The 143,649-nt window shown below is 41.0% G+C and overlaps 6 protein-coding genes across 8 annotated transcripts in view; 5 read left to right on the top strand and 1 right to left on the bottom strand.

Annotated features, from left to right (window-relative positions):
- ttc28 (tetratricopeptide repeat domain 28) overlaps positions 1-59,512 on the top strand; it is a 135,011-nt gene extending 75,499 nt beyond the window's left edge. The window contains exons 3-35 of the mRNA XM_053411568.1: positions 3,449-3,596; positions 7,869-8,141; positions 8,228-8,358; positions 17,876-18,097; positions 20,083-20,271; positions 20,410-20,506; positions 32,767-32,963; positions 33,041-33,194; positions 33,296-33,467; positions 33,929-34,097; positions 34,198-34,358; positions 34,446-34,934; positions 35,493-35,685; positions 35,810-35,890; positions 36,354-36,606; positions 38,979-39,088; positions 40,679-40,808; positions 41,048-41,275; positions 43,204-43,384; positions 46,670-46,801; positions 47,742-47,886; positions 48,001-48,180; positions 48,394-48,968; positions 49,052-49,299; positions 52,268-52,392; positions 53,183-53,260; positions 53,353-53,512; positions 53,830-53,906; positions 54,740-54,763; positions 55,020-55,149; positions 55,744-55,851; positions 55,934-56,570; positions 57,654-59,512. Coding sequence (XP_053267543.1) covers positions 3,449-3,596; positions 7,869-8,141; positions 8,228-8,358; positions 17,876-18,097; positions 20,083-20,271; positions 20,410-20,506; positions 32,767-32,963; positions 33,041-33,194; positions 33,296-33,467; positions 33,929-34,097; positions 34,198-34,358; positions 34,446-34,934; positions 35,493-35,685; positions 35,810-35,890; positions 36,354-36,606; positions 38,979-39,088; positions 40,679-40,808; positions 41,048-41,275; positions 43,204-43,384; positions 46,670-46,801; positions 47,742-47,886; positions 48,001-48,180; positions 48,394-48,968; positions 49,052-49,299; positions 52,268-52,392; positions 53,183-53,260; positions 53,353-53,512; positions 53,830-53,906; positions 54,740-54,763; positions 55,020-55,149; positions 55,744-55,851; positions 55,934-56,570; positions 57,654-58,782 — 7,326 coding nt within the window. The 3' untranslated portion in view covers positions 58,783-59,512. The remainder of the gene's footprint in view (positions 1-3,448; positions 3,597-7,868; positions 8,142-8,227; positions 8,359-17,875; positions 18,098-20,082; positions 20,272-20,409; positions 20,507-32,766; positions 32,964-33,040; positions 33,195-33,295; positions 33,468-33,928; positions 34,098-34,197; positions 34,359-34,445; positions 34,935-35,492; positions 35,686-35,809; positions 35,891-36,353; positions 36,607-38,978; positions 39,089-40,678; positions 40,809-41,047; positions 41,276-43,203; positions 43,385-46,669; positions 46,802-47,741; positions 47,887-48,000; positions 48,181-48,393; positions 48,969-49,051; positions 49,300-52,267; positions 52,393-53,182; positions 53,261-53,352; positions 53,513-53,829; positions 53,907-54,739; positions 54,764-55,019; positions 55,150-55,743; positions 55,852-55,933; positions 56,571-57,653) is intronic.
- Positions 59,513-60,793: 1,281 nt separating this feature from the next.
- On the top strand, positions 60,794-77,615 carry pitpnb (phosphatidylinositol transfer protein, beta). Its single transcript, XM_053411569.1, has 12 exons — positions 60,794-60,858; positions 65,709-65,739; positions 66,774-66,919; positions 68,200-68,291; positions 68,548-68,555; positions 69,096-69,170; positions 69,801-69,884; positions 72,388-72,465; positions 72,577-72,681; positions 73,221-73,343; positions 73,626-73,712; positions 74,694-77,615. The coding sequence occupies exons 1-11, from the start codon at positions 60,839-60,841 to the stop codon at positions 73,671-73,673; spliced, it is 810 nt and encodes a 269-aa protein (XP_053267544.1). The 5' UTR covers positions 60,794-60,838; the 3' UTR covers positions 73,674-73,712; positions 74,694-77,615.
- A 1,884-nt stretch (positions 77,616-79,499) lies between these two features.
- On the top strand, positions 79,500-95,121 carry naa25 (N-alpha-acetyltransferase 25, NatB auxiliary subunit). Of its 2 annotated transcripts, XM_053411545.1 has the most exons (24): positions 79,500-79,655; positions 82,397-82,482; positions 83,424-83,562; positions 83,650-83,768; positions 83,921-83,995; positions 84,083-84,190; positions 84,379-84,457; positions 85,388-85,499; positions 86,504-86,593; positions 87,300-87,472; positions 87,569-87,681; positions 87,773-87,980; positions 89,067-89,156; positions 89,239-89,419; positions 89,788-89,887; positions 90,059-90,210; positions 90,303-90,428; positions 90,530-90,773; positions 91,383-91,506; positions 91,592-91,657; positions 91,749-91,846; positions 91,934-92,044; positions 92,178-92,318; positions 93,022-95,121. In XM_053411545.1, exons 1-24 carry the CDS (start codon positions 79,598-79,600, stop codon positions 93,142-93,144), a joined length of 2,916 nt encoding a protein of 971 aa, XP_053267520.1. In that variant the 5' UTR covers positions 79,500-79,597; the 3' UTR covers positions 93,145-95,121. The 2 variants fall into 2 exon arrangements, with proteins under 2 accessions (XP_053267520.1, XP_053267521.1); XM_053411546.1 differs by lacking the exons at positions 79,500-79,655; positions 82,397-82,482; positions 83,424-83,562 and having other exon boundaries at positions 83,861-83,995.
- A 1,050-nt stretch (positions 95,122-96,171) lies between these two features.
- brap (BRCA1 associated protein) lies at positions 96,172-107,781 on the top strand. Its single transcript, XM_053411553.1, has 13 exons — positions 96,172-96,530; positions 96,740-96,901; positions 97,593-97,809; positions 97,891-98,080; positions 99,078-99,191; positions 100,684-100,832; positions 101,296-101,371; positions 101,497-101,635; positions 102,304-102,413; positions 102,487-102,576; positions 102,717-102,820; positions 103,128-103,267; positions 107,065-107,781. Exons 1-13 carry the CDS (start codon positions 96,452-96,454, stop codon positions 107,289-107,291), a joined length of 1,797 nt encoding a protein of 598 aa, XP_053267528.1. The 5' UTR covers positions 96,172-96,451; the 3' UTR covers positions 107,292-107,781.
- Positions 107,782-110,890: 3,109 nt separating this feature from the next.
- tor4aa (torsin family 4, member Aa) lies at positions 110,891-119,912 on the top strand. Of its 2 annotated transcripts, XM_053411560.1 has the most exons (4): positions 110,891-111,237; positions 111,321-111,444; positions 114,632-115,051; positions 117,035-119,912. In XM_053411560.1, the coding sequence occupies exons 3-4, from the start codon at positions 114,632-114,634 to the stop codon at positions 117,890-117,892; spliced, it is 1,278 nt and encodes a 425-aa protein (XP_053267535.1). In that variant the 5' UTR covers positions 110,891-111,237; positions 111,321-111,444; the 3' UTR covers positions 117,893-119,912. The 2 variants fall into 2 exon arrangements, with proteins under 2 accessions (XP_053267535.1, XP_053267533.1); XM_053411558.1 differs by lacking the exon at positions 111,321-111,444 and having other exon boundaries at positions 110,907-111,237.
- A 768-nt stretch (positions 119,913-120,680) lies between these two features.
- On the bottom strand, positions 120,681-130,730 carry zgc:56235 (Voltage-dependent anion-selective channel protein 2-like). The gene is made up of 9 exons (XM_053411563.1): positions 130,589-130,730; positions 128,797-128,867; positions 127,758-127,807; positions 125,423-125,575; positions 125,249-125,301; positions 124,435-124,656; positions 123,333-123,483; positions 123,179-123,236; positions 120,681-121,913 (listed from the first exon to the last, which is right to left on the bottom strand). Exons 2-9 carry the CDS (start codon positions 128,861-128,863, stop codon positions 121,822-121,824), a joined length of 846 nt encoding a protein of 281 aa, XP_053267538.1. The 5' UTR covers positions 128,864-128,867; positions 130,589-130,730; the 3' UTR covers positions 120,681-121,821.
- Positions 130,731-143,649: the final 12,919 nt, after the last annotated feature.

The raw sequence follows: 143,649 nt of genomic DNA, 5'->3' as shown, positions 1-143,649 counted from the left end.
AGTATTTGATGTGTACTCTGAAGATTTAGTTTGGCCGATGTCCCATCCACTAACACAGAGGAAAAGGTATGACTTATACTGCAGCTAGCCACCAGGGTTTTATTACAGGTGCTTTGGTTTCATTTTTGAGGAGCAGTCATGGTGTCCATCTTCATATACTGTCTATGGTTGGTGCATTATTGGGCCATATGGCAGTGGACACCTGGCCTGAGGTCTGTATAGCCTGCAAAACATACCTATGTTTAAGGACAACCCTTCCTTTCTGTTGTTAAACCAGTAAAAATGTTTGATACACTATGAAATGCATTTGCACCATGCATTTACACAATGAGCATAGATTGTTAAAATAGAGTGCTCAGTTTCTATACTTTCCCTGAAGGCCCATCCCCAAGAGCTCTCAGGGTTCTTATAAATGAACACACTTCAGGTACAAACACACTCACATACAAGCAGGATTAGCCCTGTCCCGTCTATTGATCACGTCAGTGTTCCTGACAACGAACTGTCAGATGATGTTGAGGAGTGCACAGTCGGGACTCAGTGTGAAACATCTGACAAGGACCACAGCAGTCAGTGAAGAGTCTTATCTGACAAGGTTTGTTCTGAGACGCTCCTGAGCACTGCTGAGCGACCGACAGACAGAGAGGGGGGGGGGTGTATGTACAGTATGTTTTAGTCTCTCTGTCTGGACGGACCCCCCCCCCTTCGTATGAGCTTAGCATGCAGCGTAGCCAGACTGACCTAATAGGCAGGATGTGTGTGAGCAGGAGGCAGGAGGAGGCAGACTCTTCCTGCTGTCACATTCTGTTTGGATATGGCATGTTTACACCCTTGGTGGGGGTGAAAAGCTCTGACATACATACACCTGCACACAACAAGCACACACAAACACACACACGACTCAGCCGTACCGAGTTGTGATGTATCTTAACACACAGTCTTGCAGAGATAATGGCCACTATGCTTTGATTATAATGTTTCCTCCTCTGACTTAATGATCATTCTCATCTGAGTGAAATGATCCACCCTGAAGCTTCTCTAATCAAGGTAAAAGTTAATTGTAGGCAAGAATGGGACATGAATGCTTAAATGACAAACACCGCATCCTCCGTACAGCAGCAGGATCAGGGTGACAGTGACCGATTTGAGGGGCTGTGCTAAACAGAGGTAGACAGACAGGTGGGGTGTCCATATGTCACCCCAGCTACCAGCCCAGCTCTTCTTCCCTGCCATGTCCTGCTGCCGTCCTCTCCAGCCAGGATGAGGGTCAGAGGGCAGCCTGCTTTCCCTCTCTCCTCTGCTTGGACACTTGGCGTCAGTGTGAAGAGTTAAAACAGAATTGCTGTCCCACATTTCAGCCTGTAAAGTGTCAGAAAATTTAAATAGATACAATCCCCACCCAACCATTCCAAAGCCCCAAATTACGTGTTGTAGCAGTTTTTTCTCTGACACAAGAATCAAAAAACCCAAATGTATTCATTTGACTTTTCGCAATGCATTGTGGGAAACAATGAGACTACTATATAGGGTATAAAATGTCCACTAAACATTCAATCACTGCATTCAGGCAGCACTACAAAAACACAAGAAAAAAACTGAAATGATGTTGTATGCAACCATCTCCTCACTACTCCTCACATCTTTTGCTGTTTTATCTTACATTTGAACTTTAAGTTGAACTAGCACCCTTCATATTTAAGAATTAATTCCATGATGTAATTGATTTCATATATTACTTTGATTCCTTTTTGCATTTTCCTTACCTTAAAACTACTTAAAACGACCCCACACGTGATGTGAACTCTGTTATTAGAGCGCTAATCCTGATTTAACTTCTTTTTTTCTGCTTTTATCTTACATCTTATCTCATGGAAATTGTTTCAGTATTTGATCATATGACACACCTCATTTGATTTGATTTTATAACATCTGGATTTTAATCTGTAGCCTTGCCTTAAGCACTTTCGAAAACCCTCTTAGATTATTACATTATCATTGAAGCTTTGACTGATTCTGAGTCTTTCTTGTGTGATATGACTCCAGCTGTAATTACCAACCATTTATCTCACTTTGTGTTAATCAACAATGAAATGACACTGTTCACATCATGCACTGACACCAGCACACTGGGGACTCAAGGCCTAATGCATTAGATTAGACATGACCCCCGGCCCCATTCGGTTCAATGAAGCTGTCTGAGGACGAGGGCGACACAAAGACAGAAAAGTGGCAGAAGCGGCCATGTAATCTAATTCCTCTCGTCTTTGTCTTCATCTATTCACTGTCATGACAGGTTATGTTTAAACAGGGGGAGGGAGGGCAGGATTATAAATGGGAGAGGAAAAGGAGAGGAATGGATGGGAAGTGAGAGGTAGACGAGACAATTAGGTTACAGTCTGGTCGGCAGTAAGAGAGGAAGAGAGTGGTGTGTTTGTGTGTGTGTATTTGTGTGTATTTGTGTGTTTTTATCTTTTGCTGGATCCTCCTTGAATTTGATGTCATCACACATTGTCTCCAAGTTCAGTGAAATGCACAACGTGTCCGAATGAAGTGCGTGTGTCTGTGTGTGTCTGTGCGTGTGCGTGCCTCACAGTATGTTTGTGTGTGTGTGTGTGTGTGTGTGTGTGTGTGTGTGCCACTGACCAATACTACCTAAACAAATTGAACATTTATGGAAATTCTACAGAAAGTTTCTCTATGTTCCTTCTCCCAGCACCTGATGTTTTCCAATCCTGTGCGAGCAGGTTGAGGTGCCCAGTCAGTCAGTTCACTACTTTGATCCACTGTGAAATACCTCGACGACTATTGCATTTGTTAAATGTGTTGCCTGACTTTGCTCTTCCTCAGACCATTCACACCAAAACATTGGTGTAAGAATAGCTAAAAAATTCATGACATTCGCCTCAGCTGTATTTTTTGTGGTATTATTAAATATTAAATATATTCAGAACTGATCAATGGTGGAAGAATCATTGAGAGAATATACTGCACTGTTAGCCATTCCTGCATCCTCCTTTAAATCATGCATTCAAAGCTTTACTGAGAAGCTGTTTTATTTGAATTGTATTAATTGATAATTAACTAGCAGTTTGTCAAGGTGAAGCTAATTTTAGTCATTTACATTTAATCTGTCAAAATAAATCCATGTTTTTTCATCAAATGGGATTTTTTTTACTTAACTATATTATTCTATTCAAGATTTCTTAGCTACTTTGCAGAACTGTACCAGATTGAATTTAGCATTCCCGCCTCCCTGGACATATCCACTTATCCAGTAGTTTTATTATTGCACTGTTTTAAAAGCCACAATTCCATGATGATAAATAATTTGAGCTGTCCTTGTACAAACCACAAAACAATATAGAAACGGATAGAAATATCAATCTTCCTAATGTGAAAGCTTAAACCAAACCCTTCAGCCGTTAAAGTCCTGTTTTTCTACCTGCAGGCCTACTTTCGTCAGGGGGTTGCCCTGCAGTACCTGGGTCGTCATGCCGACGCCCTGGCAGCATTCGCCTCCGGCCTCGCCCAAGACCCCAAGAGTCTCCAGCTGCTGGTCGGCATGGTGGAGGCTGCCATGAAATCTCCCCTCAGAGGTAGGCCTGTCGGACGATGACAACAAGTTCATGTGCACGTCTACCTTCATTCTCTGTGTCTCCCTGTCTCCCTGTCTCCCTGTCTCCCTGTCTCCCTGTCCACAACATGAGGCAGATTAATACAGGTGAAAACAGTCAAACCAATTCAAAACAACACAAGCACCAAACCCGAACTTTGTTTCCAAGTTGAAGGAGAGGAGAGTGAGATGTAGGCTCCGCGGCAACTGTCAAGTTACCACTTGTCTTTTGTTGTTTTATTCAGTAAGCTTCCTCTGGGACTGGGGTGTGAAAAAGTAAAAAGTTCCCTCTGATGGTGCAGACCTCACAAAGAAGTGAATGCACATTAGATGTGAGGAAGATGGAGATATGAGAAAATAGTAACATTAAGGGAAGTGAGAAGTGTATAAAATAAATATACCAGATGAAATAGAAAGAGAAGCATATAGAAGACAGTGAGCTGATAATGGCGCTTAATGATGTAAAAGCAGAACTCCCATCGACTTCTCCCTGAAGCCTGAGACCACCTGTGTCCGCCGCCAGGTGAAGCTTATGTGGTGGCAGAACTCACATCTTCTGCCAGGAGGAACAGCAGGTGTTTGGTGTCTGAGACTGATTCGCCGAGACAGACTCTGAAGATGCTTCATCCATGAGACAGCACTTCACTGGGTTCCTGCTGTGACATTATATAAGTGCTTCATGAGTTAGAGGAGGAAAAGGGTCAGGGTCTCTCCCTGAGCAAAGTGGGGATCGAGGTCTTCATTTTAGACCTGATCTGAAACAGACCCATGGAAAATCTACTTTTAGGTGGATTGCTTAAATAATAATAATCCATCAATAATTCTAGAAATATCTTTCTGTCTGTCTGCTGCTGCCTCACCACGTGTGATTATCTATTTAAACGTTTTATAGATGTGTAAATACACATACCTTGGATAGATTTTAAAGGTTCAGTGTGTAGAATTTAGTGATGAAGTTGGATGTTGCAGCTGAATACCCATCACCTCACCCTCCCCATCCTAACATGATAGAGAACCTGTGGCAGCCTTCAGTTGTCAGTTTGTCAAGTTTGGAACCTGGCAGCCTTTGGAGAGAGGACCTGCTCCTGATGTAAATATACAGTATTTCAATATAAAGTGCCCATTGTAGGGTAAAGAAAACAACAATGATTTAGACGAAATACACGCGTGAAAACATCTCTAGTATTATTTTATATTCAGTTTATGCCAATACATCCCTTTCACCTAAATCTTACACACTGGAGCTTTAAGTCAGGACCACTCAAATACAGACATGGGCACTGACATTTAATAGCAACTAGCAAATGTTTATGGACTTTATGTGCAGTGTCAGTTGTGCACAAATATAAAAAATTTTAACGGGTAAATGGAATATTCCAGAGAACAGAGAAAGTTAGTTTGTAATTATTATGTTTATAGGCATGACTGGTTTTCTTTTGGAAATTATATATTTACAAAGTAGATTCTTGTGTGTTGTTGGTCTGCACATCCCATAGTTCCCGGTGCGCTGTTATGTGCAGGTCTCCACAGCACAAGAAGATGGAGAAATGATCAGGATGGTTTACAGGCGAGAACTGGCACAGTATTGTGTTTTTGCCCTTCAGCAGTATCAGAATGAGAGCAGCGTGCCTGGAGAATAGCCTTCTACTTGGCAAGCTACAGCAAAAAATCTGGGTAATCGTGATATGTCCCATATATTTGAGGTAGAGCGTGTAGATCCAGAAGGGATCAGTAGCAACTGACCAAATGAACACATCTTCTAATCTTTTGTGCAAGCTAAGATTTTACAAGCAGCAAAGAAAAGGAGCCAATGTCAGATTTAAGCAGCAGCAGTGCAAGAAGAATGCAGCAACCACTCCTGTCAAGCAGCTATGACATACAGTATGTACAGAGGCCTGCCTGAATCAAAATGAAGCCCTCATGCAGATCTGATGCTCCACCACAGCAGGTTGTTCTGCTGTCCAGGGGCTGAAACCCTTCAAACTCTGTCTCCCTTGAGTTTCAAAGCATGAAAGAGTTAGCAGGAGTTGCAATGCTTGAGTAAGCAGTAGGCAGGGCAACAAGTTGGACCATGGAGGAGGAAAAAATACAGTAAGCACAGGAGGGAGCTCAGAAACACTGAGTTGTCTGTCTTTCTCTGATGTCTTTCCTAGAGGACGATGTGTTTTGGGGTACTGAAGTATTCCGTATCATATGGAGCCTAGAAAAAAGGTTTCAGCTGTGTCCCTTTTCCTATAAGTCCAAGCCTTGGTGTATTCCTGTAGTAAATAAGGACAAATGCAATTAGCTTAATTGAGACGTTAAAGAAGTTCATGAGTGTTTCCAGGAACTGTGGGGACCCAAGGCAAAAGAGACCTTATCCATTGTCTACAGTATACTGCCTATCGCCTGAGAGCTGGTGCCAATACCAGCTGACATTGAGTGACAGGTCACCAGTCCACCGCAGAGACAACATACAGAGACAAACAACAGTTACATTCACAGCTATGATCAATTTAGAGTGTTTAAATAACCTAACCTCAATCTGCATGTCTTTGGACTGTGGGAGGAAGAACCAGGGGAAAGCCCGAGCTAACACGATAAGAACGTACAACTCGGAAGACACAGACCAGGGTCGTTCTTGTCGTGTGACAACACTGCTGCCCTCTTTTTTATTACTCAGATTATAAATAAAGCATACTGCGCCTACACATACAGTAAATAATAGTTTTCAATCTTCAGCCAAACCTCCAAAATTACAAAGCCACAAAAATAAGCTACTGGTATTGGTTGGTTCTCTTGCCACAAAGCATACAACAGAGTTGTCAGTTTCAGTTCTTTTATTTATTGCTAGTAAGGACTAGCAAACCTAGCACACGACTGCAGCCCACAGTCTCAGTGAAATGTCTCGAGGCGCCTTTCTCTTGCTTTTCACACTCTTGTTTAGCTGCTGTCTTCTGAGAGATAAGAATCTCAGTACATATCGTTTCTCTGCCCTGATTCAGAGCTGATGAGGTTCCACAGCCACACAGTTCTACTCCTCACGACCAGCTGATTAATTATTAACTATGGAGATGCTCAGTCATCAACATTATCCATCACTAGTCAAAATACTACGTCATGATGAAATCACTCCCGCTAAAAAAATTCTTCAGTAAAGTTTTCTGGCAAATAATATGATAAAAATATTACATCCTTGATGCATCATGACATGATCACACTCTTTGAGCGAGGGAAACACATTACTCCTGTACACATATTTAAGTGACTCAGAAATTATCATACACAGTCCATTTTCAATAAATAAATCAGTCAATCAATCACTCAACCATATTTTATATGTAAAAATATGATTGGCACAAATCACATTTTCCTCATGTGGCATTTTGACACTTTTAGCTTCAGACAAATGCTAGATGTGAATTTCTGCATCTTCCAGAGGAACAATGAAATCAGAAATTGGTAAATGTAGCAGATATCATCTACATTGTTCCACTAGTGCTGCTCAAAGACTTGGTTGGTTCTGTGTGTGCTTTTCACCACAGCTGTATTGTTAACTACATTCATATAATTTTAGTCTGTCATCTCAGTTCAGTAGATCACCATAAATGTCAGGTAGACAAAACAACATAACAAGTTTATGATGACCATGAATCTAAAACTTTTCAAAAATGATAACTTTAAAATATTGTAATAACACCATTATATAATGACATCATGTCATTATGACATAATTTATACCTTATGTTGTCATTTGATTTGATAATCTATATAAGCTGTAGATTGTGTCTCTGAAGTTACTGGTTGCTGCAAAAATAGCGCAAGAATGCATTACATGATGTCTGTTCTGACTTCATAATGACATCATGTTGACATCATACCTACCATATGATCATAGAATATCTATACAATCTATATAAGATCATGGTCATGTCTATATCATTCTATAGGATGCAGTGATGTCTTGAAAAATTCATTCTTGAACTATGCATTACATAATTTTCTGACATCCGCATGACTGTTTGTCTTGAAAATGTGTATTTTAGACAATATGTGTATTTTAGACAATATTTGTTTTAAATTGACCTTTGACTGATCAGCTCTAAAAGTTATTCATCTGAAGATAGACCCTCCCAAGGAATATTCCCACCAAGCTTGGTATGAATCTGTACTCATCTCCCTAAATCTGAAAAATCTCTCGTAGAAATGATAATCCCCCCCCCCCCCCCCCCCCCCCCCCGTCTAAGCGTGTCTCTGTGTGTCTTCACATCTTTAGACTCCCTTGAGCCCACCTACCAGCAGCTGCAGAAAATGAAGCTGGACAAGAGCCCTTTCGTGGTCGTGTCCGTCATTGGTCAGGAGCTGCTGACCCACGGTTTCCACGGGGCCTCTGTCGTGGTGCTGGAGGCGGGGCTGAAGATCGGCACGTGCTCCCTGAAGCTGCGTGGATCCGTCTTCTCGGCCCTGAGCTCTGCCTACTGGGCTTTAGGCAACGCAGAGAAGAGTGTGGCCTACATGCAGCAGGACCTGGAGGTGACCAAGACTTTAGGTATGGAAGAGGAATAGAGTGAAGAAACAGTGAAGAAATGAAACAGGGGTATTACGTGTGTCTAATGTAATTTCTCCGGCCCACAGGTGACCAGTCAGGTGAATGCCGCGCCCATGGGAACCTTGGCTCTGCTCTCTTCTCCAGAGGCAGTTACCGAGAAGCACTGGCCAACCACAGAAACCAGCTGATTCTGGCCATGAAGCTCAAGGACAGAGAAGTAAGTCTGCATGCAAATGCTTCTGTGAGGGAGGAGAAAAGTAGACTGTGTGCTCATGCATATTTATACGATAATTCACGCTGTGTAGATGTGCACTCAGTCAAGAACGGTGCCCTCAAACTTATTTTCTTTTCTTCTGAAGTTACCAAGTTAGAAATAACAGCCTTTATTTAAGTGCATCATACACATCCACAAGTTATTTGATGAAATTACCAGAATGAATAAGTATACTATAATTTAAATTTATTTAGTTTTATTTGTGAATAGATGGTCACTGTGGACCTTGGGGACATATCAGTGATTAAATAATAGGAAACAGTGTAGCTCATTTAAACCTTTTGGAAATAAATCCTTTAAATGTTTTAGTTAAGCAATTATCTAATTTACTTAAATGTCACAATATGAGCATGTTCAATTTATGAATTAAATTTTAAGATAGTATTATCAAGATGATTTTGGTGAACTTAATTGTACGATGACATTGTCTACCTTTTCTACTTTTCCTGATGCGTTCCATGTCCATGGAACATGGACATGGCAAGTGAGACTTGCATAAATGTCTGATCACATGTGCATGCCCACGGTTCCATTCATACTAAGATGAGGGTCTGGGATGGTCTGGCATCTCATGCATGCGTATCCCACATTGCATCGCACTAGGTGGATATATTGTTACTGGAGCATGTGCAGTCGACGCATACAGTCAGCGTGGTCAAAGGTTTTGGGCTGCACACGTGTTGTGGCTGGGCTGGAAGGGGTAACTGTTTATTTGGATGATGTGGGTACAACTGTAAGTAATACCTGGTCACACCCATATGTCACACCCAGAGTATGAATGACATGACAGAGCGGACGGTAGTTTTACCATGTTCCAGGATGGGTTTATTGTAGAACTTCAGAGGTGCAGATATTCAGACAAAGTAACGCACAAAACAAAACGAATGCTCAGCACGACACCCGGTGCTGGCCAAGCCCAGCCGCTCAGCCTGTGTCTGCTGCAGGTCGGGAGGTCCTGCAGGTCGGGGGTCCGTGTCTACCCTAACAGACATGCATCGATGAAGACATTTTCTTCACATGGACCATAGCGGACCACAGCCGACTGGCAGACATGAAAACTATAAATCAGTCTTTGGTTTTGGAACCTTGTTCTAACATCAGGCTGCAGGAACACCCAGTTCTTTTCCAGAAACAGCAATAAAAGAAAATGAGATTGTACTGAGTTACAGGAGGTTGAGACGTCAGGACTTCAGCCCGCTGTACAGAAACTAGCAAGGAGCTGCCTGAGCTGCTGTGACTGATTATTGCCAACCAGCTGTAGCCCTGTCAGCCAGGTCAACACTTCACCAAGTGTTATCAAATGCACCAAATGTTTCGCAGACAAGCCCAAGAGACTCTGTTCTTTTCTGGTCCTCGTGGAAGCGATGGTGACGCCCGTTTGTGATGATCTGTTTATGTCCTTTAGTGAACAAGGCACAGAGTGAAGAATCTCTATGTAAATTCACCTTGCGCACTGTTGGTGTAGCCTTCTTTGTTTTGCTTGAGAACTTATATACAGTGCATGATATGACACTGTCAGTAGTTCATGTGAAATTGTTGATTTCTCGCCAACACGATGTAAACAACACTAACATCTGATTTGCTCCGGACACTTTGCTTGTTTGGTTTGTCTCCCTCTTCTTCTCTGCCTGCTCTCTCGCCCCCTCACATGCTTCCTTGAAAGCAGGTTTTCTTCGCCTCGAGCCACAGCCAGAACTCACCGGCTTTCTTCAGAAACTCTTTGGACAGTCGTGAAAACCAAAGTTAAATTGGATCTGCAGTTACACATTCGACTATGGCATCTTTAAGTGTCAATGCACAAAGTAAACCTGTCAGGTTGTTTGTGTTTGTTAAATTCTTACCTACTGCTTTAAGTGTCATGGCAGATTCATTTATGCCTGACTGGATTTAATATTTTATTAAATCTCTTGATTCTGTGGGTGTGGCGTGTGAGTGGAATATTTTATTGTGTCTTCAATATTTTACAATAACTACGTGCGTGTGTGTGTGTTTGTGTGTCTGTACGTTAATCAATATTGTCTCATGTTGATCCTCTCTTCTTTCTCCCCTGTTTTTTATCTGCTGTGTGTGTGAATGTGGAGATAGTTTAATGTGTGCCAGAATTTTACTTTGTATATACTGTATCCGTGGGTGAGGGCGGAGCTGAGGAGTGTGTCTCCTGTTGTCTGTACCACTGATCGATGTTTGTGTTGACTGTTGACTGATCCTCCGTCTGGACCATGACAGTGTTCTGTTTGACTTCTGTCAGTTGTTATCCCAGCGCTGCTGCTTATGCTTCCCTCCATGTTCCTGTCTAGTTCTAATATGAATTATCTGGTTTGAGACACACTTGTGTAAAATAATGGTACAACTAGCATTTATTAGCAGTCTCATCAATAACACATTATAATGTAGTTGTACATTGTTTTAAAGTGCAACATAACATATTTATAATCATACATATGCCGATGGAGGAGTGGGTGAGGTGTTTGAGTCCACAAAACACTTTTTGAGTGAACAGTGTTGCAGCCAAATCCAATAGTATTGAAGTAACTGGTTACTCCTTCTTCAAACGTAAAAAAAAAAAAAACAGGAAAAATAACAAAAATGCCTCCATACTGCGCCTGTGGTGTCATCCAAGTGTCTGCAAGCACCGACATTTACACCATTTTTTTGCCTAAAAATCCTCTGATGTCCTCCTCTGCAGCTGCATTCACATTCACATGCACCCACCGGAAAACACCAAACACACGGCACACAAGCTCTCGCCCGAGGGCGCGCGTGGTATGCGCGGTAGCATTGCTACTTCAGAGAGTGGAGCTTTAGGCTGAGAACAGGGTGTAAATGATGCTTGGAAACGTGGATGACACCACAATAGCAGTATTAAGGCATTTTATGGTTTTTTTCCGTTTTTTTACATTTGAAGAAGAAGTCACCATTTACTTCAGTTGTATTGGATTTGGCTGAAATGCTGTTTACCCCTGAAACTCCAAAAGTGTTTTTTGGACTCGAACACTTCATCCGCCCCTCCATCGGCATAGTGGTGAGAAGATTATAAGTGAATTTCCTTTTTTGGGTGAACTATCCCTTTAAAGCCCCACAGGACACACACACACACACATACACACACACACACACACACACACACACACTCGAACACATGCAGTCATTTGATGGCGTGTGATTACATCCTGAATCTACAGAGGCCGATTGAAAATGTGTCAGTAAGACAGATGTGTGTTTGAGCAAGTTCATTTTAATGAAAGCAGTGGAATAGGAGTACACTGTGTCTGCAGGCATCATTCTGTTTGTCTGTTTTGACACATGGTTAAATCTCTAACCAGCTCCCATTCGTAGAACGTTAATTTAGTACACACAGCCACATACACACACAATTCTAGTTTTCTCAGGATTGAAACCAGACATGGGGGTTTCTCCATCCGAGCAGGGGTTGTCTGTTTCTTGTGCGGTGGGAGCAGTAAAGACAGAGGAACGTGTGCCTGCTGCTGACAGACAATTATTGAACCTCTCCTCCACAGGTGCACAGCCGAAGGCGACTAAAACATGGTCATCAACAGAAATCCATATCTCCCACTGTGTGCTCGCCTTGCTGCGGTACCTGCGTTTGTTTGTGCCACGTGCAAGTGTTTCCAGACAGCATGCTTCCAGACAAAGACACCGCCTGCAGAGAGCTGATATTTAATCTACAACGGTGGACACAAAAGAAAACAGTGGCGGTGCTAAAACTGTCTAATAGAAATACAGGTCTGATAATCAATCAGTCAAACATTTTACGACAAAGACTACATCTAAAGACGCCACCTTAGGCTGTTGGAACTAAGTGGACATTTTTCACTATTTTATCACATTTGATTTATTAAAGTTCATTGAGTTAACATTGAGATTGCTTGTTTCATTCAGTAATATTCATCTTGCTGCTGATCAGCTTAGCATAGCATAAAGACTGGGTCCAGTGGAAACCAGTAGCCTAAACAAAATCCATCCATCAGCCAAGAAATAACCCATTACATGTTGGCGTGGATCACCTTCTTTACAATTGTGAGCAGTTTGACATTTTCCCTGATTTCACTGACTTAGAGAATAATTCATGGATCTGCCTGATACTAATCAGCCATATATAGAGGACTTATATCTATGACGATGTGCTATTTGGTGCAGCTTGATTGAATTTGAAGGGACGGTTGGGCCTTGTCTGAGGTATGTGCTCAACTGAGTAGCTTTTGAATTCCATTCCCATTTGCCTTCTCTCCTCAGTCTCATCTTTCTCTCTCAGGCTACGTCCACACTAATATGTTTTACGTTTAACCCTCTGAAAGTGGATCTCACAGGCAGCCCCCTAATTTGCCGCAGGAGATTGTTGTTTGCATGATCCTGTTTAAATCCATCTAAAATTAAATCTAGTTAAACACTTTTTGCACTTGCAGTTTTACTTGTACTGTAACTAAGCAACTGCTAAGTGGACAATCTATTTCCTGTTTACACAACGACTAGTGTACATTAATGGTCACAGAGATGATTTGAGTGTTTTTAATTTCAAAGATTGAAAAACGTATTAGTGTGGAGCCTCTGTCCTTGTCCGTTCTCACCTCTACATCATATCTGTAGGTACTGACACAGACATGTGCTCGCTCAGAGTCAGACCAACATGAACCAACTCCACTTAGCTCTTTTCTGATATAGCAGGAGAACCTGTTTCTTTCTTTTTCCAAATACTGAGGGTGAAAGATCTGTTTTGGGGGGTTTTGATTGAACATCGCTTTTCCAAACCTCGTGCATCTCTGCTGTTTGGTTTATCAACCACAACACTAATCTTTATCGGTCTCTTTTCACCGCTTTTTTCTATTCTAATTTTTCTCCTTTTTTTCACCACACAGATTCTTCCAAAGGTGATTTGATGCTTTCGAGTAACATTATATTCAAAGTCTGGTCATGGCAGGCTGCATAATAGGATTATTTTATTTTCCTTTTGGTACAAATGACAAGGGATGTCAATCATTCCCTCGTTTCATATATGTAAAGCATGCAGACATCAACAACACACGCACATATTGTGTCCACCTGCTCCGAGTCCCAGACACAACATGATTGAATTTTTGTGTGTGTTATGCCGTGCAGGAGAAACATTGTGTCCTTGAGGGAAATCAAACAGTTGTCTGGCCGGTTGACTGTACACACAGAGGCCTCCTCGTCATTTATTAAATCTCCCTCTCCTGTCTGGAATCCTGCCTCGGAGATGTGTCAACTGGATTTTATGTGTTTACACTCTTCACTTTGCTGAGAATTGGGATTTCAGTAGACGTGTGCTCTGTTCGCTTGTGCTCAATTGCACGTACAGACAAAGCACACATGAACAGGTATGGAAAGACCAGAGTGTCTGGATGTTAATCAAGGAGTGGTAAATTCCAGTAAAGGTCACTTTGGCTGTTTTCAGTGACAGTTTTGAACCCTAATTAAGAATCTTCAAGGGATGTGCTATTGGTATTATCTATCATTCCTAGGCTACATTTGAACTGGAGGATTAGTTTTTCCTTGCAAGCTCCACTATGGCTGCACCTAACGATTATTTTCATTTTTAATTAATCTGCAGAGGAGTTTCTTCATTGTTTTGCCTATAAAATGTCAGAAAGTAGAGTTTATATGCCTGTTTTTAATTTCCTGCTGTCCAAAGATACAGAAAATACCTTGAATAGTTTAACTGACAATCCAACACCAAAGAAATTTCAGTTTACTGTCGTTCATGAGAAGGAAAAGCAGCAAATCCTCTCATTTGAGAAACTTATTCTCACATAGAATTGCAACATATTGTGGCAGCATGTGACGAAGTGCAGTGGAAACAAATTTTGTGAATAAATCATGTCGTATACAAAGTGAGTGATGTCATGTATCTCATATGGGGGGTGGGGGGGAGAGAGGGATGCTGTCCCCTGTTATTTTGGATGCCATTCTGGCCAATAGATAGTTAGTGTGTTGCACTAACCACGTTTCTTCTCTGACATCCTGTTTTGCAGGGAGTTTCAACTTTGAGACATAAACTGCCGATTCTACGATTTACTAAGCTGCATTCACTATAGGATGCTCACCTGCACACACAGATTCTGTATATGCACACACAGCACTCTCTGGGATAGACTTGGCTGAGAGGGGATGGCAGAACTGGCGGGTCATTTTTGGGGTCATTTTGGTTTTAAGACGATGGGAACCCCTCTTGTCCCCCTGCACATCTCCTGCCTGCTATCATTATCTTCTTTGTTTGTTTGTCTTCTCTCTGAGGTCTGTTTAGCAGCACATACTGACTCCCAGTGAGAACGACACAGAGAGCGAGTGCATGTGGGACACACTGTAAATTAGAAAAGAACATGCTAATCACTCCTCTTTAATAATTCATAGCCCCTTGTCCTCCTCACTCTCACAGTCTTAAAGCCTGCAAACATTTCATTATGGTCTCTGGCTTTTTCTTTTTCTCGGTCTGTCCCTCATTGTTTGCTTTGAAAGGTCAAATTCAAATTATTAATTCGAGTGTGCGTGTATGTGCGTGCACACTGGTATGAGTCACCGTTCGAGTACTCTTTGAGTTTAAGAAGCCCTCTAACTTAATTATTGTCACTGTGACTGCCTCAAGGAGATCATTCTTACAGTCATATTGTTTAGATTTCAGGGTTTATTGATAATCATATCGGACTATGTGTTCACAGATATACAGTAAGCTGTGTTAAAGATCAGATTCTGTATCACCTGGGCCATGTTTCCTGTGATGGAAACAACCCTGTTTATGCACAGGCTGTGGAACGTGTTTTTTTTTTCTGACCTGAAAAATAATTTCCAGATACTTCGCAATAAGGTTGTAGAGTGTTTAGCACTTTCACCTCGCAGGAAGAAGTTTCCCGGTTTGAATCCTGTCTCGGCTGTGTGGAGTTTGCATGTTCTCCCCATGTCTGTGTGAGTTTTCTCCAGGTACTCCAGCTTCCTCCCACAGTTTTAAGACATGCAGATTTATTGTTTGGTTAATTGGAAAGTGTTTGTAGGTGTAAATGTGATCCTTTGGGGTTATTGTCTTTGTATGTGGTCCCTGGAATACATTGGCAGCCTATCCATGATGTATATCTTGCCCAATAACCCTCAAAACAATAAGCAGTAACAAATGGATGAGATAGTTTTTTATTAAAGTCAGAGGATCAACAGTAATTCAATTCATCCTGTGGAGAGCATAAATGTAAAAAAATTTGGGGCAAACCATCAGTATTGTTTAAAACCAAACATGTCAAAGTATCTTTATCATTAGTTGCTAAATGGAGTTTATTTATGTGGCACTTTTCCTGTCATATCACACAAACCACTCAATAGTACAATTTGCATGCAGCTATCTGGGGCAATTTGCTATTCACTGTCCTGCAGATTCTGAATACAGAATGGAGGTGCCAGAGATCAAACCATTGACCCTCTGGTTAGTGCTCAACCCTCTCTGACTCTTGAGCCACAGCCGCCCAAGTTTGATACATTTTCTGGGTATCATGAATATCAGTGTCATTTTTTTATTTTACCAATATCTAATAGGTGCTGAGATATCTCATAGCTGAATACCCCTCCCCTCACCCTCCCCTTCCAAACATGAATGAGAAACTGTGGCAGCCTTCAGTTGTCATAAAAACGTTATCGTTTGTCCAGTTTGGGCTACTGTTAAAAACATGGGAGCCTCCTTAGAGAGGACCCACTCCAGATGTAAAGTATTGAAATATAAATGGCCTATTCTAGGGTAAAGAAAACCACACTACATATAATTTAGGTGGAACATACTTGTGAAAACATCACTAGGATTATTTTATAATCAGTTTCTGCCAATAGATCCCTTTCACCTAAATCTTACACACTGGACCTTTCAATTCATTTATTCGATCCCAAGGTGTTGGTTGCATCTCAAGACTGAAGGATATTTTGTTGCACAATTACAAAAAAAATGTGGTCTAAATACAACCTGTTGTATTTTAAAGGGCCAGTGATGAGGGAAATGTAGTAGTGTTTATCCAAGCAGTGTGTATTTGTATGTGTATAAAGTGATAAATGAGAGATACAGACTGTGGTGGTCTCGCCGTAGTTGTTCTGGTTAATTTGAAACAAACCATTTCTTCAGACATCAAAAATATTTCCCATGACTCCTTCGATCGATACCAGTAACCTTAAGATTAGTTAGAAAATGAGTAGGCAGCTTGCCAATGACTGCAGCCGCTTTTTCTCATTTCACTCACCGTCTACTCAGAGCAGCAGACAAGAGTGTGTACAAGCAGGACCTGGACGATCTGTATGTTTTGGTGTGTGGGTGTTTAAAAACTGAGTGAATATTACCTTAGACGCTCATCGTGATCCACACGGTATTATGGCAGAAGGAGGCCTGTGATTAGCAGGAGACGTGTTGCTGGAGATCCGTAGGCAGCTCAAAGTGCAACAAAAGTGTTGTCTGTGCTAACTGAAACAGAGTAATAATAGAACTGAGGGCCCGATGCAGAGCAGCTGTGGTGGAGGCAGAGGGTGACACTCACAGCAGGGTCTAAATAGGATGTGAAAGATTAGCTTTCACCCCTGTAGCCTCCAATATGTGTGTGTGTGTGTGTTTCTTCCAAGGCTGCAATTTCAATCAGGAATAAAGCAATGTCCCCCTCCCTTTTCAAATGTTTGACCCCTCCTCTTTTTATTTTACTGTCTGAACATCTCTGTCCTATTACTGTCCAGCTGCCATAACAAAAATAAGAGAAGCTCTAAATAAAGATATGCTCATCAAGGTCACAGTCGATTGTTAAAGCGGATATAAGCGATATTTCTAAGATAATAATGTATGAGATGGTGATGATGGGAAACAATGTGAAAGTCTCATAGTGATGAACCTACAGAGAAATGTCGGCTGAATCAGCAGCTCTCCTCTATGGAGCCTCATAATGAGTTTCAGCTCATTGTCTATCTGCCCGGACTTATTTTCTTTCTTTTTTTCTCCTCATTCTAGCTCTTATAGTGTTATAGTGAAAAATCTCTGAAGCTCCACTGTAAACTCTCAACAAACAGCAAACAGCAGAGACACACAGTTATAGACCAGTTGCTGAACATAATGGAGCATTCAGCATTTGGCGGAGACCAAAATCTGAGCGTATATTCCATTTTGATGCGTCAGGTGGAAACAAACATGGCTCCAGAGAAATGATTGTTTTCCCAGTATCTGCTGGATTTCTAAAGTAACACTTTTCTCTTATAAGGAGATGATGTGTCAATGTTGTGTGGCCAAAAAACAAAAATGATTACGTTTGTCAGTTGAAGGAGACAGGACATGTCAAATATTTAACCTTAAACCCTCAGGTGTCAGGAGCTGGACCTTCCTTTAACTTGGATGTAAACTCAATATCTCTGAGCTTTGAGTTGTGTGCCTTTCTATTTTAGAAACTAACCAGAGTGTGTGTGTGTGTGTGTGTCTGTGTTTCAGGCTGCGTCTGATGCGCTCAGCAGTCTGGGCCATGTGTACACAGCTATCGGCGACTACCCCAACGCACTGGCGAGCCATAAACAGTGTGTGCTGTTGGCGCGACAGACCCAGTGTCAGCTCTCTGAGGCTCGCCAGCTCGGCAACATGGGCGCCGTGTATACAGCACTGGGAGACTTCACCAACGCCGTTCAGTGTCACGAACAACACCTGGATATCGCAAAGGTAAAGAACAGTATGCAGGAAACATTATACTTCTCCTATGTTCGACTACAATTATGCCAATGAGATCAAGCTTAAACAACAAGTGCTGTGATTTTGTATGTTTTTTCATTGTCAAAGAATCCCCAAAAAAAGACCAAATCAACAATGAATTGGTTCAGTCTGATGTATGTTGTTCCTCTGAGCTTTAGAGCTCCATTGTTTTTCCAAAGACACATCAGTGAGACATTCTGTTGCGCTGTTCATCTCCATAAACACATACACACACACACACACACACACACACACACACACACACACACACACACACACACACACACACACACACACACACACACACACACACACACACACACACACATACATGCACACAGTTTGTAGTTTATTTGACTCAATCCACATACACCCTTCTGCTGCAGGAAAGACTCACTGCAAGCCCTGGACCAATTCGCTACATTAAATCGTCCGCAACAAATGTCACATCCCCATTGTTTGACTGAGGTTTACAATAAATCTTCAGTAGTCAAGTGTTTTTTAGAATTATTTATGCTTTTGTAAGAATCAACTTTTAAAGGCTGGTCTCCTCAGCAGGAGCTAATTGTCTTTCTTTTGTACATGCAGTGAGATTACATATATACATGCAAGTCCATCTGTTCATCGATATTAGCATTTTACATATGTCTTGAAATTTTTTCATGAAGATCTCTGCATTTATTTTGAGAATTAACAACAAAAATATTATTTCAAAATGTTAAAATGAATAAAAATCCTCAATCCACTCTAAAACTTAATGGGTTCCTTCTTGGCCCCACCCTTCCCTAATAATTTCTGCGTTTTCTTGCTGACAAACAGCACTGAAAACATCACCTCCATTGGTGGAGCTAATTATACCTTCCTCACCTGAGGGGAACACAATAATAGGAAGTAAGACAGATTCCACAATACCTTTGTATTCATAAAAACAGGCCTGATTTCATGACTTTTTTGGGTGTCATTTAAAATGAATGCTGTTTCACAAAAAGGCAAATAAATGGCAGACATTACCAGGTTGAATGAATATAAAGCCATTAGCTACATTACATGCAGTAATTGAATTTGGTATTATTATGGAGAGAAGCACAATTTGTATTTCAAGACAGTGATGAATTCAAAACAGGAGAGCTGGGTCTTTTACAGCAGCAGTTATATATCTGAATGGTTCGGCCTGGAGTTTTTCAAATTCTGTTGTGTGTATTTTAGCACATCTGTCACTTGATGAATGGAGTCTTTTATAACAAAGTTATTGCATATTTCCCAAAGCATATAATGTGCATTCAGGATACTGGATGTTAAGCCTGTAAACATCTGAGGTGTCATAATGGAGCTTATCATGCAAATGTTACATCTGCAAACATAACAAGAGACAATAATCTGTGCACACGTTGTTAAATTGTATTTGTTTTTTGGATGATGTGTAATATTGCAGGCTCGCCAGCATCACTGCAGCCAACCTCATCTCACTCTGTAGCTTTTCTCGCCGAACATATAAATTGACCATCTGTTGACAGTTAGGTTTGTACCAGAATAAAGTTCCCTCAAGTGAAATCTAATGACGATACAGTGGAACATAGTTTTTTATTTGACACTTATAAATCTTGGCATCGGTTTGATGTGTGGGCTCAATCTCTATTTTTCTGAAAAGTAAACCTGTTCCTTTTTCTGTGATTAGTCATTTGAGGAATTATATATATTTTTCAAACTTAGTTTTGTCATCTTTTATTAATTTCAAACTCAATTTCTTCATGAAGTCTGTAGTTCCTCATTGATTTTAAACTGAGTCCTGATTGGTTTATTGGAAGTCATGTATCATCATGTAGGTATACAGGAGCTACTTTTAAAGGCATACGTCTTGGACCTGTGACACACAGTTAGGAACGGAAATTGTAAAATATCTACTGTCAATGGAAATGCAATGCAGGCCATTTATAAGCAACAAATGTCTTTGGCAGACTTTGGAGAACCGTCGGGAGGAAGCACGGGCGTACAGCAACCTGGGCAGTGCCTACCACTCTCAACGAGACTTCGACAAGGCCATATCATACCACACAAGAGTGCTGGAGCTGGCCCAGGAGCAGGCCGACAGAGCCATCGAGATGAGGGCATATGCTGGCCTGGGGCACGCTGCTCGGTGCATGCAGGTTGGTAAAAACTCATTTCAAGACCTGATTTAGTGTATAACTAAATTACATGGGGGTTACTCAGGCCCTCAGTCTGTTTGGTGGATGATACTGTGATAAATACACATGATAAATTGGGATCCTTCCTGTGATCGTCAGGACCTGGAGCGGGCGCTTCAGCACCACCAACACCAGCTAGAGATTGCTCAGGAGCTGCAGGACAGAGCTGCACAGGGCCGAGCATCTTCCAACCTGGGTACGTTAAACTCAGGTGTCTCTGTTTGTGTGTGTGTGTGTGTGTGTGATGTTTTTGTCCTTAAAGTGTACCTTGGTCTCTCCCTGAAAATAAGCTAATACAAATAAAACCTAGAACACAGTGCTGGCAGGTGTGGCTAACACACATGCCTACCTACAATGGCTGTCTCAACCAGCGGTTCAAACGTTTTGTGTGCAAGCAAGACCGCCGGGTCGCAGTAGAGGATGGGGGACTTCTCTGAATGGTGGACGATGTGGTGGTTTGGGGATTTAGTTTCAGCATAGATTTTAAAATATGCACAGCTTTCTATATTCCCACTCTTGAGTAGTTGCTGGTGGCCCTAGCAGAAGGGTGTTAACCTTTTCAGATATATGTAAATGTCGTGATGTAGAGACATTCCGAATGGTTGAATCTACATAAGCATTGGTCGTGAAAGGTTTGAAACACTGAGTGGACGTGGGCCATGTTCAACTGATACATTTAGATTTGTGATAAATCTGCTTTTAAAAACAGCATTTATGTATTTCATCAAACAACAGTGATACAATTTAGCTGACAGCTCAAAAAATACATTTAAGTGTGAAGTATCTCTTTAATCAAGCAATTGACTACATATGTTGAGAGGGTGTGTCTTCTTTAAATGTGGTACAATAGGCGTTTTGATGTATTGGCATCTAATATGGCGAGGGTCAGATGGGACATACAGATGAATCTACATGACATTGAAAAAGGTTGCTGAGACAGACTAACGGCCTTTAAATACCTGAGGTGTGACGAATAAATGACACAAAAATGTGGGCAACACAAACCTGAAAATATTCCCCATCAAAACTCATCCTGGCAGCAATTCAAATTTGTGACAGGTGGGAATAGCTTTCTGTCAGATCATTCGTCAGAAGAGATGATGGATCCAACGTCGTCCTGTTCTTGTTCGGCTCACTCAACAAAGGAGGGGATTTAGGTTACATACCATTTTACAAGTTAGAGAAAGAGAGTTTCACATCCTCATCATGGAGCTGAGGCTCTTTCACGGCTCTGGTAATAGAGAACCTAATATTTCAGGCTGTCGGTGGGATAGCTGAAGTCCTACTGTGGATGCTACTGCCTCATCTGAGATCAATTTTGTTCCGAGTCTGCAGCTGTGAGTTGAAGTTGGTTTGAAGCTCATATTTACGTTCTGGACTCCACGGGGAACATAAGTTATGTTTCTCCATTTTGGCTCTTTCCTGAATAGGTGGACAGCTGTTATGGTGTGACAAGCCTGCAGTCCTAAAGAGCCCAGTCACTAATATTCCTCTCATCTGCTGGTTTGAAGCCTGAATCTCTCAAAGCCCCCTCGTGTGTCATTTCAACTATAGATTGTGCGGCAATTCTTGAAGTGGAGGAAAAAAGCTGTCTGTCACAGAGCGAGAGGGATGGTATTATAAACAGGACCTAGCTACAAGTAATGAGGAATTTGGGACCAAGTTCTGCATCTTTTAGTTGTTTGCCAACCACCCAGATTTGAAAGGAGAGAAGGAAATAATGATAAGGAGAAGACGAAAGGCAGAAGAGCATGGCAGCATAACAATAATCAAGATGCACTGTCACCCTCGAGGATATACTGTGTAGATGATAACAAAACGGGAGAGTGTGTTAGATTGCTTCTTCTGTGCCTTGTGTAGGAGAAGAGCACCACAAACAAAAAAACAGAAGAAGAAGGTCTGTGCATCTTCCTAATAAAAGAAGAAAGGATTTGAGTGTCTGCAGCACACAGGCTTTTAAGTGCTGCTTCACAGTCAGTTCAATCCATGATCTGAGCCAACAGTATACTGTATTGTTTGAAAGGTTCAATAAAAAATGCAATTAATGATGAGTGAAATAACAACAAATACAATCCCTTTGATTAAAAAACACCACATGAGACACCAAAAAACTACCCGTGAGTGCTCCTCAAGTTTCTTATTGATAACATGTCAACTTTTTTTTCGTTAAAGAAAAAGTTGCAGCTTAAACAAGTCATTCCGCAGCACAAAGTTCGCCACTATTTAAAAAAAAGGTTGATGTATCCATTTTGAGCATCAGTTATAACTGTGTTTTCACAGCAACATATTGTAATTGTCGGGGCCTGGTCACTTTCTTTGCCCTGGGTATCGGCTCATTCCAATTCAAAACAACTTTATTTGTCCCCAAAGGGCATTCAAAGGCACATATAGCATGTCAAAACACAGGTAAATACTAGAAAGACAACAACAATTAAATCAGTGCAATGTCCAGTGCAATGTGTTTATTGACATATATTCAGTCCTGTGCAATGAAATTCTATCTTTTCCTTGCACTATGAATAATGTGTTTTCTAAGAGTTAAAGTAAATAAAATATAAAAAATATACATTAGTACAATAAAGCATTGTATGTTACTGTAAAAGGATGGTGAAGAGTATAATGATAAATATAAATATATATATACAGTAAATCTGTAATAGATGAGTAAATATAGCAGCGGATAAATTGGCCTTAATCTTATGATTTGAGGATTGTGCAGCCACATGCAGCTGGAGAGGGAAACTGAAGAGATTACTAAGAAAAAAAAGCTAACACATCTTCATAATAAGGGCTGCACAATATTAGACAGAAAACTCCTCTCTGAAGCATAAGAGTTTCCGCACAAATACAAGTGTGACACTCAGTTTCCGGTTATGGTCGTTGACTAGTAGAGGGGCGGGGCCTGCTGTGGTTGTTTTGATAAAATGATCAAGAAAGATTGCTATTGGTGGATTACTGTGCAAACGTCTCTAGTAAATTAGACAAAGAAAATTGTAAACAAATAACATGTTTTTAGATCATTTGTAGGTAAGACACTTTCTTGACATAGTACATCCTGTGTGGTAACGACTGTGCATGCTAACATCATGATGACAAAACGATAAATCGTGGAGCCATATTCCACAAATTTTTTCAGCAAAAATCATCCCTGATTTAAAAAATGAACAGACAGCCAGTCTGCATGTGGTCTGTGGAATTGGAGAAGGCATATGACCATGTCCCCAAGGGACCTGGTTGGTTGCTACGGGTCATCTGGATCATGTATTACCAAAGTGAGAGCTGCGTAAAATGTGTCTCTGGTGGGTGTTTGCCAAGGTTGCCCCCTGTCATGATCCTGTTTGTGATATTTATGGACAGGATTTGAAGGCTCAGCCGTGGTAAGGAGGGTGTTTGGTCTGGGGAAATTAGGATTGCTTCCCTGCTTGCTGCAGATGATGTGGTTCTTTTGGCTTGTTCAGATCGTGGCCCATGTGTGCACTGGGGTGGTTTGCAGCCAAGTGTAAAACAACCAGGTTCAGAATTGGTACCTTCAAGTCTGAGGTCATGGCTCTGGTGGATTGATCTCTCTAGGCTGGAGCTGAGTTGCTGCCCCAAGTGAACAAGTTAAGTTTGTAGGGGGCTTGTTTATGAGTGAGGGGAAGATGGAATGGGAGATGGTCAAGTGGATCAGTGTGGAGTCAGCCAGACTGTTGTGGTGAAAAAGTCGCTGAGCTGAGAGGAAAAGCTTTTGATTTTCCAGTCGATCTAGGTTCCAGCCCTCACCTATGGTCAGGAACTGTGGGAAGTGACCGAATAAAGAAAACTGCAGATACAAGTTTTCTCCATAGGGTGGCTGGGCCGAGACCTAGAGATAGGGTAAGGACATCTAGAGAGCAGCTTATCCTTTGCATTAAAAGGAGCCAGTTGATGCAGTTTGGCATTTAATCAGAATACCAACTGGAAGCCCTCCATTGGAGGGCATGCCCAACTGGGAGGAGACCTCGGGGTAGACCAAGAACTGGCTGGAGGGATTATATTTATATTCCATCTGGCCTTGGAACGTCTAGGGATCCCCCAGGAAGAACTGGAAAGTGTTGCTGGGGAGGGGGATGGAACGCCCTGTTTAGCCTGCTGCCACATCAAGATGACTTGGTTAAGTGGAAGAAAATGGATGAGTGGGTGGATGGAACAGCCTATTCTGTTGTAATCTCCTCGATTCTATTGACAGGAACTGATCATCATTCAAAGATACACGCGAGATACCCAGGATGATCATTGTCTTGTAATATTAAAGATTCCAGTTTTTCCAAAAACCTAAAAGATAAAGCATTTATATTTGTTCAGGACACGATTCTGTTAATTTAACAAATCTTGTCATTGGGAAATAGTTGTAAAATATAGTGTATAATAGATGATTCCAGGCATAAATCATACATTCATATTTTGGACATGATAATTACCTCTGCAAAGAAGGTTATGTTTACATCCAAATTGTGAAATCAAGATTTTGCCACATTTTTGTTGATTTCCCAGAGAATAATTAATAGATTTTGAAAAAAGATCAGGTATGAGTGTGTTCAATTGTTGCAAATCCAAATAAAAATCCATGCAGATCTAGCAAATTGTGCTTTCATAAGGAGATGGTCGGGCCTTGGCGGATGTAAGCAGGAGTGCCATTGTAGTTCCATGTGCTATTTAAAAAAATTTGGCACAATAACTAAAGTCATGATACTGGTGATTTGTAATAGATTCTAATACCAAAAGTTTAGAAATGCTGGATTTGGAATTTATAGATGTTTTATATATATTTGCCTTTTGAAAGCCTCTGAATTCATTGTGCCCCCTCTCCACTAACACACTTGCTAAACTAAAAGTTAGCCCTGATCTGTCTTTTATTGTGAATTTCTGTAGCATGTGAGGGATCACACTCTCAGTCTGTAATCCAACCATATTGGAAACCAGCCTTTAGCATCACAAGAGTTGACATTGACTCTCTCTGTCACTGCTGTCGCCATTGGCAGTTCAATACACTGACTGTGTTGTTGTCCTGGGCCTGACCAACTCAGTCTGCATTGATCGGCACCGAGTGCACAGACAAACTTTAACTTACAGGTGAGATAAGTTTGAGCTCAAACTTTAAGTAGCTTCCTTAGAAAACATGTCGATTTGACGACTTCTCATTAACCAAAACTTAGGAGCAGGAGCATATAGCTAGTGTGATGGTCTCCCATCACCTCATCTGCTGTTTGAGGCTCTGTATCACATGACTCACACAGTGCTTCACTGCCCAATCGACGCTCATGTTTTATTAAGGCTGTTGTTGGTTTTGGTTTCTGCGGCCACAGTGATATGTGAGAGCCAGTGAACCCGACTCCGCCGCTGAGCAGGCACCTCGCTGCTCTCTGTGTGTGTGTGGGTACTGCATTACACCTGTAACTTGTGCCCCGCCTCTTTCTGTGGCATCAAGAGACGAGCACGCCGGTGGAGGATGTACAGCAGCCCGAGCTCCTGCTGTTTCTCCGTCCCTCGTCATGTATGTCTCTGCAGAGCCTGTTTGAAATACACTTGTCCTGTGTTCACTCACCAAAAGGTTGTATTACTTTCCGTCGGAAATGAGAAAAGTCCAAACTCACACTGGGGCTCACTGTACACTTGATGTGTGACTAATAGGCTGCTGCTGAAGTCGCTGACTCTCCTGACAGACGAGCTACACCCTGCGGCTCAGATCAATGATTCACATCATCATTAATGGATGATTACGTTTCTCTGAATGCTGACTTCACAACTCTTCATTCTCCTCTCCTCTCTTTTTTCCTTCTCTCCTTTCTTCTCATCTCCTTTTATCTGCACACTCCTCTCCTCTCTACTTGTCACCTTCTCTCCTTCTTTATCTCTCCCACCCTCACTCCTTCCTCACCTAATGAATCCCCTCTACCCTACTCTCGTGTATCCTCGGCTCTTCCTTTCCTTTCCCTCTCTCTTCTTCTCATCCTGTCCACTTATCATCTCCTCTTTGCTCTCCAAACAAGTCCCCTCCTCTCTCTTTTCTGGTTTCCTTCAATTCTCTCGTCATCTTCTCTTGTTCATTCCTCCCCTCTTCTCATATCCTTTCCTCTCCTGTCATCTTCTACTTTCTTGTTTCTTTATCTTTTTTCTCCTCCTCGTTTCATTAACACATTTCTCCCCCTCCTCTTTTCTTACCCATTTTTCTCTCTCTCCTCTCATAAACTTCTCTCCTTTCTTTACATCTTATTTATTTTCCTTTCCTCTCTCCTTACATGTTTAATCCCCTACACCCTCCCTCCAACCCACTTCCCTTCTATTTTTTCACCTTCTTCTCTCCACCTCCTTCCTTCTCCTTTATGTTTTCTCCTGTGTCCTCTTCGCCTCTCTTCCCTTGTTTCCTTGTCCCCTCTGCTCCTCTCAAATGCTCTATTTTTTCCTCCTCTCAGACTGTAGCAAACTTCAGATATAATCAGCTGTGCAGGTCCAGATAGATTTCATGGAGGACTTTAATTATCTTTCTTATTACACCAGATTCCAGTATGATATAATGATATAATGATAGCATGCCAGCTTCATAAGTATTTTCTTACCTTGCATTTAGCTACTAATGTCTCAGTGGGACTTCTTGTTTTTCACAGTCCTTTTTTTATTACAAGCTAACGTTCATTAAAAGGCAGATCCAGGATTTGATTTCATGTCTGTGGGCATTTCAGGCATTGATCCTCACAGAGCTCAGTCATCTGTTTTCTGTATCTTGCTAATATGTAACTAGAATGGCACTCAGACAGCACCAACAGTCTTCTTCACAGTATCTGAATTTGTATTTTGATCATGGATATCAAACCCCCTTTGTTTTCATCTAGATCCATGAATTATTCTTTTAAGAAATCAATTAAAATGTTGAAAAAATGCCCCATCTAACAATGTTAGAGAAAGTGAAAAGAAATTCCCACGTCCGCCCCTGATTAGGATCAGCAGCAACGTTTAATGGGTTCTTCCCTGACCCATACCACATCCTTCCAGCAAGTTTTGTGGTATTCCATCCAGAAGTTTTTTGTAATTCTGCTAACGACAGTAAAACACAGACAAAAACATAACCTCCTTGGTTATGATGGTAATAACACCAAGTTCGCTTGTTTTATTTATCAATATTTATTATTTTTATTATTTTAGCATTTGCCTTTATTGGAAATCGGATAGAATAGAAGCAGACAGGAAACGAGAAATTGAACCGTGGACTTTACAAGTTATTTGGTATGCATCTTAACCACTTTTCCACTGTGCCACCCATGTTCTTTTGCAACTGAAGCCCACTGTGGAGCAAGGAGAGTGGAGATCACCACTCTCCTCCACTAATCTCTCTTTGCTGTTTCAGCCGAATACCCTGTCATCAGATCTCAGCTAATTTCCCACACCTCTAATCCTCACAGCACTGCCCTGGTCACACGGTGTCCCCTCCATGTTGGGGATTCCCACTGTCTTGCACAACATCCAGGAGGAGTGTGGGAATTGCCTTAAGGGAGATTGTGTGTGTGTGTGTGTGTGTGTGTGTGTGTGCGTGTGTGTGTGTGTGTGTGTGTGTGTGTGTGTGTGTGTGTGTGTGTGTGTGTGTGTGTGTGTGTGTGTGTGTGTGTTTGTGTGCGTACACATGCTCATGCTCACACCTGTGTTAACAGAGTTTAGGAGGAGGGGTGTACCCATTCCAGCCAACTCTGCAGGCTTCTCTGTAATCCTCTTAGCGCAAGACCCCGATGAACAAGGTCTACATTTTCTTATCAACCACCTCCTCTCCCACCTCCTCTACCCCTGACTCTTAAATATTGTTGTGACTCCGGCAACAGCTCATTTAAAAAATAATTTTTCATATGGTTCAGTATTTTCTGCCACTACACTCTTGCTGTTAACCTAATAATTGTCTGACGAAAATGTATAACAGTGTATGAACAAAAGCCTGTAGCACACATCAAATCATATTCATAAAATATACAGTATGGTGCAGTGAGGAGGTTCACTGCACTCTATTTGGGAGATTCTGGAGTGGAAACAAAAAAATTAAGGCAAGCAGAATAAAATATGCATCATTATTGTTTGAGGTTTTTGACAGTTACACCAAGTGTGAATGAATTGAAATTAATTATTTTGCAGTTCATGTACATCTATGATAGGTTAATTATAGATTCAGTTCTGAACCTAATTTTAATTAATTTTGCTTCAGATTAACTATTCTTTTGTTCAGTCTGTGTTTCTTGTTTTACATTATACAAATAAATGTGCTCAGGCTTAAATTTAAAACTTTACTGTGAAGAACTCAGATTCAGGGCAATATCATCATGCAAGTAGAGGTGTTCACGTGCATATGTCAATATATTTATTTAAAAAAAATTATTAGAGGATAAAGCTATTGAGATTTACCATTTCCTCTACATCTAACAAAAATAAATAACAGTTGTGATAATTAATGAGTGAATCCACCTAAAACGTATTTCTATGAAGAAGACTTCCAAAGACAAAAAACAGGAATGTGTTCATCAGTTTCTTCCTGACTAATCTATCGTGTGTGGAGTTCAGCTGAGCAACCAATGCAAATACAGTTATACAGTATACAGTTATATTGACGCAAATTAAAAATAAGAGAATTCAAGTATTGTCAATTTAACAATCTCTAAATATTAAGGCCTCATTTGATAATAATGTACTGTATGTCAAACTAATGAACCCAAATTAGAAAATCAAATGTGTTGCTGCTCAATTATAAATTGTAAACTATAGTTGCTTGTGGAAAAAAAGGCAGAATCCGGGTCAAAGTGAGCATGAAACACTCTGTTACAAAGATGAGAAGTTCATTGAGTCAGTTCAGTGTTGGTGAATAACAAGTGTTGAATGTCACCAGTCTTAATGTGAATTGTCTCCCCCAACCGAGCTGGACATGTGCCATGGACTCGCAGTTTACTCTCAGTGAATCTCTCTCTCCACACGCAGTTTGACATGAGAGCGACATGTAACCTCGTCCATCTGGTGTCTCGACGTACCCCCACCTCATCTCCCCCCTCTTGAAAACCCTCTCTCATCTGTCCCCTGTATCTTTACCACAAAGATAAAGACACAGAGTCAGACACAGTATTTTTACCACGAGACAAGACACAGAGACATTATTTGATGGATGGTCTCCAAAAAAGAGGACATAATAAAGTGCAGCATTTGTTTTTTTTGCTGGACCACTGTACACCCCTGCCCAAAGGACCTTCCTTATTCAAAACTCACTGAGAAGAAATCCGAATGAAAAGAGTGTATGCAGCGGTAGTAAAGGTAGACGTGTAATCCAATCATGTTAATCTCGTTATGTTTGCTCTGATTTGATCGTGAATTAGGCCGTGATAACACAGTTAAGGTTTTTACATGAGAGCTGCGATAATCACAGTTCTGCCTCAATCCGGGCATAATGAGGCTGTTAACGTGAGTGTAAACACAGTAACTGTACGAGGGAAGATGAAGGTCACAGACAAACTGGCCTTCAAACCATAGCTCCAAGCACACACACACATACACACGTTTAATATTTGTGTATTTGTGTTTTTTTTTGCTGGGTTGTGAGTGTTTAATTCCTTTACTTAACGGGATAGTTCACTGAAAAATGAAGATTCGCCTATTATCTACTCACCACTATGCCGATGGAGGGGTGGGTGAAGTGTTTGAGTCCACAAAATACTTCTGAAGTCTAAACAGCGTTGCAGCGAAATCCAATTTAATTTAAATAAATGGTGACTCTATTTTCAAATGCCTCCATACTGCTCTTGTGGTGTCATCCAAGTGTCTGTAAGCCCCCATATTCAAATTAGTCTCGAAACGTTGTCATTTACACCAAGTTTTTAACCTAAATGTCTTCTATATCCTCCTCTGGAGCAACGTTCACATTCGCACGCACACAAGATCTCGCCAAAGGCTGAACTATCCCTTTAATTTAAAGTAACCATACCACAGTGTACAAATTCTTGACCTAAGAACAGTTTCTACAACCAGGCCATCAGGTTCCTAACTTTTAGTCAACTCCTGACTAACAACCCTCTGCACGTCTGTTTTCCTGCCAGTTTGCACTGTAGTTTTTTATCTCACTCAAATATGCAATTACTTATACATACGGTGCAATAACCTATACACAAACATGTGCAATAACTTATTCACACACACCATACAGTTAATGTTGTTACCACGAATGTCACACTGCACCTTGGAATGTATAAAGTTTTAGTTTGGTATTTTACTTTTCTTTTTATCGTAAGCTCTTTATTTTCATTTCACTCTTGCACTGCTGAGCTGACATGTTTTCTTCTCGTCCAACACCTTTCATTGTGCTGTTGACACCGATTTAACTTCCACATGATAAATAAAACTTGAAAGTGAAATTCTAACAAAATTATCAGCAACACCTCATGTGGAGTGGATCATTTCAACGCCTATGACATATGATTTACTATTAGATTATTATTACTTGTTAATTTACCTTTAAGCACCATCTGGAAGCTGGTAAGGATGAAGCTTATTGTGACTGTTCTCTACTTTATACAGATGATGTGAGACAATAGGTGAAGATCATGTACGTTTAACAATGCAAGAGATTCTCAGTCTCCCAAAGTCATTTTAGTGGCTGAGTCCTTTTCTCCAAATCTCAAAAGAAGAAGGAATGAGAGAGGTTCCTTCTGTGGAATGATGAAAGGGACACAATTCTACAAGATAGATGAAACTTGATATAGCTGCTGGTTTCGGGTTGAAATTTCAAACAAGTTTTATACAAAAATAAGTATATAGGATTTAGTCTGATGCGGAGTTTTGCAGTTTTTGCAGCATTAAACTAGTTGCTTTCAGACTTGCACTGAAAGGAATCTCTGGACATCATGCAAAACAGACAAAAACAATCCCCTAAAAAATCGTCAGGATGCGGTGCCACACACGTAAAAGACACAGAAGGAGATTTCATTAAAACTTTGGTGATAAGGGCCGACGCAGATGTGCTGTATTAAATACTTATACTTTACGTCCTGCCTCTGCCTGCTGCACCACCCCTCACCTGAATGCACAGCGGATTCCTGCATTGTTGTATTGTCATGCTGCATAGTTCATGCTGAAAACAGTTAATGCATGTGCGAACTCGCCAAGACAAATTCCAATCAACTTGAATCTTAAATTTTGAATCTTCTGTTGCTGTCAGATGAATATAGTGGACTACAACGTGTAAAATATAGTTCATGTATTGAGGAAGTAGAATAGAACAGAAACACTCAAATAAAGTATATAGTTACTTTCCACGACTGCAAATTAATGACTGTCCCACTTGTGTTAACATCCTGCAGCTACTGTCTTCATCTCCTCGTTCACTTTCTCCTCTGCCTCCCAAGTTTCTTCCTCAACTTGTATTTCTCTCTTTCAACATTGGTTCGACTCTGGTGCCTGAGAAGATGAATTGTTGACTGTAGGGAAGAAGCACCACCGCAGAGCGTTGGTAGGGCAACCGGGAGCCAAGTTTTAGCAGCAGATGTCGTCAGATTTGTTGGAATTTTTCCGCTGTAGCATTTTAATTATTCATTGCTATGCACTTTTTTCTTGGTTTTGAAATCCGTAGATGCATCTACATTCACATGCGTGCACACATAGCTGGATACATTTTAATTATTTGGGGAGTTTGCCATGTTCATCACACTCCTAACTAAGTTGGAGAAACTATCCAGCAGAGCAGCAGACTTAATATCCAGTAGGTAACTTAATGAATTATTTCCATGTTCACTTGGTGGATGAGCAGTAGACAGGAGTATAAAGGTTTTCTTCTGCTCTTTCCCTTGTTTGTCATCATGAATATACACAGGACGCTTAATAATGACCTTCATTTACACCATACCTGAAACTACTGTAAAGCACTTTAGACTTGACAGAGTTTAACCTGACTGAATACTTGGACTCCAGATTTGTCTTGACTCAAAACTGCTCTTTTGATGGACACTTTGATTACACTCATCTTAACTGACTCCAGACCTGTTTTGATTTGTGTCTTGACATGACTTGGACTTTAAGAAAGACTTGAAATCTGACTTGACTTGGACTTTTGTCAGCTGAGTGGAGAATGGATTTTGACATGCCACAAGACTAAACCCACTCTGCTGAGGGACATAAGATCGACTTGGACATCTACGTTTACAGATTTACTGACTTTACTTGGCTCTAATGTCTCAGGAATGGATTTGATTAGCTTCAAGTGTTCAGAGACTTGATTGGATGTGTCACGAAAAACACTAGAAATGACCTGGACTTGCCTGGTGTGACATGAGACTTGATTGGTCATGTCTCAGATGACTATACATTTGACATTGACTATAAACTTCAATTTCTGCAATAAAAAAAAAGAATCATGATGGAAATATCTTCAGCTTGGTAGTCAGCATCTTTCTCTTCTATGTTACTTACTGCTCTCTGCTTGCATCTCAGGCATCATACACCAGATGAAGGGGGAGTATGAATCAGCATTGAAGCTCCATAAAGCCCACCTGTCCTTGGCCCAGGAGCTGGGGGATTATGCTGCCCAGGGGAGGGCCTACGGTAACATGGGCAACGCCTACCACGCACTCGGCATCCACGACCAAGCTGTCCGCTTCCACCGGCAGGAACTACAGATGTCACTGGAGGTGAATACCCTCACTCCTCACAAGTAACATTTAAAAACTCATGGAAAACAGATTTATGAAAGGTTGTTGTGTTTCAGGTGAACGATCGTCCGTCGCAGGCCTCCACACATGGCAACCTAGCGGTGGCGTACCAGGCACTGGGCGCTCACGACCGGGCTCTCCAGCACTACCTTCACCACCTGACCATCGCGCGAGAGCTTCGAGACACACAAAGCGAAGCAAGAGCACTAGGCAAGCAAGACAACCATGAGATGCATTGAGGGAAAAAGCTAATAATTTCTGCTTGAATTTAATATGGAATGTACACGTTAAGTTTTTCTTTCTTTTTCCAGCAAACCTGGGCAACTTCCACAGCTGGAGAGGTGAATATGCTCAGGCCTTGCCTTACTACCAGCAGTACCTGGCACTGGCCCCAGGCTTGCAGGATCTGGAGGGAGAAGGCAAAGTCTGCCACAACCTCGGCTATGCTCACTACTGCCTGGGGCAGTACAGAGACGCTGTCAGGTCAGAGACCAAATACATCACATACACAAACTTACTGGTTCTGCTTGTTAGAAACCATTTAAGCCTCACTGATCACCAGCAGTTACAAGTTCATGGTGTGCAGCAAATTCCTGTTCAGACCTATAGATTTTAATTTTTAAATCTAGTGAAGACACCATATATGTGTGGGAAATGTGTATAAACTTAAAATATATCTAGAATATTTACAGTAAACGGTTTAAATATTTGCCACAGTCTCAATGTCAAAATGTTTTGGTTGAGCGCTGAATGAATGAATTTATAACTGTCAGTTATAAATTCCTTTTTTAACCTTAAAGTTATTGCGTATGCAAAAATGTTAAACACATAAATGTATCTTCTGTTAATTAAATGTGTACTTCCTGTTTGAAGGGATGTACATCACATTGGTGTGCAAATGATTGTGTTTTGACTCTGCTCTGCGTTTTTCATCCGTATCTTAGGTATTACGAGCAGGACCTGGCCTTGGCTAAGGACCTCCAAGACAAATTAGCCCAGGCTAAAGCCTACTGTAACCTGGGTCTGGCCCACAAAGCACTGGGGGAGTACAACAAAGCAGAGGAGTGTCAGAGATACCTGCTCTCTCTAGCACAAGCCCTGGATAACACACAGGTCACCTACTTATGTTTGCCGTATGATAAACTGTAAAAACCTATACTTGATACAAGAAGTGGTTGTTAATCCGTGTCTATGTGGTTGTGTTTGTCAACAGGCAGTTTTCAGGGCGTTTGGGAACCTTGGCGATGTCTGTGTGTGTCGGGGTGATCTTCCAGGAGCTGTGAGGTTCTACCAGCAGCAGTTAACCCTGGCTCAGAAAGTCAGTGACCAGAAGATGGAAGCTGACGCCTACTCAGCACTTGGCTCAGTTCACAGGTAAAACACAAATCATTTGAACCTTTTGATTTGCTCTAATTTCCTTGTTCCTGTTTCTCTTACTTGTCTTTCTCTCCTGCACATCAGGCTGCTCCGGCAGCTGGATACAGCATTGTCCTTCCATAGCCAGGAACTGACCGTCCGGAAGGATATAGGTGATCAGCAGGGGGAGTGCCGCGCCCTCGGCCACCTGGCAGCAGTGCACATGGCCCTGGGTGACTACGCTACAACCTTCCAGTGTTATGAAACCCAATTGGGCTTGGCTCAGGGGCTCAGGGATGCCCGTCTGGAGGCCCAGGTCCATGGGAACATGGGCATCACCAAAATGAACATGGGAGTGTTTGAGGAATCGATCGGCTATTTCGAGCAGCAGCTGGCTATGCTGGAGCAGCTGACTGGAACTGAGAGTATGTTGGACAGAGGTAGGGCCTATGGGAATCTGGCAGACTGCTATGATGCTCTGGGAGACTATGAGGAGGCTATTCAGTACTACGAGAAGTACCTGACTGTGGCTCAGAGTCTCAACCACGTCCAGGACCAGGAGAAAGCCTACAGAGGACTTGGCAATTCATACAGGTAGGCAAAGGAAAGCTTAATAGGATTATTCTCTTTCTTGTCGAGAGTCAAATAAGTAGATCAGTTACACCCCATTTCTCTCAATTCCAATGAAACTGGATCCAGCAAGTAGCTGTAAAAACTGCAACACAACCATGGTTCAATTTGTGCTTTTACGAGGGCTCCTATCGTTAGTCCAATTCAAATCCAGTGGCTATAAATTATAGCCACTGGTCATCTTTTCTTGCTGTTATTGCACCATGCAACTGCTCAGATTTTCTGTTTACGTTTGCCTTGTATTGACATTTATGTTTTATGCTTTCTTTTTAGTTTATCGATGGTAATGAGGAGAGAAGAGTCACTCATTTATCTCCTTAAACGCAGCTGCTGTAGATGTTTCTTCTTTTACTGTTTTTCGCTTGGAGGATACAGATTGGTGTTATCATAAACCCGTAAACTTTCTCTCTTGCATTTATAAATTGATTGAGTGACTTTCTCTGAGAATACGTGTGCTTGCAAGAACAAACCAAATGCCAATGATCCAATGATCATCTTTTTGTCTTACCTCTTTCTCCCAAGGTCTATTGGTAGTCTCCAGCAGGGACTGGTGTGTTTTGAGAAGCGGCTGGTGGTAGCCCATGAGCTCGGCGGGGAAGGAGGGGGTAAGGCTCAGGCTTATGGGGAGCTGGGCACCTTACACAGCCAGCTGGGCAACTACGAGCAGGCCCTCTCCTGCCTGGAGCACCAACTTAACATTGCACGCACAGCAGGGGTAAGGATTTACCTGCAAGAGGTTCTTGTTTCAGTTATCAGCTTCTCCATTTGGCCTGTTGAATGTGACAAATTATCTTCATGGAAAGAATACTATGCACAGTAAATCCTGCTCTGACTGTCAGGATAAATCCCTGGAAGCAGAGGCAAGCGATACTCTTGGAGGCATTTATCAGCTGATGGCAGACAACGAGACAGCGCTACAGGTTTGTACAGATTCATTACACATCATGATGCAGTGTTTCCTATCCATCACTCAAATGAACAGCTTGACATTTTGTGAAATGGTGACACCACCTTCCTGTCTGTGTACTGTTAGCCACCTGTTGGTTAGTTTAGCTTGGCATAATGAATGGACGGAGGAGGGAATACCGTAGCTAGTCTGGCTCCATTTAACCTGCAGAGACTGGGAAATCATCGTATAAACCGCAGCTTCTCATGTTTGCACAGTTTTTGCACAGATTAAACAGACATAATGTCTTCACCTTTAAAACGGAAATTCCTTTATTATCTACTCACCACTATGCCGATGGGGTGGTGGGTGAAGTGTTTGAGTCCACAAAAGACTTTTGGAGTTGCAGCGTTGCAACCAAATTCAATACACTTGAAGTAAATGGCGACAACGTCTTCAAATGTATCTCTTTAAGTATTCAAGCTCTTCTCCTTTAGTGGCACCAAAGGGCGTTGGATATAGCAGAGCAGACGAGATGTGTGGGGAGCCAGGGTCGAGCCTACGGCAACCTTGGACTGACCTACGAAGCTCTCGGGAACTATGAGCGGGCCGTGGTCTTTCAGGAGCAGCACCTGAGTGTGGCGGCACAGACCAATGACCTGATCTCTAAAACTCTGGCCTACGGGAGCCTGGGAAGGATACACCATGCTCTGCAAAACTATGCACAGGCTGTGATGTACCTGCAGGAAGGTAAGAATCCCTGCCCCTGAGGGGTGACTAGCACTTATTGCTGTTACAAATGTCAGCAGCATTATCACATGTTTTCTTTGATCATTAAATAATTGTTCTACAAGTAATGTAATGTTATGTAATGTAATATCACCCCAAATAGCTGCCTGTTTATATATTCAGCAGATATTATCATTTGTTTGGGGTTGTGTTTATGTTTTTGGTCTCCACCACCTGTTGAGGACATATCTGGTTCTTTAACGGCTAAATCCAAAACAGTAAATACTAGACAGTGGGTCCATCAGGCCTTTTACCCTTAAAACAGCTGCTTCCCGTGGCTGATGACAGGGGTGAGCTGTAAAACCAAAACCGTGAGCTGAAAGAAGTTAAAACACTCTTTAGAGATGAAAGGAGCTGAAGGGAACTAAAAAACAGACATCTTTCACATACACTGAGTCATTTAATCCTTTGTAAAATGTATAAATATTGATAATAGCACATTTAAATATGTTTTATCGAAGCCACTCTGTGTATACAAATGTAATGTTTCTGACTGGTGCAGAGGTGCAGCGCTACTGGATCTAGTCGAACCTTGAGTCTGCTGAATGGTGTTCCACGTCTCTCCTCTCTATCCCTGTCTCTACTGTCAACTAACAAAAGGCATGGCTAAACATGAAAAGCCTCAAAAACAAACTTTCACCATTCATCACAAATCCGGTGCTGTGTACTCTGAAGGACGCAGCTCACAAAGCGCTGTCCTTCAGAGGCTTTGAAGGACAAGCTGAAACTGCTCCTCTTCCCCAAACTATAGACTGTTGAGCCTCGCAGAGAATACAAAAGTCAAGGGGAACGAAGACAGTACGATTTTAACAAAGGAGACATTCCACAGTGTGAGCCGGGAAATCTTCAGCACCTGATTGACATCTGGTATACAGTCAGTGGAACAGTGACAGTGATACATGCAATGTACTTGATACCTGTAGTATTTTGGTGGCTGAAAAGAACAAGTTAATGCCTGGCTTCTGTTATTTCACTTTATTCCATGGCATGAATTCTCTTTTATATTTTGTGTCAAATTGGTCTTTGCCTCTACATCGTCTATTACAAAGATGGAGCTGGATGATTACGGATTGTTTAATTTTTTTCAATATTAATCAATCTGCCAGTTATGTCTCCATTAATCAATGAAATGTTTATTGTTTATTTACACACGCTAATCATAAACGCTTAATTACATAATGTGAAACCTCTCTTCCTTCACATCCCTATGGCCTCTTCCACTTCATTCTTGATAACTGGGGGCCAACTTTTGACATGTATCAGCAAACTCTCAAGTCTAAAAAGTTAGTCACAGTTTCACCTTCCCCCTGTAGTCATACCGACTCTATTTAGGGAAATGCTGGTTCTTAGCGCAGACTTTGATATACATGTGGGCATCTCATTTAAAGTCAGAGTGGTTTAAGCCTGAGAACAGTGTGAGTTGCATTTCTAAAACCCAGAAGAAGCATGAAAGGTATTCATGAGTCTGACAGAGGCTAATAGAAGATCACTGCTCGGTTGTTTACCCTCGAGCAGAGTTTCTTTCAGTCAGCGTGTTGTCAATAATCCTGTTTGATTTCACTTCTTCTCTAACTAGACTGCTCTTTGAAACACACACATCTCTTATCGCTCCTCAGTAGTAAAACTGCATACTTGTTGAAAATAGTCCCATTTGAATCGCTGTCCTAGTGGATTAAGTAGCACTTAATGTGCATGCTCTCATAGTTTCAGATTAATCCAACTGGAATTTAATTTTAATGGATATTTAAAATGAGTAGTGGGCTTCATTTGTAAACCCCTTGAGACACAGCCACTGTTTGTCATTTAACTCATGGATTTTAATTGATCATTAACAGGCAGCGAGGAATTCTGCTCCGAGTTGAGGCGAGGACAGAGCTGAAGCGTGTCTCCAATTAACCTCCACAAACAGTAGAAGGAAGCACAGACAGCAAACATCACAGGGCCAGACGCAGACAGGCAGGCAGAGAAGTGTGAACCAAAACTTGATGATTGATGAGATTCAGCTCATTCTCAGAGCCTAATGAGAACTAAATGCAACCTGCCATGACTGTCTGCTCTTTCATAGTGGGGAAGATAAAACATATCAGAGTCAAACTGAAGAGCGGAGAGAACACGGGAACTTTGAATTTGAATCTGCAGAATAATAAGGTCGAGGCGAAGGGAGACAAAAGGAGCAATAACGGGAAAAGAATGGCAAATGTGAGCGCCCCCGTCTCACTGCGAGGTCGATTAGGTGCAGAGTGCAAGGACTTTCAAGGAGGTGATTTTCAGATCGGCCTCTTGGAACAAGCAACTGATCAGCTCTGCTTTGTCTCTCCTCCTCTTCTCCTCAGGTCTGCGTCTGGCCGAGCAGTTAGGTCGCAGAGAGGACGAAGCTAAGATACGTCACCACCTGGGTCTGTCCCTGTGGGCCAGCGCAAACCTGGAGGAGGCACAGCACCAGGTGTGTGTTTGTTTGTGTGTGTACACTCGCTCAGACTCGCAGCTGCATATCTTAACTTGTGTTTGCTTCCGAACTTACTGTACATCTCTAATGTGAATCAGAGATTTATTGCTGTAGGGATCTTTAGCCATTTTTAGATATGGGAACAGCTGCCTCCTTCATGGAACTACACTTCTCATCCATGACGAGAACTTTGTATTATTGTCCCTCACTGAGCGCTAGGTCTATAGAGCTGTAACAGGATGAGCAGCCTGACACTGTCCTGTCTCAAACTGGGTTTCTAGCCATCTGTAACATCAGGCATCAGAGGTTGAGTTACAGCCAGTTGGAGGTGCAATGGAGTCAATGATTGATCTGCGGGCTGTAACTCAGGAGGTAGAGCGTGTCGTCCACTAATCAAAAGGTTGAAGGTTTGAGACCAGTCTCCCCCATTCTGCATGCCAAAGTGTTGATGCAAGATACTGAACCCCAACTTAACCCTGACGGCTGTGTCTGAGTGTGTGAGTGATGTGTGATAGAGAAAGTGATGCACATAGATGCACTCTATGAATGTTTGTCTGAATGGGTGTATGTGGTCTTCAAGACTAGAAAATCTCTATATAAATATAGACCATTTATCTTTACTCATCTCAATTTAAACCCTTTCCAGTCTTTTTATTTATCATTAAGCATGTTTAATCGATAGTAACTTTATTTATAATTCATGTACAGACGAGCTGAGATAAACAGTGAAAAGTGCTGATGTGGAATTATATTAAACATTATTTGGTTTATATCTGTTTATATCTCAGTGAAATGATAACCAAGAAACCTGGTGAAAGGATGTGGTATGGGTCAGGGGAGAACCCATTACATTTGGTGTGAATCTGAAACAGGGTTGGATCTAGGATTATTTTATTTTTGATTATGTCTGTGTTTTGACACTTTCAGTTTTCTTAGGGAATAATCCATTGATATTGATTTAAAATAAATGCTTGATTGAATTTATGGGGGTTGTTGGGCCTTAGTGGAATTATGTTCCAGTAGTTTTTTGATTTCTTACAGGTTTATGCAGTATTTCTATGTAGAAATAGTCAAATAATATGTATTTTTACTGATGTGAACTGAACTGTTTTATTCCTCATTATTGTAATTTGGGTTTCTGATACTGAATTAGTTAATTACTTATTAAATTTGTATGTATATGCATAAATCCTGCAGTGTAAGCAGTTAAACTAAGCCTCGAAGAAAATAAATAAAAATGCTGAGGTACAGAACAGCAGTGGTACAGAAGACACTGGATCCTGTGATCCAAATCCTACGAGGATTTCAAAATCAAAATGATTAGCAGCCTGTTGTAGTGACACCATCTTTGTTTGGCTATAGTCACCAATGACTGACTGAGCAGTGAGGCAGAGCACTCACCCAGCTGTCCTCCTTACTGTTCACATTGTTGTGTATTCGTAGTGCCACCTACTGGTAAGAATTGTAACAGCTTGTTCATTCAGGTTTGGCAACTGAAATCATCTCCTCCTGCTTAAAAATTGTGTTTTACTACCACATTAATTTATGAAGGTTGTGTTATATATGTTAATTTGCTGTGTCTTTTAGTTATACAGAGCATCAGTCTTATTTGAGATGATTCGTCATGAGACACAGCACAGCACGGATAACAAGCTCTCGCTGTTTGACCTGCAAACCAGCTCGTACCAGGCTCTCCAGCGAGTCCTCGTCAGCCTAGGTAAATCAGCTGCCCTCTCTTGTGTCATAATTGTGCAGTGTGAATCACTGCGCCCTGTTTTGTTTGTTAGGTCTTCTCATCTTTCCTCTCTTACTTTCACACACTTCCAATTTTTCTGTTTTCCAAGATGTCTGGATGATCTTGTTTAATTGACCTTACCTTCCACTCTCCCAGTTCTCCTACATCCTTTCTAACTCACTCCGGATTCCTGTTTTATCTTCTTCTGTGTTTCCACCCAGGTCGGCACGATGAGGCTCTGGCCATTGCAGAGCGAGGGCGTACACGTGCCTTTGCCGATCTTCTGGTTGAACGCCAGAAAGGAAGTCAACAAGCAGCGAGCAGCGACCCTTACATCCCAGTTACTGTGGAGCACATCCTGGAGACAGTTAACAATCAGAGGGCAATGGTCCTGTACTATTCTCTGGCTGGAGGCTTTCTGTACAGCTGGCTGATATCTCCGGGAACAGGTACACACACACACACACACACATTCAAAACACCACACACACATATAGGTTTACTTTTTTTTAAGCACTTTTTGTCTTATTTGTCGAAATCCTCTTCATGTCCCGATAGCCATCAATTAATGAAGTTGTTAGTCACACCTCAGTGGCTAGAATTATGAGTATTATGGTGTAGCCTGCTCTTGATAGCTTTTCCAGGCTTACCAACCCGAGCTGTAAATACATGACACATCTACTGAGATTTAGTGCACAGGCTCCAATGTGTGTTAAATCTTGTTAACCTGGACAAACTGGCAGTTTATTAGGTACACTTAATGCAGTGCAGTCATCATCACCGAAACAACGTAGATGATGTTGCATACCACTAATGTCATGGGGACTGAATGCATTTTTTTATGTATATAATAATTCTACCAACCTGTATCAGTGGAAACAACATCCCCTTCAACATGCAGTAAGAGAGCTCACACGAAGATTCACACAGAATAATAAAAAACCTGCATTCCTAATAACATAAGGGAAAATGTCCGCCTTTCACGTTTTCAAACGGTTTTAGTGCTTGCATCAGTGTGATCGGTTGTTCTTGCTATAAAACATCTCATGTTTTTTGCATTGCACATTAGATCATCCCTGTAGGGACTTGTTATTTAAGGAGACTAACATACAGTATATTTCGAAATGGTTTTACATTCAGCATTAGCATCTTTGGCAATGTCCTTTGCCACCGGGTCCTCCCCAAAAGAACCAGAGACAAACAACTCGCTTTTCAGTATTCTTTAGTGCTGAACAGGCACCAACATAAACTCAACATAACTTAAATGGCCAGCACTTTTTGCTGCCATCTCAGCTTTGCAGCTCAGCATAGCTCCTTGTTTCTATCGTGTTTGTCCCTTGTCCCTTGCATGTCTCTGTGTCTCTCGCAGCTCTGTCCCTGCCTTTTGAATGCATGGAGAGTTGATTGGCCAACTAGTCTCGACTGTGCCAATCACTTCTCCCTGGTTCATCTCAGTGCTCACTGAGCCACCACCACATCATCTTTCAGTGATCCCCATCATCTTCAGATAAAACTGTTGTACTGTTTGTTTGTTCTTTTTTTTGGACGACTGCAATAGACTTGAACATATCTGAGTGAAAGCCACTCACCACTGCTGCTTTTCACGGTGGTATGACCTCACTCCGATCGACTGTTTTATGTGCTGATTTCTTAAGTTGGTGGAGCAAATGGAAACAGATTTACACAAAGTTAGCAACATGCTAGCAACATCTTGGTTTGACTGTCTGATGGTCATGTCATATGGAACTCGCGAGCTCATGGTTACGAAATGGGAAGTGGTGTACACGCTATGCTGTCAGGGCTATATTTCGAAATATGCACCCACCTGGCTGCACTTTTTCAGCAAGGGTTAAAATAAAGCCACAAAATAACCCTAAAGACTTCCTGATCCCCTGCAACCCTCTGTGACTCAGCAGGAGTGGACACTGGAACTGGGCCAAAATCTAATGGGTTGATTGCCATGACATTTACTTACCCTCCTCGGTGGATTAACTCTTTGATATTTGACTCTCATATTCTAATTGTCGTGACATTTCAGGACATTTAAGGGAATTATCTTTTGGATTTGAGATCGTATGACCTTTATCTAGGGCCAACTTCATATTTGCGACCCCATCAATTGTTTATTCCATCCAACACTTCTCTATTGGGGCTTGTAAAAAACACACTGTAGCCTCTAGGATCCAGAAGCTACTAGGGCTTAATACTTTTAAATGTGTTATGCTTTCCTACCTCACAACCACCTCTAAAATTAAACACAAAAAAAATACCTTTCCATGAAAGACTTTGTGCTCAATATACCCTTTCTACACTCACACGCACACATACAGTACAACGTGCACCAATTCGCCTATTTTATTCCTGAACACTACAACAGGTATCGTGAAGTTTAATGAGGTGTATCTTGGAGATCCCGGAGTGGATGGCGGTGGGAGCCCACAGGATGGCGGAGGGAGCCCACAGGGTTGGGGAGGAGGAGCAGGTGCAAGCCCTCTGTCTCTAGACCAGCACATCCACAACGCCAGAGAGGCTCTGGGAGTGGACAGCCATTACAGCAGGTAGTACTTTTTCTTCAGTAATAGAGTAAAATCTTCCAAATGACCAAACTGTGTTTTTCATTCTGAAGCTTCTCCAGGTTTTGTTCATAATCGGGATATGGTGTTTTCATGGAATATTAGAAAATCTAGTTATTCATATCCATGTATACATTTTAATTCCTGTATGGTGGCTATTGAAAAATGTTGCCGGTTTTGCTTAAAGCGGGCTTAGCTCTGTCACATACCAACATCGGGTTGTGGATTTGGCTTATCCGCCATTTTGCCACCACACACAGAACCAGGCCGCATATGAAGAAACGCAGCTGTGTTCCTGGTGGGATTGCGTTGTCATGATGCACCAGTATCCCAAATACATACATGTACAAGTATACCTGAAATCCGAATATGACGTTTACTTAAAAACAAAAATGGTATGATTAAAAAACCCAATAATAACCGGCATACTAATGCGCATGTAAAGACAGTCAGTGACAGAAGATAATCCTTTTACTAGCACATTTTTGCCTCGTGTCCCCACTTAATGTAGAATTTTTCTCTCATGCCACCAGCAGGTCATAGTATTCACTCATGATGTGAAATATATGATGTTGAAGTATGAAATATCTCAAGATGGATTGGAAACAAATTTGTACAGACATTCATGTCGCCAGAGGATGACTCCTACTTGTAGTGGTAGTTAAAATGCCAACTACTGTATTGAATGGGTGCTATTTAATTTAGTATACTTGTTAATTTTTTTCAGAGTACACTGATCGTCTGACCTTTCATCCAGAGCTGCTACTTTATCACCTCGCCCTGAGGTTAAAATTTTGGTCATAAACATTATACCTCCTGAACACCCAGCATTAGCAAAGCCTCATAGACTAGTCAGTGTAACTGCAGTGTCTATGTCTTATGGCTTATTGTTGTACCGCGCAGTGATTAAAACACACAGGGGAGGGAGTGAAAGGGAATAAAGCAAGATAGAGGAGCCGCATTCCCTTTGTCATCTGTCTTCCTTCTCTCCTGCTTTCTCCCACCATATTTCCTTGCCCGCAATTATCCTGCCCACAACTTCAGGCCTTGGTCGGTGCAACATGACGAGCTTGTAAATCACTACCATGTGTTGTGTCAGCAAATGTTCCCCCACACAAACTGCGTCTCAACTTTCTGTGAAAACCACTGCAGTAACCCACCAGCGTTTCATTGTGACTGTCTGCGTGTGTTTGTCCGTGTGTGTTGCTCTCTCTCTCTCTCTCTTTATTTTTCTCCCTGTGTGTGTGTGTGTGTGTGTGTCTGTGTGTGCATGTGTGTCAAAACTGTGGCGAGCCTGGAGCCTCCCTCCATTTATACTTGATGATATCATGAATCCTGCTCATCCACAGCATTGTGTGTATTTGTCCATATGTAGCACTGAACTGCTTTCCAACCCAGCAGTAGACTTTTACAACCCTCTGTCATGGATCCAGGCGGCAGAACGTGCTATTTTAACAGATCAAATCTCCCTGAGTGTGTGAAATGTGCAGCCAAGGGATTCCATAAAAAAGTAATGACGTCTGCTAATGGCAAATTCTGCGAGCCATCAGCCCAGCACAAAGGAGTCTGTTTCCGTTTTTTTCTTTCTGTAAAAGATTCATTATGCTCTTGTTGAGGTGTCATACAGTAAGCATTAGGCTGGCAATAAACTGCAATATTAAAATTACTTACCACCTCATAAGCAATATCATTACCTTGCCTGTACCTGCTTTTCTGCATCATGTAGGACCATCTAATTTTTAATGTTTCCAGAACGCGTCATTGATGTTAAAAGGGGCTTGATTATGTGATAAAATTAAAATACCCTTTTTCGATTAATACACATAAGGTTGTATTTGTTGCTATAGACCAGGGGTGTCCAAACTACGGCACGCAAGCCAACTGCGGCCCACCATCCATTCTTAATTGGCCCGCATCATCAAAATTACAACAAAAAAAAAAACGTTTGTACTTTCTGGATTCTTGTTGTTCTGGGTTTGTACCCTCGGGGTTGAATGCACTTATTGTAAATGCTTCTGCAACTGCGGCTACGGCTTTTCACGCAGCTGTGTTGACGGACTCGTTTTAATTTATGGTTCTCCAAGGGTTGCGGGTGTTGCAAAGGTTTTAGAAACGCCTTCTTTGTGTGGACAAATCCGCCAGTCAGTGACGGGTTATACAAGTGGTCATACATTCGGATCTCTTTTGCCAAACGCTCTTCTATCTGGTCCATATTCGTTCTTCTAAATCTTCCGTTGTTTCTGCCGGTATTATAAGGCATGAAACTGGAAATGTGACTCCGGAAAGGATGTAGTTAGCAGACCAATCACAGCCTTGCGGGCTGCGTGAGGCTTGCGTAGCTTTGTCGTATAGTCAGAAAAATTGGGCGACGCACGCAAGCACGCAAGATGGGGTACGCAAGCACACAAGAGGCACGCAAGGGTCTCTTGTGTGCCTGCGTGTCCCTGAAAACGCAGAAGCCTGCGCCGGCCTTTAGTCGCTTTGGATATAAGCGTCAGCTAAATGAAATGTACTATGGCCCACTGTACTGCACTTCTCAGTTTAGACACTAGGCGGTGCCCAACTCACCCCTGACCTGCCTCTCAGAACGCCGCCACGCCCCCCCCTCGGGATAAAAATACACCCCTGCTATAGACTGACTTTGTCTGGTATGATCAGCGTGGTGGCTCATTTTAATATATGTAGTTGGCCTTTAATGCTTGTCAATTTTTGTCCCATTATTTAACTATGTTTTTCATTGTTTTTATACATTAACCTGTATGAATCTCGATGGTCCAATGTGGTTCAATGTGTAGGATTAAGTGGCATCTAGTGGTGAAGTTTCACTTTAGAGGGGAGTGAATATTCTTGCTTCATCCCTCCTCCTTCCAAGCATTTAGGAGAATCTATAGTGGTGACACAAAAATTTGAAAGTCCCTCTCTAGAATCAGAATTAAGTTTGTTCATTCTTGGCCACTGTAGAAGGGCTACATGGGGGACACTGCAGGAGAGGTCCCACTGTCCCTGTTAATATAATAAGTTAATTCTAAGATGAATAAAAAAAAACTCTTAGTTTCCAGTGATTCTTCTTTAAAGTTTATCGATATTGTATAAAATTTCTGTGGATAAATACTAAAACCTACAGACTGGACCTTCATTCAAAAGAGTGACCACAAATACTAAAGACATAATACTGGAGAAGGAGGTAGTGTGTAGGGCTTTGGATGTATTGATAACGTTTCATTAATTCTGTAATAACGCTGTTTGCCTGCATCACCGTCTGCTTCCCAGAGTTGGCTCCAGCAGTGAGACAGAGAGTGAGGCCGGGGATCTGTTAGAGCAGCAGTTTGAGGAGCTGAACTCCTCGGCCACCGACCCCACGGGCTACCTCCGCATGGTGTCCAGAAACAACCTCTTCAACAGGTTTGTCTCCATAGATGGCAGCGCCACTTTTTTAAAATTGTTCATTGTTCAAATCATACAAAATACAAAAAAGCATTAATACAGCTGAACAGAGACGTTGCATCTCCCCCATTCAGCTCCAACAGAGCTCCCCTCCCCAATAACATGTTACTGTCCAATGCATGTAATCAGATGATTTCCCACTAAAAACAGATTCATACAGATAAATACAGTTTACACACACACACAAAATGGATAGATAAATAAATAAAAGAAAACATAAAGTTCTTTATAAAAAAAAATTCCTTATGATCAGTACCACTTTTCCTCCATAAGCTAAAAAACGTTCCCATGTAGCATAGAATTTTCTCCAATGTCACAATGTCAATATCTTTTACCTATAGTCCAAAAGTAGGGGGACATTTATCCTTCTACTTGGAACAGTGCCATTTTGATCTGACTGAAATATTTGAAAATGAGTTTTACTACAGACATGTATGCTCCCCAAAAGGATGCAGCTTATTGATTGTGTTGATCCTCTTACCATCCCTGAATTACAATATGAAACCCAAACTAAACGGATCAAATGTAAATAATGTATCAAAGACATAAACCTCGGTCTGAAAATGCCCTTAAACGGTTAAAATACACAAATATTCTGCACCAAATATTTGGCACCGTCTACCGAATGGCACCGTTGTCAAACATGAAATTGTTCGAGGGGAAAACTCAGTATTTTCACACAAGCTAAACCCTGATCCACTTCTTTTGCTCTGTCAACAGTCTGTGGCACCTTTCACGCCTGTTATTTTGGGTCAAACTAAACTGATTATATCAGAAAGTCTTGACCGAACAGGTTAGGTGTGAAAGTGCCCAAAGTAAACCCATAATTTGTTGCACCAATCCAGCACTTTGGTTTATGTTTGTGTATTTCTCACATGTGTGTTTATGCCTTCAACAGAAGCTGTCGCAGCATGACCAGCTTATACAGTGCCACAGTGTCTCCAGCGAAAGACAGCTTGTCCTCTCCTCCCTGTCGACTGAGTAACATCAGCAAACCTCCTCTGCGAGCCCTTTATGACTTACTCATAGCACCCATGGAAGGCGTATGTATAGCATGCATGTGTCAGGAGAAATTCTGTAGATCTCAATACACAGCCCGCTAGCATGTCATTTTTATCTGTTTTTAAAGTCATATTTTTATCTTCTCTTGTCTCTAGGGCCTGATGCACAGTAGTGGACCTGTGGGCAGACACAGACAGCTCATATTGGTGTTGGAGGGAGAATTGTACCTGATCCCATTCGCTTTGCTCAAAGGCAGCTCCTCTAATGAGTACCTGTATGAGAGGTTCAGTCTCATTTCTGTTCCTTCTTTAGCCAGCCTGGGAGCCACAATCAAGGTAGGTCAATTGTAGGCATTAAAAAAACTGCTAAGTTTTTGCAGTTTGTTGTAAAAAGAAAGATTTTTGTTTGGCTAAATTAATTAATATATTCTTCAAATCTTCTCATGTATCTTATCTTGTATTGTATTTTTGATTTAACTCCTTAAACTATGAATGATCTCAATAAATATGAAAACAAAAGTCTGATCTGAGTCTTTGTTCTGCCCACAGCCTAATCAACGCAGAGGCGGACCCTCACAGTGCACAGATGGAGGTTCAGTGGCTGCAGTGGTCGGAGCTCCTCGCCTGCCCCCCAGCGTGATGGACCGCTGGTTGTGGGGACCCCTGCCTTCAGCCCAAGATGAAGCTCTTTGGTTGGGGGAACAGCTTGGATGTCATCCACTGACCGGGGCGAATGCCACGAAGGAGCGTGTGCTCACAGCACTGAGTCAGGCAGAGTGCGTTCACTTTGCTACTCATATATCTTGGAAGCTCGCTGCCTTGGTCCTCTCCCCCAGCCAAGAGCATGCTGGGGGAGAGGGCACAGGAGGCCGACACAAGGAGAAATCCCTGTATGGGACCTTGACCTCAGGCCAGCCTGTGGATCGGGATGCAGAGGTCAAGGGTTCGTTTTCAAAGAAGCACAGCAGCCCAGAAAGACTTAGGGGGGAAGATGAAGCAAGCGAGGATGAGTACAGTGTGTGTGATGGGGAGAGTGTGTGTGACAGTCCATCACTTCAAGACTTCCTCCTCACTGCTGCTGATATCCTGGGCCTGAGCTTAACCGTCAAACTGGTGGTTCTGAGGTAAAAACCTTCCTCAGATTTAACATTAACACAAACGTTTTGGTTCTACAGCTCACCTTCGTTCTGATTCCTTGTCACCTCAGGTTGTACCCGGAGTCCAGCAGCAGGGTGACAGCTGACGGGGTGGTGGGTCTGACCCGGGCCTTCTTAGCTGCAGGGGTCCAGTGTGTGTGTGTCTCCTTGTGGCCTGCACCGATAGCTGCCTCCAAACTGTTAACACACACCTTCTATACAGCACTTCTCAATGGCACCAAAGCCAGTGCTGCTCTGACTGAGGCCATGAAGACGCTGCAGAGCAGCAAGCACTTCTCACACCCCTCAAATTGGGCTGGTGAGCAGATTACCATGGACATACACACACACACACTCACAGTCCACTTACTAACATCTCACATTATTCATCAGCCCATAAAGTTGGCTCAGTTGTCATGAAATTGGCTCAGTTTTCATCATGTGACCTTGATGGGACTTCTGAGCAAACTCCATCCACTAAATGACATTGAGTTGCTGTTGAAAATTCTCGAAGACACAAGTGGACCCGTAGAAAGTTTTTTGGATGTTGATTATTTACCTTTTTCCCAAATCACGGATGTATATGAAATGAGGATAGGTGGATGGTTTGTGACTGAATGGTGCGGGAATGTCTACAAGATGTAGTGACACCACGTGTTAAATGGTTTGGAGATGGTGACACTGATGGAAAGACAGGAGCTGAAGCCAGAGTCGAATAAGATGCTACGATTTTTGATTGATAAGATTAGGAAAGAGTATATCGAAGGTATTTGTATGTCTTGCCACGGGCAATAACATATTGGTGATGGGTCACATCCCAAAACCAAGTATTAAGTAGACACCAGTGTTTTAGGCTCAGTGTGTTTGAACATGGGAGGGGTTCTAGTATTTATCACAAAAAATAAGATTTACACAATTAAATATAGCAAAACATTTTTTATATAATATCACAAAAAAATTGTATCTCAATTGAGCACAGTTATTTACAACTAAGAAACTATTTGCTGCATTATGCAAACGATGCAAGACCACCAAAAATCAAAACACAAATAAATAACTAAATGAGTGCAAATACACAACACATCTTTTGTGTTCGATCACCACCGTGACCATCAGTATTGATCCAATTAGTCACAACAGAGAAAACGGAAGAGAGGTGACACTGAGAAGGTGGGGAGGAGAGATGTTGGGTACAGTAGGAGAAGGACGGGGAGGCTGGAGCTGTCAGGCAAGAGGAAAAGAGGAGGTTAATGGATGTGGTTGGAGGGGACATGCAGGTGGTTGGCGTGAGAAAGGAAGCTGCAGGGAACAGGACACGATGGAAACACGTGATCTGATGTAGTAAATGAGAGCAGAATCATTAAAGACCGTGTGAAACAGATGTCAGAGCTGCTTGGTTCTGCATATATGTGGCTACTAAAACCACATGAAGGGAGTTGTTGCGGTTATTGGTCAATATTTATAGCTACCAATGCCCCTGAATGAGAATTTGTTGACAGTAATGAGCAGCTCAACGAGGCTGGAGAGTTCTGACGGCATCCTGCTCACTGCTGTCGAGGACTTCTCGCCACCACCTTCACCGACGCCTGTCGATTTAACCACTGGCACGGATAACTTAGGTCCCTATACAGTCTTTGCCGGTTGGCTGCAGGATGAGTCATCAAACAGTTATAAGTGTTTTACAGTAAGAGAAAAGACAGAGATTTACATTTAAACAATTTTAACACATATTTGGCAAATAACAAGAGACACAGGATTACAACTGGGAACAGGTATTTTCATTTCATTTGGTCTTTAATGTTAAGAATAGCCTGCTCAATCATGGGCTGGAGGAAGAGGCCAAACATTATATCAAGTTAATAATTTTCATATCAGTCGATATAAATAATTATCACAATAATGTCACATTATTTTTTCTTTTTGGTTAAAGACAGATTTTAGTTGTGGGTTTAAACTCTTCTTTATGAGCAGAGAATGACAATTATTTGATAAACAGTAAAAAAAAATTACAAATTTGAGGCAGATCCCCTGTCTTCTACCTCCTCAGTAATGTGCTTGAGCTTAAGCAAATCAATATATATTGAACCTTTGTCGTATTGCTATTGACTATACTCTCTATATATTGTTTTCCCTTTCCTCTATTTCTGTCAAGTAAAACTATGATAAAATCCGTCATTGTGCAGTAGCAGCCTAATGCACTAACCCCTCTTTTACCTTTGACAGATTTCTTTTTCACTTCCATCTTTACAGAACAGAGCTCTGTGCTTCACTGTCTTATCTTTTAGTTGTATTCAATCTTAGCTTCTATAGAAATTCCGTGGCAGAGCATTGAGAGAATAATGTTCAGGGAGACTTTTGCAAAACAATCCCTAAGAAATACTAAATGTGAGCAGGATGGAAGGCTGTTGCAAAGTGAAGGAAACATCCTTGTAACTGAATACAACAAAGTTGGATTTAGACGTTTCATCTCTGCCTCAAACCAGGCTGATGCTAAAGTCTTTATATAGAGGAGGTGCACAGCAGCTTGGAGGTGCACAGCAGCAAGCCAGAACAGACGAGGAACAGTTTGTTCCACATTTGTCATTATATCATGTGTTTTTACTAGGCCTACGTGTGTAGTGACTAAAGTTATAGGTTGTGTCCCTATCTGTAAGTCTACAAAACAAATACATGTATTCACATTTCCATAGTTTGTAAAGTTATGTCTAAGAAAAGCTACTGGATGCTCCTTTAAACTCAGGAAGATATGGTTTCAGTTATGAATAGTTAATTAGGTAACTCTGACTTTTTTCCAGCTCCCTCCCACTGCTCCCAGTTACTCAGATTGATTTATTTTTTCCAAATGACACAAATAGCAGAGTGAAGCTCCAACTTTTTGCACATTACTTTGGATGACTTCATGTACTCTTATGATACACTTCATTGACTGTATATAAAGATGGATGACACAATTCCTCCCACTGTACAAAAATGAAGCCAAAACTACCCAGAGGTGGGCTCTGTCTTCTTGCATGTCATTTGGAGCCAGAGTCTGTCCAGCAGTGATCATGGAGTAGGGCTGTGGTGTCAAGATCCCACCAATATAAGCACTCAACCAACTACAAGCTGTCAATCATTACATTTCATCCCCATTTATAGCATCAAATAACTAATTAGAATCAATCTTACAGAAAAAATGAGCAGATTTGTATTTATGGTGACCATGGAGGAGGCAGGGTTTATGACCCATACTGCCATGTCAACCATCTTTAACAGTATGTGGTATTCCACTGTGTATTTTCTTTCAGGTTACATGTTGATTGGAAATGATGTGAAGCTGAACAGCCCCATGTCGCTGGTGGGCCAAGCCCTGGCAGAGATCCTGCAGTACCCAGACAGAGCCAGGGATGCCCTCAGAGTGCTGTTACACTTGGTGAGACCCCTCCTCACTTTTCAAGACCATCATATAATAACTCTTAACATGGGTCTGGATAAACACATCTGACTCTCACATCAAGTGGACCACCAACTGTTAATGCAAATTAAACTGTTAATCAATAAATTATGCATGTGGCAATCACTTAGGGGGGAATGCAGCCACAGGTTTTTGTCATTTATGATTTTAACAATCCATAAGGATCATTAATTAATTGTTAGAAAGTTCATCTGAAAACATTTTGTAATCTGATGAAGTCTTAATTAACAAACTTCCAAAAATGTTTTTATTGTCAAATGTAAGCATTTGCTGATTCCTTCTGTCAAATTGAATCTCCTTGGTTTTGAACTACAAAACGTGAAGAACTCTGATCACCGCACAGACTGATATTTTACAGACAAAATTACTAAATAATGTAAATAAGCAATAGTTTCAGCCCTATATAGTATAGCATCTACTATATAGTGACACAATGACCTACATTGACTATAGGAGCTGCCTCTTTGCGAATTAGTTTTCCACCCTTCTGATGGTTTTGATGCATCACTTTCATTCCTTCTAAAAAGACAAATACATTGTTGAATTCTGATATGGCATATTTCATGCTCTATCTATCACACCTCAATCAGAGCATGTTGATATGTACTCCAGGTCGGAAATCTGTTAATTGTATAGATATTTACAATAGTTAATTGTAAACATCATCTCCAAACACATGATTCCCAATCAGAAAGTCCCACAGTGATTAATTACCATGGACCATCTCTATCTCTGTCTCTCTCTACAGATTGAGAAGTCTTTGCAGCGCATTCAGAGTGGCCAGTGTAACCCAATGTACACATCCCAGCAAAGCGTGGAGAATAAGGTCTGAGTGCTGGTGTATCTTTCTCTTTGTCTTTAAATGCCAGCGCCTGTCTCCTCCACTCACGTCCATGTGTTTCCTCTCCTCTGGCTAAGGTCGGCGGGGTGCCCGGGTGGCAGGCCCTCCTGTCTGCGGTGGGGTTCCGCTTGGACTTCTCCGGTAGCGTCACAGGACTCTCCGCGGCAGTGTTCTTCCCCACGTCAGACCCTGGAGATCGGCTGCAGCAGTGCAGCACCACTTTACAGGCCCTGCTTGGTACTGCAGCTTGTCCATCATTTAAATGTCATGTCAATCACACTGATAAAATAACATCTTGTTTTACACCTGCACAGACTGCTATGAAATTACAATGTTTCATCACCCAGAGTATAATTCTTACTGGAGTGTCATAATACATGTGCTTATGATATCTGCCAGCAGAGGCCACTGAAGCAGCAGATTCTGCATTGAATGGATTTGATGTTAAAACTGAGCTTTTGAGTTGTAAACATGCTAGACCTGACCACATGAGTTATAACTTTAATGAATATATTTAATTTCTATCTAATGAACCTCCTCATGAACACTCTCAGGTCTGACTCCTCCAGCTCTGCAGGCCCTATGTAAACTTGTCACAGCGTCTGAGGCCGGAGAACAGCTCATTCACAAGGTACTGTCACAGTTAACAGCAGTGTCACAGTTGGTCATGTCACTGGTAGAAGAAGCTTTCCTTTACTTAAGTAGAAGTAGCATTCACCTATGTAAAAACACTAAAAATCCTGTTTGGGAAACATATCAGCAAAGTGTATTTATTCTCATTCTGCAGTAGCATGTCCCCTGTGACTGATCCTTTTTGTTTTATTAGATTGTTAATATTGATGCTGCATGTCACTGCTGTAGCTGCTTGAGCTGGAGCTGGTTTTATCTACTTCTTATACAGTTAGATTAGTCCAGAGGTTCCCAACTTAAGAGTCAGCCACCTCCAAAGGATCATCCGATTCACTTGAGGGGTCATTGATCACATTTGATCTTTGATTATTTGTGAAGTATTGGAGGATTTCACCTATTTTGGCCTCAGACAAACGTACAAAAGACATTTTCTCACAGACATCTGAAACATGCACAATCTTGTCCTATGAAAAGTATTGGAGTAGATAAAGGATAAAGGAGCATAAACTGTAGTGAAATACAATCACTTCGAAACTGAGGAGATGCACCCTGCTTTACTCAACTGACACATCCCATATTATTGACTCCTGGGCATTGTTTTTTTCCTCTCAGTTATTTTATTAGAGCGCATCCGTTCTGCACCGATCTCAACATTACCTTCAACGCTCATTCACCCACAAGTGAATACTCTCAACCCTCCATACCGTGTGTCACATCTTACCATCGACATTAACAAGTCATTAGTCATGCATGTGTAGAGTGATCCAAACGCATCATTTACACAGGAATTAATTGAAGTTCTGTTTCCTCTTCTCTCATACCCACGTCATAAAGGCGGTTAAAAGCATGGTGGGAATGGTAAGTGTTCCGCACGGATGTTACAAAGAAACATATAAGACTGGTTAAATCCGGCCCACAATGATGAGAGCACTAAGTACCTTGATTGTGTTTAATTTGTAAGATCTTTGTGATGTGGGTGCTGAATTAAGCCTGACTGAGTGTTGTCATGTAATGTGGTCCCTGTAGAGTCCCTTTTAAACAATATATCGTCCATTTATTGGATTCTTTTCTCTCTCACTTTTCCCTCTAAACGCCATGTCGTTCTTCTTCAAAGCTTCACCAAGTGTTGGTGCAGTTGCAGTCTAGCGACAAAGAGCAGGACTTCTCACTGGCTCCCATTCAAGTGTCCATAAGTGTGCTGCTCTGGAGGCTCCCGGGCTGCCACGAGTTCCTAGCTGCACTAGGTGAGTCAGTAAGAATAAATGAAGCTATGCTTTCATTTCCTTCTAATTTACTGTCATTCATTTACTTCATTAGTTGTGTCATCACTGGCGTCATAACCACCATCACATCCAACCAACAACCAAATGACTCACTTTGTCCTTTAAGCTTTTTAATGGGTCACAAAGGCCCCTCCAATAGATGCTCTCTATGCACCGACTTTTAAAGGGCTGCTGGACATCCAGAACAATTTTCATTCATGAACAGTTTATTAAAACCTACAACTGCAGGCTTAGTCACGTATAAAACCTCATTGAACCTTGTGCCTGAATTCAAATAGTGATCAACTGCGTTTTAGTGTTGTATTGTGGTGTCTGCAGTGCTAATATGACCTATTTCATATGCTGTGGCCTCTATAATTATATCATCATGCATTTATATTTTAAATCCTTGTTTCCAAATTACATAATTAATATAGCTGATAAATAAATGTAGGGAGTAAAAAGTACATTATCTTCCTTGAATGTTGTATGATTGAAATAAAGAGGTTCAAATTTGCACTGAAGTACTTTGAGTGAATGTCTTAATTACTTTCCTCCACTCGCCCTCCCTCTCAGGCTTCGATCTTTGTGAGGTGGGTCAGGAGGAGGTCGTGCTGAAGACTGGAAAACAGGCCAGCAGGCGCACCATGCATTTTGCTCTTCAGTCCCTCCTGGCGCTTTTTGGTGAGAATGATGCATAATGTTGGACCTTCTTTTCTAGCACTTATAAACTGTATTCTAACACTCATACCCTGTCTTGTTTCAGACTCCACAGAGCTTCCCAAGCGACTGAGCATGGACAGCTCTTCCTCCCTGGAGTCCCTGTCGTCCTCCCAGTCCGCCTCCCAGCCTCACTCTTTACCCCTCTCTTTCGGTTGCTACCCACCTCAGCCCTCCTTCCTGCCCCCAGTCTGCCCAGACAACCTCTCCTGCGATGCCATCTCTGTCTACAGCCTCAGCTCCCTCGCCTCCTCTCTCAGTTTCTTGTCCAGACCAGAGCCCGCAGGAAGTGACATCATCAGCCAGCGCTTGCATCAACAGGAACCAGACAGATCTCGTGGAGGGGCAGGCCTCTACGGCTCGCTCCGTCCTTCAGGCGGCCTGTCAAGAGGTCGACCCCCCAATCATGGAGGGGCAGCAGGAGAAGGGGAAGACGAGGAGTATGAGGGATACTCCATTATAAGCAGTGAGCCGTTAGGACGAGGGGGGAGGGACTGTGACACACTGCCCCTTCCTGCAGGACACAGACATGGCAGAGGCGGAGCAGGGAGAGGATCTAATGGAGGTCATAGGTATCCTATCACCATTTCCTCCAAGGGAAGCATCAGCACGCCTACATCCCCCATTAAAGCTCCTCCGCTGCCCCCAACTGTTTCATCCAACCCCAAGCTCAGGCAGGAAATGTGAGTCCAATGCTGTTTGTTTAGTGAATTTAGAATGAATGAACATGGTCCTGTCCTGTCTGTGAAGAATTCTCACTCTAAAAAAAAAGGGTTTGCAATAATTATATATTTTTCTGCTAGTTCGCATGTCAATGTCGGACGGTTTCTCCACCATGATGGTCAAGAATGAAATATTTAAACAGCTGATTTGATAGATTCCAATGAAATCTGGTGCATACATTCATTTTCCACAATCTGTGAATCTGTCTGACTTTAGTGTTTCTCAGATTTATCTAGCGCCACTGACAGGTTGACTTTGAAAGAAAGAAATGTCTCCACAACTACAGTTATCATGCAATTTATTAAAGACATTAATGTATTGGATTTTAACAACTAATGACTCCAACTTCAAATCAAATTATATAATATTATATATATTTGGTAATTTTTTGATTATCACCAAATACTTGCAAAACAGCCTCAGCCAAGTGCAGCTCAAAGTGCAAGTTCAATGGTTGTTACAAAATCCAAACACAATAAACCTAACAATGGGAACATGATAAAAGCATATGTGAGGATATGTTTGACTTCAGTCAATTCACAGCATGACACAGTCAACAGCTACATCTAGTTTCATGATTTCCTTAACACTGACACAACGGAGTCTCCTGGATATCTGACAAAACTAAAGCATCAACACAAAAGTACATATTGTCTATAATTGAGTCCTGAAAAATGTCTTCTTTAAAAAAGGTCAAAGAATCTGCAGTTGCAGTGAGTTAAATTTGACCATGCAGTTTCCAAAAGAAATCAACTTCTATTATCAGTTTATTATCATTATGTTTCTCCACTAGAATCAAGAAAAATGAAGCATGCTTGGACATTTAAAAATTTCTAGGACATTTTATTGGAGGCACATAGACATAATTTTACTGTAGCAGGCGGTTAGATTTAAATTATAGATATTTTTTTTTTAAGGATGGATATGGAGGAAATACTGGCAATGACGGCTCTTACTGTATAGTCTCATTTACTACTGCAGTTTCTAGAGGCATTCACGTAAACATAACTTGACATTTAGCTCTCTTTATTATCTTTTCCCAGCTCATCTCCTCAGAGGACAAGGAAAGGGAAGGTTAGCAGCTCTGAGTCGGACCAGTCGAGTACTGAGACAGACAGCACGGTCAAGTCCCAGGAGGAGAGGATGGGGCCTGCGGGACAAATGGATCCACAGGAATTGGCCCAGAAGATCCTGGAGGAGACCCAGAGCCACATGCAAGCAGTGGAGAGCCTACAGAAAGCCAACATGAGAGGGAAGACACTGACGGGGCCTGAGGGGAGAGAGGAGGCACATGCCAGACAGCCATCTCACTCTACTCCCACAACGCCAACTTTGACTCCCACTGGGGGAGCACGTGGGTTTCAGCCCTCAGAGACCAGTGCATTTAGCAGGCCACCCAGTAGAGCAAGTCTAAAAGCATGCTCGTCTCCTCTTTCGCTTCCTCGACATCGTTCGTCCCTCTCCGCCTCCGTCTCAACACCTCCCTCAACCCGGCCTAAACCACCCTCACGCTCGTCTTCGCTACAGAAAATTAGCTCAGGCTACAACAGTCCAGCTGGTTCATCTTCGTCCTTATCTTTTTCTGCAAAAGAGCAGGGTTCGCCTTTCCCCATGGCTTCCCCTGATGTGCATGCGCTGGCTCAGCTCAAACTGAAATACCCTCCCTCGCCTTACTCCGCCCACATCTCACCTTCCCACTCTCCGGCTGACAGTGCCCCATCGCCAGCTCTTTCCTACTCCTCCACAGGATCTGTTTCAGGCTCTTCCAGCCCGGCCAACACCCCTGAACTGAACCAGTCAAAACACGACAACAAAGTCCAGGCAGTTCATAACTTGAAAACCTTCTGGGCCAACGCCAGCCAGAAGCCTGAGGTGCCCTACCCTGCCAGTTTTCTCCGGGGGGGGAATAAAAGAATGAGTACAGTTCAGAAAGATGTTCTGGGTTTGCTGAATCTTTCACCTAAACGCGAGTCTCTAAGCAAAAACGTAGAAGGATCCGAGGATCAGAACACTGACAACAGACCAAATGGTCACCAAAAACTGGAGGCTAAACCACCCCCACCTCCAGCTGCTACTGTTCCCACAAACTCTAAAGGAGGCAGCAGACTTCCCTCTGGGAATGGCTACAAGTTTCTCTCACCTGGACATTTTTTTCCGTCTTCTAAATGTTGAGAGTTTGGATGTTTGCTACGGTGCTCCCATAGCCAGTAGGCCGGTCTTCTGTTTCTGTTTCTGTGTGTATAATGGCAGAAGTTTGCAAGATACAACCAACAACACCTGCTGAAGACAAGGATTTAAAAAACCTATTGTTTCATACTGTCTTTGATTTTCGATGGCATTACTTTTCCTTTGAAAGGGATGTTAATGTTTTGAATTTGATGACTACAGTTTGCCTTCTTCTGGTCAGAGCTGGAAAGAGTCGAAGCCCTGGCTTTATTTGTGTTTTCGAGAGAGAGCATGTGTCTCAATGGCTCCATGTACACTGAAAATGCAGTTTGACTCACAGTCCGCTGACTGATTGCCTGGGAAAAGGAAAACATTTAATGTCAACCTAAGGCACTCGCTATATTTGTGTAAGTTGACCTGAATTTGATCTTGATTTATTGTGTAATAATTATTGCTCAATGTCATTACCAATGCTTATTGTTGTGATATATTTTGTAAACTGTGTTTTTCAGTCATTATTACACCTTTTATAAAGACAATTAAAAGAAGGATAAAGTAAAGAAAACATTTTGGTATTTTTTTATGGAGATGTGATTTGAAGTGTAACAGTCAGCATGGTACCTTTTACCATTGAATGTTTCATTAACTTTGTAATGTGCAATTTTGCAGCGATGCCAGACTTATTTAGACATTTCTCAATTCTCATGAAGTTGACAAATAAAGGTTAATTTCCTTGTCTTGTTTTGATTACTTAAATGTATAAAGTGGCTAACAACTCTCGAGGCATTATTTCCATTCATATTAAACACGAAAAAGTCAGTTAAATTTAAATTAGGGGCTGGTCACACTAAGGCAAATGCGAATATCGTGAGGTGAAAGGAATGCAAAGGTTTGCCTCTTTTTGTGTGACCAGAGGACTTTTATATAAATAGACATACCTCATGCCTTAGCGCCAGTTCGGCTCTCTGTAGTTTACAGTTTATCTGTTGTTTTATTTAATCAGTCAGTCAAATATAACCACACTGCTAAATTGGATGTGTCTGGAATCCTAAGAAAATGTGTTAGTTATTAAGTTAGAAAACTAATTTTTTTGTCATTAAACAATCAGACAGCTTGAAGAAAAGGAATTGGGAATAAAAGTAATAACAACAGAGTAATAACAGGATGTGGAAATAGGCTGTTACCGGAGAAAGTCTTGCATTAAAAATTTACTGCAACAAAAGTACAGACAAAAGAACATTCAAATATGATTAAAGCACCAAAACTAAGGCTTACTGATCGTACAGGCTGCCAATTTCAAAGCAATCTATATCATATTATTGGATTGTAAGTGTTGACGCAGTAACAAGCACTAAGTTTAATTACTGCTGAGCAGCTGGTTAATTTCCCCTCAGATATCCAGTATATATTTTTGTGGCATGTATTTTGATCTGATTGTGTTATCTATTATTTTAATGAGTTAAAAAACTCTATTACATATGAATAGTTGTTCATTGCTTCGAAAAACAAGATTGTCTCGGTTAAGGCCCTAAGGAAACATACAAATACAATTATGCATAAACTTCCTTACCGGAGCATGAAAGGTGGAGACGTTGCTGGCCATAAACTGATCAATCAGTTATTCATTCACCATATTTTGTAATATTACTTTAAACTTTTTAATTAACCTATAGTACGAACTTATAAATACTAACTTGGTTATTAAATACATGTATTTACAGTACATTTCCTTCTGAACTCTGTTGGAAGGTAAATATGAAGTAGCATTAAGTAAAAATAGTTTAGTACAGATTTTGAATGCAGTACTTGTTTCCCGACACTGTCAGTATGAGTTGATCAGTTAAATGACACATATTTAACACATGTTACATGTAAAACACCTGTACAATGCAAGTATAACACATATATAACACATGTTTAACACAGTCTATAAATCGGTGTATTGTGAGCCGTGGTTTGGATTGTTCTAGCCAATCAGATGAGTGCGGTGGGCGGGCCCAACTTGTTGATGACTCTGTGTGGGGAGAGCTCTCAGTGCGCAGCCGTGGCCCGGGTGACGAAGATGGTGCTCATCAAGGAATAGTGAGTGTGAAGTGTTTAAAAAAAATGTCTTTTGCCGCACGTAGGGCGATGTTTCCGTCTGTCCGGGAGCTTTTTACTGAAGTGCAAACGTTTGCGCTTCGGTCGCTGCTGACCTCCGCTGGGTTTGACATCTCTGTGGCCCGTAAAAGCCCCTATTCGAGCGGGGGGATCGGGACGTGGATAACGGGACACACCGGTCTTTTTTAGGCGTTGCTTGTGCGAGCTACTGTTAGCTCGAGTTGTAGCATTGGGGAGGATGATTAGCTTCTTAACGAAAACGAGCTACACAGAAAGGCTGCCGTGGTTGCACACACACAAGCAGCATATTCACGTTATTCACTGTTAATAGGGGGTCGTGTGTCTGCGGTGTGGTGAATCTGTTAAGTGGCGCAACGGGAAGCTCCCGTGAGTGACAGATTAAGGTTCCCTCTCGGTCGGATTTACCGTTAATGCTAGCCGGCTAAGTTAGCTGCAGCAGCCGGCTAGCTGTTAGCATGGCAATTCTCAGTAAATGTGTATTACACACATATTAATATTTGTTACTCAGTTACAACCTAGCAGCGGGCTATTCAGCACGTAACCTTCGAGTTAACAAGGAGTCTGGATGGGATTATCCTCTTATATTGGCCCATACCAGCTAGCAGGTGTATCCTTCAAGCTAGCGTGAGGTTATGGAAGGACTAACTACTTTGCTGTTACTTTGTTGGCGCTAGCATGCGAGAGGGTTAGCCCTTTAAATGGATGGCCTAGTCCAATAGAAGAGTAATGCTGCCTCGGTAACCCAGTTAATTAAATCACTTGTACTGGGAGTGTGCGGTAGTATGTGCTTTTTGTCTCAGCAGAGCTAGCTCTTACCATGTGGCTAACATATATCCGCTCCAGATAACGGTACCTGTTGTTGAGGTGGGCTACACCACAAAAAATTGTTTCAATACCGGGTAATACCAGAACCAGGATGTGGAAACTTCCTTCTGTTAAAAGCAGTTCATTTGCCACCAGTTTAGTCATGATATATGTTATGATTTAGGACATAAATGCATTATATACAGGCCACTAAGGATTATTTACAGATAATTTGCCAAAATATTTGATTAAAATTGACTTAACATTATTCTATCAATCACATGTAATCCAGTGGTAAAAAAACAAATTTTGTATTAGATGTGTGAGATGTTAAACCATGCAAATACAGCAGAGCACAGATGCAATCTCGAAGCACAAGAAGATGTGAAATGGGATCTAACAAGTAGAGGATCAATGGTTTTGTATCAAATGGAAAAACAAGTCCTTGTTCAAACTACTGAAATTGCAGAAAACTGCAGGTGGATGGAGCAAAGTTTAAATCAAAGTTTAATCACTAGTGTTATTATTTGCATGTCATTTATTCCTATTCAGATACGACTCTTTGAAAGCGTAGGCCCCTTTTCAAGTTACCTGCAACAGTATTGATAATAGAAATTAAGTTTTTCACCTCTCTCAACAAAGTTACTAAGTGCTGTTACTAAAACATGAGTATGTTTTAAAAACTATTCAGCTAAAAGTAAAACCAGAAACCCAATCTCTAATACAAGAAGTAATTATAAACTTGTTCAGGTAATTAGGAAATTATTCTCGAGCCGGTCATTAGATTCTTGATTAATGTCGGAAATCAGTGAAAATGTCTGCTACCACATTCAAGTTGAGCTGATTTACATTCATTGTGGCACAATCTGCTCTTTAATCTGGTATGGAACTCTTTATTAACCATCTTGCTCACAGCTTTTTAAATGAGGGAAACCGACCAAATCACGTCCCCTTAAGTTTCATCTGTAAAGTTAAGAATTTGTTGTGTAAAACAATTGGTTGCACGCTCATCTAAAATGATCTGATCATATAGAGAGGCAAATAATATGAATGGAGAAACATGTTGATGATTTTTTCTTACCCTGAACAATATCTGGGAAAATGTGTTAGTTTAAATCATTTTTTTTACTGCACTCGATATAAGTGAATAATGTAAGGCATCTGGGAGAGCGCTTTGTCATTCTACATGGTGATCTGTGTGGTTGTGTGATGCCAGTAGGTCTTTGTGGGCTGGAAAAATGAACAGTGCATGAGAAAGTCCTGCTGTAAATAGTAGTTTAGGAAAGGTTAAGGGTTGAGTGTTTAGTGTTTCTCAGGCTGTGTTAAACAATACCAATTTATGACTTTTAATCTGCCATAAAATCAGCTGTGTGTTTCTGCAATCCTAACATTAAAACCCTACTTAAAATACAACTAAAAAGATTCATTTTGTGTAAATACCAGACGTATCCTTAAAGACCTGCTTAACCTATGAACCCACAGTGTAAGTTCTCCACTTACATAACAACGTTAGAGGCTTGTCACTATTGTGAAATGCAGCTTTGCTTGTGATAGACAGAAACACATTATGCTTTACATTTAGTTGCTTTACGTCTGCAACTGCATTTGTAATTAAATTATCACCCTGCTTTTTGTTTTTATTTGTTATTTTAGGGTTTGAATTAGTAACTTTTGTTCACTTAATCTTATAAAAATAGCAGACATTTTTTAGAAAATACTCATATAATTTAACAAAGCAGAGCATAAAGGTTCATCTTTTCGTTTGAGTGGATGTGATCCGTGCGGCTTTTTTTTCAAAAATTGTTTGAACGATTATCAATTTTTAAAATAGTTTATTTGAAAAATCGGTTAACTGATTATTTATTTGACTAATCAGTTAAAAATTAATCAAAAGTTTGGTTTTGTAGTTCTGCCATAGCAAAGAGAAACCAAACTTTTCTAATAGCTGATTACCTACACTGAGTCCGGCATCGTGCTACCTGTGCTGCAGCTGTACTGTCTGTAAAGGGGCCCCACACTACACTGGAGCTTACATAACTATAGGTAACCTGGAACACTAGACCATGTGAACTGTGACTAGTCAGCCTTTGCCATATTGTTACATTGTGTCGTGCATGGCTAACCTCGATGGAGGTTTTACATCAATTGATTTGGGCCATTTTTCTAGCACGTTACAATCAATGACTTTACAGCAAATGATCAATAACTGTTTAATCATTAACACCTCTAGTTGTACAGAGAAGAGAACTGGATCCTATCTGGTGTCACTTCAGTGGTTGGAGATTTGAGCATGTCACAGACCTTGAAATGTTTTATCTCAAATTTGTCACTTCTAATCTCCTTTTAAAACTCCAACCCCCCACCCTGTCATGTTCTTGTCTGTGAAGTGAAACTGATGCTGCAGCACTAATCACCAGGGGTTTCTGGTTGATTTCTTATTTCATGCTGACATATGTTAATCAGAGAAATTAGCAGGTGCATAGACTTGAGTCGTAGTGAAACCTCTCTGCTCTTCATGGCGCAGGATTAAAACTCCATGCTGTGTACTGTGTTTGACTGGTGCATTTCAAAATCGTTTGCAGTGCATGCTGTTGCACACTTTGCTAGAGCAGACATGTTCAATTCTGTCTGTTAAAGAAGCTGCAGTGTACAAACCATCATTAGCCAAATCCACAAACAGCGCACTCTGCCTTTGTTTTTCCAGTTGTTTCACTGTCCCTCCGGTTACATGACTGTTGGGGCCAAAATCTGGGTTTGTGTTTGAAAATCTTACGTATCATGACAGCTTATGTATATATTATGACATATTCTTCACGTAGTGGTTAGTGTTTTCTCCACAAAGAAAAGATCATTGTCACTAAAATGCCTGTGACTATAACTAAAAGCCTGAGAAAATGCGTTCAAATGGTTTCAGTCTGACCAACACTGCAAAACCCAAAGGTTGTATAAAACACAGGAAAGCAAATACCTGTCATACTTTAGAGGCCACGGATAAAAGTATTTTTAAGTATCCGTACATCTTTAACAATACTTTTTTTTTTTTAAATAATATAATCACTGCTTCATCTCTTAATTCACTTTTGTCAGAAAGAGTTTTTAGTTGTATACATTACAGATCTGTAGGTGGAGGGACTGTCTGCCCTGACCTAAGTGTGTCAGGCAACATTCTCTGCATGGGGAGCTGAATCTGCGAATCGTTACAGAGTATGAGTGTGCATTGTGCAAGAAGGAAGAGAAGCAGAGGAGGTGGTGCTTGAGAGAGAGCAGAAAGAAAGAGCAAGAGCCTGAGAGAGAAGGAAGAAAGTCCCTTTTTCTGTGCGCCTGTGTAGAGAATGCCTTCGTACCATAATTAAGCCTTAATATCCAGTTATATGCTGCTCATATTCAGTACCATGGTTATGCTGCTGTTACTGCTGGTGTAGCCTGTTATTTCATTGCAATTTAACATTTATTTATGCAAGCATGTTGTGTATGAAAAAGCACATAAATAACGTTTTAAAATCCATGATCATCACTTAACTGGACAGTACAAACTTCATGTTAACTTTGTAGAGGGCTGTACTTTGAATGAATATATTCTTGCCATAAATACAAAGCCAGTCTTAGTATGTTACTTCAGTTGTGGTCCTCAGTATTGGGGAATCAGTGCTGCTTTAAGACTGGGACTCTCTTTTAGTACAGGGCCGGTTCACTTCCCCCCAAAGATGGTCAGTTTATCAGGTTTATCAACAACCGCATGCCACTACATTCTTAGTTTGGTCACATAGAGCCTTCAAAGCTAGTGAGAGTGCGCTTAATATACAAACATGATATGTGCATAATCACAGGGCCCACTGACTTTCCCCAGACTCCAACCATAGACTCTGAGTAATGTAAAGTAATGAAATCCTGAGCAAACTTTAAAGATTTGATATTTTATCTCTGTAATTTCATTCATGAGTTAACATTTTGTTTGTTTCTTCATTCTCTGCCCCACCTCTCCCTCGTTCCCTCTCTCCCTCTCTCAGCCGTGTAGTGTTGCCGGTCTCTGTGGAAGAGGTGAGTATAATTACATACCATACCCACCTTACTTATTACATGACCAGTCAGATTTGTAGTTAATTTCTTTGAATGCAGTGTTCCCAAGTGTCACTAATACAGTGTACACTACAGCTACAGTAGGTTAGATTGGTCATAGCTTTTAAATGATTTTCTCCTGTACACAGAATGCTCATCCTCTCAGGCTGTAGTCCAGGACCAAGACAAATAGCCTTTGTCAGAGAGCACTGGTATTTGTTTGACAGGCTGATAGTGGTGTTTGTGAAGAGAACAGCACTGGGGTGTGGACTCAGCCTTTAAAACAGCAGTCTTTGTGACATCTCCCATTTTCATACTCCGTTTATTGACCAAGTATAGTCTGTTTAGCCTCAAAAAGAGAATTTACAGTGGCATCATACAATGGACCAAATTCACAGACTTCTCTACTTGGCAGGAACATATTTCCCTCACACCACATTCAAATTAACTCTCGCCCAATGTCAGCTGGGATTGGCTCCAGCTCCACCCGCGACCCTCAAAGGAGAAGCAGTAGAGTTGGATGGATAGATATTCAAAACATCAAACATGTTTTCTTTAGGCATCCAAGTGCTAAAGATAGTACAATTTTATACGTAGCTCTCTTTCAACATGTGGAAAAACACTTAGCTTCAATTTAAATTGAAGGTCCACTGCCACCTTGGTTGCTAATGGAGTCAGAAATACTGCATCAAGGGACAGTTCAGCAACCAAAATCTCTGCACTTGATAATCTGACAAAGCTGTCATTGAATCGAAATCAACATTTTTTTGAACATTTCTTTTACAGCCTTACAAACATACTGTAAACAATCCATGCTTTTTTCAAGAGGGTTTATCACAATCAAATACGTTTCTGTGTTGCAGTGAGTGGCTGTTAGCCGTTTTGTATCCTTGAAGCACGTGCATTGGCCTTAGGGACTTGAGTCTTTGCCTATTCCATAAAATAATCCAAAGATTTGTCAGAGCTGTTATGGCCCTATATTAAGTGTCTTCTCTTTCTGTTCCTATTTCTCACAGTATCAAGTAGGCCAGTTGTACTCTGTGGCTGAGGCCAGCAAGAATGAGACGGGAGGTGGAGAAGGCATCGAGGTGCTGAAGAATGAACCCTATGAGAAGGATGGAGAGAAGGGACAATACACACACAAAATATACCATCTAAAGAGGCAAGTTCTTGAAAGTACAGTTGGCTTTTTACCAAATCTGAGGTCCTATTTCTATATAGAGCAGCACTGTGTTCACAAAACAGATATTTTCATTATTGATTATTGATTATGATTATTCAGCCGATTCCCTAATTCATTTTCCCTATTCCAAGTTTACTTCTTTTCCAGTTTTGTTTCGATTTTCCATTTAGAGTGGAAAAAAGGAAAAGCACTAAGGACTAAAATGAATATATGTATTTGTCATTAATATGTTCACAAGGTGGACTATACAAGCATCTTTCCAAAGAGAGCTTTGACTTAAATTCACACCTACATAGAAAGCTGCCAAATTGGCAGGATTTGTAAGCTTTAAAAGATATCACAGCATGTGTGAGGCATACGCAATGAGTGATTGAAATTAAATGCTCAGTGGTGGTATTTGAAGGACAGGGGAGCATCTGCAGCCTGAACAGAATTGAGGCAACACCTTTGTGTTAAAAAAACATTAAGAGACAGTGTCGGCGGCCAGCTGTTAAATCTGTGGGTTGACAGCCGTCTGAAGGGGATGCATTAGTTGTGATGGCAACTCTGCATGGCAGCCTAAATAAACAGCCATTTTACCTTACAGTGGAGACATGATTACCATATTTCAGCTCATCCCTGATAAGATTTGAGACCTTCCTCCTTAATCAATGGTCTAAAACATTCAGACAGAATATGTGTGGAGCAGTACAAAGAGAGCTGAGGCTGCTTTCAAGACAGAGGGTTTTCCTCCGCCTCCTCCTCAGGTGTTTCCTGATCTTCTGTCCATTGTCTGTATATTGTCTGACTGGGTCTTTGATAGATGTCTCGTTCAGTCAATTCCACCGACAATAAAAAGAATAACTCATAAAAAGTAGAAGAGATTAAAATGTTTAATCTGGACAAGACAAACTGGTCTAATTGAGGGTTAAGGTACAGTCTGCTCCAGGCCTATGGATGTTTTAGGCTGTGTCCGCACTAATACGTTATTAAACAATTATTTTCCATACTGACACTCCTGAAAACACTGGTCTTGTAAACAGGAAGCAGATGGTCTACTCTTGCAGAAAATACTATAAACACGGACATTTCAAACTAAAATGGGGCCAGCAGCATTTCCAAAATACTGTGGTTTAGTGTTTAGTGTTTTATTTATAAAAAGAAAGTTGGGTTTTCTGTAGTAGTGTGGTAACTTAAGTAGTGTGGTCGCTTAATGTAAGTTTAGCAAAAGTGATGTGTTTTTAAAACTCATTGTCAGACTTTTTTCTCTGTCATTGCAGTAAAGTCCCAGGGTATGTGAAGATGATTGCACCAGAGGGGGCATTAGTTTTTCATGAAAAGGCTTGGAATGCCTACCCATACTGTCGCACCAGTAAGTTCTTGCTGAATTAGTAGTTTTATATTGACTGTCATCCTTTTACTGCTTGCACGATCAACATGAAAAGTCATAGTTGCATGGTTTTAATACCCTCTTAAAGTTGTTATTCATATTATACAGTTAAATTATTTTTTTCTGTGCTGTTAGAAAGTGAGTTTTTTTCTAATGTTTATCAATTAAATCTCGATATTTTATACTGATTCTCTTTTTCTTTCTTGTTTGTTTCGTTTGTTTCCTTCTTCCGATGCAGTTGTGACGGTGAGTTGTTTGTCAGTCTTTTTGACGATCTGTTCATACCATGAAGTGAAACGACGAAATTCATCTGCACGTCTGTGTGAAGTAAACCTGTCCCATTAACTCCAAGGCTAATGGGACACAATTTATTCAGAGTTAAAAAATTCACTCATGTAGCTGTTTAAATGCTGGTTTGACTGGGCCTTTCGAGTAAGATAGGGTAGACACGTTTTTGTTTCTCTTCTGATGAGTTTTTTCAGTCTAATATTGCTTTACTTTATCTGCTAACCAGTACCACAAGGATTAAAAATAGATCCAAGCTGAGCAGTGCAGCATCACTAGTGCTGTTTCGGACTAAATGACTCTTTGGTTAATTGGATTTAGCTGTAAGGTTTACGTACATCTCTTTGAACCCTCCATTCATGGACTCTCTGTACAGGTTGAGATCAGCTGACATTGTATAAGTACTATCTGATTTCTGAGAAATGACTTGAACTTTCTTTTAAAACCACAGTAAACAAATGCATTGTCCCTTTAAAGCCTTTTTTTTCTCCTGCTTTTCAGAATGAGTACATGAAGGACGACTTTATGATAAAGATTGAGACGTGGCACAAACCTGACATGGGAACAGTAGAAAATGTAAGTGAGCAGATGACACCATGTGGAGGATCCTTACTGTCTTCAAGAGAGCTCCAAAGATTTGATTTTACATTTCCAGTGTGGGGAGATCTTGATTTATAGACCCTATTATGAGTCACACTCAAATCATTTGAATCAATACACTCTCCTTGCCAAATTAATACAGCTTTAAAACAATATACATTGGGTTTATGAAGCTTTCTCTCTGGTATAAAGTATAATTCACCAAAGTGAAGCTGAAATACCCTTGTTAACATCAGCAAGGTTCCAACTAGGATTGATTTAGAAAATTGTCATTAGATTATTATTTTCTAACTGATTGATCACATCTACTACATTTTTCAACTAATCATCTCAGCTCTAGATATCAATATTTCTCTGATTTTAGAACATCCCCTCCAGAGCCACAGAAGAACACAGTGATCTTAGCTTTGCGCATTCTCATGGGTCGAACAGGGTGATGCACACGAAGGGACAATTCCATGTTACACTACACCTGGATTTGAATTTAAATCCCATTTGATTCACAGTCAACACATATTTGAACACTGCTGCCTTGTTGCCTGTGCTTTGAGCCAAAATGATCTATGACATCATAGGTTTAATAGTTTGTCTTTCTCTTTGTGACAGGTTCACGATCTGGACGAGCAGACATGGAGGACTGTAGAGGTGGTGCCCATAGATATTGCAAACAAAGAAGAATTGTCCCCTGGGGTGAGTTCTTATTTTGGTTGTCTTTAAACACCTACATAAACCACTGAAAGTACTTAAGTGAGGGGATCAGTGGTGATTATTGTACAGAGGTGACACAGAAGCACAGCCTGACGAGCAGGGGTTGGTAAATGACACCTGTGATTGACAGCAGGATGTCTCCACTCTGAGGAGGAGTGAGGTCATTCATTCTGGGAGCAGCGATAGCCATGCAAATACTTTTGATTCACCCTTTATCATAATGACTGTCCATTCTAAAGCTTCATAGAGCAGTTTAGAAGACTTCAGTTGCAGGAACAAGTGAAGATAGTGTGGAAGCCTGTGTGAAGATTAAAACCATTTGCTGTTTGTACCATGAATATTTAAATAAGATTGAAGGAAGAACTGTTGTTCAAGGTGATTACAGTGGCCAGACCTTTCCCTGGTGGTGTGTTTGATGCAATTGCAGAAAAACTTAATTCTCTTTTTATTATGAGTGGCCCTCCTACAGTCGTAGTCTGTCTCCATAGATGGGATCAGCGATTGCTGTTAATACTAAGTGCTTTGATTTTGTGATTTAACTTTGAACACCAGGTTCAAACTGAAGCTGATCTAAGAGCTGCCCACTGGTGATGGACGTTAATATAATGTCTGAACAGGGCCTTTGTATGAACTCTATATTATTAATATTTAAATGCATGATTGTGGACTGTTGTACCGACTTGCACTGCCAATTATGTTATTGGTTTTCATATTCTTGTTGAATAATTAGGGTTTTAAACAATCCATACATTTTAAAGTTTTGTCTCCTATCCTTTACATAATAGCATTGTTTTAAAAACAGCATTATTAACAGCAAACAACATTATCTGCACTTCAGTGATCATATCTTTGGCTTGTAGTAGTCATTCATTGATTCATGAGTGAGAACCACTCAGTTGGGGTTGTACAGTGGTTCTAGAGAGTGGCAGCTCTTCTCTCACAAACTATATTTGACGAGACAGCTGTGTGCAGAGACACAAACAGACAAGAGATAAAGTCGTGTTGTCCAGGTGAAGCCCGATGATACAAGTTTGAGTCAACAAACCAGACACTCAGCACCAGCTAAAAAGTAGAAGCCTACAGTCAAATGCTTCCTACTTTGCTGTGTCAATTCTGATGTTTGCAAGTTATTATTAGCATCAGAGTTCAGTAAACCTCTCCCTGATGTCATGGTTCTATCCCAACATATCACAATGTTTCACTGTACTCATTGCCCAACCCCATTGTCACCAGATTTTGAAGATGTTACAGACCATTGGAAGTAAAGTCTGATGTCTTGCTTTATATAATACGAGACAACCATGACATAGAACTTCCAGCCAACTTTAGTAGCTGAAAGGGGGCGCCTGACTGTCAGTAATACCTAAACATGCCCATGGTTTAGAATCTAAAAGGAGGCATTAAGCCATTTTCATCCAGGTGGGTCACAGTTGTCCCTGCGTTTCTTACACTAGCTCATGTACAGTAATGACTTAAGTGGATCAGTTGTTAGGTCAAGGCTTAATCTGAGTGTCCATCTGCTCCAGATCTTTACCACCACACGGCCCCCACAGACTTGACAGATTAAAACAGCAGAGTGAGCCTTGAGCCTGGGGTGGGGGTGGGATATCCAAGGGTTGGGGGTTGCCGTTTAAATGAAGATTTGTGTCTGAACAGGAGCGTGAACACTTGCTTGAGTCTGATGTAACAGCTTAAGTATGAGCAAGTCAGCACGGACTTGTCTTAACTTGTTCTCTTAACAATTTATCTCATTCATCTGTCATATTTAAAATGCAAATCACATTGTAATGTAAAAACATGAAAGGGCTGATGAAAACAAGCCTGTTTTCAGCTTTGTGATATTGCAAGTTGTATATAATTTAAACTAATTATTTATTTTAAGAAGGAAGATTTCTTCTCCTTTTTAATCTACTCTCATTTCAAATTGTATCCTTAGTTTGACTCTGGCTCTAGCAGCTTGAACAAAATAGATTATTTTGTGTTTTAATTTTTCCATTTGGAATTCTCTAATAAAAGATGAGCTCTGTAAGAAACAACATAATCCACAGAAATTGTAGGTGAAAGGTCACAGTGACTTTTTTCTAATCTTAAGAGCACCTCGAGAAAATATTTCAAATTAGGCACAAATGTTCACTCACCTATTACCTGATTTAATTTTGGTGGTCAAAGGTCATGGTGGCCTCACAAAGCAGTGGCCTCTTATTTACACTGAAACTGCACTGGTTGGTAGAGGCATACAACCGCAGGCTGTAATTCTAGTTCACGCAAGCTCTTAGAGAAAAACACACTGATCATGTGAAACTTTTCAGATGCAAAATTAACACAAAATAATCGGTCAAGTTTCTTTAAAATCTCTGAAGTGACTCATATCTGTACTTGACAACTGCTGCCAACTCCACCAGAGTGATCCAAAGCACTGTGCGGACACGGGTACATTCTGTTTCTCGCTGGGCATTGACTTTGTGTTTGTTCTTTGTTTCTTCAGGACTACAAGCCAGAAGAAGATCCCACTCTTTTTCACTCTGCCAAGACAGACAGAGGACCTCTAGGCCCTGAGTGGAAGGTACCTGACACAGTAACAGAGAGCAGCGCTGCATGTTGAGGTCACAGTCGATCCTCTTAGACATTACTGAACTGTATCTTTTACTTATGGTTTTTTTCTTGTCCTTCAAAGAATGAGCTGAAGACAGACTGTCCTTCCATGTGTGCATACAAACTGGTCACTGTCAAGTTCAGATGGTGGGGTCTGCAGACCAAAGTGGAAAGCTTCATCCACAGGGTAACGTTCATTATCTTATCACATCACATGCTTGCACAAGTATTAATTCAGTTTATCCATAGCTCACAGTAGCTTTTGATGAAAAATGTAAGTTAAGTCTGTGAAAACACTCAAACTGATTTCAACAAAAACGCGTTTTTATTTTTGTTCTTGTCGAACATGAACTGTGAGCATGTTTATTATCGGAAGGACTACAGAGCTTTGCCAAGATTGTCAGGGCCAGTAATCAGTGTTGTTTCTGTTCTGAACAGCAGAGGGAGACGTGGTTTTGAGAAACATCTCAGAATCACTTGGGCAAAGCATAGTCAGTGAGGTCAGAGAAGAGATAGGGCATAGAGCAAAAGTTTATCGACTGTAAATGTGGGAATAGAAAGGCATTTTAAGTCTCCAACATGCATTTATGTTACTTAGTTAAATATTTAGGTGATCAATGGTATGAGGAGACCCCCACTACAGTCCTGCCTGTTATTGGTCTTTAAAAACCTTATTAGCTATGCAGAAAACAAGTTGTTTTTCTTCATTTGAATTCCTCTCCACAGCAAGAAAAGCGTATTTTCACCAACTTCCACCGCCAGCTGTTCTGCTGGATTGACAAATGGGTCGGTTTGACCATGGAGGACATCAGGCGGATGGAAGAGGAGACTCAAAAAGAGCTTGAGGAGGTAATTAACTCACCAAACACAACTATTCCAGTCAAACCCAGACTCTGCGTGTGTTGATAAGAATTCAAGGCAGAAATTAAAAGAAAATGCTGTAGAAATATTTCAGTTGTAACTGGGATGCAGCTTCACTGAATGCTGCATTCCAGTTAATGTTTTCTTTTGTGAATGACGAAATATAATCCAATAAATGATCATTGTTTTGTTTTGACCAGACCACTGGAGAAGACACAGGTTCTTTTATCTGCTTGAATTAACAGTTTTTACCCCTGAATTTCACATTAGATGCGTCAGAAGGGAGATGTGCGAGGCACCTCTGCAACAGAAGAGTAGAGGCCCGTCATTGTAGGTCAAACACTAGAGGCAGGCTGAGTAAGTCTCAAAGGGAACTTCGGTGTGGCTGCATGGCTCATTGTCCACTGTTTTCATTTTCCACTCTTCATTTTCACCACTTCCCAGCTGCTCTAAACTGTGTTACCATATCTGGAATTGTCTGTTTGTTTTAAGATCTTGTGTGCTTCACATCTCTTCTGCTTTGTTGCTTCTTTCCATTGTAATCTTTCTTTCGCTTCATCCCAGGGTATCTTCATTTACAGTGAATTGTTGTTTGGGAATCAGAGATGACATGAGTAGAGCTGAGTGCTGGTATGATTGAGGTCATGTGCGAGTTACGTAAAGCCATCATTTACCCATAATTATTGAAACATTTTCATAGTGGCTCCAGGGATCAGTCAGCTGGTTGCTCCACCACTTTGATTGAGACTGAAATATCTCCCAAACTATTTTGTGACTTGCCATGAAATTTTGTTGAGACATTCAAGCTCTAGTGACAATGAATCTTGTTAACTTTGGTAATTCCCTGAAATTCCCTCCAGCGGCACACAAGGTTTTACGGTATGCAGCCTCAATTGTGAACCAACCCTTCTTGTGTTGGTTCGGTTTTAGGGGCAAAACTTTAAATCTATGAGAAATAAACGATCTATCTAAGAGAAATGGCAAAATGCCGCCATTTTAGAAAGCAATGTATAATGTGTATAACAACATCAGCATCCTGTCCCTCCATGCTGCCGCTCCCATTTACACACAGACATTAATCTCCTCTGTCAGTTTATTGCTGGAACAACAATCATCTCATCTCATCCTGAACCCTTCTGTCTGTGCTTTCAGTTAATTTTCCTCCTGATGTTTTGTGAGTGTCAGTAAAAAAAATGACTCACCTTGCTTTTGCCTTTTGGTTTTCGCCAGTGAACTGGTTTTCTTGCATGTGCATGGCTTGTTGCATACAATATTAAATCATCTGAAAATGTTTGATGTTACCTAACTTAATACAAAGCTTTTCTCCCCGTCCCGCAGCTGCGTAAAACAGGTCCGATTCGAGGCACCAGTGCTGCTGCTGATGAGCAATGAGGCAAATCAACCAAACCCTGTCACGATGACGTCATCCGAGACACGTCCACCATGATGAGGAAGTGGCCCTGGCGTCGCGTCTTCTCTTCCTGTCTCACATGATTCATTGGGGGGGTTATACAAGATTGGTTAACAGTACTGTACAGATCCTACCCCAATCACCCCAAGTCTCCTGTTCACCCAGAAAACAAAAAAACATGGTTTTTGCATACATATAAAAAGGAAAAAAAAACTCTTTGCACAGAACGTAAATTGCCTGATATGTAATTGTTAGATGATTATTACAATGGGCTTTGTTTTTATTCAGGTGTGTAAACCATGACTCAGAAAGTCAAGCCTTTTAAATTGATTAGAATGTTGTTTTAAGGTCGACAGATTCCCACAAAAATTCATATAAGATGACTTTAACAGGTATTGGACCATTTATCCCCCCCCCCGCTCCCTTGTATTATAAGTGTCTCTACTTTAATCCTCGTCTCCCCCTCAGTATTGTCTATACTCTTGTTCTGGTAAGAATTTGTCTAGATCTCCTCCCTGTGTTTCACTGTCCTCTCTGTCTGGCAGTTGGTTGGGAATACTGATGTTTAATTTTTGTTTTGTTTTTGTTCTTGTTTCCCCTATTTTCTTTTATAGTTTTAATTTCTGAGGCTTATCTATGTCTGCTTATGGTTCAAATTCAATATGATGCTCATGCATGATGGGTAATTCTTCGCAATAGTTTCTCCCCTTACATTCACATTTCCTCACATTTCAACATGCACACACACACCCCATCTGTCACAAGTGCATGTGGACAACAGCTACTCCTCAGTAAACAGTCATTGCATGTGTATAGTCGCTGCAGTGCAGCTGCGCTCAAGTGGATTGTTTGTGTTGACAAGAGAGAGGGTAACCCCTACCCCCCCTCTAGGAGAATGTGTACAATACACCTGTGTGTTATTGTGTGCATTTGTGTGCTTGTTTGCGTTATCAGCTGCCTTCACTCTTTGGACGGAGATGGAGAACGTTCAGCTTAATATCGAGGCTTGTGAGGGGTGTGTTCACACAGCTGTGCTCTCACTCTGTAACCAGCCTGTTGAACTTTGCCTCATGCTGTCGCTCCATGTCCTATCTCTTTGGCTAGGGCTTTAACTGGAAGGCTCCCACTGCCTCCACAAAAGCTTCTTTTTTTTAACTAAAACAAATAAGGATGGGTCTGTGCGTTGTTGTGTGCATGATTCAAGGTAGTTAATTTTTCTCAAACTACCATTAACTATCTCAATTGACCGAGTAAATGGGTCCAGACAGATCTGCGATGTTTGGTGCAGCTGTGGTTTCACACGCATTGTGAGTCTATTGATAACCCTATACACTGAGTTATAAGCTTTTCATCTGCCTTAACCACAAGACAGTATAAGGTCAGTCTGAACTTTTCTTGACTGTTTCTGGTTAAGAATGAAATTGCTTTGGCAAAAGGTGAAATCAATTCGACTCTTGCAGTCTAGATACTGTAGTTGTTGGCTCCTCTAGTACCAGCCTTCATCTGAAAGCAGGCGGTGACTTTACCCTGCTTTTTAAAGCATCGATTCTTTTATTTTTCTGTTGCTGCATTGACTTGAGGTTGTAGCCGTTTTATTACAGCTGGAGCTGAGTTTAGCCATTTTTATTTTGGATGGTGTGTAGCTCCTGTTGGGCTCTAGGTAAAATATTTTGTGATGTTTTATATGATCATGTAGCTTAGTGCAGTTTTTCAGCCGTTGATTAAGACTTTATCCAATCAGGTGTGAGTGTCTCCAAAAATCTTAGGTTTGGTTGTAACCTATCTGTGTGTGGTATATGTTGGACAGGTTAAAGGAGAGTTATAAGTGTATTTTATAATAGAAATGGGCAAACTGTACATAAAAACACTGACTTGAACGGGATATTCACAGCTACTAGGCATTGTCAGGTCTATCATTCAAATACTGTAACTGCTAAAAGAAACTTAAAGGAAGTAGTGACGTTGTCGGTGCAGGTCAGCGCGTTGGACAGTGTGCTGTGTGTGTAACATGGAGCCAGCTGTCCATGTGTTGTTACTCAGACTGTACCATGGTTTAACTGTACCTCATCCATGCTTACGAATGTACAGCAAGGAAATACATGTGTCAGAGTATGTGGAACGTTTTTTGAACTGCAGGAACACTGACATTTTCACACCTGCACAAGCATGACATGGACCCATTGTATCATCAATTCACTAGGACAAATGGATTTACTCAATCTAGATTTGATCTGCATGCTCAACACTTTTCTGTTTTGTTTTTTCCATTTTCCTTTCTCTCAATTATTCCTCGTTTCTGTTTGATCAGTTCAGTTTTGAGAAGCTCTTGAGCTGCATCAGACAAAAAGGGAATTCCTTCAAAAGGGCGGCTTATCCTCAAAATCAAACTGGATTCAGCTCGACCTCTGATATACAGACGAGGAGTGAAAAGCCTGGCCGAGTTTGAGGATGACAGGAGCCGCCCTGTTATAGAATAAAACAGGCTGTGTGATGTACAGTTTTGTAGCATTACCAGTGATGCCAGCCAGGGTATGACTGTGAGGGGAGGGATAGAACCTTAGGGAACTGATGGAGTCCATAATACTGTTTCTTTATTGTAATCATGAATAAGCACTTGCAAAATCTACTGTTTTTTTCATTTCGTTTTCTTTTTTTCTGTTTTTGAAAGACAAAGATTCACAATGTATTCAATTTTTCTCATTTCTGATAAGGCAAATTTCAGGGGAAGTAGTAGTGAATGTAAAATAATTAGTTCCTTTTTTTTCTTTTTCACAGCCATCAAGCTGTGACAGAAGGTCTAGACAATGGAACATAACAGAATATCTAATAAATTTGAACAAATAAGAGAATCATTGTGCTGTTTGCTGTTTTTCTTTTGCGTGAGGAATGTTTCTCTCGGGGTGAGTATTTTGCTTTAATGTGAATCTGATCTCTATACTTTATAGAAAATATTCTCTAACACTAAAATAAGAGCCACACAGTGTAGTACAATTAAGGTTATTAAACAATAATAAATAATTTAATTAAAAACAATGTGAGGGGGAAAAGATAGAAGGGAAAGGTGGTGACTGAAGTTACTGAATCTTTTAATAAAATACACAAGCTATTCATTTTACACAATTCATATAACTCACTATTTGACGTGTTTCATCCTGTTTCACATTATGCATTCTTACATAAGCTCATGGATGGTGGTGGAATGTAACCAAGTACATTTATTTACATAAGTATAAATATAAGGCTCTTTTGGAATATTTTCTTTTAAGGTAAATTTTTACTTTCCACTACTTTTTTAATTTACTACACTAATGTGACATCTGGAATTTTTTAGTTTTTCATAGTTTTGCTCACAAATAGCACTAAGAATTTATAAACTGTCATGCTTTGTAACGGATTACTACTTAACTAATATTTTATTCTAATCATTTCATGTGTACTTGAGCTGTTTATAGTTTCCTTGAATGCAATGAATTGTGCGCTATTGTGCACATTGTATATATTGTGTGTGTAAATACTAGCTTCTATTTTGGGTTGAATGTAAATGAACTTTGAGACGCATTTATTTTTTAAAGATGATATATAAATAATGTTATGGCTCATGTATTCATATTACATTATTATTGTTGTTGTTGTTATTATTATAATTATTGCCTGAGTGTGTGTGAATGGACATAAGTGTATTTCATTAATTTTGTGTGTGTTTTAGTTTGTGTGTTGTTTTGATGTTCACTTTTATATGTTGTTTTGATCGAACTTTTTATCTGTCACTTATGTATGAAAGGTGCCATACAAATAATCTCGCCCTATTAATAATACCTACATTCTAATTACATAATAATATCAATATATGGAATAGTGTAACGATCACAGGTATCATCAGAAAAGTTGTGCCAAATGTAAAAATTCAATCAAAACATATGCTGATATATTTAAATATAATAATCACTTCCTTCACATTTAGCAAATTTTCCTCACGTTTAAGACAGAAATCAATGTCTTATATAAGTCAAGTGTTATATCTTTATGTAAATACAAAATGTTAAATCTAAATGTAAATGTTTAATCTAAAATTTCAATTTAAAGGTTCAGTGGGTAGAATTCAGTGATATCTACTGGTGAAGTTGCATGTCGCAGCTGAATTCCCCTCACCTCACCCTCCCCTTCCAAACATGAAAGAGAACCTGTGGCAGCCTTCATTTGTCATAAAAACTCAAAGGGTGTTTAGTTTGTCCAGTTTGGGCTACTGTAAAAAACATGGCAGCCTCCGTGGAGAGAACCAACTACTGATGTAAATATAAAGTATTTAGAATATAAAGGGCCCGTTCTAGGGTAAAGACAACCATAATCATACGGTTTAAATGATCTCAAAGAAGTGAAAACAAGGATTTTTTCATATTTTATTTCTGCCAGTAGATCCCTTTCACCTAAATCTTACACACTGAACCTTTAACATTTAAGATTTACATATAGATACAACATTAAACTTATATATGACATGAATTTCTTTCCTAAACTTGAAGAAAGTGAGCTAAATATTTAAAATTTATCTGCGAAACAACTGTGAAGGAATTTGTAAATTTTGCACCCCAATATCGGATACATCCGCTACAGTTGCTGATCACATATATGTCACCTATGTTCGCTGGAGTTGGCAGTAAAGTGAATGCTGGACCATAACTTGTGCTGGAGTATTTTTCAGAGTACTTTTGACGTGTTCGCAGTACTTCCTGCAGCTCGGAGGCAGGAATCAGCCCAGACAAAATCCTTTAATCGCTCTTGAGGCCGCTGCCAGTGCGCATGCGCTAACATCTACCAGCAGGTAAACTCCACCATGGCGGCGAGAGGCCATGTGCAGGACCCCAACGACAGGAGACTCAGACCGATATACGGTACGGACTCGGTGTGGAGGTGTTTGTGTGTGTGGAGGTGTGCTACACGCTGTTGTGCTGTGTGCGGGTGCATGTGTGTGGACGGGTGGATAGTGTCGGGAGTCGGAGTGCAGCACCGCGGCCCCTCCAGCTCCGACCGCGGGTTCTGCTGCCTGCAGCGCCCGATGACAGTGCACCTTACCCCGGTCTGCCACCGAGCCAAAGGTGGCTCACTACTACCGCTGCCGGTGTCGGGTGAAGCAGGGCTTGTCTCCGTGGTGAAGCCGCAGACCCTTCCGTAGGTGTCCCGTGTCCTCCGGCTCGGAGGGGTTTCTCCTACTGCTACTCCCGGTCGCTGTTTGACAGCTAGCCTAGCCTGCTAATGTGTCAGCTAGCTGCGGACATGCTGCAGCTTCTAGCACGTCGACAAGTTAAAGTTGTTTAATTGTGAGGAGTGTGTTGTTGGGGCTCAGGTTGACGCGTGCTCTCATGTGATTGTGTGTCCGGCTCCAGTGTGAGTGTGTAACTGCTTTTGTGTCCTGCTAGCTAAATGTTACACGCTTAGCTTCCAGTTAGCATTGAGCTCATAAGTTAAAGGACAATGCTCCAAGCTAATTCTGGTGTATTAGCCTGCTAGCCAGTTAGCATAGACCTGTTAACAGTGGTTGTACGCTGTGCTGTCATGTTATAGAAATACCAGACGATCATAGTGTGAACTGTGTATGTGAGTGTATGAATGAACTATCAATAACCTCATGTTTATACTGTCCAGAGGTGGAGCACAATTATGAGCTAAATGGACTGCAGTTCATTCATTTTATGCTACACAGGCAAATCCTGAAGGACTTCAACTCATGACTGTTTTTATTACTAATTAATCCACCAGTTATTTTCTCTATGAATCTTTATGTCTCTTAACCGGCCAAAGGAGAAACATTTAGTGTCCTGAAACTTTGTTTGACCAAACGTCCTAAATCTAACAAGTATTACATTTACTGTGTAAGGTGTCGCGAGTGATGAGCTGGAAGTTTGACAAGTTCTTCTATATCTAAATCCGCTCAATCCAGTATTCCACTAGATGTCACAGTTTGAAAAATCTATTTTGAATAATGTTTTTCAAAATACCAACGTGATAAATGTTTTGTTTTATATGAAAAACAATTCAAATGTGTCCAAATGTAAATCACATCTAAGAAGGTGGAAACTGCAAATGTTAATATTTTGAAAATGTACTAAAATGGTTAATAGATAATCCAGGTAGCAGTTATTGATCGACGAATCAATCAACTAATCATTGCGGCTCTATGAGAAAGAAATGGTCAATTTAGCTTCATGTTCAAGCTACGATTCTCATCAATCTATTAACCGAACATCAACTTGCAACTGTTTAAAACCAAGTAGTCTTTTCCAGATTTTCTTGAAATTGTGGATGTTATCTTTCTTTTGTCTTAAATCACATTAGACTGAATGTTTTTGGCCATCACAGTTAAGTGTAGTATTATTATTTTCCTTTTATTTAGTTATTGTCTTCCCAAGAGAGAACTGACAAAGAGGGCAGCGTAGTGTTTTGTTCCAGCAATGAATACAAATAAGAGACAATGGCATCTGTCACACAAGCAAAAGCAACTTAGTCAAAATCGTATTAGGTGCAGAAAAGAAACATTTGTAAAAACGTGAAAGGAGAGTGGGAAACTTCTGAGGAAAAAGTATTGACCTAGAAAATAACTATTCTCGAGGCACTTTAAAACGGACTTCATTTCACCAACAGTCATCAACTCTGGCAGTTTCAGGTCCTTCTGTACATTGTTCCAGGAAAAACTGAGCAATTTAAAATAATTTCTCCCTCAACAGTGCCTGACCTCGTTATGTTAAATTTCAAATTAATCATTTTTTGTAGCCTAATAAATGTATTGATATGTACTGCTGCCACTAGAATTAGGTGTCTCACACACACACACACACACACACACACACACACATTCTCTTCAGAACAGCTGTGTGCCAAAATATTAACTGTGCCAGACAGGACACTGTGGTTATGTCACACCTATTATTTCCGTTCAAACCGTCGTCCCAGATGAAACCAGAGTTGACGAAAGCTTCCAAAAAATTGTTGAACCATTCATGACTCATCATTTAGTTCCAGGGTTCAATTCTGTCTGCTGCCAAACTGAGCAGCACTGACGCTGGATGGAAAATACATTTTAGTTACCACTGAGAGACTAGTTTACTGTTCAATTTTGAAACCACATTTTCATTTGCTGCAGCTGCCAAGCTAAAATTTGTAATTTCCCGTCAAATCGCAGTTCTGCCTTTCCAAAGGTTTTTAATTCAGTTCAAAGCTTTGTATTTTAATAATATAGATTAAGAGCATATTCAGGTAAAAAACATTCAATGCAGTTAAATGTTCACTGACAGTTATTAGTGTTAACATTTCATTGTTATTTCTGATTATTTTGCTGCTGTATTTGATCGAAATTAGAGCTAGTAGTTGATCGACAAAAGAAATTTGCAACCATAAATAACTGAGTCCCTTTTTTGGACAAAAATGTTGAAAAATATTCAAATTCCAGCCTCAAGTGAGAGAAGATCCTTTTAATTTTTCTTTGTCAATAGAAGAAGTTATTCGTAGATGTCATTGAATCGATAATTTACATTTATTTTTGATGGAAATAATCATTAATTGCTACCCTGCTTTCAAACTTTGCATAATGCCATGAAATCTAACCTCAATATAATCTTGTTCTCCATTTCTTTCCCAGATTACCTCGATAATGGCAACAATAAAATGGCAATACAGCAGGCAGATAAACTGCTGAAGAAACATAAGGACCTGCACTGTGCCAAGGTGAGTGACTATGGGACTATTGTATCTCAGTGTTGGGGTTTGCTCACCGTGCCCACTGTTGGCACAAGCCTTTCTTTTTGCACTGATGTAGTTATTAAAAGTCTAGCTCTGACAATTTTCTCTCCCACTGCACTTGCTCATATACACCTCAGTCATGTCCCTGTTTGCATAGACCGCAGCTCTAAAGAGATACACATGCACACATTCCACCAGGCTAATACGACTGCAGCACTTTGATGGGGATGGTGAATGAACATATGCTGCTGCAGCAGGTGACACAGCTGTGACCTGTGACCACCCTGCTGTCACCCACATCTCAACCTTGCATACTAAGCTCCAAATTTATGGGGTTTTAAAAATGTGCACTTATTCTTGGTATGAATAGAAAGAAAACAATCAGACACAACACATCACACGGTAAAAGCCTTTAGTTTGAGAAAGAACAACAATAGCAGCTATTTACCAGTTTCTCCACATTTGGTTAGCACTACGATGTCCGATTACAAATTTGTGCTAAATTTAGCATGACTGCACCACATTAGCAGCATTCACATGTGTCTTATTCGTCCAATATTACTTTGACCACAGCATTCTTCTTTGGGCTTTGACAGATTGTTGACTTTATCAGGCCTGGCATGCTTGAGCATGTATAGACTTTTTTTGTCGCATTATTGTCAGAGATATTTTGGAAAGGAAGGTTGTTAGGGCAAAAAGTATTGATATAGTACTGATATACACACACACACACACACACACACACACACACACACACACACACACAGCAGAAGATGGCTCGAATCACAGTCAGATTGGGTTTTGATATACAGTGAAATGTCTCTGTATCCATGTAGACATTAACTTGGCTTTCAAATATTCTTTTTGGATTTCTCTCTGTTGTTCCCTGTGTAACTTGTTGTTTCTGTCTTTTCTCGTCCTCTCAGGTTCTGAAGGCTATCGGCCTTCAGAGGACCGGAAAGCAGGATGAAGCTTTCACTTTGGCCCAGGAGGTGGCCACCCTGGAGCCGACTGATGACAATTCACTACAAGCCCTGACTATACTCTACAGAGAGATGCATCGTCGTAAGTACTCCCACACCAGCACTCTCATGAAGGCTGGTAATAATACCGAAATGACTGCATGTTTATTACTGTACCTTCTGCTTGCAGCGGAGTTGGTCACCAAGCTGTACGAAGCTGCAGTGAAGAAGGTTCCTCTCAGCGAGGAGTATCACTCTCACCTCTTCATGGCGTACGCTCGTGTCGGGGAGTACAAGAAGATGCAGCAGGTATGTAATCTCACATCCACACTTGTGTGTAAACATGCAAACACACATGACTAACAGCTGCGGCTTTTGTGCTCCATTGGTAATTTAAAAAGATGGACACTTAATCAGAGTAATGAAGAGGATGTTGACGACTGCGTCTTCGCACTTTACAGGCAGGAATGGCCTTGTATAAAATTGTCCCCAAGAATCCCTATTACTTCTGGTCTGTCATGAGTCTGGTGATGCAGGTATGGGTAAACTTTTACGACACACTCATTCACATTCCTTAAATACTGTCATTATTCTGAAAATGATTCACATGCCACGTTGTTCAGGCCATCTCCGCACAAGATGAAAAACTAGCCCAAACCATGTTCCTGCCTCTGGCTGAGCGCATGGTGGAGAAAATGGTAAAAGAAGAGAAGATTGAAGCAGAAGCAGAGGTGAGTTGGATGTCTGCATGACCTAAAGGGTTTTAAATGGTATTTCAGCTGTACCCAAGGTTTGACTGAGTTCAATTATAGAAATGGGCTTTGTTCTGCAGGTTTTTTTCATCGTCCAGAATGTAAGACAACTAGGATTATAAGTGTTGACCTATTGCTTTTTTGTTTTCTTGTGTGTGCCACTGTAGGTGCAACTGTATTTTATGATCTTGCAGCGTTTGGGAAAGTGTGAAGAGGCTCTCGAAGTGGTCAGGGGCCCACTTGGGGGTGAGTTGATGTGTTTTCTGGTTTCTGTGCCTGAAAAGTCAAGCCCCTTTATGTTCACTCACATAGTGTGTTTGTTTACGTATGAAATGTGTTTACACTCCATGTTTTGGGGTTGTCTTTCTGTCCGTCCATACTAATAAAAGAAATATCTCAGGAATTCAAATCTTCAAATTTGTCTGACATGGACCAGCCAGGATCAGCTGGTTTGATTTTATGGGTTAAACTTTAAAGGCACATTTACTTCATGTTCATCTTGTTAAGTTGAAATGTCAGGAGCCCCTAAAGGGTATTTGATTACGTCTAACACGTATGTTCTCTTGGAAGTGAGGCTTAGTTGATTAGAATTGAATACTCAAAGTTCATTGTGGCCTCAAGAGAGACACCTCAAGTATTCTAATTACGATGAAATTTAACACAAATGTTTAATAGGGTAAAATTAAGAAATTATGACCTGTTATACCCAAAGGTCAGCTTCACTGTGATCGTAATATTCAGCAAAATCACTTCCCTGGCCCTTATTGAAGGCTGTAGCTCCGGAACAGAAGGGGAAGTTGTGACCTTCCTCACTGGTTGGCTGAAGACAATCCCCATTACTCAGCATTTCTGCAAACATGCCAGCTTTAGGCAGTCCTTTGGCAGGTTGTTCTGAAACAACAGTAAGATGCTCATAATTTACAATATCATTCTATTTTATATCAAGTTATTTCACAAATTATTCAGAGCAGCAATGATTCAATAATACACATTAACAACAGAATACAATAATACGCATTGGAACAATACAGTGTTTAGTACAACCAATTTAAAAAAGGGTTAATATAAAAAGGTTAATATAAAAAGTTTGAATTTAATAACATGGTAGAATAACGCATGAAAGACGAGTTAGGTTTGGTGCCAGTTCAAATCTTATCATCCATGTGTCTCCAACAGAGAAGCTGACCAGTGAGCTGCAGAGCAGAGAAACCAAGTGTATGATGCTGTACCAGCGACTACAACAATGGCCGGAGTGCAACGCCTTGGCCCACAAGCTACTACTCAAAAAGTGAGTATTAAACCTCAAAGTCTTAGCAGGCCCTTTACATTGTCCAAGTTTGGGCTGTGACATGCAGTCATGTCTTTGATCATCAAATCAAAGTGCTGATACTAGATTGTATTGTGAAAATTTGTTTAACGTCACTAGATCCAGATTTTTAATCAGAGCCTCATCAAATTTCTTACACTCATAATTATCAGTCCCCTGAATAATTTTTTTTTTCATCATGAGCCCTGAATAATTTTCTGAGAAATTCTGAGTTATTGAAAGCCCCCTATCTCAGAAGGTTGAAGAAAGTGGATAAAATATTCCTGCTGAGGATCTCCACCAAAATGCATTGGCTTTTTCCCTGAACCATACCGAATCCTTCCACTAGATTACATGGGAATCCATCCAGTACTTTTTGCATAATTGTCTAACAATCAAAGAGACAAATGCATGCCAGTGATCACATAAAATCCTTGGCAGGGGTAACATATTGTCTGCTTGTTAATGATCTCAGCTTGCTTCCTGCCCTGCTTCAGTCTCTTAAACTTCAAGTCAAAGACAGAAAGGAAAAACAGATAAAAGCTGTGTAGATGGATGAAACAGCTGGTGTTGTGTCTATTTATGAGAGCATAATTTATGAATCATACATTATGCAATCTGATATGTCTCAAATAGATTTTTGTATCTATGATATGCACACAGTATGATTGTCACATGCATCAGTGAAAACCATCTGAGGTCTCTATAGTCCTGTTATTTGCAAAGATATCTTGAAAAATGTATTTTTCTAACTATTGTTTTGTTGACCTCGATCAATAAGTTCCAAAAGTCAATCTGAATTCCCCCAGAAATATTCTCACGAAGTTTGGTGAAAATCCATCCATGCACAGACAGGACTGAAAACAAAATGCTGTTTGTGCGGCTCCACCTGTGTGCAGGATAATGGTCATTGTTGTTGCACAATGTATAGGCTCATTTGGGCACCTATGAGAACCACAGACAAACGCTTGTGTTTCTGTTTCCAGTCCCGATGATTGGCAGTTTTATCCCTCCTACTTTGACTCTCTCTTCCACCTCATTGACCAGACGTGGAGTCCGCCAGAAGAAGGCGAACAGTGAGTACAAAGGATTAATATCTTAGACATTTAGTGTTTGAGTCCACAAAACACTCTTGAGTCTGAGGGGTAAACAGTGTTGCAGCCAAATCCAGTACAATTGAAGACATTGACCTATCTTCAGACGTGAAAAAACACAACATCCCTCCATACTGCTCCTGTGGTGTCATCGAAGTGTCCGCAAGCCCGACATTCACATTAGACTCGAGACAAGGTCATTAACATTGTGTTTTAAGCCATGATGTTCTTTGATATCTTCCAACAAGGTGCATTAAGGGGTCGTTGGAAATGCTAACATCTGCTAGCTTAGCCACTTCTTGTGAACTTTTAGGCTAAAACGGTGTAAATTACCTCGTTTTGAGTAGAATTTGAATGCCTGGGCTAGTGGTTACTTGGATCCAGTTTTAGTCTGCTCTCATATTCTGTGATGGTCAGACATTATCTCAGAGTAAATCCAAGAAGATGCCATGCTACAATGTTACACTTTGAAGATCAACCCTTCGACTTATTAACTGTCATATACACAGGTACTGAAGTATTGTAATGTATATATCAGGCTCTTTTTGTCAGTGTTTGGGTTTATTCAAAACCATCCTTAAAGCTCCTCCGTTCTTCTGTTTGCCTCGAAAGATTGTAGGGCAACAAGACAAGAGTTTTTCTAAGGTACAAATATAATAACCTCCAGCTTCGTTCTGTCTGTCTGCAGCTGTTCAGAGGGTGCGGTACATCACACTGTGGCTGAAGTGGTGAGGTTTGTGGAAGAGAGAATTAAGGGGGAGGACGGCAAAGACTCTCGTTCACTCAGAGGGCCGTATTTGGCTCGGCTTGAATTAATGCACAGACTCAGAGAAAGAGGCTGTCCAGAGGAAAGCCAGCTCGGTAAGACACATTGAACCACACACAAAAAAGTATTCAGACTTTTTCCAAGTGCTTTGACCTCTTGTGTTTGACAGTTTGTTGCTTGGATTCAAACAGGTGATCCTTTAGAGCTAATGGTGCAGTTCTTTGGGAAGTTTGGAGACAAACCCTGCTGCATCACCGACCTACAGATATATCTACACCTGCTCTCTTCTGAACACCGCGTTCAGGTAAGACCTTGGATCCTGCAGTGTTGCTGAACTTCCTCTAGTGAAGTGAAGGGGTTGGATGTGAAACACAATTTTCTCTGTAACCTTTTAGTTCATTAACCGTCTGAGCGAAGCGGTTCCACTCAGGGAGCAGGGAGAGGAGGGATTCACTTTTCCAGAGGATACCAAAGCGCTGCAGAGGCATTTGTGTGTGTGTCAGCTGAGTCGAGCACTTGGGCTGCAGCACAGTCTCGACGTGGATGGAAAACTGCGGCTTATCACGGAACTCAAGGCTCACTATCGTCACGGCCTCAAGTTTGGTAAGTGCATCGTTCCTGCTGATTCTCAGACCTCTTGGCATTAACATTAGTTCAGGATAAACAGATTGTTCACGGAACAAAGGGTCAAAATATTATTGCAAAGTCCCTCAAACCATATAGACTCAGGACTTCATTGTGTGAATGGAGCTCGTTGACCAGAAAAATGGAATCCCTTCTCTGCTACCACATTTTTTGTGGCAGTGACTCTTCATCAGATCATACTTGTAAAAGAAGCCAGTATTGTTCTTTTGCAAACGATGAGACAAAAACCCATTTTATATATATATATAAACTCAGGCTGGGTCAAACTGAATTTGGTTTTCATAAACATAAATGACGGCCTCGATCATTTTCATATGGACAAGGGAAATTCGTCTTGCTGGAATCTTTTGCTGAGCTAAAAGTTTGCAAAGACGACGATTATATTTTCAATATACTTGATTTCAAATGGCACTTTACGTTTTTGCACACAGCCCGGATTCAGGACAGAAAGCTGAGAGAATGCAACACAAACAAACGTGGAAGAGAATGAACATTGTTCTGAACAGGATGAGGACTCTTACAGCCAAGATAAAACCAGGAGCTCAAACTAAAACAGTAGCTACATACATAACGGACTGGTAGTCTAATGCTATAAAATAGAGGCTACTTATCCATTGTCAAAACCCACCTACATGCGTGAATACAGACAAACAAGAAAACACTTAACAGATATACTACAATTTAATTGAGTGGCAATAATGAACATAAATAACATGGTAAGTCTGGTATTTAATGGTGATGAAGCTCAAACCCAGGATTAGCCTGCACACTACTGGTAGCCTCACAAACTAATAAAACCTTCTGCTATGAGTAATTTACCACCATCGTATTTCTATCTAAATTTGTAATTATAGAAGTCTGGTGCCACTGGCTCAGGTAACAGTGACACTTTTCTTAAAAAAAAAAAAAGAATCGCCATTGAAATGTATGACTTGGTATCGAAACCAAAATGTTGGTATCGTGACATCACTACCTCAGACATTGTAAGATGCTTTTCGTCAACAACGTTAACAGTCACTGACTTGTCAATCTCTCTGTTAACAGGGAAGAACGCTCTGAAGACGGAGCTGCAGTTTTCCGATATGTATTGTCTCATGGTAGCTCATGTCTACATTGACCTTTGGAAGGAGACTGGTGAGTTTTTCTCGTTCTCTTATTTCATTCCTTTCTCTGTCTCTGCAATGTCGTCTCTGAACGGTTGCTGTGTGTGTTGCAGGGGATGAGAACATGGTGTGGCAGTGTTTGGGTATGCTCCAGGAGGGTCTGTCTAACAGTTCCTCAAACGCCCAGTTCAAGTTGCTGCTTCTGCTCCTCTTCTGTCACCTGGGAGCCTTTGAGCCTGTAGTGGACCTTTACTCCAGCCTGGATGCCAAGCATGTCCAGCATGACACGATAGGGTCAGTACATAACACAGTTACCTTCAATACGATAATAATTGTGTTTAACAAGCATTTCAGAAAACCCTTCTCTGAATCCTGTTGAAAGTGAACCTAGAGCTGTGAGATCTTATATTATCATCTGTCCCGAGGTCACAAGTGGACAGCATTAAGTTTGTCTGTTCACACCTGGTATTCAAATGGGTTTTGAATGGGTTTTTTCACTTCCCCGCTCTGTATGCAAATAAACACATAGGTCATTTGTTTTTTACGAGGACCACAAGGTGCTCTGAGGCACCTACTAGAATATAAACCAGACCAGCATGTAACATTACTATCAAGAGATTTTAGTGTCAAAAGGTCTTTTTTTTTTTCTCTTTGATTTCCAGGTTTCTGTTAACACGTTATGCTGAGTCATTGGGGCAGTTTGCAGCAGCCTCCCAGTCCTGCAATTTCTCCCTCAGGTTTTTCCACTCTAATCAGAAAGATGTAAGTTTGTCTCACCTCTTGATTTGATTCCTGAGACTTTTTAAATCCTTGATCTCTGTTGTGTTTCCTGCCTCATTCATATCTATTACTTAATTTATTTCTCTTCTTCTCTATCAACTTTCCCTCTTTCCACCTCAATTTTCTTTTCTATTCTTCGAATCGTTCCACCAGACCTCAGAGTATATCATCCAGGCGTATAAGTATGGTGCGTTTGAGAAAATCCCAGAGTTCATCGCCCTCAGGAACAGGTTGAATCAATCTCTGCACTTTGCCCAAGTCCGCACTGAGAGGATGCTGCTGGACCTTTTCCTCGAGGCTGATATGTGAGAAAATACTCAACTTACACTTTAAATTCTAAGGACTTGTGCTGTTGAGATGGATTTTTTATTTGCATATTGCCTCATGTGTCTTCCAGTGTGTTGAGTCTGGAGGAAAGTGTGAAGGCCATGTCGTTGTCTGCAGAGGAGGATGACATCCCCTGGGACAATATGAGGGACAACAGAGACCTTACTGTTTTTACCAACTGGGACCCCAAGGAGAGGTATTGAGTTATTTCCCTCATTTTTTACCTAAACAGAGACCCAAGTCCCAGTTCAGAAGCTCTAGTATTCCAAATCAACCCATTCTCCATCCCTTTCACAGACAGCTAACTGACGAGCTCCGGCGTCGGTCGGTAGAAGAAGAGTCCGTGTGGCTGAGGTATCGTTCTCTAACACTTCGCCTCCTCGCTCATTTGTCCGGTCTGGCACACGCACCCTCGCAAAAGAACTCAGTGATAGCCACCGAGAACGGAGTCAGTGAAAAGAGCTCGATTCTCAGCAGCCTGCTCTCCCAGCTCAATCAGACTCTGCAGACAGGCGCTCAGATGGCAGAGAAACACACCCAGGTACGTTTAACACACAGGCAACACACTTTCTGAAGATCCAATGAAAACTTTTAATGAACATGTAATAATCAGCAAGTAAACAAATCTTACTGTATCACTTGTCACAAGTATTAACACCAGGCCACAACATTCCCATAAATACCCAACAATATTAAGAGAAACCAAAACAAAGGTTGCATACTCCTTCCAAATGCTTTCTAGTTTGATGCTGGTCTGATAAAATACTTGAAAATGTACTCAACAATACTTTTCCTATTCCACTGCATGCATTGTGTTTTATAAAGTAGGATCTAAAGCCTTTTTCCAAATGGCCAGTGTTCATACATTCTTCAATCTACTGTTCAGGGCGACAGTTTTTAACAAAGCCTCTAACGTGTATCTGAATCCACTTTAAGTCTCACTTAATACGTTCAGCAAATTTTAACTGATATTTATTCATTTAAAAGGACTCAAAGTTTGTGTTTCACATAAAAAAATAAAAATTAAAATTAAAAATTTCTTAGAGCATTGAATGTTAAAAGGTTTAAAAATATTTTTACAAATATTTTCATACCATTTGAATGACATAATGAAGTACATTGCTGTAATGCTGTTACTGTTGCACTGCAGTATCCACTCCTGGGACCACCCTCCACCCGTCTGGCCCCAGCTCTGTTCAATGGAAGCTGCCAGTGTCAGGCTGCAGCCCTCCAGCTGTCTGTGCACCTACAGGAGCTGGAAACTGTTGGACTTGGTAAAAAGATGGCAGTACTATGAGGTGTACAATCTTGATGTTGTCTGATGGTTTCACAATTTCTAATCTCTTTGTGCCTTCCTAGATGAGTCGTTGGAGCTTCAAACCCAGATCTGTAACAGTTTCAAATCATTAGTGGTACAGCTACAAGGTGAGTTAGCAGCTGCAGTCTCTGATCTCTTCATCAATAAAGAAGAGTAAACATTATTCAGTGTTTCATGTTTCCCTCTTCCCATCAACAGAAATACTTAATAAATGCAAGGGGGATTTATTGGAAATGAAAGACAGCACATTGAAAACCTGGCCCTCCTTATTAGAAAACCTTATCTTCTTTGTCGAGGTGAGGCATCGCTGTGCTTGCTCATTTTCCTACTTATTCTAAATATGATATACTCGTGTTGTGACATAATCATGTTATCCTGCGCAGACTGTGTGCATAGTTCTGTGGATGGCTAGTTACTGTGCCAAAATCCTCCGACCACTCAAAACTAGTCTACAGAAGAAGAAAAAGAAGAAAAAGGACACAAACACAGCTCAGGTACAGTCCCCTCTGTTTACTCCTAAGATACACCATGCATAGAATATCAAACACAGTATTCTTTTCCTAAAAAAATGTGATCTGATCAATACTTATTACGGGCAACTCCATTGACATTGTGTGTCTCTTGCAGCCACTGGTGGTGTGTGGGTTCCAGGAGCTGTCGGGGAGCTTGCAGGACCTGCTTACCCAGGCTTTGGAGTATATAAATGGGCAAGAGACTGGAATCACAGCCCTTAAATTAGCCAGTTTAACCTTGGAAGGATACAAACAGGTCAGTGAGCAGATGCATATTCAGTTTCTTGCGCCCATCTTATTTTTCACTAATACCATATATAAATCCTTTTTTTACATTGTTTCCCTCTGAGCCACTTTGGAACCCTATTCTGAAGTTGACATGAGAGCGTTCAGTCAGATACGTACATTTGTTATGTTGGACTGCAACTAATGCATTTTAACTTGATTTATTTGTTTGCTATTTTAAAATGTAAAAAAAAATAATAGATGAGAGCTGCTAGTTTTCAGCTGCAGTTTGAGTGTTTGTTTATTGAGGAAAACTTTGAGTTGAGAGATTCTCTGACTCATCAGTCAATGTGACAGAGTATTTGATTCAGGTTTATCCTTTCTGGAGAATCTGAGGTTTATAGCAATGCTCCAACATTAGTCCAGACTGAGAAATAGAAAAGGTATGGAATGATAAACCATCAGCTTTTAAACAAACATCCGCTGTCCCTTGAGGATATAGCCGTGTGATTTTAACAATCCCCTGACTTTTCTTCTAGTGCCACCATGAGGTTCACACATATGTCAGGTTTCTTTATACATTATTTACCGACAGGGAAATAGAAAATCTCATGTCTTGGCCTGAATGGAAAGATCTTAATCAAATGAGCATGTTAAATTTTTTTGTTGGTGTGACATTTTCATTTCTTTTCTGATGAGCTCTGAGGTTTCTCTTTCTTTGTCCTGTGTTTCAGGATGAGGCGTCGTTTATGAAGGATGCCATGGACAAGGTGCAGAGCAGCTACCTGCGCTCGCTACAGGAGGTGGGAGATCTGCTCAAAAAGAGAGCAGAAACTATAAAGAGCCTCAAGATCTGAAGATCTTCATTCACCCTGATAAAGATGACTATACTCCCAGCATAAGCCACCTGTGTCCCACACCACCGTCTGTCAGCCCACCTGCTAACCTGCAAGTCCTACTTTTTACTTGCTGGTCCAACAAACCCAGACCCAACACGCCCATTAATCAATTCCACCCTCTCTCCCTTCCTGCATATTTCTCACTCGGCATTCGTGAACTCTCAGACTGGATTTTTTTTTTTCTTTTCTTCCACTCCAACACACACACCTGGGACATTTGCAACTCATAGCACATAGGCTTGTAAGTAAACTCATGAATTTATACAGCAGTTATAAGTGAGAATGAGAGGGGAAAACATGCTTCTTTTGAAATAAATAAAGCAAATGAACAAGCAGTTTTAGATTAACTAATCTAATAAATGATTGTACATAGTGAAGAGCAACTACCACAAATCGTTGACTAAATGAGAATACAAGGCACAGTAAACCACTAATTTGTTTCCTCTTTATTCCTCACTTTGTTTTTTCTGATGACAACAATCTCAGTAAAACAGTGCTACACACACACACACACAAAAGTACACGTTGAGGAGGAGGAAGAGAGTTCTGTCAATGTGCTGCCTTTTCAGCTGTTTCTCTCTTTCAAACAGAAACTGGCACAATTTTGCATTAAACTGATGCACTCTGGAAGTATGGACACCTTGCTCCTAGCTGGAAGCCTTTTGGATTTAAGTCTCCCATTCAAGAATTATTGTGTCACATTTTTTTTTTTTTTTTGTGTGAGCCCAATGTGTGTCTCGTTTGTTGCTGAAAGTGGAACCACCTCTGTAGTTGCAGTATTATAATGAGCAATGTTGAGTTCAATAACCAGCAGGATATTTTTTCTATTAAGAATTGTCTGCTGCTGTGGTTGTGTTTAGTTTCTCTTCAGTACAAGTGGTGCTTGTAAAACATGTCTAGGTGGAATTGGGTTGTTCCAGCATAAAAACAAAACATCCGGCATGGCTAAAAACATCACAATCCTTTAAGACTGGACGGATTATCAATATTTAAGAGTGCGTGATTGTCTAAATATGAATGTTCATCACAAACTATGTTTTCCACTCCCATCACGCTGCAGACATGCAGAGTCCTTCTAGCAACTTAACCCCTGCATCAGTATGCAATGACTATTGACGATTCTGACAACTCATTCATGAATACCCTTGTGTGTAGTGACAGAACATCAATTCATAAGATTTGAAAGATCTAGATTGTATATTCTGTCTTGAATATATATATATATATTCTAGTTCAGTCTAGGCTGGATTTTTTTAAGGATTTTCTCAACTTTGACAGTCAGTTATTCTTGGCTCTTTCCTTCCTATCAATAATGGCTCAAACACAGAGAGGTGTGTTTCCAACATTGGACCTAATTGTAAATAAAAGTCAAGGCAGCCTTTTCAAAGTACAGCGTGCAAGGACATAGATGTGTTTTTAAAAGCAGCTGCAGTAGAAGACTTTGATATTTGTCCTGCGTTAGTGATTTTGTCCTTCCCACCAACTCTTCCCCAAGCCAGACTCGTGAACCAAAACAGCATCATCACCCTAAGCATCTTCTCCTATTCTAAATAACCAGTCAGAGATAACCCAGAGGGGAAAAAAACGATCATGATCTAGTTCAAACATGCTCACTCTGCAGGAAGTGTGCAGTTTGCTTTTACACCATTTTATTGAGACTTTAGCAGTGCAATGTGAAAATGTGACTAAATCCTCCCCTTCCTGTTAAATCTTGTATATGCATACAATCACATACACATCTAATAAATGCCTTTTTTTTTGAAGAGCTGATCTCATCTGTCTGAATGGAGAAGATGTTTGTGACCTGACTACATGTGTTGTTGAGGTTCAGAGTAATGGTTGACAATCTGGAGTGTCACCTCACCACCCTCTTTTGTTAGAAAATGGAAAACAGAAACACTGGAAAGCTTTTTTAAATAAAAGACATAAATGTGAGCTTGTTTTATGTTGTGTTACATCTAACTCTTTCTTTTGTAAATTATTGCTTTCTCTCAGAATAAATAAAGTACTTAACTGCAGTACTTATTGACCTGTAGAGCCGGAGAGCCCCAGACCCCCATCGTCTACACCTATTGCTGAACATCTAGTATTCATATCTACTTCATCTAGGCTAAAGAATTATTTCACCACTCTATATAGACATAAATACACTGGAGGCATAACAGTGAACAGCTTTAATAGGCTCAGTGTGTAGAATATAGAGACATCTAGTGGTGAAGTTGTCTATTGCCGCTGAACACCCCTCACCTCACCCGCCCCTTCCAAACATGATAGAAAACCTATGGAACTCAAAAGGTGTTTGTCCAGTCTGAACTACTGTGAAAAACATGGCGGCCTCTGTAGGGAGGACCCGGTAGCTGTGTAAATATTAAGTATTAAATATAAAGGGCCCTCTCTCAGGTAAAGAAAACAACACTTTGTACAATATAGATGAAAAAAACTAGAGAAAAAATCACTAACATTATTTTTCAGTTTCTGCCAATACATCGCTTTCACATAAATCGTACCTTTTATATTTCCACTCAGATTTACATGGATCTGCCCGAATGAAGGTCAAACAAAAGCTCTGTAAGTTTATGTTTACACAAAAAATACCAAAAAAAAACATATATATATATATGTTGTTGTCTTTATGTGCATGTGTGTAGGCATAAAGCTGTTTTAGATTAATGTTTATTATGTAGACATACAGCTAATTTAACCTGATAAATGTTTATACTGAAAAAATATATATCTGTACGTACATGCATGCATACGTCTGGAGCGGTGGGTGTCCAGCTTCTGGATGGATGGATTCCTTTAACCCACAGAGATTGGGCTCGTCAAAAGAATTTAGTGAACACTAATAGGCGGAGTTTTTATTTACTCATTTGCTTGTTTTTTTGTGTGTTTTAAATAACCCTGATTTTTACTCCTGTGACAGCTGCAGTGCCGGCTCAGTGCCTGTAGGGGGCAGCTATACACTTGGGGTTAACCACTCCTCCTTTGTTTTGTGTGCGAAGAAGAGTGACCTGCTCGAAACAGTTGGGAGCAGGATGACTTGAGAGACTCAGTTTTAGCTACAATACACTCGTTTATTTTGAGTTGTTGGTCTGCGAAGACAACGCAGAATGACGAGCGCGCCGTTTTGACTACAGTCAATGTTCCTCGGCTGGTTAAACGCAAGTTAAGTTAGCGTGTTATCTGGACATTTAGCAGGCTAGCTTAGCTGGCTGTCACCGGGTTGTTTTGTTCTCTGTTGAGGTGGCTGTTTCTGTCTTGACACATGAGTGTGTCGCTGGTGGTTATCCGCCTGGAACTAGCCGACCAGTCTCCTTCTCCCCAGGGTTTCCAGTACTCAGCTGGTGAGTCACTTAAAAGTAACTGACACTTTATTGTGACGTCAGTCCGGTAGCTAGCAGCAGTGTTAGCCAATCCAGTATCTAAATGACATAACTGGCGCTGCCATAAAACACTGACGTCTGACTTCGGTGTTGGGACACTGTTGTCCCGTTTGTCGGAGCTCAGAGAAACAACCGAGCTGTCTCATGTTTGTTTCTGTCTTGTTTTGCAGATGACGACATGTCTGAGGAGGAGCTGCAGGACAGAGCTCTGGCTTCAGCCAAACAAGCTCTGAGTGGAAAGACTGAGCTGGAGAGATCAGCTGTTCTGCACCAACACATTGGCAGCCGAGCCATGGGTGACATGGTGATAGAAACATTTGAACACAGCCCAGGTAAGACATACAACAAGCAGAGCAACATTGTACAACGTACACAGGAATACTTTAAGGAGCTCAGACATCCAGAGGAAGCAAGGACTGAATTCCCCCCTGCATGCAAGGAATCAAATAAGGTGGTTCCAGTGTTTGATGAAATCTTTTGGTGGTTTTCCAGTCCTGTCCAACTGGAACGAGACTCGACGGATAGTCCCAGAAACCTTTGTAGAGACAAAATCTGGCCTGGATGGTTTAGATCAGATTAGTGGCGTTCCCTTTATATTGTCTTGTCTTCTGTCTCTTCATGTGATTCAATCAGTGAGGTAGAGATAAGGGCTCTGTGGGCTCCAGAGCATCTGCTGCAGGACTCCTGCTTCTTCTAGTCTCTGACACTTCTCTATGACACTAGTAGTTTCTTTAGGTCCTTCGTTATGCTACAGAATGTTTTTGTGATGGATCAAATTCCCCCTGTTGGGATAATGTGATGGAGAGGAATGTAAACAACTTAACTTCTTAACATTTTTGGACAGTACTGTACTGGGGACCAAATTTACAACATTGACATTTATTCTGTCAGAATCAATAGAGTTTGAGCCAGGAGCCACATTCAAGGTAGAGAAGTCAGAAAGTATTGTGAAATTAACATGAGACTTTTGGTATTTCCATTCCTACAAAACCTAAATATAGTACCAACCAATTCCCCCTCTAGATAAAGGAGGAGGTGAAGACCCTGGTGCTTCAGCCGAGCAGAGCAGTGAACTTCAGGTCGCAAACCCTGAGGACCCAGAGGGTTTACTGAACAGCAGTGCAATGGCAGTCAGTGCTCCAGACTCGCCCTCCAAGCAGCTGCCTGACCAGATCTCTTTCTTCAGTGGAAACCCCTCTGTGGAGATCGTCTACGGTATTATGCACCTCTACAAGACCAAGTGAGTCGCAGCTGACTTTTGTTTCTTCTGAAGTTATGTGCGGTTTTGAGCTGGAATGTGTATTATTTTGTTTTGTTGCAGCAAAATGACTTCACTGACTGAAAATGTAAGACGTAGTGCCATGGTGTGCATCCTGACTGTCCCAGCAACCATGACCAGCCATGACCTCATGAAGCTTATGGCCCCATATAATGATGTAATGGAGCATATGAAGATCATACGGGACTCCACTCCAAACCAGTACATGGTTCTGATAAGGTTTAGTACACAGGTAAAAATCTCCGCATTACTCAGCAGTGTCGGGTGTTTTGTCTCAAAAGAAGTTTCTTTTAAAAAATTGACAGGAAACAAACTTACAACTCCCACCCACACACAATGCAACCTCACTCAGCAAAGACTTTAACAAGAACATTTAGAGATAAAGAAGTGGAGGTATCGGCTCTTCCCAGCATGAGGCACAAGGATTTGGACCCAATTCCACTTCCTACAGTGGTGTGTAGATGGCCTAGGTCGATTGAGTTGTGTTTGATGGAGATAAATCACCTTTGGGAGTCGTCCACGTGAGATGAATAAAATCAGGGAATTTCCGTTTGAACAAAATGTCAGATTTAGAGGAAACTAATTCAATGTGATCTTGGTGGGATGAAAAATATTCCATCACTGTAGATGACATTTAGAGTTCATTTACCCTTTTGGCCTATTGACTAAAAGTTGCAACTGTTACACCTTTTTTAAACCAAAATTAGCATGTATAAGCAGAGTGAAATCCACTGGTATTGACTCCTTTCCCAATGCCACTAGAAGAGTTTGCCTTTTTCTTACTAACTAACTACATATTCAACGTCCCAATGAATTCTAACCAGATATTGAAAGATTTCAGGACTCGTACTAGGATTTATACTGATATTAGTAGAGAGTGGCATAATTGTTTCACATATACCAACATTTAGTTTTTGTTTCAAGTATCTAGCTGATTTGAATGCATCAGTTCATAGATGGTCTTTGATATGATGTTCTGATCTGGGTTTTCAGGCTTAGAGTGTCAGCCATATCTGCAGTGCAGTGGTTCTGGTTGTGGTCTGGAGATAAGTTCAGGCATCCAGGACTTCTCAGTTAATTCAACATGACACATCTCCTCAGAAAAATGAAAACAAAAGAAAATCAAGTTTAGAATAAGTCTATGCTTCTATTGCCCAGTAGGTATAAGATGCTGTTTCACTGCACCATTCTCTCCTAAAGCTGCTTTTTTTTCTTCACTGTTTGTTTAGGCAGCTGCAGACAGTTTCTTCACAGCGTGTAACGGCCGCCAGTTCAACTCCATAGAGGAAGCAGTGTGCCAACTGGTCTATGTGGAGCGGGCAGAAGTTATAAAGTCTGAAGAGGTAAATCACTAATCGCCTTAAGGACATATTCTAAGCTCATGGTATGGAAGGCCGTACAGTTTTCCCTGTGTGTCTGTTAAAAACAATAATTTGTACTTTGATCAGTTCAATTTATGAATGAACAACCGATGAAGGACGAACCAAAGTATAAACAATAAACAAATGCAGGATGTTTATGTTGTGTGCTTGATTGTAGATATGCAAGTATAACTTATAATGTTTTAGTGTTTTAGTATTATTGTTTGTTTGGCTTTAACAATTCTCAAACCGAGCGGTGCAGCCTGTAAAGTTCTCACCAGTACACACTGGCTGCGGTTGTGTCGCGGAACAGCTGTGTGTCGCTGTGGTCATGTGGTTCGTCATTTATGAAACCTTGTCATGCTAGAACATCTACTTGTGTTTTACAGTACTTGACATGGTGCTGAAAAAAAAGCAGAAGACAAATATTAAAAGTTTAATGTCATTTATATTGGTCATTGTTAGAATAATGAATGTATAAGGAAGTAGAATATTATATCTATGTTTATTAAGAAAATTAACTGGATAGTCCACTACTAATGCATAATGTGCCCTTATTAAATATCATTAAAAATGTTATTTTAAGAGTTGACTAAGAATCTCACCTAACTCTTATTCAGGACGAAGAGGTTTATTTTTTAAATTAATAGGAGCAAGTTATCAGTTCACTAATGAAAAAGTAGCTGACTTTCACTTCAACTTTCCTCATCATTTCTACAGTAAAATCCCTTGAAGCTTGACATATTGACATTTGGGGTCACAATGAACAAGAGTGTTTGAAAAGGCATAGAGGTAATGATGTCTGATCTACTGATGGGTTCATATGGCTTTCATAGTGCTGCCATACAAGCAAGTAGCCAGTCAGATTTACCTTTAGCCTCAGTGTACCCTCAAGTTCGGCCTGTATCATTGATTACAAGGCCAAAACACTTAATGGCGCTAAGGTGCACAGTTGTGTCCCTAACATCCGCTGGTGGCCACTAACACCTGCTAACATCTACTGCTAGCTGGTAACCTAAATTGTTCAAAACATCCTCAAAAGACAAGGGATATTCAACATCTCATCTTATATTCTCAATTTTGCCTTTTTACATGGCCATAAATGTGTGAGTGATTGATCGGAAAATGCACTTTATTTGAGTAACCAGGGGTGCAATGAAATACAGTAGTCATACTAGAAACCTCATAAAGGCTTTGGTTATATAAAATCACACACACATGCAATAAAACTTACGGATGCTCATCGGCATCATTGCAGAACTTGCTCAGGAGCTGTCATATGATGACGTCATTAACGAGGAATGTTTTTCTTATCCGAATTTGCTCAGGACTGAAAACCATTCAGACTTTCGACTCCACCCAGCATATAATTTACATTCTCTCTCTCTCTCTCTCTCTCGCTCTCTCTCCCTCTCTCTCTCCCTCCCTCCCTCTCTCTCTCTCTCTCCCTCCCTCTCTCCCTCCCTCTCCTCAGGGAGCCAGTCTGCCGGTGATGGAGCTCACCGAAGTGCCAAAGTGCACTGTCTGCCTGGAGAGAATGGACGAGTCGGTTAACGGCATCCTCACCACTCTCTGCAATCACAGCTTTCACAGCCAGTGTCTCCAGCGGTGGGAAGATGCCTCGTGAGTTACACAAACACACACTCACACATACTCAGCCCTGTGTTTCCCACATATTATTAAATTGTGTCATGTTATTCAGGCCACTCCCAGTCACCTGATGTACTTGATAGTTGCTCTCAGGAATCACTATTGGCAGAAATATGTGGACAACACTAGTTGAGTTTTTTTTTACCTTATTTGATCAATATATGTGACAAATCTGCAGTGCTAGTTTCTATAATTACCTCTATCAGTGGCACTATGTACATGCTAGTGACTGTTATTGTTGATCAGTTTAAATACAGAACTCATCAACCACCATGATAATAAAGGAAGAATTCTCCCATGTTGTCTCCTCTTACTCTCAGCCCACTGGTTATTTCTCCAGGCTTCGTGTCATGTGTTGCTTGTTTTGTCCTTTTCATAACACAAAGGCCCTCTGCACATGTGTGTGACAATAGATGAATGTGTGCTCTGTTTTCAGGTGTCCTGTATGTAGGTACTGTCAAACACCAGAACCAGTTGGAGAGAACAAATGCTTTGAGTGCGGCGTGCAGGAGGTAACTGATACTGTCTGTTTGTTTGATGTAACTCCTATTAAGTAATTTGAACTTGGCAGTCTTTAAATCACTTAGATTTTCAGTTTTAACTTTCTTCCTCCCACTTTTCTATTTTTTTTCTACAGAACCTGTGGATTTGTTTGATCTGCGGGCACATCGGTTGTGGTCGCTACGTCAGCCGGCATGCGTACAAGCACTTTGAGGAAACACAGCATACGTACGCTATGCAGCTCACCAACCACCGTGTCTGGGACTACGCAGGAGGTGACTATTTATGTATTGTATGTTTGTGGCCTGTTTATGATTGTGATTGTTATTTTATATTGCGACCTGTGAGTGTTTTTTTTCTCTTTGGGCTTGCTCTCATCTCTCCTGGTTTCTCTCTGGTAAATAGTATAATAGCTGTTTTAACCAATTCTGGCCACTAGAGGACAGAAAGAGACCAAAATATGCTGTTAACTATAACCATCAACAGTTGTTATGACTAAAATGTTAGCAAACAGTTGCTTTTTAATACATCCAGCATTCACAGACAAATATTAGCATTCAATTAGGATGATCGCTGGCAAAACAAATTAAATTGTTCTTTAGGAGCTTCGGTCGTAACAAATCATTTTGATCAACAGATGGAAAATGTCCAGGATCTCGTAGATGTTCAAGCTTTTATTTTCATATTAACATTTGAAGGAGTTGTTCATGGTGTGTTACAAATAGTAAGTGTATATAACAGTATTATAAATATATTTTAAATATTACAAAATACTTACTGAAAAGGCATTAACCAACAAATGTTGGTAAATGGCTAAAACAATCAACAGTTTATTCGATTATCTGATTGATTCATCAACTGGATCCACTGGACCAACTTTAAGACTATATGGATTTTCTTATGACGCTGACTGACGAGCTGATGGTGAGCCATGTTGTTTTAGATAACTACGTGCACCGGCTGGTGGCCAGTAAGACTGATGGAAAGATGGTACAGTATGAGTGTGAAGGAGAAATATGTCAAGCTGACAAAATCGATGGACTTCAACTTGAGGTAAGCTTTTCCCCTATTTTGTTTTTTGCGAAATCAACTCTGACCTGTTCTGATGAGAGTTCTGTGTGTACAGTACTCGTACCTGCTGACGAGTCAACTGGAGTCTCAGAGGATTTACTGGGAGAATAAGATCGTTCATCTGGAGAAGGAGACAGCTGAGGAGGTACTGATGCTCAATACGAGACTTTGCATAGGTTCACACAAATATGTTTACTAGCTGACTTCTTCCATCAGATACGTCTTCTCTTGTCATTCTGTGCACACACATCAAGTCTAACACCTGTGTTTATGTTTGCCCCTCAGATAAACAACATGAAGGCTAAATTTAAGGAAACTTTGGAGCGATGTGATAACCTTGAGCGTCGGTTAGGGGAAATAACCAAAGACAAGACGGCCATGGAGAAAAAGTAGGTGTTGACTGATTGCTTTACATTTAGGTTTGTGTGTCTGTGTTTCTGTCAGTTTCTAGACTTCTTGGGTTCTAGGTTTTCCTGTTATATTCTTCTTTTTATTCTTATTTCATCCAAATGTATCACTCTTAGCCCTCAACCCCAGGGAGCACTCACCATAACTTTTTGTCAACGATCGCTCAGTTCCAGTAAGTGGTGCAAGTGAGCCAACAGGCACCATACCAGGGCGTTTACACCAGAGTGAGAAGGTCTTGTTTTCTGTAGAGAATGTGACAACTTACAGGTCTGTTATTTGCATGTTAAGGTACACTCGGTTAAACAGTCGAGTGTTGAAGCTGAGCCATGAACTGAAGGAGGAGCAGCAGATGAACCACTGTCTGAGAGACAATCAGATGCAGCTGCAGTCCAAGCTGGCAGAGGAGGAGAGCAGAGGAAAAGAGAGTGGTGAGTAGGGAGGAAACCACACATGACAAGAATCTGAATTCATGGCAAAATCACCAAATATTCTAAATACATTTTTCAGTCTTCATCTGAACACGTCGCCAAGCCCTTACACAATACTCTCTGCACTGGATACAGTATCATCTTGGAGGGGGTCATTGTTTTTCCATTTTTATCAGTACAGACTAAAAAAACAGAACTCACCTTCCCATCAGAGACATTTGGTTCAAATTCAACTGAGCTGTAAGAATGTGCCAACAGAAACATTGTAGGGTCTGTAGAAATTGTTTGGCAGCTGGCCAGAGCCAGCAACACGATGGGAAAGACAAAAGCCCTCTGAGTGACCACCACAGTGGACAGTGAATTTTTCATGGTTGCATGCTTTGAAATGGATTTCAACTGAATTTCATTAAATATCAATATCTTATTGCATCTAAAACTAGATACATGGACACTGACACACTCATAGTTTCACAGCTGGAAGCTTGTCACTAGTTCTACGCTGAGTTTTTCCCCCCTCACAATTTTCATTCATTTCATAAATCACTTGAACAGAGTTAAAAACAGTTTTACATTGCATTGTCATTAAGTTGATTATGGATTAAAGGTTCAGTGCTTAGGATTTAGTGGCATTTTCTACTGAATCCCCTTCCCCTCTCCCTACCTTTCTAAAGAAGCTTTCAGTCAAGACCTCTGGAGATTATCTGCACAATTTAGTCCAGACTTTCTCTGGAGTTTGCCTTCTGGTCAGACGTGTTCACGCAAACACTGAAATCTCTAGAGATTTCCAAGCCACAACCTTCACTCAAGAGCAAAACTCAGTCTTAAAGATAAAGTGGAACTCTATAACTTATAGATGTGGATGTTTAAATATATGATTTTTACAAAATCTTGTGGATTCGTTCCAGTAGATTGCCTCTGGCGAGAGACACGACACAACAACACTCGCTACAATGTGGTTGTAATGGGGCAACAGTGACAGTCCACATAATGTCCTCGAAAAGTCATTTTTTTGTGGCTGAAATTGTTCTAGGTCTGTGCTAAAAATCTGCCAACATTATACATGTCTCGACTCTAAACGTTCATGTAAGTACCTTCATTTAAACACCCACATCTATAAAAGTAGTGTCCAGGTTGAGAAATAACAGAATTCTCTTTTTAAATTATATAAATGGAACATTTATCGTGAAGATTATCGATAACGACTGTCATGGAAAAGACCAACAGGACCATGCAAGGGAAGAACCGGCAAACAGAAATGTATCCTGCAGAGTCCAGCAATGGTTCACTTGCAGAAAGTTGTGTAACTGATGAGATAACCTTTCATATATATTCACTAGTATGAGTAAAATTAGCTAAAAACTTGAGGCAGTAGGTGGGAAGTATATCGTTTTTTGTACATTATATGTTTCACATTTAAATCCGCTAAACAAAGCCTAAGCAACAGCAAGGATTTGTTTTATTGTGAAAGTCTATGACCCCTTCAATTTGCTTCAATAATGTCAAGAACATACTGTATGGTGACAGTTCTGGATGGGTCAGATTTGCCTTGGAGATAATTCCACTTCACAGTTCAGATCTGGTACAGAACTCTTTGGATGCACAAATGGTCCAAATGTCTGCTTGTCATTTAGAATATGGCAAATGAAAGGGAATATAAGCCCTCAACTGGATAGAGTATTTTTGATCTAGGACTTATATTTGCAAATCATAAACAAATGTGCCTCTGGCTGAGAACAGTGATATTCTGCAGGAGCATCTTGGGTAAAGGGAAGAGCTGCGTGAAGGATGGAAGTTTTATCCCGTACTGTTGTACAGGGGTTATGGAGATGAAATGAAAAACACTTAAAGGATAAAACGGTTACACAACTGGTTTTACTCACTCCCCCACTTCTCTCCTCTGTACACTCCCTTATTCATTTTTGGTGGTTGTTTAGAAGATAAAAAGATAATGAGAGAAGACTGTGTTTCCTGAGTCTTATAGACACTTCTGCCAAAGAAGGTTTTTAATCACCACTTTGCCTGAGGGCAACATAGATGTCAGTTTAATAGGTTTGAATGGAAGTATTCAGTCTGATTAGTCGCACCTGAATTTTTCCCACATTAGTCCACTCTGAGGATCAGGAAAGTATAAACAAACGTGCCTCAGTGCATGTGCACTCTGTTTATGTGCAAGTTCCACACGTCTCATTTGTTATGATGTAAAAAGGTTTCTAAAGTTTAATCCCTAGCTTTGGCAGAAATGTGTCACACTGTAAGAACAAGCTTGAGGTGAAGCAGTTTAGAATGAACACACATCTTCTGATCTGTCGTCAGTTGAGTCAAGTGATGATGTGTTTCAGGCTTCTGCAACATTTTTGACAACATATCACAGATGTTTCTATCAAATTCATCCGTAAAGATTCAGAGACTCAGTCTCCAAAGCTGAGAGAGATTTCTGGTTTTGTGCAGCAACAGACTTAGTCTTAAGAAAGACTGAGCAGTTGAGTTCAGACACTGATACAGTTAACCCTGCTAGCTTTACTTGGCACAAGCACCTTCCACCTTTGTTAAGAGCCCATCTGATACCTGGATTCTGAGGCTGACACTGATATTTGAGATTCAACAAAATTGGAGAACAATAGTACTGGTTGACATTTGTTAAATGAAGCGTAAAAAACACTTTAAGGTACCTTTTATTTTTCTTTAAGTTTGTATGTAGAAACATGACAGAATAATATGTATATATGTACTGAGAGGGACATTTTACAGTTGAGCACACCTGTAGCTATGCTCGCAGCCCCAGCAGCAGCTGCATCCCAGGACACTGTTTACACCGGATGCTTCAAGCTGTCTATCAGCAGGAGTGTGTCGTTTAGTTTTTGTTGTTTGCAACAGCTCGTTTGTGGGAAAGATTATTCACATTTTCAGTTTCACATCTTTCATTTAGGATTATGATAATGACTTGCATGGGTGTCCGCCCTTTTCCACAGCTTTACTTATGTGTGAATGTGGAACTCAGTCTCTTGTACAGGCAGAAAGTTCACACCGATGTGTGGAGTTGGACCTTGAGGCCAGCAGTGGGGGTTGTACATATCTCTAAGCTGTACATATATAGCATATCACATATCTGTGTGAAAGTATGTCAAACACATTATTACAGTGATTGGGTGATGTTTCCTTATTATTCATGAAAGCAGCTGTATATTTATTATGACCTGATATTTGTATAATATTAAAGGAATCTGTGAATGTAGTTTCACAGACGTCTGAAGTGATGTTGAATGCACAGGAAATTGTCTGCTGAAGCTGCTTTATAGTCTCAGTTCAATGTTTATCCATCTGCGATGCCACTGTACTGTTTTAGTTCACTCTCATAGAATCATTTTTACATTAAGAAGCCACTCGCCTCCCCCTGCTCCTTCAGAGGGGTGGGGGGGGGGGGGGGGGGGCAGGAGCACTTACCATCAGATTTAAGCACCATCAGATGTTTTATTATGAAAAAAATGGTAAAAGTGATGTTTGTAGATGCAATGATGTAAAAGAGAGAATAATTGACCTAGATCCATCAGTTAAACATAAACATGACTCCAAATGAATGATGATGTTACTCTGTATCTGATGGGTTGTATTTAAGCAGATATATCAATTTGGTTTCTAAAGCTCACTGTTAGCCAAGTGGACAAAACATTCTTTATCCATATATGACATTGGTTGTTCAATCCTAAATTGTTGTTTTTTTTCTAAATGTTAACGTTATTTAAGTTAATTTCTTTATTCAAAATAAATGTAACTGTTTGTTTTCTTGTGTGTTTCTATAGTACATCATAAGGATGGGATAATATCAGAGCTGCAGGAGCAGCTGAGAGACTTGATGGTTAATCTGGAGATGCAGAAGCAGATTGAGCAACTGACTCCAGAGACTCGCAGTGAGATCCAGGAGGGACAGATCATCGGAGCCAGCTCAGCAGACAGCGCACTGGGCTCGGCCGGAGCAGGCCCCTCCTCTGGCAGAGACAGGAGAGGCCGGGGCAGGAAGAGGAAGTAGGCAGTTATACAATCTACTGGAAAATAGAAACGAATCGCTGCCTCCAAGCAGGGGTTGTCCAGATTTACTCACCTGTGTCTACATCATTGTGGCTCCTCAAAAAGCACGAAGAGGAGAAATGAAGATGTGAGACACTCACATCTTCAGTAAATCGTGATATTTAACTGCGCAGTTATCCTCCTAAAGTTAATGTAGCTTCTCTAGGAAGAAAAGTGGAAGATGTGAGTGGATTTCTCATTAAAGCCACAACAACCTTTGTGGTTTCCAAACATATTGATATGAATATCTTCGGTTTCCAAATCTTAAAAGATCTATTTTGGTCAAAGATTGTATTTATTTGATCAAAATAATGTTTGTTTGTTCCCAGTCTAAGACTCTGTGATTGTACTTGTTCTCAAAGTCTGTGACATTTTTATTTTTCTGTAAAATGTAAAGATGCTGTTTCTTCTAAACTTGTTTTGTCAGTTCTTAAGTAAAATCCTGAAGTGTTTTCTTTTGAAAAGAATTTGTCAATACTTTCTGAAACGAACCCTGAAACTACTCGACTTGATAAAGATGGATAGAAGAGATGGAGGGAGAAATGCGGTTGCTTTTACACATTGTTATATTTTCCAGTGCAGTTTCCTGGTCCTGGAAAGTCCAGGGAGAGGAGCCAGTGCACACTCAGTCATGAGAAGCAGGAAGCTCAGTATATTTCCCTTTCATCATCTAGGTCAGTGAGCCAGGGACAAGGTTACTCTCTGAAAGACTGTGGAGTGTCCCTGCTAAATACGAGTAAGATAGAATTACCTCAGGAGCTTTAGGATATTGAGGATCTCAATAACAAACAAAATACTAGTTATGGCAATTCATCTGCACAGGACATGCCGTAATAACAACCACAGTTATAACCCGGCCTGCTGCTGCAATTAGGTTTTGTGTGTCAGTTATCATCAGTAATTGAATTTACTCAGGTGCTGTATTTAAGTATATTTTGAGGTACTTTGAATATTTTGCTATATTTAAATCTAAAAACATATTGTACTTGTTAGTTATTTTACAGTTTATTTGCATTATCCATTATTCAATCCAATACAACTGTTCTTCCATAAGGTCTCATTTGTGATGCCTACAAAGTTCAGGTTTATCTAACTTACGTTTTACCGATGAGGTCTTGGTTTGGGATGCTGTGGTACAGGAAAACCTTCAGAGGTGTTTCTAATATTCTAAAGTCTCTCAAGGATGCCAATGAAATGACCTACAAAGAAAAAGGTGTTTATGTAATGCAGTCCAGTACGACACCATCTTAACACATATCCTACTATTTCAACAAAATCTTTACACTCTAAATTCTCGTAAGTGGACACAGAGTATAAATTAATTTTATAATTATAATTAAAGTTTTGAGAATCATTTGAGTATTAACTTGAGAGAAAAATTATTACATTACAGAATTGTGTTAATCGCAGTATTTCTGCTTGTTCTTATCTTCAGTACAATGCATTGATTATTTTGGGTTTTTCACTATTAGTCATAGTCAGACACACAGAAGACAGACCAACTGGGATCCACTCAGGCTTGAGAAGTTAGCATCTTCCAGTTTCCTCTGCTCTCATGTGGATAAGGATTGGGAATAATCAGTAGATTAATCAATTATATAAATAACTGTTTAATAACAGTGAAATTAGCTCCACGTTGACAAGCTGCAACCTTAAGCTTGTCCTTACATACCAATGCATTAATGAAGACTGATCAATGAAATCATTCTCTGAAAGGGTTTCTTCTGTCTGTAGGACCCGTTAATACTTTCCTCCTCCAACATGAGGAACCTGCAGTACTGTTGCTTTGTGACATCAGAAAGCTAGGATCGAATACTGCTTCAATCATTATTCTCATCGCTGAAAGGTTGGGACCCTCTGGCCTAGATCATGTTGTGTGTGTGTGTGTGTGTGTAGGTGTGGACATCTGTCCTGTAAACAAAGCACTGACCACGCAACATACATGTATTTTGAAAACATTGCAGGTCACGAATGACCTTAAAGATGAAGGGGGAACAGAACAAGGTGAATGCTATGAGATGAACTGGCTCTGTTCACTACTTTGTGCATTTCTTTCTTGCTCATTTAGTTCAGATCATATAACTGGCTGAGTATTCTATAAGAGATTTGGATGAATCTGAAAAAATGGCCTTTAATTAGAAATGTGGTGTTGAAAGTAAGTTTTTACCAAACATCGCAGAGAAGGGGATTTACAGTTATGGAATAGAGGGAAGTTTGAGTTCGGATTTTCCAGAAATGTGCTTATCAGCTTTCTTGCCAAAAGCTGGATGAGGAGATCAATGCCACTCAATATTGTTTCCAGGTTTTAAGATGAGCTATTTAAACATCTGGCTGTAGCTTCATACAATAAAGACATGGGAGTGGAGTCAAGTTTCCCACTGGAGCTTTAGCAAGGACGTGAATATTCAGCTAAAGTGAACCCATTTGCTGAAGCAGTGAACAAAGAGAAGAGAGCTGAAGTTTGATGGATCAGAGAGCAGCTGACACTTTGTAGTGACTGGAGAGAGCAGAGAAACCACTGATGTGTAGTTTATTAATACAGTCTGATGGTACACTGGCTTGGTTTGTGGTGGTCATTCTACAGCTCGCTTGGATAAGTGTAACTTCACAGCACATTTCAGTCCAGGCTTACAGGTGAATACAAATGTTGCCGATGAATCTCAGTTAGAGTTTTTGTTGTTGGCTCTGAGGCCCCCCCTCCAAAATTCAATAAACAGTTCAACTGATGAGGGTGAAAGATGTGAAAAGAGCAATAACACCTACAGCTCCTCCTGTGCAGCATGCAGATCAAAACATGGATTCATCTGCAGCCTTCAAGTCAAAGTGCAGCTTTGATCCGTACTGTTACTGCCGGTTGATAGATTTTACAGACTGCTGTAGCAAACATGTATCCCAAGGATGGTGTCATGTGTGACTAATCCCTTTTCCTCCTACTACAACATTAACAGTTTACTTACAGCAGCTTGTTGAAAGTAAACTGTGTATAAGTGTGGGTGTAACAGCAGCTTCCTGTCCAGAGGAAAAAAAACAAAACACTAAGAGATGACAAAACTTCAGTGTCTTCAGAAAGTCTGATCACTTCCTTTTCACCTGCTGCAGGCTTATGTATATATAAATATGTTATTGCATAGCATTGCATAATAACACTGAACATTGCTTAATTTCCTTTTTACTTAGAATCTATTTTTAACATATTTCTGAGCTTCACTGTTTCCTTTTGCTCAACTTGTCGCCTCCAGCTCAGACATGCAAGTTGTATTTCCTCTTAACTCTCAACGACAGACAGCTGTATTCTTTTTTTTAAACATTACCACTTTAAAATTTCCAGTGATGGTTAATATGAGTTAATGATGAATGAAGTCTGCAGTTACATATTTTTTTTTGAGATTATCTACAGTTAATCATGTTGAGAACAGAACTATAAAGACACTTTAGTTGACACACTATCCATCGTTGTGATATTTGTACAAATAATAGGGATGTGGTGTTTAATGCAGAATAATACATTTAATCAATAAATTATGAGTATAATTATTTAAAATTCAATTATGTTTAAACATTGAACCAAGCCAGGTGTTTGGATTTAGATTCCCTCTTGAACCGAATTCTCGTCATTTAAAATTATATTTAATTGTTTTTAAAAGAATCAAATGGACCAAGGGACGTGTGTCAGACCCTTTTTGTTTAAAGGCAAACACAAACTGTGAAGAAGAATGATAGAACACAAGAGGAAGAAAGAGGAGGAGCCAGGGGATGGTAGAGAACAGGCTTTGGAGGTATACACAGATAGGACTCTTCCTGAGTTGAGCTGTTTGCTGTGTGGGGCTCTTCTCTGCTGTGTCCGCTCCTGAGCCATGGACTAAACCTGCACACACTGCTGCTTTGAAAGATTTGAGCCACATTCCAAGGTAAGCAAACTGTTTCCTCTCGCAGGTTCTCACTGCAGCTCTCCCTTTACAGTGTTACATTTCCCCCTCCCCTGGCTTTGCAGGCTGGGTGTAAGGCAGCAGTTCAGTACCTGCGTCTGCTCTGTGTGAATCATCAATGGAGCTCACACAAGAAGAGACGCAGTTCTTCCAGAAGGATACAAACATCCGGCTTTTTGGGGCATTTGGGTTCGTTTCCAGCAGTTCAGGAGAGACAGGTTCAGCAGGGAGGCGTTTTCACATGTTAAATATCAAAGTGCTTTAGTGCTCTAAAATGCCTGGTATGCAGCCTCCTTTCAAGCCCCTGCTTGTGGGAAAGACAGCAGAGAGAGCAGATAAAGTCCTGATACTGTCTCTCTGCCAGGGGCTTCTCTGAACTCTTTTAAGCTGAAGGAGCTCGAACACACTTGCAAAGTCTTGCACACTTCTTTAGAAATGAGGCCGTATCTGTGCCAAGATTATGCAGTCACACAATGATCATACTGTGCTCGGTTCCCATCAGGATCAGTGTTGTGCTTCCTCCCTGACAGGAGCAGAAATACATTCACTAGAACTCAGGCTTATTGTTAATGTGTGTGTGTGTGTGTGTGTGTGTGTGTGTGTGTGTGTGTGTGTGTGTGTGTGTGTGTGTGTGTGTGTGTGTGTGTGTGTGTGTGTGTGTGTGTGTTTTACTGAGCACCCCTGGGTGTAACTGAGAGTTCCTCCTTTTCTGTAAGGCCAAAAAGTGGTGAAAGAAACACAACGCGTGCTGTTACACCCAAGATAAGTGTTGTTCAACTCTGGAGTTGAGTTGACTGCTCACTATAGGGACTCTTTCTGCACACTGAACAATGTCAGTAGTTTGAACACATTATCTGAAGTTCGGCAAATTAACTTTAATCATCAAACAGTCAAACCCACCTAAATGCTTTTGTCTGCAAAGTCCAGCCTATATTAAGTGTACGTTGCAGACAAACAGGTGCTACAATGCTAACCTCTGTGAAGTTGCACATGCACTGTTAATGTTTCTGGAGGGATCGCACTTCCCCTTTTTCTGCAGATCAGTTTGTTTCCACGTCATTTGAATATCAAAAGTGCAGCACTGGACCGTGTGGGAGTGAAGTCGTGGTAACTTCAGCTGAGCTAACAAAGCAGAGGGAACAACAGAGACACCATTCAGAAAGAGTATGAGCTGAGTGACAGATTGTGTGAGGATCTTAGCCGGGCTTTAACAGCAGCCGGACGCCACACTTCTCCTTCATACGTGTTGTCAGCCCCCATTTCAAAGACCTGGAGGGTAATGGTAAATGGTTTTGTATTTATATAGCACTTTTCTAGTCTTGATGACCACTCAAAGCACTTTACAGTACAGTTCTACATTCACCCATTCACACACACATTCATACAGTGCATCTATTCGCAGCACTTAGTTATTCTATGGGGGGGCATTCGGGGTTCAGCATCTTGCCCAAGGACACTTCGGCATGCAGATGGGTCAGAACTCGAACTCCTTCAGGTTGGAGGACGACCACTCTACCCTTCAGCCACAGCCGCCCATGTATGTAAACCAGCCTGGTGGGGTAGATAATGACAAACAAGTGGTTATACAATGGAAAGGAAAGATAGTTATAGCGGTAAAGCTCTTTCTGATTGGCTGCTTGTAATTTTTTCATATTAACATTTAAAGGAATAGTTCAGCATTTCAGGAATTATGTTTATTCACTTTTTTGTAGAGAGCTACATGAGAAGTTTGCTGTCACTCTCATGTCTGTGTGCTAAATATGAAGTTACAGCCAGGAGCTGTTTGGTATTAGCTGTAAACAAATGTGTCTACCAGAAGCTTGACAGCTCCCTCATCAACATGCTAGAAACTCTTTGTGTTGCTCAGCTCAAACAGAACATGCAAATTGTTTCAGTCTTCATGAGATTAAATAACTTCTCTCATGGCTGCAGCTGCATGTTCACTCTACTTGATGTGTATTTCCCAGAAGGCCACACTACTGGGTCAACCTGAAGTAAAACTGTGATTTTAGCACCAACATCACTCAATCTTACATTTCCCCAAAAAACCCAAGGACTTTTCTTAATCTATCCAGTGCCACAAACATGTGGTTATTATAAAGTTTTATTAAAAGTAATCACACGATTGAGTAATGATTGTAAAAAGTAATTAGATTTACCATTAATAATGCAGTAATACTTTTTTAACCATTATTAAAGCTGCACTCAGCACTATTTTCTAGTACATACTGTGTATGTGGTGTGACAGGGTTCACACATAGTGACGAACCCTCAGAGAACCATCTCACAGCTTAGAAGGTTTTCCACACTCTCGCTGAGGATTGAACGGATAGTTCACCCCAAAATGAAAATTCACTCATTATCTACAAACCACTATGTCGATGGAGGGGTGGGTGAAGTGTTTGAATCCACAAAACACTTGTGGAGTTTCATGAGCAAACTGTGTTGCCGCCAGATCCAATACAATTGAAGTAACTGGTGAGTGATTCTTAATAATGGCTGCAACGCTGTTTACTCCTGAAACTCCGTAAGTGTCTTGTGGATGCAAACACTTCACCCAGCCCTCCATGGACATAGTGGATAGTAGACATCTTTCGGTGAACTACTGTGACTTGTGGGCTATACACATTAAATTTGATTGATTCTCCCCAGCTCTATGGAGCATTTCAGCCTCTTTCAGCTCATTGGTTTGATTTACGATTCTGCGAAATCCCCTTGCATCACCCATGTTTTTCAGACTCATCAAGCAGCTGGTTCCAACTGGACACTCCCTGTCCAGCACTTAACTGGTCACACAAAAAGTTAGCGACAAGTAGGCGAACAAAGTGGAGTGTTAACCGCAAAAGAGCCAAATTATATTTACTGGGAGTTGGTGGAGACCAAAACAGAGAGGCAAGGGGTGAATGTGGCTGTTGGGGATGAGGATTTGTTTCCAGTCTGTAATGCTGCCCCCATGTGGCACAAAAAAAACAATGGGTTAAAAGGTGATTATAAATTAGTTTATTTCACCATCAATGAAATGGCATTACATTTTTACAACTCTGTTAAACCTGCAAGAAATATCAATGTCACTTAACAGCAGCAACAGAAAACACAGTTTCAGTTAATATTGTAAACCGTGGAGGGAAAAGTCGCCTGTTGACGAAACCAGCAGCTGTGGAGCAATGTTTAAATATCTGGCTCCGCACCTTCCAGACACCAACTCTGACTGGATGTGCACACGAGGTCTTTTTGCTTTTTGGCAGCCAACTCTGCCTGTTGTGAAGCTTCAAGTAGTATTAACCGAAGTTTCATCCTGTACCTTTGACCTTTGATGATCTTAAGCATACAAGGAATCATGTGATCCATTTTAATAAAAATGTTCTTCTCTCTGTAGATGAGCGACCAAGAGAGCAGCACCTCGGCCTCTCAGACAGAGGGAGAATTTGAGGGAGACATGGAGGGGGACGAAGAACTAGAGGAAGGACCGAAAGACTCGCCCCCCAGTCTGTCCTCCACCCTCCGCGCTGTCATACGCATTAAACAGAAGTACCAGGCCTTGAAGAGGAGGCGTGAGGAGATGGCCCTGGGGCTGGGAAGACCCGGGACCATCACAGGAGCTCCCGCTCGAACCAGCCCCAAAATCTTCACCTTCGATGGAGTCACCCCTTCGTCCGCTGTTCCTCAGAAGAAGAAGAGGAGAAGGAGGAGGCGCGTGATGTATCCTAATGGAAATAGGCAAAGAGCCCCCCCGAAGCAGGAGCGCAGCAGAGCCAAATACTGCCTTTACCTGCTGTTTGCCATCGTCTTCCTCCAGGTACGTAATCTGACATTTTAGAGAGATTTTTGATTATGTTTCACAATCCTTGTTAGAAGTACAAAAATGACAATATAGTTAAACTGTACTTTTTAGAGATGGACCTCAAGAAATGAGACGACTGCGGTTTCATTATCACATATGAAACCATCCCTTCAGCTTTACCTCATCTGAGAAGCCAGGTTGAGCTACTCATTAGTATTTTAGAAGCTGAGTTTGCCAATTGGATGATTTGTAGTTGTATGGATTTTATCTTTTTTAAATAAGCTAATCTTAAATGTTAATATTCCCAATGGCCTCCTCTTTGCCCCCTGTCATTGTGTCTTTTGCTTTTCCTGCATTATGTTATTGAGCTGTTGGCTTGTTAAAGGATTAGCCTGTGTGGCTTCTAGACAGTAATTAACTTCATTGCATACCTTCATACCATGCATACCATCTGCACAACTCCTCTGTTGTTACCACAAGCTCCATTTCAGCGTTTGGTGAGCAGAGTCAGAGCTGCAGGTGAGCTGCGGAGGGGCGGGTGGAGGCAGGGTGGGTGTATTTTGCACACTCATAGATGTGTGCATACTAAAAGAGATAAAGACATTGTAAGGTCATGAAGGGATTTTTTTTATTAAAACACTGAATATGCAATTTTGAGGAACAGAGATGAGATTGAATCGATTCCAGGTGAGACATTTTAAACTGCTGCACTATTCAGCAACATCTTCAGTTATCTGATCACTCCATCTCCACAGACACTGCAGGGGATGGGGGTGAGGAATTTAAAGCTGGCCCTTCTGTGATAGAAGTGCACAGGCTGAGCTGTTAGTCTGCATGTTCAGTCCAGTCCCTCTGGTAGGTCGCTTCTAGCCATTCCAAAGTCTAAGGTGAAAACCAGAGGAACCTTTTCCTTGAGGGCCCCTGCACTCTGACAATCTGACAGAGGAAACAAGATTAGAAGAGTCAGTTACATGCAAACAAACATCTCTATGGAAGAGCTTTTATCATTAGATGTGTATTGCTTTATTACCTGTTTCTTTAGTTTTGTTCTTTTTTTCATTCTGATTATTTGTGAGTTTGATATTGTTTGTTGTAAAGCACTTTGTTACTTGTAATGAAAAGTTCCATAAAACCCTAACCCTAAAGTTATAATTATTATTAAGGCCTGAGGTGGATCCTGCATCATTACCCTGAGGCGCAGTTTGGTTTAGTCTGGTTAATCTGGGGATGACTGTTGTTGACTCTTACTGTTGCGTGTATCATGCAGCTTAAGTTAATACTTTACAATTTCAAATGGTCCAAGTGAAATTAATGTGGTCTGCAGGTTTTGCATCACGCCTCCGAGGCATTTCATTGTATTTGTCAAGTAGTTATCATGTTGTATTATTTTATCTTGAAACAACGATCCGTCACACAAAACGCCAAAAATCCACTGAAGGAACTTCTTGAGAGCTTCAATGAGATTATTTGCTAATTTCAGAGTTGCTCTATGAAAGTAAACTGACAGTAGACATCTCCAGGCAATTTTGTGTTGATTTAACACTTAATAATGAATCTTAATAATAGCTAGTTGCAGGCTTAAAGTTTACCTGTGAGGGAATAGTAAGACCTTGCCTGGTATTCTGTGTTTGAATGAGTCAACCAACAAGCAAGAACGGCTGTAATTTGATAAAATACAGCATTGAAATGAAAGGTGCTCAATATAAAATAAAACAATGTACATTTGAGAGATTTTGACACTAGACTGCAGTCTAGTGTCAAATGTGAATGTGAAATGTGAATCTCTGTCCACCACTCTGCATCCACCACAAGATGCAGAGTGGTGGACAGAGATTCACATTTCTGACAAATTTGCGATTGATCAACTTGTGTAGGGAACTAGGTGCTTTTTTTTGCCCCCGGGATCGGGGTAGTTGCCCTCTTTACCAAGCTGGTAATCCAACCATGTTTAGAGTCCGTAACTGCCCCCAACTTATTCTGAATATTGTCTGTTTCCAGGTGTACAACGCCATAGAGAACCTAGATGACCACGTACTCCGATATGACCTGGACGGGCTGGAGAAGACCCTGAGGAGAGAGGTGTTTGGACAGCAGGGAGCAGTGGAAGGGCTGCTTTCCCACCTGCAGGACTACCTGTCCACCTACGTCCACAACAAGCCCCTCGTGGTGTCCGTGCACGGCCCAAGCGGAGTGGGCAAGAGCCACTTGGGACGCCTCCTGGCCGGACACTTCCGCTCAGTGGTGGGGGAGTCGCTGGTGCTGCAGTACTACGTCCTCCACCACTGCCCCCAGGAGGCCGACGCCCTGCAGTGCGCCCACAACCTCTCCACGCTCATCTCCCAGATGGTGGTACGTGCCGAGGAGGAGGAGAAGATCCCGCTCTTCATCTTCGACGAGGCCGAACACATGCACGGGGAGATCCTGGACGAGCTGTGGCAGCTTGTGACCTCCAAGAAGTCCAATGAATACTTGAACGCCATCTATCTGTTCCTGAGCAATCTGGGTCATGCGCACATCACCAAACATATGTTACACAACTCCTCATGTAGTTCTATGGCGTTGACAGCATCCATTCGCCATAGTCACCTTGTAAAAGAGCTGACTCCAATATTACGCAGCACTCTGGAGAATCTTCACTCGCTGTGGACAGAGGTGGACATCTTACCTCTGGGCCTTTTGGAGAAAGGTCATGTGATAGAGTGCTTCCTGGATGAAATGACTCGAGAGGGGTTCTACCCAGATCATACCAACATAGAACGCCTCGCAGGGGAGATTGAATATTACCCTGCTGTAGGGGGGCACGAATATTCCCAGATGGGCTGCAAGCAAGTGGTGGCTAAGGTCAACCTGCTGTGAAGTGCTCTTCAGGAAATGTCTGGATGCTTCACATGCTTTAAATTATGAAGAAACCGCTCGAGGGAAGTGAGTGGGTTTACAGAACTTGAATGACACAACTCAGAGTTTTTAAGAGCAGCGACAAACAAGAGGTTCTGCTGTGGGAAGAAGAACGAAACCTGTGAAGAAGTTTGAAGAGGCCCAGTTCAGAAGCAAAACATGTTTTCTCTCTCAGCTCTGGTCTTATCTTTTCATGCAGATGCTTGTGGCTTTGTTTGCCCGGTATCTTCTGAGCTTTCTGCCTCCACCCAAAAACAATGAAAGTAGATAAAATGTCATCTCATGGCAAAAATAATAATGTTATTTAACAATGTTGACAGTTAGGTCATTATCATCAAGTGCAAGCTCTGCAGATCTCTAGTGATGACAGATGGATACCTGAAGTTTTGTCCCATCCTTCCTGATCCCCTGAGGATGAATCCTGCTGAGTTATTTTATCCCCTGAATGTTGTTGATGTTCCACCAGCGAGTAGAATGTATCCCTTATCTTGTGAAATAAACTGCTCAGTCAAATTAAGGTCACACTTAAATCACACATCAGATCTTGATTAACGAATTATTTCAAGTTGAAAATCATCACTGATGTACATTGTGTAATTTGTTCGGAACAAAATTACAACGTTCACTGGAAACCCAAATCATGAACCCACTGAGGGCTGGATTCAAAACCACACCAAAAATCGAAGAATCTAAGAAACTATCATCACAGGCTGATCCAACTTCCTAGAAGTTCATCACAACAACTCATAATGTGACTCAGTAGTGTGAATGGATGGTGCCCTTGGGGATCTCCGCCCTCATGCAGTCTGTTTCTGACAGTTTGGTCAGAAACAAGCAGACCAGTAGCCTGATTAGTCATTTTGTACAGCTTCTCCTGTTCCTCCTCGCTCTAAGGAGCAGATACCAGTGCTGCTGTCCTGTCCAGCTCTCCTCCTGGATGTGTCATCCTGGAGGAGCTGGACTACCTGTGCAGCCTCATTGGGCTGCAGGTACCACCTCATGCAACCAGATTGCATGAGGTGCACCATAGCAGGAGACATTGATTCACAATCACTTGTAAACTAATTTTTTTGAGCAGTCAAACCGCTTTGCTTGGTGGGTTGGCAGTAAATCAAGAGACAATGACTCAGTGTTCAAATAAGAGATTATTGGACTTTTCGGTTTCACCACATCGAACTTTCCCTTCGTGCAATACTTTTTATAGCCCCTCATAGACTCCTATCTTATTTAAATGTCATTTCCCAGATGAAATGCCATTCACTTGCATTTCAAAGGGGTGGAGGCAGGGATCTCTAGACTGATAGATGCTAATAGATGTTACTAAGAATATGTGTATTGTGAATTTGGCTGAAATGATCCTTTTACCCCTTTAAGACAAATCATATTTCAGAACAACTGTATTGGCAGCTCAACCTCACATGGATGTGAATGAGAAACACTTATTTCTGATCATTGCACGGAATCACACATAATCAGGGGAGGAGTTAGACCTGTGTTCCTTCATTTAGAAAGGGAAGTTCACTTATTTGTAGTGCATCACTTATAAGAACTCATTATAGGGTGTTCAGAAGAACTCTTTTTTTTGTCTTACATTGAATACAGCATGATTTTTTTTAATGCTAGTGCGAGTGTGAAGATTTAAAAAAATCTACAACGCGTACGCCTGTGGCTTCACAGTATACAGCGTAAGAACGGTAGATTCTGTCTCTGACCTGCAGATGGAAAGTGGTGCTAGTGGCTCCTCATCAGATCTGGATTTGTGATTCTTTACAAGTTTATTTATTAAAGAAAGAGGTTTTTGTGTTGATATTCTGAAAGTCCACCGGCAAAGAAATGAGGTCGGTATTGCCAGACTTGCACTAGCATTAATATACATGTTGAATTGATGGATTTTTGAATGTCCTCTGCTCAGATCATCTTTCAGTCCAAATATTTAGAATATCAAATAATAATTGTTAAAATTAAAGGACATTAAAACATGGCTGTGAGTTTTTTCTTGATAGAACAGCAACTATAACCTGCGGAGATTCTTAAAATAACATTGTTTAGCGAATAGTTGAACATTTGGGAGAAATGTTGCAATAATGGAATAATAATGGAATAATAAATGGAATCATGTTTAAGTGTCTTGCTGCTGAGAGTTAGACAAGAGGTTTGACACCAAACAAGTTACAGCCAGCAGCTGGTTATCATAGCTTAGCATTAGCATTAATTAACATCATGCTAAGGAAATAGTCCCATACTTCAACACCTTCCTCAGAAAACATGTTTACAGATAGTATTTTTGGATGAAGAATATTTCCTACAATGGCTCAAACTCAATGTCCACATACTATCTTCCCCAGAGCTTTTAACTCAGCCTCTTCCAGCAGCAGTTGGAAACGTCCATGACAACTAAGCAAGCTCCCATCTGCTTTGAGGCAGAGCTTAAGATGACACGGGGTGGCTGAGCAGTAGAGGTCGTCCTCAAACCAGAGGGTCGGTGGTTCAATCCCAATCGTCCCCATCTGCATGCCGAGGGGTCCTCGGGCAAGGTGCTAAACCCCGAATGGCCCACATAGAAAAAGGTGCTGCCTATAGATGAATGGGTGAATGGCACACTAAAGTAAACAGCACTTTGAATGGTCATCAAGACCAGAAAAGCTCTACAGTTCAAATAAGTAAATACACACGAAGATGTGGTTAAAGCTCAAGTGATTCTGTTATACCACTCAGTTTGATATTTGGTCAATAAAAGAAGTCTTTCGGACAGTTTTTATATTTTTTTATTATTATAATTCCCTTAGTTAACATTGGAAAAAAATGAGGTACTGTGTCTATGTGACAAACAAAAATAAGTCTTAGATTCATAACAACAGATTAAGAAGGGAGGAAAAAAAAAAAAAAAACATTTTTGGTGCATGTTAACTAAAACAAGTAAAAGGACACAACAGCTTCTTCCATTTCCCAGTGGAGCATTATGCCGGGACAACCAGCTGCATTATTATGTTCACATGTGAGGAGTGTAGATGGTTTTCAAGAACAGAACCCTGACAGCAAGGAGTTCAGTCCCCCGAGCAACACGTGGCAACAGCTGATGCCACTGAGCTGCTGAGATACCTACGAGGTGCAGAACACTTTGAGGCTGTCGTGCTGAGACAGATAGATGAAAACAATGGTGTAGAAATGCAAACTAACTACACAAACTACCAGAAGATTCCACTGCATTGATTTCACCTAACAAAAGTCGCAAAGGATTAAAAAACGACATTTAGGAGCACCTGCACTAAACAGACTTTCAATGTTCCCATAAAGCAAAGCACGTTTTAAATATCCTTCATTCCACCGATGAACTTTAACCACCAGTGCTTCAATATTTCAGTCCTATGCTCATGAAATGTGTCGTATCAAATCAATTTGAGATTAAATAACTCAGTAGTGTTCAAACACAACGAAACAAGAGGAAACAGACACTCACATTTTTAACCAAGCAGGAAAGCTTTCAGCTCTGTGTACACGTTTTTCACCCTGACATGCTTTTTTTTGGAGGAAAGAAGGGACAACAATACAGAGGGTTTGATAAGCTACACATTTACACTAAAGACTACTTCATCCAAGGGACATAGGGGGAAATAAAAAGCCACACTTCTGTAACCATAGAATCGCTAATAAGCTTCGGCTTCACAGCTCTCAGGGTTGACCATTACTGTCAAAAATGCTCATGAAATGTGAGGACAGGGGAAACGTGTGAGGAAGTCCAGAGAGGAGGAGGAGGAGGAGGAGGAGGAGGAGGAGGAGGAGGGGGGTTGTGGCAAGGGCACTAGTGTTTGTGGGTGTGTGTATGAGGACAGAGCAGTGTGTGGTGATGTGGTTCTGGGCTTTTCTTTGATGATGGGTCCGAGTCCTCCACCTTATGCCTCCAGCTCGAAGCCCATGCCGACTTTGTGTCCACCGGCATTGAAGTTCTTCCCGTCGATCAGAGCGGAGAGGGTGACCTTCACGCCTGCAGGCACACGGGAAAGGAGTTAAAGCCTTCGAACACATACCGTCTGCCCACTCAGGTGTTAACTGGTTCCACCTCTACATAGAACTATGTGGGTGTCGACTAACTGGGTTTGACTGACTGCTCCACTCTCCTGATTTGAAGCCTGTTTTGAAGAGATTCCCTGTTATTTTGAGTTTTGTGAATTGTAATCAGCCCCAGTAATTATTAAAGAAAGTGAGTATTTAAACTGTTTTTAAAACCAACTGGAATCCAAATTAATACCCGTTTCACAGTCACACTGGTCGAAGTATGAAGAGTATGAAACCAGTTGCAAGAATTATTTACTTAGTCAGTTTTTTGACATTTATATCACATTTATTTCAGTGCTTCACTGCGGGACCTAATAACTATTTAAATAGTTTCATTAATAAAATGAACATGACCTGGACCCTTAAGAGACAGAAAAGAGGCTGGTGGATTTACAACATAGAAAAAAAGAAAGAAGAATCACTGTTATTATTTTCATTATCACACCCAGTCTGACAGAGTTTAAATATGATCCTCCAGGTCCCACCCCTCTCTCAATTCTCTCCCTTCTTTTGTATCAGCCTTTCCTCTCTTCCACATTTCTCTGCTCACTGGTCGAGCAAGAAGGACGCCCACATCGAGAGTGGTTTTACAGGTTGCCCCCGTTAAAGGGGACTTTTTTCTCTCCGCTCTCGCAATGTGCTGGCTCATTGTGGGAAATGTTGAGTTTCTCTTTAATATTATAAATTGCAAGATAATGTGTGTTGTGATTTGGCTGTGTACAAATAAAATTGAATTGAATAGAAAAAGCTATATTATTACAAATGGAGATAGTTAGAGGACGTGAATGTGACTTGCTCATAATCAGTCATCTGCTGCAGGAAGTGAACAACGTCACCTCAGCAGCAGCTCACCTACAATCACAATCTAGTGCACAATTTAATAATCACCAACCGCAGTTGTTAAGTATATAAAGCTGGTTATCGGTGCTATAGGGCTATGTCGAGCAACTATCCTAACATGCAGATGGTGTTTGTTGGAAGAGAAAAAAAATGTGTAAAATCTGTGGCACATGTGATTAAATTTGAATTATTTGGTCGTTGTCTGAGATGAGGAGTTCGTAGTTTCTGAGAAGTAGTTCCTCTCACCAGCAAAAAGGTCTTGAGAGGAAGGTCAGATGTGTAGTCATAAGCACTGACTCCAAACACAATATGTAGGGGGCTGACAACAGCTTGGTCAGTGATGGGGGAGCTTACCTGGCCGAAGGCTCTGGGTGTAGCCTACACCGATCAGACTGGCATTGTTCACTTTGGCCTGCAGGGTGAAAAACAAAAAGACATGAAACAAACGGAACTTTTTTTAGATTTAGCCTCCGAAACAGTGCTGTAAATGAGCTGCTGGTGGACTCACCGACAGAGAGGCGTCTTTGTCCAGCTTATATTTGGCAGCGATACCGAAGCGAGTGTTGTTACTGCCGGCGGTCCAGGCCAGAGTGACCGCTGTCTCCAGCTCGTCGTTCACCTTCTGGTAGATGGAGCCACCAAACTCGGTCCCGTCATTACTGAGAGAGAACAAACAGCAGTTCAGAGACGTTCATCCACACGATTCGAGGCTGGATAATTTCATTCCTTTAAATACGCTGGAAATTTACAACAATGGAGTAGAATATCTTATCCACCTGAAAGAGACTGGGTCCAAATCTGGTCTTAGTGATATATTTTATAGTGTTAAGTAATTACCACAAAGCGTTATTATTCCATCATGGAAGAACTGACTGATTTTCATCATACAAGTCAATCTGAGAGTTATTTTCTTTATATAACCGTTGGCCATTCATTGTATGAGAAGGAGAATATAGAGGGAAACCGTCCATCATATTGTTGTCTGATCAATAATGTCGCTTTCACTGTCATATAAACCAGGGAAACAAGCAAATGTTCACAATAAAGAAGGTGGTAACAATGATTTTTTTAAATGAAGCAAAAAGCATAATTATAAATAAAAATAAAATTGTCTGTCAATTGAATAATCAACCAATAGTTTGTACTGGTTTGTTTCTGAGTGACTGGGGGCATAATGGAACTTCAAGAACGTTAATCCAGCTAAAATGGAGATTTATTCAGTATGCTGCTCCACTGGTGTTGCACCTAATCCTGTAGACTCTACACAACAGGGGGTCGTTAGTGGACATTGCTTGGTTGAGGAGGGAAATACTTGAGCTGAGTAGGACATGTTATTTTGACCTGCACTTCCTTCATGTTTGGAGGACCAGAGACAGATTTAAAAAGAAGAAATTCTTAAAGAACCCAACACTGACCGACATATCCTGGCTTTTAGTTACTAGCATTAGATCACCTCCAAAAACACTGGATCCTACTTTTCTCACAAAAAGCCTTTTTTGTGCCTGGTTTATTGTCCACGCTCTCTTCAGATTCTTCCAGGGCCACAGGGGACATATTTCAGCTGCTGAACATTAATTTACTGAATAAATAATAATAATCAAAGTACTCACACATTGGTGTGCAGCTGGAAGTCTCCGGCCCTGTATCCCAGGGCGAAGTTGTTCTGGGCCAGTTTGGACTTGGCTGTGTCGAAGGCCATCTGGTAACCGGCCAGCCAGCCCTCGTAGCCCAGCACAGCGGTGGCGTGGATGATGGGACCCTCGAAGTCGACATCAGAGCCCATGTTGACGAAGTCACGCTTGTATGCCGTCTTCAGCTTCCCACTTTTCTTACTAAGAAACAGATTTATAAAGTTTAATTATTATCCTCTAATAATAAAGAATAAGTGGTGATGTGTAAATTTCCAAAAACTCATCAGTGGGCCTGTGTTGCATGTTTCCTCATCGCAAGAAAACAAACACTATAGTTCACATCTGACTCACACAGACACCCCTTGCTGTCACAAAATACCAAGACCAATTTAATTCACCAACACTTGCACTTTTTCCTCTTGTTAGTTTGCTACAAATAACATTCACCAGGAAGATTAGCTCGGAGCTGAGGCCACAAATGGAGGAGATCGAGTTGAGAGAGAAACATATAGAATGTGTATTTGATCTGATGCGTTTCCAATAAAACAAATAAAGACTCTTGTGACCCTCATCCTTTAATGGACAATTACAAAGAATTTGGTTCAGATCAGGTTGGACAAAATGATAGCAAAGAAAATAGAAATGAGGGAAAGAGGTTATTGAAAGAAGGGATTGATTGTCGCCACTGTGATTTTCCAGCGACCAGGGTTGACCCACAATTTATTCTCACAACACATAGTTCCACATGAACTCCCATGCTGCCCTCGTTAAAAACAAATAAATGTATTCTTACCCTGTGTTTGGTACAAAAGACGTTTCCAAGGCAACCTTCAGTCCTTCAGTCAGCTGTGGATAAAGTTTGTGTCATGTTACTTTTATTTAACCACGTACTAGTGCAAAGCAAAGCATAAACAATAAAATAAAAAATTCCACTTTAAAAACCCAGTTCTGAAGACTAAACACGTACCTGGTCCTCTACAGTCACTTCAGTAGCCAGTGTGTTGTCTGTGTTCCACTTCTGGTTGAAGCTCAGGCCCAGCTCCTTCATCTTGTATTTGGTCTCCAGGCTTCCTGCGGCCTTCCCTGTGTCTGTGTTACTGGAGCCAGATGTGTTGAACTCCTGTCAGGACGACGAGGACAACACAGGTTTAGTGCACCACAGTCGATCACATCCAGCAAAAACCAACTGTCTGACTTAAAGTGTGAAGCAATAAACTGTTGGATAAATAGAAAATACAAATACAAATGAGAGAGACGGGGGACAGAGGTGAGCATTGTGCTGAACAAAGTTATTTGTGAAATGTACAGGAATAAAATGAGGATTCTCAGAAGACAACAGTCAAAAAGAGCAGACAGACAACAGTGACGCCAGAACCACATGATGGACAGTAAGAACACAATGATGAATCTAATGAAGGTTAAAATTGTGATTTGATGTATGGAACAAATAAAGGGTCTTTATTTATAGAGCTTTTCTAGTCTTGACAACCACTCAATGCTCTTTAGAGCACAGTTTTTCCATTCACACACAAACATTCATACAGTGCATTTATGTGCAGCACTTTCTCGATCGTACATCGCTCACACACTGTCAGCACAGATGTTAGAAAACCCTTTGGCACGTAGAATGGCGGAGACTGGGATTAAACTGCTGACCTCCTGGTTAGTGGACGACCCGCTCTACCTCCTGAGCTACAGGCGCCCCTAAGGCACCATCTTAAATTTCACAACAAGAGCAGTTAACTTAGAGCATGAACCTTCACACTTCTTTTTTGTGGCTATAATTCATGGTGAAGCTTGACTGAAAAATGGACCAGGTTAATATCTGTTGATATCAGCTTCCAGATGCTGTATGTATACATCAGCCAATAAGAAGGAACAGAAACACCAACGATTTTCTGATTCATTTGCGGCTTCATTAAGCTTTACATCTGCAAGCAATGTTTCCAATCCAAGGTCATGTATGGGAGAATCCTGAGCTAATAAGTCTCATGAAGGGCGACTATTGCTTTTTTGTTTAACATTGGGCCGCCACATTAAAGAAAGAACAAAGGTGAAGGGATCTATAAACTATGACTGACTTTCTGCATTGTAAATCTATTTAATGTGACACACTATGCAATCTCATGAAATGTAAAGTTTCATATTCTGATGTGGGACAAATTAAAGGAAATGATTGTTTGTGATGTGATGTTTCACCACATGCCTCCTGAACATCTTCAGTGTCCCTTATCATAAATTCTTCAAGTGTATTGAACTCTAATGGAGGAATGAACAGTGTGTTTTCAAAGGACGTTCCCTCATTCAGTGTTTTGTTGATGGTGGTGGGTAACACTGTCTAACACGTCACCACAAAATGTCCCACTAAGATTAACTCTTATTATCCCGAAAGGGATAATAAACCTCTAAAAGACTTCGAAATCTCCGAGAGGATTTGCAAAACCTCCTAAATAACTACTAAAGCCTCCTAACAACCCTCTGAAATGTTGATAGGACCTAAGAACCTACTTAATGGCTACTAAAACCATACCATTAGAGTATCTGCAGCCAGGTATTTCCTCTAAATTGTCACATTTCAGTATAGTAAGATTTTGGGAGGATTTAGGAAACAGTGCTGGACATTTTCACTGTTTTAATAGAACAAATGATCAACTGATTATTAAAGACAATAATACGCAGATGAACTGATAAGGAAAATGTTGCAAATGACTATCAATGACTTACAAATAAGCTGGCACAACAACAAAGAAATGATAATCAAAGAAAAAGTTACATCTGACAGAGTGATGCGACAGAACATGATGTGACAATGATTATCACAGAGACAAAAAAACGACAACTTGTGTGAACAAGCAGATGATGATGTGAGCAAACATAACAGGACCAAACGGAGAAGATCTGTTTCCATATCATCGACAGATAGAGCCGGCGGGTCTGACACAATCTTACCATCTACATTAGAGCACGAGTGGTCCAGTACAGAGAGGGCAGCAGCATGGAGAAAGAGCAGGGGTTAGGAAAGGCAGGTAGAGACAGGCTACAGACATCACACACATCTGTGAGCCGGTCGTGTTTCTCCACAACAGAGCACAGATTAAGCCAAAGCACGTTTCTGCATCAGCCATTGGAACAACCTAGAAACCTTGAAGCTCCAGTTCAGAGCAGTTCAGTTCATTAATAGCAAGGTGGATTTGTATTGGTGTGCTGGGAGGTGAGAGTTAGAGATGGCAGAGTGAAAGCTGAGGGAAGGCCTGGGAGAGGGACTCTGCAGAAATGACAAGATAACAAAATAATGTCCTCACCACTCCACTTTGTGATTTGGTCTTGAGATCCAACTTCACGATACCAAAGCCTGGAGAATTTCAAAAGATCGATTCGAGAGTTAACCCTACATAACTACAAAATAAATCAAACATAGGACGATTTATGGGAACATTTTGATATTTAGGAAAAAAAGTGTATTTGCTTTCACAGCTAGAGTTTGATGAGGATTGACACCACTGATAGTTGTAAGGAATATAACAAATGAAATGGCAGTATGAGATCTTTAGAAGTGTGTTGAATTGTTTCTCTCCAAAATGGTGAATTGTTGCCTTAATTCAGATTATCTGCAACGGTTCGATTTGTTGTACAGACTTTATGGTTTGTTATTTCGGACAATGACTGAAGATCACTATGACGACACAGCTGCATGTCATCAGCTAATATGTGGGCTCAGTTTGTTATAGCCATATTTCCATATCAGCTTTTTCTAAAATGTTATGCCACACATCCATGTTCTTAGGTCGGGCCAAGTGATAATATACTGTAGACTATGAGACCAACTAAATTTGTCAGATATCTGCTTATACATTAGTATTTAGTTAATATTAATATGAGACTAATCTTTCCTAAAATTCAAAGTCACATCTTCAGATTATTAGCTTGTCTGAGATACAAGCAGCTGATTATCCCATTTAAGAAGCTGCAACAAAGTTATGTTTGAGATTTTAGCTTTTTTTTTACTTCAATAATTAACTGATAACCTATTAGCCAAATAGATGAATAGATACATTTTCTGATAATTGATTGTTACAGCTCTATTGCTATGCATTTGCTGTATCTTGGTATATTGGGCCCTTGTAGACAGATGCCAATCAATAAGAAAAACGTATTACCTCTAGTTAATTTACCCATTCATTATCACAGAATTGGTTTTAGTGTGCAGCAACATTTTTACGGATGGAACATTTTATCCACATCAATATGTATCTTTATTATTGTGAAGTTTCTAACAGCTGGTTTGATTGGAACAGAATTCCAACCAGTTAATAATTTACTCCTGGGACGAACTGTACTCACCATAGCCCTTGCTGAATATATCCTTGGCAGATTTGCCCAGGTCTGAGTATGAAGGAGGGACAGCCATTGTGCTGGAAAAGATAAAGACAACATTGTGATTATTTAGTAGCCACTGGAAAAATCAAACAGCAGACTGAACTGTGCATTCTTCACTTTTCTACACGCAGGTCTCTGCAGTACTTAACAAATACCAGCGAGAACGCATCTTTTTCTTGGTTAAACCAGTGCGGACTTCTGAATTGAATTGATGGATGATAGATTTACAAATTAAAAAGGATTTCTTTTGGTATATTTTTTGAGCTTTAAAGCTTAAACGACAAATCCTCCCCTTTTAAGTTTTTGAGCTTCCAGGCTTCATTATTATACAGTGTTGTGGTGGTGCTGATTTAAATTCCACAAAGAGGGACTCAAAATCCCTTTTGCATTGAAGCCAACCAGTTCACATCCATTTCTGTCCATATTCAAGAACATATGTGGTGATGACGGCAAAGGAATTTAATAAAGATGTATTAAGTGTATTTTGTCATTATAACCATATTAATTCATGAGTTTTAGTTAAAGCTAGTATGGTGTGAGGTCACAGTGACCTTGACCTTTTGACCACTAAATTCTAATTGGGTGATCCCTGAGTCCAAATTAACCTTTGCAGTGATTAAACACTTGGTTCCTGATCCATCGTGTTCATGAGAGTGGGACACGAAGAGGGATGGACAACCCAAAAAACGATGAAACATCATAATTCCTTCAGCTACAACGGTCCCGGGTGCTAATGCATAAAAGTAAAACTAATGTCAGAATTTGGAACAAGCAGATAACATATTTTATTCTTTTTAGAACATCCTTTGAGGCCTTTTGTTGAGGTAACTGACACAGAGGTATTCATGACTTTGAGGCCTGCACATGCCCTGTACACTGCTGCTGTAATGATTTAGCCCTAACACGTGTCATTATTGATGGTGATTATAGCAAATCTGATTCTGAATAAAGACAGTAGTTATGATAAATGAATCGTAAAGTCTGTGTGGTTTGTCCATTTGCCTGTGATACGATTGAGCATTGAGCTGCTGCAGAAGAGGACAAGCTGTTCCTTTAGGGGGCAGCTGGGAAGTTCACAACCAATGAGCTCTGCAGCTAATGGTGCATCTAAGAAGTCAAGAGATAAATGCATCCTAAAAATAGCCCGTGCATGTGCAAAGATGTGCACTTGGTATATGAAAACAACATGTTAGACGAGGCTGATGCTAATGCACCAGAAGAAAAGGCTTTGTTGGTCTCTTGTGGTCAAGATGTCTCATGGCTGTCAGAATGAAACGGGCCCAGCAGATAAATCTGGAGACAGGCCGGTGCTGCACAGACAAATCCACACTGTTGTTACAGATGCTTTTCAGCTGGAGACTAAAGAGCAAGAAGGTTTCGGCTGCTAGCTGCATCTCTCCCGGGGACAAAGGACACCAGATGGGCCAGTGAAAGAGGTGTGTGAGTACGGAGGGGGATGAAAGCCTGCTAGCTGCTGCTGCCTGAGCTAACTTAATGTTCATAGTAACAACGTCCCCCCCTCACAGACACACAGCTCGCCTCGAACCATGCAGAGTAAGTCGCTACATGCGTGACAAGCATTGACTCCACACTATCATGCACGGATTAAACTGTGAGTTACCAGGCTAAACGTCCTTACATAACACGGCTGCCGTCGGCTAAATCTCCCACCCTGCTCCTACCCTCCTGGTCGTGAGGCTAACCGTGAGCAGGAAAGTTACCGAAAGGCGTTTCAGGTGCATGAGCTTCTTCTTACCGGTGCGAAGGTGTTCACTGGGGGGGGTCTACACAGCCTGGAGCGTCCCTGACGTGATGCTGCTCCGCGGGTTGACAGCTAGCTTAGCTTAGTTTAGCGCTACTGTGACGGGGACACGATGAAGGAGACAAATGGCGCATGCGCGGTGTCGCTGGAAAAGGGCGATCAAAGAGTCGATGCGAAGACAAGAGAGTAGTCCTCCCAAGCACCAGATGCCTGCTAGCGTGGTGGTTCTACGATTTTGCTTCATTTGGGGCTTTAAACGGGCTACAATTTACATAAAGGGGCCGAATATATGCACAATATATGTCCAACACCCACACAGTCAGGAGTTGTTGTTGACTACTGACTTGGGGTACAGTCAGATTCAGTATGTTTTCAGTGTTACAGTGTTACAAATTGCTTTACAAAGAAGAAACAGCACCAGGCAGGCAGATAAAATGATAATTAACAATGGAACATGAGCAAAGCCAAATAAATAAATAGGATTAGTAGACCTTTAGACCATTTTATAAGCTCGCACAAAGAAGAAACGTTTTGAGAAAGGATTTAAAAGAACACAAGACATTCTTAGTTCCATAGGCTGTGGGTTTCATAATGTGGGGGCTCTGAGAGCAGGGGCTTGCTCACCCTTTGTTTACAGCTGTGACCCTTGGAGTGAACAGCAGGGTCCATCTGCTGATCTCAATGGCCAAGAGGGCACATCACAGGTCAAATAATTGGATAGATGTTTGTCTGAAAGGCCATTCAGGGCCTGAAACATGAGCAATAAAAATAAAATTCTAGTTGTGCTGTTTGTCTTTGCTCAGTGTTTATCTTTTTGCTTGGGTTGGGAGTATTTTGAATTTGTACGTGTTTTCCTGAGGTGCAGTGAGTTAAGCTCTCAGGTCTAAGTGTGTTTTATTACTATCAATAAGGCTTTGACTCCATCTGGCAGGACGGAAACGACAGAGGCATTGGCGGTAAATGTGCAGTTAAAACTGGGGACAAATAAACAGCCTTTTTTCTCTGGGTTGTGGGGTGGGGCAGGCGAGGAACCTCAGTGCAATCCTATTTAATTTATACATTGAAGGAATTTGCATATCAATCGGATCAATACACTGCATCTGTCCTCACTTTAAATGAGACAGAAATTAAGGGTCTCCATATGTGCAGATGACTAAGAGGTACGGTCACAAACCTGCTACATGAATTCTGTCAGACTTGCACGCCTACATTTAACCCCAAAACAACAAAACACAATATTTCAGAAGCAGCCTAGAAGTCAGGACAACAAACACATTGTCTATTTGAACATCCCTAAATTACAACATCCAAGAAAATAGAAACCCTCTGGCCTCAACATCATATGTTCGAGAAACCTCAACTTGGCCGTGAAAGATTTGAGATAACCAATCCCTCTTAGCCTTTGCAAGGTCAAATAGATAACCCTAGCATCCACGGGAAATGTAGCCTACGGTCAGTTAGTGTAACCTTTGTCTTTGAATTGTGGGAGGAAACCTGCGCATGCATGGGGACACGTACAACACTCTGCCATTAAAGCCGATTGAGGGTGAATCATGCAAATATACAGTTAGGTACAAAATTCCATTCAAATATGGAAAAGCAGATCCAGATCCAGAGTCATGTTACTCTGTTGTGACAGTGCTAACAGTCGCATCACTGTGCATCTTTAATCAAGTGAGGTTTGTCTTCACTCAGAAACATCTGCTCTGCAGCAATGTGTAGTCTTGGTCAGCCATGAGAAGAATCATCGACCCCTGTTCAAATATTTTTCCGGGATTTTGACCTCAATAAAACCTTTGCTAGTGCCGTCCCTGTCACAATCATGAAAAGCAGTGGAAGATAAAGTCCCTGCAGCAGAGTCGTTATCTAAGCTAGCTCCAGGAATCCTTATCTTTACAATGGTCATTTGCGTTGTGCTTGGATTCATCAGCTGATTCCTCGTGCTGGCATAATTTTATTGACAAACAGGATTATCAGGCTTGGAGTGAGCTTCACTAGGAAATATATACACTCCTGATCAAAATCTTAAGACCAGTTAAAAAATTGCATGAATTTGCATTTTGCACTGTTGAATCTTAGGAAGGTTCTAAGTAGAGTTTCAAAATGCAAAAAGAAGAAATGGGAACAAGAGCCCCAAAGTTGTGAGCAGGCAATTTATTGAAAACAACAATTTAACTGAAGTAGGCTGTTCATCAGCTGATCAAAAGTTTAAGACCACAGCTAAAAAAAAAAAGAAAAACTCCTAAAACAGAAATTAAAGTGTCAAAAACTGACTCAGTAATGATTAGCTCCACCATCATTGTTGATCACTTCAAAAATTCGTTTTGGCATGCTTGATGCAAGTATTTCCAAAAGGCTAGTGCGAATGTTGCGCCAAGTGGTGAAGATGGCTTCACGAAGGGCATCCACTGCCTGGAACTGAAATCCATCCACTGCCTGGAACTGAAATCCATTTTTGTAAACTTCCCTTGCCATCCATCCCCAAATGTTCTCAATTGGATTAAGATCAGGGGAACACGCAGGATGGTCCAAAAGAGTGATGTTATTCTCCTGGAAAAAAGTCTTGGTCAGACGGGCATTGTGAATTGGAGCGTTGTCCTGCTGAAAAACCCAGTCGTTACCACACAGACGAGGGCCCTCAGTCATGAGGGATGCCCACTGCAACATCTCCACATAGCCAGCTGCTGTTTGACGCCCCTGCACAACCTGGAGCTCCATTGTTCCATTGAAGGAAAAAGCACCCCAGATCATGATGGCGCCCCCTCCACTGTGCCGCGTAGAAAACATCTCAGGTGGCATCTCCTTGTCATGCCAGTAACGTTGGAAGCCATCAGGACCATCAAGGTTAAATTTGTTCTCGTCAGAGAATAAAACTTTCTTCCACCTTTGAATGTCCCATGTTTGGTGCTCCCTTGCAAAGTCTAAACGGGCAATTTTGTGGCGTTGAAGGTAGGGATGGGCGTTCGATTAAATTGTCTTCGTCGATCGTCGGGAGAGTTAATGACGAATTTGTAATTCATTTGTAATTAGCGAATTTCTCGATGAAAAAATTATTTCATCGACGAAATTCTTAATTATCAATTAATCGATCGTCGATTAATTATGCCCATCCCTAGCTGAAGGAGACGTGGCCTTTGAAGACGTTTCTTGTTTTTGAAGCCCTTCCTTCGCAGATGCCGTCTGATGGTTATTGGGCTGCAGTCAGCACCAGTAATGGCCTTAATTTGGGACAAGGATCGTCCCGTGTCTTGACGGACAACCATTCGGATCCTCCGGCTCAGCGGCGGTGAGATTTTTTTGGGTCTACCACTTGATTTTTTTGTTCCATAACCCTGAGGATCTTCTAAGAAATGCAAAATGACTGTCTTACTGCGTCCAACCTCAGCAGCGATGGCACGTTGTGAGAGGCCTTGTTTATGCAGTTCAACAATCCTACCACGTTCAAAGACGGTGAGCTTTTTTGCCTTTGCCATCAAGAGATCTTCACAGTGTGATTACTTTACAGGAAATGACATGGAATCCAAATTTTTGCACAGATTTTGGCTTTTAAAGGCTGTGGTCTTAAACTTTTGATCACCTGATGAACAGCCTATTTGAGTTAAATTGTTGTTTTCAATAAATTGCCTGCTCACAACTTTTGGGCTCTTGTTCCCATTTCTTCTTTTTGCATTTTGAAGCTCTACTTAGAACCTTCCTAAGATCCAACAGTGCAAAATGCAAATTCATGCAATTTTTTAACTGGTCTTAAGATTTTGATCAGGAGTGTATATGTATATAATGGTAACATAAGGATGCCCTAGAGCTTCAATGAGGGTGATTTTTTTTCTTGCAGCATTTGTTTGAAAACACTTGAAAAATCCTCATGCTCAGTGGTATAGTGTGAGTCTTTACCATATCATCAAGCCTGGTTATGGAGCCTGTTGCACAGTTCCCGGTTGAACAGGAGAAGCAAGTGATCATCAGGCTGACCCCATCTGCACAATATAACTAATTCATTCACTATCATATTTGCTCTGGGATTGGTAACTTTCAATAACATTATCTGACTGTGTGGATAGCGAGCAGTTATTAAAACAGTCAGTCGAGATTATGGATTTTGGGGGCTAGTATGTTTTTGTTTTGCACTCTACTGGTAAATACTCGTTTGGCAAAGAGATTAAGGAGGCCAAACGACAGTATTCAAAGAAACTGGAACAACAGTTTGCAGCCAACAACTCCTCGTCTGTCTGGAAGGGCCTTCGAGTGATCACCGGCTGCAAAACCAAATCCCCCTACTCTGTGGAAGACTTGAGACTTGCAAACGAACTGAATGACTTCTACTGTAGATTCGATAGACACTCTCAAACCCCCCCCCCCCCCCGCATTTATCACACCTCTTCTCCCCAGCCTGGACAAAGACAATAGCCCCCCCCCACAAAATGGCCCCAGACTGCCCCATCCCCTCCATCCCCCCCATCACACATCCATCCCCCCCATCACACCCCATCACACCTCTCTCAATTCAGGAGAGAGATGTAAATAAGCTCCGGAAGAGACTGAACCCCTGTAAGGCAGCTGGACCAGACGCTGTCTCCCCCTCAACACTGAGGCACTGTGCGGATCAGCTGTCTCCAGTATTCACGGACATCTTCAACACCTCACTGGCTGAATGTGTTGTACCCGCCTGTCTTAAAACATCCACCATCATCCCCGTTCCCAAGAAGCAGAGGATCACAGGCCTTAAGGCCAATGTATGCTTCTCCGTTTTGACGAACACGGACAGATAGGACCGCCCTCTCCAACGTGGAACGCCCTCTCCGTGCCTCTTGTGCAGCTCTCATTTTTCTAACTACACGTCGAAATGGCGGACAGCCCACGGATAGCACTTGGCTGTGATTGGTCAGCTAACGCCAGCATTTCGGGACATCATTATTTCCGGACCTCAAACTTCCTGTTTCATTCCCTAAATCACAATAAACCTAAATCACAACTACGACTCTATGATTAATCTGACAAGTGTGTTAAGCCAGCGGCGTTGTCCGGCTGACGGTGGCTGGTTAGAGCACTTCATGTGTGTACGGTCACATACGGTTATAACGAACTTTCATAACGGGGCTAGCGGGCTAGCCACCATGCTAACTGCGGTGGGAACAGCGCAAAAACCCGCTGACTTTAATCCCACGGCTCTCATGACACTGTTTCTCAAACACCGTCAGGTTAGAAGCAAACACTTGGTAGTAGCTAGTATCGGGTGTCCCTGCTGACTGTGTGTGGAAGCTGGGAGGAAGCTAGCTGCCTCCGTGTAGCTTCAAGCTGTTGCAGCTGTTGAATTAGCAACGCAGTTTGGAAACAAGACCGGGGAACCGCTGCGTTAAGACACGATAACAAAAGCATTTTGACCCGCTGGGTGTCACTTTATTTCAGCAAAACTGTCGCGTCATCAACATCCTTTTTCTGTTGTCATCGTTCACTGTGTGTGAGGAGCCGGGGGGACGTAAATAAACCAGCGTGGACTTCTTCTATATACCTCATGAGGTAGGCTTCTCTAAGCTCGACTTCCGTTACGCCATCTACTGTTCTGGCGGTGAATTGTTTTCGGAACAAAAAGGCTCGTAGAACTATAAATCAAAAAGGGTCCGTCCGCTCCGCCCGTCCGTTCTTCCGTAACGGACTCGGAGAAGCATACAGAGGCCTTAAATGACTACAGACCAGTCGCCCTGACCTCCGTAGTGAAGAAGACCTTTGAGCGCCTCGTGCTGAACCATCTCAAGACCATAACCAACCACCTCCTCGACCCGCTGCAGTTTGCCTACAGAGCCAACAGGTCCGTAGACGACGCAGTCAACATGGGACTCCACTTCATCCTCCAGCACCTCGACTCCCCTGGCACCACGCCAGGATCCTGTTTGTGGACTTCAGCTCCGCATTCAACACAATCTCCCCAGCTCTTCTCCAGGACAAGCTGACACAGCTGAGCGTGCCTGAGCCCACCTGCAGGTGGATCACTAACTTCCTGACCGACAGGAACCAGCGCGTGAGGCTGGGGAAGCTTGTCTCTGACACCCGGACCATCAGCACTGGAGCCCCACAGGGTTGTGTGCTCTCTCCTCTCCTCTTCTCCCTCTACACGAACAACTGCACCTCCAGCCATCCCTCTGTAAAACTTCTGAAGTTTGCTGACGACACAACCCTTATTGGATTAATTTCCAATGGGGACGAGGCCGCCTACAGAGAGGAAGTAAACAGCCTGGCTTCCTGGTGCAGCCAGAACCACCTGGAGCTGAACGCTTTAAAAACTGTAGAGATGGTAGCAGATTTCAGGAGGAGCCCCTCTCACCATGTGCAGCTCCCCAGTTAAAACAGTGGAGTCATTCAGATTCCTGGGGACGATCATCGCACAGGACCTGAGATGGGCGGAGAACATCACCTCCATCATCAAGAAGGCCCAGCAGAGGATGTTCTTCCTGCGGCAACTGAGGAAATTCAGCATGCCGCGGAAAGTGATGGTTGACTTCTACACAGCCATCATTGAGTCCATCCTCACCTCATCCATCACCGTCTGGTTCACTGCCTCCACTGCCAAGGACAAGGGCAGACTGCGGCGGATCATCCGGTCAGCTGAGAAGGTCATCGGCTGTGACCTGCCGGCTCTCATAGATCTGTTCCACTCCAGGACCAGTAAGAGAGCAGGCAAGATCATTGCTGATCCTTCCCATCCCGCTCACCACCTGTTCCAGAGACTCCCGTCCGGAAAAAGGTTCCGAGCCATCAGGACTAAAACCTCGCGTCACCTGAACAGTTTTTTCCCCATGGCAGTGGGGCTCACAAACAAGCCCCCTGCATCACACTGACTCCGCATTACACTGACTCTACTGACCCCCCCACCCCCCACCCACCCCTGCACATAATTTATAACTCTATATTACTGGCACTATTACCAATCTCTGCACCTTAAAACCGCACATAACTCTTTAACTGTATATACATTTTTTTTTAATTTGTTGTTTGTAAAGTGCACCAACCACACCAAGGCAATTTCCTGTATGTGCAAATATACATGGCAATAAAAAGAATTCTGATTCTGATTCTGATTCTGGTATCTGTGTGTCCCCATGTTTAGTGCTGCTCCTGTTTGGTCTGTGTTCCTGCCTGGGCTTGGTTTCTGGTTTTCAGTATCTCCCGCCAACACTGCTGCACAACTGCAATCAATCATTCAACCAGTTCAACCACCACTCTGCCAGAACGTCAATTGCTCTGGTGGTAGCAACGTTTCCCCCAGAATCTTTCAGAACCCTTCTAGCTTGTTTTTCTGAATCTGTTTGTTACATGTAAGTTCACTTGAACCTACTGTTCTTTGTTGATCACCTGCTTGCTTACGTCTACAAGCCGAACTCAGCCACACCACCTAGCAGCCCTGGTCAGCACTCTCAGTCCCTCACTTACATGCTCAGTCTGCTTTGCCTTACCCAGCACATCTTTTGATTGTTTAAGAGCCTATTTTGTTTTGTATAAGGACTATTTCTTTTCACCAACTTCTTGTCTCTTTGCTTGGTTTTCCCCACATATAGTCTAATCTCTTCTCAAACCTTCACAGTCCCACACTTTGTAATGATGTGATTTCGATTCTTGCCTCCTAATTGCTCATTATGGTCAACGCTATCACTTGTACATCACACTGTGAACAATTTATGTAAATTGAATGATAGCTGAAAAACAAAGCTTATTTTCTGTTGCCAGTAGTTGGCGCATCATTATTAATAGATACAGACTAATAGATCTGTTCAAGTAGGAGCTCCGATGTAGCGTGAGCAATTTTGTGTCAATTGGGCAATGTTACAACATCTTCATTTTCACACTGATCAGTAGGTCGTGCTATGAACCTTAGAAAATATTGACACAGAGCTGCTCAGGTTTGTACTCTGGTCATGAGACAGAAGTTTGGTGGTGAAAGGACAATGCACAGTGGAGTTAATACAACATCGTCTCCTTTGGCGAAGGATGATCCTTCAACATACCTAAATGTTTACACAGTTTGAGGAAATGTCACAATTCTGAGAGAGAGAAAGAGAGAGAGAGAGAGAGAGAGAGAGAGACGTCACTTTTGCAAAACAACAACGATTCCTTTGATCTATGACCAGTGACACCGCAGGAGTGGAGTTGTTTGTTGACATTCATCTCAAGTTGCCGTTGATCTGATGTAAGCCCCGGTACAAGTACCTCAAAGTAAAAATGTGGAATATGGCCAAAATGGCCACTAAATGCAAAATGGTGGTCTTCCTGTTGCGTTTCTCCAATTGCACCTCTAGACTTTTTGTTTGTATGGTCATAATACACTTGTGTCCTTTATCAACCAGGTGCTAAAAAACTAAAGGTTATCCTTTTTCATTCAACAATGAGGCCATTTTACCGATCATCTTCCTTTTTCAGAACTACCTTTTCAAAATAAAAGAATGACATTTCTCCTTCCTTCTACTACACCATTTCAAATTAAATGCATCACAAACCAATAGTGCAGTGGTTCTCAAATGGGGGTACGTGAAGGCACTCCAGTTGGTACGTGAGATTTTTTTTAAAATTTTTTTGTGAAGAAGTGTTCAATAATTAAGCTCAAGAGTTCAGTTTGAGAACATATCTCATTACTATGATCCCAAAAGAGGTCACTTTAAGTTCATTATTATTCCTTGTGCACAAATCTTTATTTATAATTGATAATTATATCTTTTTTAAGTCTTTAGTTATTTTTACATCTTTTTATTTCCAAATAGTTCAAGAGAGACCACTACAAATAAGCAATGTTATGGACATTGATGGAGTTTTAAATTCGAAAGTGTCCAGTTACAAATTTTAATAAATCAGACACTAATGTAACAGTACTGTGTATTTATTACATCTTTCTTTCAACCAAAAACGCTTTGTGCTGGCTAGGGGGTAATCGGCTGAATTTCTTTTTCATAGGGGGAACATCACTGAAAAAAGGTTGATAACCACTGCTATAGTGCATCTGTCTAGACTCTAGACAAATTAACACAGAATTCAGAATATATATCTCTAAAATACATTCTTATAAAGAAACTAATATGTAATAGGTAATTTATGTATAATGTCCTAATGGGATTAGTACTAAATTAACATGTGTATTTCCATCGCACATCACATATACAACTAGTCCAATATCCTCCAATGATAAAATATTGTACTGTTTACATGCTAGCTTTAGTTGTTTATTACATACATAATCATATTTTACATACAAAGTACATGGTTTGCTTATATCAGTACATTGATACTCCAGTACCACAGTTTCAAAGCATTGAATTCAAAAGCCATAGTAGACCTGCATCAGCAAAATGAGATGTTTTAAAATAAAAGTAAAAAGTGTCCTTCGATGTAGTTTAGATTAAAACCGATGCCTCAATGCCTCAGCAGCATTTTATGGTTGTAGCTCCTTTCAATTAATATCGATTCATTTATGTTTGAGTCCTACTGACCCCTTTGTATAGATGTAAATTGTATTTGATAAGTTTTTTTTTTAAACAATATTTTGAAAAGTAGTGATTTAATTGTAAAACAAATATGTAACAAGTACAATATTTATCTTCTGAAATGTGGTTGAGTAGTATCATTTGGAATACTCTGGTTAAGTATCTGGAAACTGCACTCAAGTACAGTGCTTAAATGAATGTACTTTGTTGCCTTTAACTACTGACATTAAATTATCGTGTTCTGTTTTAGAGACAGTAAATGACAATAGTTATAATGTTCCTAGATGCAACTCGACCACCTACAGCAATAAAATGCATCTCACAAGTAAATGCATCTGCAATACTGACACAAGCGATTAATCACTTCTTGAAATTGTTCTGGATTAATTCTGGATTTACAGATTCCATTATTAGTAATTTCAGTTCTAAATGTTGTGAATTGCAAGTATATTAAAACTACATCAATCAACATTCAACATAATTAATGAATCTATACAAACATCAAATTAACAAATAACGCCCTAACAGAATCAAATCTAAATAAAAAATACACCAATATGTTTTCATAAAAACATGGGTTTCAAGAGCAAAAGTATGATTTTCTTTCCTCACTCCCACACATCTTCAGACAAATCAACAAGTTTGTAAATGCAGTTTTATTACATTTGATCGTTCAGGGCGTAACATCCATAATACACAAACCAATATCTCTACATTCATAGAATTCTCAAGAAAAAAAGAGAAAAAAAGCCAAGTAATGTTCAATTCCGAACATAGTCTCAGAACAGGTTCTTGTATTTATTCTTCACTAATTTTGGTTGTTTCTTTCTATTCGTGTCACTACAGGAAACTGGTTTCTGAAGAGCTAAGATAGTTGTAGGTTGGGGATCTTTTAAATAAGCTGGCATCACATCTGATAAAAATCTATTTATGAAGTTGGAAAGAGCAGTCCAGCATCTAAAGCCCTGAATTCAGTCAGATACACACTGCGGTGTGTTTGTTTTTATTTTTGTGTAGGTTGTGTTTACGAAATGGTCTCAGCACAGGAGTCCCCAAAGTGAGCATGCAAGTGTCTGTCAAAGACTCTGTTTCAAGTGGTGGTTGGTCCTGTTACCACGTGGCGCAAGGCTGGCAACAGAAAGAGATCCACACACAGAGCTTTCAATCAAAAGTTATTTATTTTACTGAAAAAAAGGATCAAGGATCAGACTGCTGCAGCAGGTCCTGCTGAGAGAGAGAGAGAGAGCGAGAGCGAGAGCGAGAGCGAGACACTCCCAGAAGAGCAGCACTTTATGCTTTCTGGGAAGGCCCATCCAGGTGGGCAGGTAAGTGGCTGAAGCTCCACCCACCAGCACAGAGCAAGGAACACAGGCAGGTAGAATGAGAGGGTCGTCACACCCCCTCCCGTAAGATGGGGGTTCTCCCTTGGATCCCCAAAATGTTACGACAACTATCAAATACCTGTTGAATAACTAAAGCAACATATAATACTTCCGATTTTAATTAAACACAATTAGCTATATTAATGTTAACTCATGCAGGCATCCCACCCTTGAGCATCATGACTCCCCCCCTCAGCAACTTTGGTACCTAAGAAGCTATTTAAGAGAGGTGAAAACTCGAATGGACAGAAGGAGATCCTGCAGGGAGTAAAAACACAAGTTAACTTACAGTAATAGCCCGGCCGGGACATGGCATCGGCCACCGTATTTTCAGTTCCTTTTACATGTCGTATATTTAAATGATATGGCTGTAGGAAAAGACACCAACTCTGTTCGCTTTGGTTCAGGTAAATGATTCAATATTACATGATTGGAAAGCGACTCCGAATTTTTAAGACACCCTTTCAACATTCCATCATCTGGTGTATAACACTCTTCTTCCAATTCCCCCGTTGGATCAAGAGGTGGAGCGGAAGGACCCACTGGAACCGCGGCAGCAACAGATGAAAACGACAACCCAGGACCTATCACAGGGGAGCGAGCAAAGTAGGGTTTTTTTTTTTTTTTTTTACTTATTTTTTATTTGGTTTTCAACAAAACAATATGCATATCAAGACAGTTACTTTCTTTGTCCATTTTTCAACTGTATACAATACTGTTATACATGGTATTCAAGTATAGCGTGCAATGCATAGAAAAAACAACAAACATCAAACAGTGCTCACTCCAAGAGATAAAAAGGGGAGATAAGAATAGATGATTGATTACATACATTATATATTAAATTAAACAACGAAAGAAAAAAAAAACAAGTAAATGAAAATAAAACCAGGGATAAAGTAATAGTTATTGTCCACTCCAGAATTTAGTATCATAGGTGCTATTTATGCTTTTCCGAGAGGATGGTTTATGATGTACATAAGTAGGCAAAGGTGACAGATAGCCGCACGATCGGAGGCCTAGAGCGATATTAATTTGTAACCCTCATTGTATTAATAACGCAGAGACAGGACCCCATCGTTTAGTAAAGATAGACTTTTGGAGCCTTAATGAATATGTGATTTGCTCCATTTGGTAGATGTCCCATACTTTTTGGGTCCATATATTATATGTAGGTGGGTCTGGTTTTAACCATTTGATGGTTATACATTTCAATGCTGCTGTGAGTAGTATGTTTAGCAGATATTCTTTGGCCCTCCCATTCAGGCCTTCAGGCATCGCTCCCAGTAGTGCTATTGTGGGGTCTTGTGGGATGTCCTGTTGGAATATCTCTTTGAGGGCATCAAAGATTTCTCTCCAATATGTGTTTAACTTAGGGCAGAGCCAGAATATGTGTGTGTGATTGGCAGAACGTGTTCCACAGTTCCGCCAGCACAAGTTGGAATGTGTCCATTCCCATCTTGGCTACTATTTCTGGTGTTCTGAAGAATCTGGTAATTATTTTCCATTTAAATTCCCTCCAGGTGTTTGAATTTGTAGCTAGGTGTGCCTCTGTGCACATCCCCTGCCAGGTATTCTGTGGTATGACCATGTTTATTTCCGCCTCCCATCTCTGCTTTATCTGTAGGGAATTATGTAGATCCATAGATAGAAATATGTTATAGAGTTTACTTATGGTTTTCTTATCTTCGCTCCCCATCTGTATTTCTATTAAGAACTCCTCTAGAGGGGTACGTTTTAAAAGTTTTCCCCACTCTTTGTGTGATGTTAGAAAAGTTCTCAACTGCAGATATCTGAAGAAATCTGTTCTTGGGAGATCAAAATCCCTTTTCAGCTGCTCAAATGTCTTGAGGTTGTCCTCATTAAATAGTTGATGCAGGTAGACCAAACCCGTATCTGACCACTTTCTAAAGCCTGTGTCTAGATTGTTAGGTGTGAAGGTCTTCATAGATCCAATACTTTCTGTATTTTGTTCCAGATTTTAAGAGTGATCTTAGTCCACTCTGCTAGTTCTTTTATGGGTGTATCTAAAAATGGAAAGTTTTGAGAGGGCTCTGGGCATAGGTTTTTCTCGATATTAAGCCAGCGAGTGTACGTGCTATTCTGAATCCACGCTATCAGGGGTTTCATTTGTGCTGCCCAGAAGTAATATTTTAAGTTTGGAAGTTTAAGGCCTCCGTTTACCTTAGATAGTTGTAAGGTTTTAAGTCTA

The sequence above is a fragment of the Pleuronectes platessa genome, chromosome 19, assembly GCF_947347685.1.
Source record: "Pleuronectes platessa chromosome 19, fPlePla1.1, whole genome shotgun sequence".
Taxonomy (NCBI): domain Eukaryota; kingdom Metazoa; phylum Chordata; class Actinopteri; order Pleuronectiformes; family Pleuronectidae; genus Pleuronectes; species Pleuronectes platessa.
Note: the sequence above shows the minus strand (reverse complement) of the source record. Positions and strands in the feature narration are given on the sequence as shown.

What these genes read in the sequence shown, in the direction of transcription:
- pitpnb (XM_053411569.1), top strand. Translation starts at nt 60,839, where the DNA reads ATGGTGCTCATCAAGGAATA. An exon ending in AAAATATACCATCTAAAGAG is followed by an intron (nt 66,920 to 68,199) that starts GCAAGTTCTTGA and finishes CTGTCATTGCAG; the next exon opens with TAAAGTCCCAGGGTATGTGA. An exon ending in ACATGGGAACAGTAGAAAAT is followed by an intron (nt 69,171 to 69,800) that starts GTAAGTGAGCAG and finishes TCTTTGTGACAG; the next exon opens with GTTCACGATCTGGACGAGCA.
- naa25 (XM_053411545.1), top strand. Translation starts at nt 79,598, where the DNA reads ATGGCGGCGAGAGGCCATGTGCAGGACCCCAACGACAGGAGACTCAGA. An exon ending in AGTACAAGAAGATGCAGCAG is followed by an intron (nt 83,769 to 83,920) that starts GTATGTAATCTC and finishes CGCACTTTACAG; the next exon opens with GCAGGAATGGCCTTGTATAA. An exon ending in GCTGGAAACTGTTGGACTTG is followed by an intron (nt 91,507 to 91,591) that starts GTAAAAAGATGG and finishes GTGCCTTCCTAG; the next exon opens with ATGAGTCGTTGGAGCTTCAA.
- brap (XM_053411553.1), top strand. Translation starts at nt 96,452, where the DNA reads ATGAGTGTGTCGCTGGTGGTTATCCGCCTGGAACTAGCCGACCAGTCT. An exon ending in ATGCACCTCTACAAGACCAA is followed by an intron (nt 97,810 to 97,890) that starts GTGAGTCGCAGC and finishes GTTTTGTTGCAG; the next exon opens with CAAAATGACTTCACTGACTG. An exon ending in GAGCAGAGGAAAAGAGAGTG is followed by an intron (nt 103,268 to 107,064) that starts GTGAGTAGGGAG and finishes GTGTTTCTATAG; the next exon opens with TACATCATAAGGATGGGATA.
- tor4aa (XM_053411560.1), top strand. Translation starts at nt 114,632, where the DNA reads ATGAGCGACCAAGAGAGCAGCACCTCGGCCTCTCAGACAGAGGGAGAA. An exon ending in TTGCCATCGTCTTCCTCCAG is followed by an intron (nt 115,052 to 117,034) that starts GTACGTAATCTG and finishes GTCTGTTTCCAG; the next exon opens with GTGTACAACGCCATAGAGAA.
- zgc:56235 (XM_053411563.1), bottom strand. Translation starts at nt 128,863, where the DNA reads ATGGCTGTCCCTCCTTCATACTCAGACCTGGGCAAATCTGCCAAGGAT. An exon ending in TATATTCAGCAAGGGCTATG is followed by an intron (nt 127,808 to 128,796) that starts GTGAGTACAGTT and finishes GAAATTCTCCAG; the next exon opens with GCTTTGGTATCGTGAAGTTG. An exon ending in ACAAAGACGCCTCTCTGTCG is followed by an intron (nt 123,237 to 123,332) that starts GTGAGTCCACCA and finishes TTCACCCTGCAG; the next exon opens with GCCAAAGTGAACAATGCCAG.